A 141,603-nucleotide genomic window follows, 5' to 3' on the forward strand; every position below is an offset into this window, starting at 1 on the left:
TGGGATCATCTAGCTGGGAACTGTCACCTGTTCCTTGCAAATATTTGAAAAGCCATTCTTTTTTTTGTGGCTCTGAGAATGTTTCTTCTTTTTTCTTCCTCCTTGTATCTGTCTGCGCATCTGTTCTCTGGTCAGGATTCATCATCTTCTCAAGAACTCACTTGCTGTTCTTTAGATGGCCCTGAAAAAAACTCCACACGGACGTGAATGCACCTCCAGAGCTAATAAACCATCTCGCAAAGCAGTAAGTGCATTTCTCTGTAGCACGTCTTGTGCTGGTTACAGGTATATTCATTTCTCTAGCACAGTCAGGTAGCCTCAGGCACTGAGTAACTCGGGCTCTGTGTTGCTTTTTATCTGTCCGGCACTGAGGCGGTGATGGGCTGTGAGAAATGGCCCGGGTGAGACCTAAGGAGCATCTTTGTATCTCCAGCTGGAGCGGCCGAATTTCGCTCCTGCGGCGTGTCGGCGAGTCCAGCCCTTCCTCGAGCTCCCTCCCTGTTTGCTCAAGGCTGGGGCATGAATGGGAGCTTCTCTCTGCCTGAGTGCTGCTCCCCCTCCTTCTCCCACCTCCTTCCCAAAGCTCCCCTCTCCTCCCGGCTCAGCCCCTCCGGCTGGAGCCGCAGGTTTATCTGGAGGCGAGAGACTTTGTAAGTGGAGACCCAGGAGGAGGAGGAGGGAGAGGAGGGATCTGCTGGACCCTGGAGGAGACGGTTTAGCTGCCCAGGAGGAACGAAGAGGGGCAGAGCCTGGGCACCATGGCTGGATTCTCCGCTCTTGGGCTTCTCTTCCTATGTCAGCTGTTGGCCACCACATCAGCTCAGGTAAGAAGCCTCATTTACATCATACGCTCAAGAAGAAGGTCTGCAAGTGAAAAAGATACTGCGGCCTGTGGATGTTGTACCTGCAGGAGGAAATGTGGCAATAGGCAGGTTATTAGAGCCTGAAGTTTATTAAAAACGTGTGTGTTGCTTGTGCTGTTCGGCAGAGTGTGCCTAGCAAACACATCTGGGTTTGTACCTGCGCAGGCAGGCTTTTAGATCGTATCCTTGTGTCTAGAAACTGCTGCTTTATACTTTCCTTTAAAGTATTTTGTTCCCATTCAAGACTGCAGTTACGAGAGATAAAGCCTTGGGAAAGGAGAGACCTGTTGGTGTAACAGAAACAGTTTTCTTTCACGATGAAATAATAGGCTGCCAGTGAGACTGATCTCCTGATCTGGGTCTTCGTCTCAATCAGAATTTCTTATTCCTTCCCTCAGTCAGTTTTCAAATTTTCCACTTATAAAACAGCGTATTTAACTCTTGTTCACTTCAGACATGAAGCTATATGAGACTTCCCTGTACTCTGTTAATACGATTGCCTGGGGAAGTAACTCCTCAGTGAGGTTTTTCATTGTGTCAGTGAGGAATTTTTGCAGTCTGGCTTGGGAATTCAGAGCTGCCCTCATCTGCTGCGAGCGGAGCTGCTTCTACAATGAAACCTTTGTTTGCTGAAGCTACAGCAAGTTGCTCTCTGGAGCCCTCTCCATACAGAAGTCGTTTATTGGACCTTTCTCTCCTTCCCCCCACCTCAGACCTCCTCCAAAATCCCAGATTTTCATATGGCATCCTGCTCAGAGAGGAGACTTTCCCTCTCTCCTCCTGTCTTCAGCCTGTCTCTTCCATCACCCCACCAGACTGGGACTATAAATCAATTTTTAATGCCAAGGACTTGGCACCTGTTTTCCGTGGGCTTTGCATTTCCCCCTCTGCCCAAAACGAAACGTGCCTGTAGGCAGTGAGAGCCATTTGCTATACCAGCAAACCCATTTGCTGCCCAGTGACCAGCTCTGATTCCCAGCATAAGCCACCAGTTAAACCAGCTGGGAGCCCTGAGGATGTGCTCAGTGAAAAGGGTTTTCTGAAGAGCTTTGCACCAACCCCAAGCTCCTCTGAGCCCGCCCAGGGTGGCGGGGGGCCCTGAGGGATGGAGGGTTAGTGCAGGGTTAGGGTTATGCTGCAGGACTTGGCCGTTGCGTTCTCATTTAGCCCATATGTTTCTTCTGATGCAAAAATAAACTCTTCTCTCTCTCTCTCTTTCCCTCAACCCTTTCAGAGAGTAGGACCACAAGGCCCTCCTGGCCCTCGAGGACCCCCTGGACCATCTGGCAAGGACGGCATAGATGTGAGTGCTGTACGGGGGAGGGAGGGCGAGGGGTGGAGCGGAGGCAGAGCCGACTGAGCTGAGAAGCTGCTCGTGTTCTCCAGAGCCCCAGCCTTTGGGCCGTCCTTCAGAGGTGGATGGACCTGGAGAACCAGCCTACTCGCAAGAGATCTCCTTCTGCAAGAGTCCAAACAGCGAGCGGGGTGCTGAGTGGCCTCAGCTTCTCTGCAGGATCGATCCCCTGTCTCGAGGGAGAGTTCAGGACAGAGCTAGGGATTCGTGGCCCTGCTTGCAAAGCAGAATGTTTCTTTTTTGGTGTCTGGGGAGGAGGGGGAATGTAATACAGTGGACTGCATGGGTACGGCGTGCGTCGGAGTCATTGCATGCTCTGCAGCTCGGAGAGGTTTATGTGACGCTTCGGAGCATCCGCCTTTCTAGAGAGGCCCCAGGAAACTCAGATCTGCAGCACTGGACACTGCTCTTACTTACACTGGGTTTATTTCAACATTTTTAGTGTGGCTGTCCCTAACTTACACTGGCACGTGAGAGGTCAGAATCTGGCTCGTGTGCGTCCAGACCCGAGTTGCATTTAGTGGCACAAAAGGCGAATGAAACGGGCAGCCTTTATTTCAGCAGGCAGTTCCTTAGATGTGTACCCCTTGCAGAGGCAGAAGACTACGTACCACAGAACTCACTGGAGGAGAAAAACCTGTCCTGTTACTTTTAACGGATGGTTCCATACAAATGAGAATTTTTGCTTCTGTGCATCCGTTGGATAAGGACTGGATTGTGTCCTGTAGTTGGCAGTGGATAAAAAGAGCATCAGATGGACTTTCAACAAGACCACATCAAATGCAAAAGGCTGGATTCCTGCTTCGATATTCAATTTGAGTAGCCCTTGTCTCTCTAAGCTGCTTATGGAATAGGGCAGGGTTTTTTAAAGCTCGTCTGAAGTAAGTTTATTGGAATGGGGCCTTTAAGCAACCTTGAAAAAATCCATTCATTCCATGCAGGTCATTTTCTTTTGAATAAGAAGGTAAAAAAAAGATATACAAGTTCCCTGGTATATGGTGAACAAGGAGCTTTTTTGTCTGCAGTGGTGAGCTTTCATAGTGGCTCTGTGGGCAAGGCTGGTCTGAAGAGAGAACCTCATTGATCTGCAGCTGCTCCCTCTGAAGGGTCCTTTCCACTAACCGGGACTGTTTTGCTTAAAATCTCACTTGGTTTTGTAGCAGGAAAAGTTCAGAGCTGGTACCGTGATGGTTTCTCTCCACTATTTTTCACAATACACGAAAAGGCTTCAGGGGCCGCCCTGGCCGAGGGCAGAGGACACGCGGTCAGGGTCGCAGCGGTGAGCCGCTGGAGTCACCGCAGCAGGACAGCCGCGTGGCCAGCGGGCTTCAGGAAGGGGCGGCTGCGTTGCTGTACGGAGTGAAGAGGAAGAATTTGGGAGGGATGAAGCCCTTCAGACTTCAAGGCGTAACTGACTTCTGCATGGCAATCGGGGAGAAACAAATCCCTGTAATTGTGTCGTTCAGTTCCTGCTTTCTCCAGGATATTTTACATCTTAATTCTGGAACAGCAGCAGCATCACTTCTGATCACTCTTGGTAACAGAAGCCTGGTGAGATGCTGGTTGCATGAACCCACACCCTTTATCCACTGCTAAAAGCTTCGGAAGGCTCCCTGCGGGACAGGACCAAGTAACACCATCTAATTAATACAAAGAACTTCGACCTAATAAATCAAATGGCTGAGTAAAGTATTTAAGGTGCTAAGTCTTGCAGGCCCAGCTTGAGGCTGGAGTTTTGGCTATGCAGGAATAGTCTCGTTCAAACAGACTCGGTCTGCGTCCCTCCTATGGAGATGGGTTGTCGGGTGCCCTGTTCATGCACGACGCTCTGGCTGCTCGGGGACGGGCTCTGGCGTGGTTTCTGCGGTTCAACGGGGCGTTCAGTCCTTCAAGGAACTGCGTAGGAGAAGAGGTGCAGAACTGTGGCTGGTGTTGAGCACAGCCATGAAGCCTCCCAGTTTAAGGGCTACAGTTTTTCTGGCAGTACCCTCCCAAAAATTATGGCATATAAAATCCAGTACTGCTCGGCATTTTCATAGTGCTGCACGGAGATGATTGCATGGAGCCTGAGTGGTAGTGTCAGTTCTACCACTGCAAAGAATGAAACCATTATTTTACTTCTTTTCTTCAGTGAGGAGACTTTTTTCAAAGCACAGTCAGAACTTTTCTGGACCGTATCTATGCAAGTCTCCTGAACTCTGTAAGCCATTTCACCTGGGTCGTCCTCGCAGATGGCTTTGGATGAATGCTGTGTGGGAAGAGTCGCCGAAGGGTCTTTGAGCTGGATGGGGCTGCCGAGGTGTTCAGCAGTCCCTCACCGTCAGCCGGGAGCAGTGAGCGATGCATAACGTGCAGCTGAATTATTCAGGAGATCTCTGAACAAACCTTGGATGAACCCCATAAGCACAATTTCTAGAAGCTCCCGCTTTCCTTCCTGCCTTTCAGTGGGAGCTGCAACATTAAGTCCTTCTGAAATATTTTATAATTATAGCCTTTAACATGCTTCACGTTTCACACTTGGTAACAAGCAAAATCTCTCCCTCCCAAGAACAGAAACAGCATGTTATGACCGAAAGAATCAGCAACGAGTTCCTGTGAATTATTTCTGGGGATGTAATTCCCCAAATTGCTAATAAGCAATTGTCACTTTTCAAAAATCAAGCTTCCCTCCCCCCACCCCCTTTTCGTCTCCTGACTTGACCTGCTAAGACAAAGTAAACTTCCTTCCCTCTCGTGTAGCACCAGGAGAGCGTTTCCTCTTGCTGACAGCCTTTGCCTCTAATTCCCAGTGATCTGCCATTAGGGGTATAAACACTGATTAGGCTTTTGATTCAGCTGACTGAAGTTCTAGGGCTCCTGCAGAGTCCCGCAGGGGTCCATGATGGCAGGATCAAGGTTTAAGATGGTCCCAAAGAGCCTTTCCTGATGCTGTGACCTTGCTGTACAGATCGCCATCGCGCAGGCAAGGGAAAAATGCAAGGAGCTGGCAAGCTCGAGTGATGGAGGAGGGAGTAAACCAGCTCTACTGCAATTTCGAGCTGCCTTTTCAAACCATTCATTGCAAAAGAACTGCTCCTTTCATTTCCTTGGCAGGGGACCTTCCCCACCTATGATAATGATAACTATTTATGGAAAATCTGTGGGCAAAGGAGTTGCTTCAGCAAGCCAGAGCATAACGGTCCCTCTGTTCAACAACCCTCTGGTCTGCGCGTTGATCGGTCACCAGTGCGGTACAGAAATCCTCGCCAGAGCGAATCAAGGCAGCCAGTCTTGAGAGATTTGCCCACAGACTTCACAGCTGCCGACACAGTAAATATAGAATCGTGCTATAAATTCCACGCCTTTACTTACTGCCTTATAACGCTTAATTATCAGGCCTGTGGTGGGGGTGGTGTTATTTCTAGCCTTGCTCTGTTCATAACCACCCTTTTTCCATATGGAATTTCTTCTTCTTCCAGGGTACCAACATGCCCCTTCCCCTCTGCTCGCCCACAATACCTGAGCCTCTCACAATGTTTAGTACACTTATCCTAAAGCCAGGAGGGGTGGGCACCGTTCAGATATCTGGAACTGGAATGAGATGGGAAACCAGACTCCAGTCAAGCTCCTGCTATTCACAGATCATTGCCTCTTTCGGGACCTAACACTAAAACACAAATATCTTGTTGTCTGGGGTCCACGCAAGCTTCTGAAGGACATTACAGCTGGCTGAGCTAGAAGGAGTGATTCGAAGACTTTTTAATATTGTCTCCCAAACACCTTTAATGCTGTTCTTAAAAGTTGCTTTCCATTAGCATAGGAAAAAATGAGCGCCTTTGAATGTTTTCTAAAAATTTGGTTTAATCCAGACTGTGCAATTGGATTAGGTGGAAATCAGTTGGGGCCTTTGTTCATTTGCTTTTTCTGTCAAAGTTTAGTCACGTGAAGGAAATCAGCGTAGATAGTTTGTTCATTCTTCACTTTCTGACAGTCCCCATCTCCTGGTAGTACCACAGTTTCACACTGGAGCTTCTCATTGTGTCCCTCTCTCTCATCAGGAAGATGTCTGAAAGCCTTGATAGCCACCCAGCTTCCTCTCTGCCCCGCCTGTGGACAAACCCAAGCGCAAATAATTTCTAAGCATATCTGGAAGAAGTTGGAGGCGCTGGGCCCCGTTCAGAAGCGCTGGTGCTCTCTGGGAGGCTGAGGGTGTGGGCTTTGCCAAATCGCTGCTGTAGATGTAGAGAAGGCTACCCAGGCTCATCCTGCTTTAGGGGGTAGTGGGATCTAAATATCGGCTTCATGACACGGGGTGGTAAATCTTGGAGTGGGCATGGAGACTTGAGCTCTCTGACAGCTGGGAACACCCCCCTTGCAAACAGTCAGCTGAAAGGAGAGGTTCAGCACTAACACTGATTTCTTTTCTCTTTCACTTAGGGGGAGCCAGGCCCTGCTGGTTTGCCAGGCCCACCAGTAAGTATTTTCTGGTTGATATTGGCTTGCTCATCCTTTTGAGAGGGACACAGCGCAAGGGCGAAGGCTGACTGGCTCGCTTTCCTCTTGATCTGCAGCAGAATTTCCGTAAGGGGTGTGCAGGAGTGGAGATGCTCAGCACTGGTCCTGGGGACAAACACATTCTCCTGCTTTATTGCTAGAGGAGCATATGCCTGCAACAAAGCTCGCCCATCACCAGTATGAATAAAACTGGCACCAAGCCCATATGCGTGGTTATTTCTGGCATCAGTCTGAGTCTGCTGCAGCTCCTCGGTCTGCCAAAAGGTGCTGAAAATGGTACCAGGCAGCACAGCTCTGCTTTGGGCCACTTGCCCCATCCCTTTCTACTCCTCTACTAGGAACAGCTTATGGGTAACTGTGTGTAAGTGATTAATTAGGTTGCAGAGAACTGAGCCAAAATATTGAAATGTATTTAGGATTTGGATGTGGATTCACAGCCAGTTTCAGCTCTCTGCAGGAATTCTTCCATGTTCCATGGCGTAAGACTAACACATCAACAAATAAACTTGTATCTTAAAGCCTGTATCAACACATGCCATGGTTCTCTTGTTATTATGTTAAAATGAATTGCTGTTTTATCTGATTTAGGGGCCAAAAGGTGCACCAGGGAAGCCTGGAGCAGCAGGTGAAGCAGGATTGCCTGGCCTTCCTGGAGTGGATGTGAGTGTTTTGTCATCATCTCTTACATCTTTTAAACACTTCACATAGGCGTAGGTGTTTTCTAAAAGCATCTCATTGATTTTCTCTGTGTCTACTGGAGAAGCGAAGTGGGTACTGGATCTACATGTATATCTTACGTATCAGTAGAAATTTTAAGATTTGAAAGCATCTCTTGATTGAGTTAACGAGTATGAGAATGATTTTGAGATGCATAACGGATAGGACAGCACTCTTACGATGAAGCACTGCGGTTATTCAGAGGTGCACTGGGCAGCTCTGCAGAAATACGGGCATCAGTTGACATTTCTGGAGCAAACCCCTTGAGCCTCAGTTCACAAATCCAGTCTCATTAGCTGAGGTTTGCTGGTCCCTGGCCGGGGATTTGCCCTGCAGCTCCAGACAGGCGACTGCACAGGGTCAAGTTTTCCCAGCTTACCAACTTACTGCCACGGTAGCTCAGTGGGGTAAGGTGTTAGCCGGTGCATTTTCTTCTGCATCAGGCGATAGGAAGCATTCAGTCAGCTTCCACAGCTAAGGTGGTGTTTGTTGAGGTGCAGCTCAATAACCAGACTGCTGGGTGGTGTTCATCCACACGTACAACGCACAGGGAACACCTCTGATTGGCTTCTAGTCCTTTCCTTTGTGATTAACTACAGAGAAAAATAAAATGGTTAGCCTTTCCAGAGAGCTTGGCATCCAGATGGTGTGTGTTGGTGACAGTCACAGGGACTTCCTATAGCTCTTATTACTGTATTTCTCTGTTTTCTTTTTTTTTTTTTTTTTTACAGGGTTTAACAGGAACCGATGGCCCACCTGGCCCAAATGGGCCTCCGGGAGACCGTGTGAGTACCACACCAGATCCTAAGTCCCTTGAAATGAACCTCGTCACTGATTGTATTGGTGATTTCTCATTCCTTTGTGTGACTGGTGACATTCAAGTGTTGATTCTGATGGCTTAATTATCTGTAAATCCTTGCAGAATACTTGGACCCTTGAAATGAAGGCCCAGATGGCTCTTCATCAGGCAAGCCATGAGATCCAGTGTTCTTTCACATGGCTTTGCTTGGGTTTGGGTAGCTGCAGTGGCGGGAGTACCAGCACAGAACAGCTCTGGTGATATTTCGAGTATCTAAAAAGTTCCTTGAAGCAGTCGATAGGCTTAATTATGAAGTTTATCAAAGTGAAGCTATTTTAGCCTTTATCTGCAGTCTGAGTGTGCAGCTGTGTAATGCTTATAATTACTGCTACTGTGTATTAACTGTTTCAGCTTTTGCCTTTCATAAATTCTGGGGCTGTCCATATGGCTGGCATTATTAGTTGCTTTGGCATAGACTTCCCCAGCCAGCGTGGCAAGAAATCAGACTTTTTCTTGCTTCCTGCATATTGCAACTCTGCTAAGGGGCACCACAGGGACAGAGAAATGACTGCCTGAGATGTTACAGATGTCCTTAAGATCATCTACAATTGGCCCGGGAAGGCACTTAGGCCTCCTTATGACATTAAGAATTAATCATTAACGAGCCATGCAGCACAGATTTTTATCCAGCGTGGCTATTTTCCTGTCTCCCAGTGTGGGGAGACAAGGGTTGTATCCACAGCTGGTGTTTACTGGTCTCTTGAACCCGGGCTGCAGTGATGGGCTGAACACACAGCACAGTGTGCAGAGGTTAAAAAGGTGGACTTCCCCAACACGTTCAGTGTGTCTCAGTAATCCATTTGCTGCCCCAAGGAGTTACGAAAAACCTCGAGTTGTCTCACGTAGCTAAAGGGATGAGTGATGGAGCCATGTACCTTTGAGATGCTCTTCTGCCTTTCCCGTGTTTTGCTTGGGCACTGGGAAGGCTGCATGGCAGGACCCAAGCGTCTCGGTCACAGCTCCGAGCCTCCGTCCGTCAGCACCGCACTAAAATCTGTCTCGTTTGCTTTTCCTCGAGCCCATCTTTCTCCCCGGAGATCCAGGGCTGCGAAATCCTGACCACTCTCAGACCGTCTGTGGCAAGAGTCCAGCACCTTCTGGGAACCGATCCCTGGTTTTTAAAATAGAAAAGTTCAGGACCACACGCAGAAGACCGTGAGCAGTTTTGTGCCCCTGGTTGATGTTCAGTGGTAGTATTTGCCCATGCCCACTTTAGCACACAAGTTCATAGTTTGCAGGGTAATTGAGCAGATAATTTCTGGGCACAAGAACTTCCTCTTCAGCTGTTTCGTAGCAGCACACTCACACAGTTACCGTAACGACGTGCTCTGATTTGACGTGCTTTCCCCTGTCTCATAACTCAAGCTGTCAGCATGGGGCAAACTTGGGACCTGTGGTCATTTCTGGGAGCTTTTCAAGGTCAGTGGTCCATCTGGAAAATTGTTTTAATTAGTCTAATAAAAGCCTGGAAAAAGGAAAAAAAAAAGAAACCAACTCTAAAACCTTTAGCATTCTAAAAGGCCAGCATTGTTGTCCTGACTTTCTTTCTTCTCCCCGGCTTTGAGAACACATTTCAGTCTCCCAGGAACCACTGAACCAAGCAGGTGTCTGCTTACTGTTGTGGGACTGAATTAATGCTGAACGCCGTGACTCCTGCTGAACAGGCGTGTTGTTCTGGAGTGTCTGAGAGCGAAGGTGGTTAGCATATGGAAGTGGGCTCCCAGAAGACAGTTTTTAGTAGGACATTATTGCTACACGTTGCTTTTCCTCTGTATGCCACGCTGCATCAGTCCAACAGTGATTCATGTCTGTCCGGGGACAGAGAACTGTGAAGGCAGCATACCAAAACGGTTTTTATCTTAAATATTCCTGTTGCTATCAGCACCCGTGAGCTTTTCTCATGGTTCTGCTTACAGATGGATTGGATCAAGCCTATTTGTTTTTTCAATTAAAAAAAATCTTTTATTTTTAGCCAGGAACGAGCTGGGTTCTGACTTCAGTGCTAGATACTGGTGCCCTTCGGTGGAAAGTTTTCAAAGGCTGTTTTGAAGTTTGGTGCTTTACACAATAAGCAATGAGGAAAACATAATTATTCATATTTATTTATATATCATATTAATCAAGTATTTCCTGTGCTCCGTAGTTGTATATTCATAAAGTATATTACTTTAAAGTGAAAAATTATGGTGAGATTGTTTTCTAATCAAAAGAGAAAGAACATTGTTACCAGGAGAATGAGATGACTCAGGTGATGTTATTAAAATCGAGGTGTAAATTAGAGTCTCTCCTGTGAACTTAATGGAGTCACATCAGCTTGCTCAGGGACTTGATGATCTTTTACCGTACCAGGAACGTTCACTGCTGCAAGCTGCACCTTACACCCTCAAAGATATCAAATTTAAGAGAGTAAAGTGCCAACGCTTGGCACTTTGGGTGCTCTGCCCATCTTTTGGCATGTTGGCCAAAGCAGAGAGGGGCTGTGCAGCCTGTCGCAGCGTTCAGGTTAGGATGTCAGTCAGCAGGTGCCAGGAATTCAATGTTTTTCTTTACAGGAGGAGACCACAGCTTGTGCCTTACAGCCATCAGTGGTTGTAAGGACTTCAGCCTAGAGATAAAAGTGACTGGAAGAAAAGCAGAGTAACCTGCAGCAAGAGGAGTGAATGAGCTGGTATTTGCAGCAGAGTTGATTTTTATTGGATTATAGTCCTCTGCTCACAAGGCTGCTCTTAATGAGGCCTTGGGTCCTCAGTATCTTTCTCCTTCAGCTTAACAAGGAAAAATATTTCTAATCTCGTTTGGTATGCAGAACGTTAGGAAAGGGCTGGAGTCGTCCCTGGGATCACAATAAGCCACAGTGCGTTGGGATATTTTCCAGGTCTGCCCACCTGCCTTGTTCTGCTCCTAAGGGTAGATACCATTTAATTCCAGCTCAGGACGTAATTCTTGATGCTTTCTGTGCAGTGTTTCAGGAACGTCTGGCAAACAGGTTTGGGCAATCCAGCTGGCGAGAGGCTGAGGAAGCCTCGTGCTGTAATCGCTTTTTATTGCCTGCTCAAGGAGATGAGGATTTTGCTGGTGTTAGTTTAACGCAGTCCATAAATAACAGTGTGGTTCGTTCTGTGTTGCAGTCTTTCACCTCCTCACTATTTTAAGTTCTGTCTTAATTGGAGAGTAACACCAGTGGAGACCAATGCAGATGCAAGCGCAGAGCTGTCTGCAGCAGGGCCTTGGGAACAACGCGGCCCTTCTGCAGCTCCCGAGCGGCAGCACAGCTGAGGGAAACTCTCGGCGATGGCTGCGTCGCTGCTGCTGAGCAAACTATTGGTTTATTTATCATTCACCCCAAATTACACTGGCATTTCTGCTCCTCCACCAGTGCTCCTCTCCTCCTTCCCCTTCCCCTCCTCCTTCCTCCTTCCTCCTCCTTCCTCCTTCCTTCTCCTCCTTTCTTTTTTTTTTTACCTTTTTAAAAGGAGTGACAAAATCAGCCAAGCTGCCTGCCTCTGCTTTTCCTTCCCCCGTTGCAGCAACAGCTGGTTTCTGAGGAGCGCTCGGACCCGAGAGCATCAGTCGGCAATGCACACGCAGTATCTCTTGGAGATATCTTAACAGCTGCTGGCCAGGGTCAAACCAACACCCTGGGGTTTTTTGTTCATTCATTGTTACATTTCCATTCACTTTCTGTTCTGGAATTATTACCTATAAATAATTTTACCGCCTACTGGCCAGTGTTGGCATCTTTGCATTGCAACAAAGGGATTAAGAAAGTCTGTCTGTCTTATCTTTAGTGAAGCAGGAATGTAACAGCTTCAAGAATGACTTAATTCTAGTCTAAGACATAAGATCACCAAACTCTAGTCAAGCTTAAGAATGAGAATGCAAATTGGGAAAAGGAGACTGGGGATTTGCCAAGGAAGCTACTGAAGAGGCAGAAGCTCCCAAATCTTTGTCTGTGCTTGAAGGGAAAATGTACAAATTAATAAAATTCACTAGAACAAGTCCAAATCTTTTAAATAGTTTCAGATAATTTAGTCATTGGATCTACAACATGAAAGTATTATAAATAAGAATATTTCAAATGGATGAAATTCAGTTTATGAACCTTTAGATATTTGTGGAGACTAATCTGAAGCCAGCTGTGGCTTGCAGAGGTGCCTGTTTAGTCTTTTAGGGGCAGCTCATGGTTTAGTCTCTACTCTCTCTTGCCCAGCAAATGGTGAAGAAAGTTGCTGGGGCCAGTTCTGAACATCCATCCCTACTATCCTGAGGTGTTCTTCAATCGAGTCATTAATCAGGAGTGACAGAGTCAGTATCCATCAGTTTCTGTCCTTAAGTTTGTGAATTCAGCTGAGCATCTCCAGCTGCGTGCTGTTGCTGTCAGACACTGCGGGAGCTTTCCAAGATTGGTGTTGAGGAGAGCAGGCGCTGATGCCCACCCGTGTGGGAGTTTCTGGTTTACCCTGGCTAATTTGCACTCTGGTTTATGTCTGTAGGGTGCATTAGGACCTGCCGGGCCACCTGGACCAGCTGTAAGTACCTCCTACAACCTCGTAGGTAAAGATGGTGTGTAAATTATGCAAACCATTATTGGGAAAGGACAGGAAGCCTTGTGTCCCAAACAAAGCGATGAAAGCCTGACTGTGTGAAAATATTGTTTGAAGTGTTTAAATATGTTGGTACCACCTGTTCTGCTAGCACAGGCCTGTTCTTAGTGTCTGAGATGTTATAAAGCAAGCCAGCTTGGGGTAAAGACTAGCACATCAAATGCTGCCTTTATTAGATAATGTCTAATAAAAATGAAAGAAAAAAAAAAAAGAAACCCAGGAAAAATAGATAAACTAGAAAGTTGTCTTCATAAATGTCTGTGTCCTGCTGTCACATCACCGTATGTGGGTTTAGTTAGAGATGTCTCGTAGGTAACAGCGATGTAAAGGGAATACAAATTATTGGAGAGAACAAAAGGATTCATTAAGACTCCAGCTCTGCTCTGATTGCAAATTACAATAATTGGGGACGGGGGAGTACTAAGAAAACTTGAAAGAAAAAATAATTGCGCATCATTTTCTTAGATTTGCTTTTCTTTCTGTATGTTCAGTTTCTAAGTAATTTTCTACTGTTTTAAATACTTTTTCCAGGGCAAAGGACTACCAGGACCTCCAGTAAGTAATGAAGCTCTTTTTCAAAAAAGAGGTTTAAATTGTTACACTAGCATTCCTGGGTACCCTGAGTGTTACAGACCCACCCCAGGCCTTGAGTCCCTCCTGCGCTGGGCAGAGGGATGCGGAGTCCTGCGGGTCGGCAGCCTTCTGGGCTTTTCATGCTTACCCTGACCCCAGGGCGGCTGGCGCGGACGGAAATTCAAGGCACAGCAGCCTTGCAGTCGCTGGAAGTGACCGATTCTGGGGCAGCTTTTGGCCGGTGGGTTCCTGGGGCATCCCAGAGCTGCCCTGTGTCAGAGCGGGCAGACGTGGGCAACGTGATGATGACAAGAGTGGGCTCCATGGGAAGGTGGAGCTAAAAGAAAGATGTGCATCGGTGAACTGATTGTCTGGGTGCAGGCTTGGGCTTCTCGAAGGGGTTAGACAAATGAGTACCCCCAGGCTGTTTGTTTGCCCTGGGCTTTGTCAGCTATGCCAGGCTGCCATGGGTGTAAGGCTCTTCTCTTTTCAACAGGGGCCTCCAGGACCCAGTGGCCTCCCAGGTGGAAATGGATTTCGGGGTCCTCCTGTGAGTTTCTCCTACCATTTGATCCTTGTTTACTGATCATGCCACAGCCACAGAAGCATGAGGTTCACTTCTGGTCTCTTACCCCATTCTGGAAGCATGATGCACGAGACACTGCAAGCTCTACAAATGCCCATGGGCAGTGCTGTTCCTTGTATCAGCTTGTGCAGGGTCACCCCAGTCAACCAGTGCAATGCCAAAGGCAGGCAACTGCTTGCAGCCGTATCTTCCTTTACCAACTATGAGTAAGGACAAAAGAGCAGCGAATGTCATGAGAACAGAGGTCAGTTCCCAACTGGCGTGTACTTCCAGCATCCTCAAAAGAAGCCACTGAACAGAATGTGTCTGATCAGATGGAGCCCATTCTGCAGAAGCATACCATCATTTTTGGGTTCCCACAGCTCCGCTGGAGAGGTGCAGAGCCAGTGGAAGCAGGGATGTAGGCGCAGAGATACGTTCTTCTGTCCTGATCCCTATACTCCCATATGCACCTGCTCTTCTCTTTGCAGTCACAGAAGCCTCTGCAGAAAGAAAGGTGCAGTTTAGTTCCATTAGAGATATCTTGCCCCACACTCACAAATGTGCAGTGGTATTTGGTAGCCACCCTTCCTCTCGCTTTTCATTTTCAAGTAAATGATTAAGAAGGAGAATTCTTATTATTTTTCACTTTTTCTAGGGACCTTTTGGGCTGCCAGGATTCCCAGGGCCTCCTGGACCACCTGGACCTCCCGTAAGTTGAGATTTGCAGATAAATGTAAGAAAATTCCCATGGGGAGTCCAGAATTTTCTTCTTGCTGCCGGAACGTGCGCGTTTTATTTGCTGCCATTGCCTCGAGCGCTCCCTTTCCGGGCTGAGCTTCAGCAGGCCGTCAGCACTGTGCCCCAAGGAGAGCAGTGACTTCTCACTGGTCGCCCTGTGGTGTCTCATTTATCTCCTGTGTATTGTCTGTGCTGTGGGGGTGCAGGGACCCCATGATGTCCAGGCTTTGTGGCACAGACAGGTCGCAGGGTGGGCTTTTCTTCTCTCAAGGTTTAGATGTTTGCTTGGATCATGATCTGTTCTTGTAGGGCCACCAAGGGGGGCTTGAACCCAGCAAGTCTCTGGTTTGGGTTTGCTGCAGTATCTCTGGAGGGTTGGAGGGATAGGGAGGTCTTTCCCAAGGAACTTTCATGGCCCGAAGGAGGCTAAAGGCTCAAGGCTCTTCCCCAAGCTCATCCGTGCATGTCCAGAAGATCATTACACACCCGACATGTCTGGTTTGAGGACTGGTGCAGCTCATAATGCTCTGGGTTCAGGGGCGGCGTTTTACACCGTGGGGCTGGGTGTCTGCCTCGTGCTGATCCAACTGAGCTGGGTCTGCAAAGTGCATTTTCTAGAAATTGTATTTCCTCCTGCTCTTTGTCTTGGTGGATTTAAAAGACCACATTTCATGAATTGCAGGGTCTTCCAGGCACCCTTCCCGATGGCGGTGGGGACCTTCAGGTAGGTTTTTCTTTATGGAGCATGAAAACATTTTTTGGTTTGATCCCTGACGTGACTTTTCATTGGCGTACGTGGGTGACTGTCAGACCATTTAACGTGCACCGTTCAGACCTGCGGACGTGGGTCTAAACGCCTTGTCATGGAACGCTGAAGTGCTGCGCGCGCGTTTACGAGACTGAAATGTTCTTTTGAGGAGGCAGATATGCTGGCACTGATTTTTTCCTTGATCTTTGCTTTCCAGTTTGCTTTCCAAAATGCAGGTTTTGCATACGTTCTTCCTTGACAAAACAATGTTAGCATTTGGCGAATGACAACAGCTTTTCATGCCTCTGTTTCCAACCCTGCTTTGCAAGCGAAAAGGCCGTGCGTGTTGCACTGCTTATTTCCAGGGATGGTGGCACGGGGTTCCTGTGGGCATATGCTTTGTTTAGATTTCCTTCCTTACGGGAAAGTCTCAATTCCTTTCTTTCAAGGGAATGCAAGGGGTGTTAAGTCCATGAATGATGGAAGCGACATTTCCAGATTTCACAGCTGCTGTTGTGACAATATCTCTGGTTCTCTAATTGGCGTGCCCTGAAAAAAATCAGAGTCAGTTCAGGCTGCCTTATGGCAAGTCACACGGAAGTTAATAGAAAATGGTGCTATTTCTGCCATTTTAATTTAAGCTACCCTCTGGAATATACTAGAAAATGAAATTCCTGCTGAAGAGGTGTGGCCTCAGATTTTATTAAAAGAAAAAACAGAAAAATGAAAGAAAAGATGCAGAAGAAAATCTCATTCCCTATTTATAAACTTTTTAGAGTGTGGCCTTTTGAGCCCCTGTTACATTTCCATGCATGTTCTGATTTGTTCCCAGTCAAACTAGAGTTCTCGCCATGGGCTCACCCACCCTTAGACATCTGCAGATACCAGCTTATTGGTATTAGGGTTAATTTTTAATAGGTCCCCTTCAGACAAACTCTAATGCTTGTCGTTGTTTCAGTTAGGTGAGTTGTCAAATGGCAATGAATAGGGGTTCAATGAATGCAATAGAATTAAATATGTTCCTAATGATTTACAAGATACCCATCCCGCTTCACTGGGGAACTGTGATTCTCCAGCATTTTGGATGGTGGACAACTAACTGTCAGCCTTCAGAACTTCTCACAGTCCATGCTCAAAGGGAAGCAGACCATTCATAAACCAATATTTTGTGGCTTACTGGGGGCCTGAGGACCTGTTTAGGATGCTCTGCCACAGGGAAATGGCAGTGAATACACGATACTAGGAATGAATTAGACCTAGTGGGTTTAGAGCCAAAACCCACCTGACCTTTTCTCCTCTCCCTAGTAATGAAGCCAGCTTCCCTGGATGCGCTGTGTGATAAACCAAAGAGTGTTTCTGTTCCTTGCAGTGCCCAGCTCTGTGCCCGCCGGGTCCTCCAGGTCCCCCAGGAATGCCAGGCTTCAAGGTAAGAAAAATAACACGTACAGGTCGAAGGGTCTGTCTCCCAAAATCAATACCACTCTGAACCCCTGGGGTCAAGCTGTTGTGTATGCAGTACACCTCTCCTGTAGGCTCCGCACCTCTCCAAACCAGCCACGCATTTGCCCGGGTTTGTGCTGTTGAAACAGAAAGCCCCTAAAGCAGCCAAATACGAGAGAAGAGGAGGATGAAGGACCTGATCCTGCCCTCTTTGCCTGCTGTTCCCCCACTTTGCAGTCCTGCAAAGCGTGAGTGCTCTTCCTTCACCTCCAGCAAGGGGGTTTGCATCCTTCAAGTACGCGCCCGTGCTGTGTGGCTCCATCCCTTGCAGGATTGCAGCCTGTGTTAGATGGAAGCTGTAACTACAGCCATTTATTCCTACAAATGAAATTTAACCCTTTGCACGAGGATTAAAACACCGTGCAAGGCTTGCGAGGCACAACTGATGAACGGGAGCAGGCAGAGAGCAGCGGTTCCGGGCTGCCTCCAGAGCCATGTGCTGCCTCTTCAGACTTCAGAGAGCTCTAAAAATCTCACCAGGTCTTAAATTGTGCTCACAGACCCTGTAAACACAGAGGTACACATTTTACTGTAGCAAGACATCACTTCTGTGATTAAATAGAAATTAATTGTCATTTTATACCCAGTGTAGCACCAGGCAGTGTTTCTGATTGTGTTGTTTGATCCTGGTACATAAATTTTAGGTTGCAACCCTCAGGAAACCTCACCCAGCAGGTAAACATCTCCTCCTCTGTGCCCTCTATGATTCACATGAATTCTGTGCAGTAGGTTACACCCCAGCAGTGAGCTGAAGTAATAAGTTACTCGAGGTTTTCTTAGCAGGATTCAGCAGGCAACGGGTGGAACATCTGCTGGGAAATGCTTTCAATTTCTCGTGAACGGACCTTTTGCAGGTCTGTGTGGTCTCTGAGCTGAGTCATAAATATCGTTAGAAATACACAACGTTTAGGGTATAACAATTCAAAATTCATAGCTTATGAAATGGAAAAACCTGTCTCCAGTTATGAAGCAAATGATGCACAGGACCTTTTGCGTGGTGAGGGATAACATCTGCCATGGCTGAAACGAGTCTGGGTCTCTCCCATAACAACAGGAAGGGAGCCAAGAAGCAAACTGAATCTGAGTCTATATAAAAGATTTCAGGGGGACGTGGATTTCATTGCAAGCTGGGAGATGTGGACATTAAAGATGACTTAAACAAAAAGGAGGTTAAAGATGCAGAATGGGGTTCTCAGAAGCATCTCAGCCCCATTTTCAGAAGTAATGGGAACTGACTTCTGGTCCCTGAGCTGTAATTGAGAATTGCACGCGAAGACCTGCAGCCTGGTCTCACCGCAGGTCACTCTTGGAAATCAAATCTGGGCATTTCCTGAAACTCAATCAGTTCCACCACAATGACACGTAACACAGGAACGTGTGACCTCCAGTCACACGTTTACAGCACAAGTATGGATTACTTTCCCAGTAAGTCATTTGGGTTGTGTAGGTTTCGGTTTTAGAGCTATCTCACAAAGTTTAAATTTTGAACCAAGACTGTACTGGAATGTGAATAATTGGAGCTCTTATTTCTAGGGACACACTGGTCACAAAGGAGAACCTGGTGAAATAGGAAAAGAAGGAGAAAAGGTAAACTTAATTCAAGGGGGATGTGGAGTATTTTTCTCTTTAAAAGCACCATAACAAATAGTTTCTTCAGAAGATAGGGAGAAACGAGGCAATTGGCTGAACGATGAGAAGTTACTGTGACTGAAGCACACTGGCTTCCATCGCTCTGCATGTATGACTGTGTGCTAATACTTCAAGAAAATTCATCTGCCCAATAATTGTAATGTTAAGATCAGTTTGAGAAGTTAACGCCTGTTGTTTCACATGCAGGGATGTCAGCTCAGGAAAAAAGTCCTGCATTAATCACTCGGGTAAATTCCTGGCTGATCAAGTGTTCTTGCACGTAGAAGAAATTGCCTATAAAGCAGAAGCAAATTCTGACGCAGAAATCTGAGTGGGAGGGAGCTCCAGGAGAAAAGATGGGAAGGTCCCTGGCTTTGGGTTGGCAGGCTCATGCTGTCTCGCCTTTCGTCTAATTATTTTCTCTCTCCCAGGGCAACCCCGGCCCTCCGGGTCCTCCAGGCATTCCCGGCAGCGTTGGCCTGCAGGTAACACCTACTCTTCAGACCGGTTCCCATGACCTTTTTACTGTGAAACTCAATGGTGCCATCAATCACTTGGTGTTACACAAACAGCTCTTACCTCTGCATGATAACAGATATGAAAGTTGATGCTGGTGAAAAAAACAAATTCTGCTGGTTTCACTGAGCTGTAATATAGGTGCCGCTTTTGGCCCATCATCTTGGATGAGCCATGCAAGCGATAGCCACTGTCTTGCTGGTAGTCTGGTAGAGTCCTGAACACCTTTTGGGTGGCTCTGAGGCTGAGCTCCTGGCTGGCTCGGCAGCCCGGGGAGTGGGCTGGGGAGAGCAGGCGCTCTGAACGCACATCTGCATGGGGTATCTCCAGCGTTGCTTGCTCGGGGGTCATCACTGAAGGGGAAGATGTCTGTGCACCAGAAGGCTGAGCTTTCTGCCGCACTTCACTGTTTCTTAGCGTTTTCTGTGCTGATGAGTTGCTACGTCGTGCTGTTCTGCCATTTTATGTTTAACACTAATCAGGTTTTAACTGATTTGTTTTCTTAATTAGGGACCAAGAGGACTAAGAGGCCTCCCTGGTCCAATGGGTCCGGCTGGTGACAGAGTAAGAAAAACTTTCTTCTGATTTCCATCCCCCCAATTTTTTCATGCAAGGTCCAGGTGGCATTTGTCCTTACTGAAGACCACTGGGGAACTTGTAAAGATGCAAAGTGCAGGCTCTTCCCTGCACAGACTTCAAGCAGAACAACCTTCCAAAGGCAGGAGGAGTCTACATACCTAAGGGATTGACAGGCCCAGCGTTGGTTTGGACATGCAGACCAGAAGGACAAAGTGCTGCTCGTGCAGGGCGGACAACGCTGAAGAATCTTGCAAAAACACCGGAGAAACATTTCATGAACACTTCCCTTTCTGTACTGTCTCTTTACAAGAAAAAGCCAAAGAATCACTGATGGACAGATTTTCAGGACAAAAAAGTCTCCTCAGTGAGAACAGGATCAATCTCCAGGTCATCGTGGCTTTGGACTTTTGCCAAGGTCCCTTGACTATTGCCCTAGAATGGTTTTGAATTTGATAAAGTCATGCATTTATTTGGGAACAAGTGTGTTATCAAGATACGGAGGCGGTGACTGATCACACGTGCATCACAGAGATAATGGGGTGGAGAGATCCAGAGTAAAAACCTGCTTGTGCAGAGGGGGAGCTTTTGCAAGACTGTGTTGAAAGCTAGCAAGAGCTATGGGGTATCTTTCCAAGGCTTCGTGTGTTTCCTTGGATTGCGGTATAAGGTAGGGATACTGTTCCTTCACCCTCTGCCAGCCACAGCATTACAATGATGTATTTATTCTTTGCAGGGTGACATCGGTTTCAGAGGGCCACCTGGAATCCCGGGACCTCCAGGGAAAGCTGTATGTATCCACTTCTCAGCATCTCTGTGGCCCTGCCTTCCACGACCAAAGCCCGAAGTTTATTCCTCCTGCACTAAACCCTTTGCTGCCAGAGAACAGGAGGGCTGTGCTGACCGTCTCACATCAGATTATTCCCTTTGCCTTTTTCCCCACAGTTAGAGCAATGTTATTCCACCTGACTCAGATCTCATGATGTCTCTCCCTCGGTCGTGCCCCATGCCAGAATGAGGTGACCACGTTCCCATTGCTCTCTGTTCTTCACTGCTCTCCCCTGAGCATCAGCAGCTGTGGGCGAGCACTTGAGAGGGGCATCTGCGGCGTGCTTGGGAAGGAGAGTTTTGAGGAAGAATCAGTAAGCGCTACCCTGAGCTTACATCCTCTGAGCCTGGTCTATTCCCAAGTGCCCACAGCTCGCACGGGCTTTTGCTAGAAGCAGAAATAGTTGTGTGTTAAAGATGCAGCCCTCATCCTTTTGCAGAGCTCTGGGGTGAAGCGTAGAACACTGAACCTGCGGGCAGAGCCCCATGCCCTCCTTACTGTGCCCAAATATGAGACCAGAGCTGCATCTGCAGCATTATGGCCTCTCTAAGAGCATTTTCCACCAGCCTGCCACCAGTTTCTCCTTAGTGTGGATAATACGGCATCCACTTTATAGCAGGCAGCTTCACCTGCCCACACCAGCCAACACGCCGCAGTCCACGATGACCCCGTGGCAGTGCCACCCTCTGTGGAGCCCTCCCTAGTCTTTGCAATTATAGAATAAGTTCATCCGAACTAAAATAAAATGAGCTTCTTACTGGCCACCAAATATTTAATTATGCCAAGCAGGATCTAAACAATATTAAAGTTCTTCTCCCGCTCTGTTTCTGGTTAAAGAAAATGCTTCATGAAATGAAGGGGAAGATGGTGTCTGCCCCGAGGGGTTGTTGGCAGAGTCCCTGATGCCATTCTTTGTGTGTCAGGAATTACAGAGCGTAACGGAGAAAGTACAGCCAAGCTCCTAGGGGAGCTAACGCCAGCAAACAGCACAAAACCCTTCATCATCTGTACCCTTGAAACATCAGTCTTTGTCACTGTGTGGTGAAGGTGCTTAACGTGTTTTCCTCCTCTGTCGTAGGGAGACCAAGGAAGCAAAGGACCTCAAGGGTTCAGGGGGCCCAAAGGTGACACTGTAAGTGCAGCAGAACACCCATCTGCCCAAATATTGGATGTGACATTCGAAGGAGTCTGACAGGTTTATTAGGGCTTGTGCCCCGCTTGGTTTATTTGAATGGGAGGTGAAAGGGATGAAAGCATTCCTCTCAAAAATGAGACCTTTAAGTCTTATTAAAGATGCCGAAGTAATAAGATGCCTCGGTCCTTCTTACAGCCCAGAGCATGGGGATCAGATCTTGCATCTCCATCCCTTGAAACAATCAGGAATTTTCCTAGGTGCTGCAACCAGCATTGGGCCAGTTTTCTGGTGTGTCCTAAAAGAACCACCATACCTATATGAACAGGACAGGAGCCAGCACAAACTGAATGAAATTTCCCTACAGAGCTTGAGTATTATCCTTGTTGACTGATTGTTCTTAAGGGTTGTGTCCTGGCTAACGCAGGATTTATTGCTGATTTCTAGGGTAGACCTGGACCAAAAGGAAACCCAGGGGCTCGCGGACTCATAGGAGAACCTGTAAGTCAATTAAGGAAGATGCCAGTCTCCCTGTGGTTTTGCTTGCAGATAATGAGATAAAACATGATAGGAGAAATCTTGTATCTTACAGTCTTTCCTATCAAACTTCTGCTCTGTGGGTCTGTGTAACCTGCAGTGTAATCCTGGTTGGACCAGGCCCTAGTTGTACTGCTGTTTGTGAAAAATCTCCCCAGTACAACTAGAGCTGGACCCATTGCCAAAATGTTCTTCATGAATGTATTTTGCAAACCAAAGAGTCTCCTCATAACCTTAACTTGCATTGTGCATGGTTGCAGGGCATGCCTGGCAAGGATGGACGGGATGGAGCTCCCGGACTCGATGGTGAGAAGGTTTGTAAAGTCCTACTTAAACACTGCAGGAAAGATTTCTCTTACCGTCCCATGTGTGTTGCAAAGCCACTGATGCTTGTCAAGAAAGAGCATGAATGAAAAGCTTTTGCTTCTAAAGAGTTTTCCCGTAGTGTAACTAGTGAAGAAGAGTGAAGTTGCTTCTATTAATTAATCCCAAGGAAGCTTCCTTTAATGAATCCCAAGGAAATTCCGTAAAGAGATAAGATGCACATATGGGCCATGCACGTATGGTCTAAACTCAGCTGTGTCCCCGTACGTAGTGGTTCCTGTTGGCTGACTCTAGGCCTTCAGTGATGCCTCTTCAGAGCTGTTGACAGACACAGACATCCGTTTATTTCGATTGCCTGTAGACAAAGTGCTGTCAGGTACTAGTTGCCTGGTTTTGGAATGGTGATCCCACAGCAATGTGGACTGTGTGCTGCCACGGAAGACTGGGAGCTGCAAGGAGATGAGAGAAACCCCTGGGAGCTGTGGGCAGCCGGTCCCCGGTGGGTGCCCACCCCCTGTAGACACAGCGGGCTCTGGGTCCTGCACAGATGGGGAGGGAGAAGAGATTACAAATGTCTGCTTGGGAATGCGTCCCCTACCTGTGTCAGAGCATTTTCCAGTACCGGAGGGTCCTTCCTAACCTCTCGCTATCCACAGGGCGACGCAGCTCGCATGGGTGCTCCGGGAGAGAAGGGGCCGAACGGACTGCCCGTGAGTATGGCAGCAGGAGCCGTGCCCTCGGGGCGGTGCGGCAGCCTGGCCTGCGCACAGTGACCCTGCCTGGGGAGGGGGGGGGGGTCATGGTCTGCGTTGTCTCAGGAGGGTCCTGTTTAAGCTAAGAGGAAACCCACTTTTCCCACCGTACAGACAGGGAAGCAGTGTAGAAGACAATGGAAAACATCTGGAGTAGCATCATATACTAATACAGTAATACCCTGGCTTTTGGGCACTCTGACTCTGTTCAAAATTCAAATTTGAGAGGGATTTTCGCGTTCACATCCCAGTGCCGTGCATCCCTTGTGTAGGGAGGCAAGATCTGGGAAAGAAATGGCCACAATTCAACAACAGCCTGAGCTCTGTCCCGGGCTTACTAATGTTCACTGGCAAAATGCTTCATCACTCCAGTCTTCCAACTATTTAAATAGAGGTAAGGTATTCCTTACTTCGTGTCTTACAGCATATTTTGAACATCCCTGGAGAGAGGTTTCTGCTGTGCAAAATGTTGCTGCTGCTGCTCTGTTTGTATATTCCTCCTCTTTGCTCTAATTGTCAAGGATCAGTGTGCGCAGAGCTGCTACGGCAGTGAACCGGGAGGAAACTGAAGCCATTATTTTCATGGTGAAAGCTGCAGAAATGTAAATCCTCCGTTGCTTCAAGCAAACATTGCTCCTTGTGTGTCAAATCAGACCAGAATAACAAATTTAATAACTCCACTTCTTCTGACATTGCTTTAATATTTTTTTTTTCAGGGACTGCCTGGAAGAGCAGGTATTAAAGGCTCAAAGGGTGAACCAGTAAGTGAATCTCTCTGATGGTGGGTTCTGGTGCAGAAGCTACTAAAGTTGTCACGGCAAGGCTTTTCAGCTTTTGGGGATTGGTGCCCATCAGTAGACCCTGGGAGGACGCACACCGCAGTGCTGGTGCCAGCGTTCCTGCCAGGGCTGAGCTCCCCGGCAGCGAGGAGCAGGCTCGAGGGGTAATGGCTGAGGTGGCCGTGCTCTTGCACCTGGCTCGGTGGCAGATGCACAGGAGAGGCGTCAGTGGTTTAGCAAACCTCAGAAGGAAGCATTCCCCCTTTTGTTGAATTCCCAAGAGCAGGCTTCGTCTTTGGGAATCAAAAGGCTGAGCATCCCCAAGCAGGAGCTGGATTATCTCATCTTTCCTTTTGGAGACTTCCCCCCCATCCCCCTAGAAGAGCTTTAGATTGGCACCTACATGGGATATAAAAGAAAATCTCAGACAGACCACAGCAATCCAGCACAAGGCTGTCCTAGAAAGTGTCTTTTTTTTTTTTGTCCCTCCTTTCCTTTCTGAATTTCCTCCTCTGCACCTGCATCATTATTCTTGTTAAGCCTCATGCGTGAGAGAGCCCTGCAGGAAGGTGCTTCTCCTGGCATCAAGGTGATGCAGAAATGAATGAAATGGAGCATCCCCGTGTCGCCCAGTTGCGGTGGGACGTGGTGGCACTGCCCCGGGGCTGGCAGCCCTCCCCGCTCGCTGGTCCTGGGACAGGACGTATGGCTCAGCTGGCCTTTAAATGTCCATTCTTTAGAGGTTTCTCTTCTTGGTCTTCAGGCTGTAGAATTTTAAAGCTGTTTTTATTTCCTGAGCCAGGTTTTACCTCCCTCCTCCATTTGTTGCTCTGGGCAGGACGGAAGTGACTCTCTGAAGTTGCGCCCTAACCCAGCGTTTGCTTTCTCCTCTGCAGGGCAGTCCTGGAGAGATGGGAGAGGCGGGTCCCTCCGGAGAGCCGGGCATCCCTGTACGTATCCCCAGAATCTGCACTCACCGTGAGTGTGTTTTAAACCAAGCTGCAAAGCTGGGTCTCTCCGCGCTGCTTCCCTGCCTGAATAAAGCTTTGAGTAGCGCGACAGGGGCTGCGCTGCCTGCAGAGGTGGAAGCCCAGCAAGGCAGGCAGCGGGACCTAGGGGGATGGGGCAGAGGGGCAGGGAGTTTGGGATCGAAAGAGCCTGAGATCCCAAACATATTCCAGCTCTGCAGCGGGCTGGGAAGGGTGGATTCGTGGCTCCTAAGTGGCACGGCTGACTTTGGTGTTATTGCCAGGGCGATGTCGGTATTCCTGGGGACAGAGGTCTGCCGGGACCCAGAGGAGCAACAGTAAGTACAACGCTGCTTGTGAATGAAATAGATGCCAAAACAGAGTTCAGTACATGGGGGTTTCTCTCTGGCTGAAGTAAAGGCCACGTTCTCTCTTGGGATTGTCTCTGGGTTTTGGCAGCAGAGGAATTGCTCCCCCGTGAGTGGGTCAGATCCTGCTCTCACCCACAGCTCCATGCAAATGCCAAGTGATTCTTCCCCTTTCGTTTGGCAAAGAAAGCTGCAGCTCTCCAAGAGGTTGGTGGAGCTGCTGCAGCCGGACGGGAGAGACTGGACAGTCGGCAGTTCCCTCATTAGTGATAATAAGGCTCAGCTTGTGCTGAATGTGAGTCATTAATGAAGCAAAACTCCTGCATTGCCACCAGCACATGGAACACAAAATCCTTCCCGCTCCTCTGTCGCTTCCCTTGGCGCAGCAGGTTCGCTGCGAAACCTGCAGCCGTACGAGCGACAGCCCTGGAGAGCCCGCACGTGGTCACGGTGAATGACAGGGGCGTGAAAAGTGTTCAAAACTCGGTAGACCTGCTGGGAACCTCTTGCCTTTCTCGCACCGAGTTGCGTGCCTTTCCCAGCTGCTTGACAATGCCCCAGAGCTCACAGCCATAGGGTGCAGCACCAGAGCAGTCTTCAGGTGGGGAATCTGTCCGCACATCTCCTTCTCCCACCCAGTCCTGCAGCAGCGTTATCTCGCTGGGAGCTTGTAGGGTGAGCCCCTAGGAAACAAAACCCCAAACACAGCTCTAACAGCTCTCCCTTTTGCTCTCTGAACTGACAACTTTTTGAAACTTCTGGGTTAGAAACCGCTGAGGTCCTCAGTGGAGCATCTCGCTCCTGCTTTCTTTGCATTCCCTGCATCATCTCAGAGCCTGAGAAATAAATTGGAGTTGCAATGCAAACCTGAAAACAACTGCGTGGCTCCCTGTCGTGTCCCTGCTGAATAGCAGAGATGATGATAAATGATATCAGGATGATAAAAACGTGACTTTGTTCACAATACTAAAAAAGCTAGGATACCTTTAATTTTGTCACTCCCCAACTAGAGTGCTGCCGTTGCGGTTGGACCTGACCCTCCCGTGGTTTTGTTGGGCTTTTTTTCTTTTCCTTTTTTGCCCCTCTTAATCTCATTTTGAAATCCAGAAGCCTACAGCAAGTCTAACGTGATTTCTGATATGTGCCACTTGGAAGAAATTGAACTGTATGATGATTTATTGTTTGTGTGCAGCTGCTCTTCAAAATTCCAAGGAGAGGGAAATCAGTCTTAGAAATAAACTAAATTAATAATGTTTGCTTTTATGTCTGCAATTTTTCATCAGAATAGCTGGCCCCACAAAAGGTATCACAGTATTGTAGCCAAAAATCCAATGCAGTCGAGCTGATTGCGTTGGTGCTGGCTCCTGACGTGGGTGCAACAGCAGCTGAACCCCTGTTTATTCCTAACCTGGGTTTCCAATTTCTGATTTGTGTTATTGGAGTCCTAATTTACGTGAAATATGGTTAAGCCTGGACTGTTCTAAGAGTTGCAGGATTTGTCTAGTGTTAAAGCTGCTTGGCTGAAAATAATTTGACTTTATTTAGCACAGCATGCCAAGGGTTTCTTCCCATTCAGAGGCTGTCGGGTTCTGTCGGGTCCCACCACTTTTGAAGGCACCAGCACAGCAGAGTCATTTCTGATGCAATTTAACGTAACTGTCGTAGAGCTCTGTATTTATAACTCTCAAAGTTCCTTACTGAATCGCAAGCAGAAAACAGAAGTGGAAACAGTAACCACAAAAACACCTGAGCAGTCAGTCCTCTTGTCTTCTGAAGACGCTGCTGCTTTATTTCAGCAGGTTGGCTCCTTCCTCCGGCCAGACCCTGGTTTCAGCACAAGGTTACGGCCAGGCAGGGTGAAGGACGACTGGTTTAGATCCTGCATCGAGTCGCATGTCACACGAGGGTTTCCTCTTCGTGATGATGAGAAAAAATTCCGAGAGACAGTGGATGTTCAGATACCAGGGAGAATTTGTAGGGCTAACAATTGGGGAAAAGACACTCAAGGAAACATTAGAGATGGCATTTTAAGGCAGAGCACTGCAGGCCGGCAGACAGCTGGTGTCTTGGGCAGGTGGGACAGTCCGTGCGGACGGATGTCCTGCCTGCGGCGGCCAGTTCGAAGGGTGTTTGTGTCCCTTAACGCTGCGCCCGGCAGAGAATGGGGACAAAGCTGAAGTCCCACCCTGTGACAGAAGTTTGCCTAAGGCATCGATTTCAAGAAGACACTTTACAAAATGGGATTTAGATGCCTAAATTATTAGGGTTTTTTTCACCCAAGATCTTTATCGCATATGTGATTTTTCTCAGTAGAAAGCAGTAGAGTTCCCACTGGTAATGTTCATGTTCTGTCCAGTGAGCCGGGCTCTCAAGAGCACTCGCACTAACAGCAGAAGGCACTGCCTTTTTCTCTATTGCAGGTACAAAATATGTCCAGGCAAGTGGCCACAATTGCCATTTTTCATGGCCAAGGGCATGCAGCACGTGTTTTACAGTAGTTTCTTGCAGAACTGGATCAATTAAAAGTGTAATATTGGGACAGCAGATCCCCTTTAACATACACTGTCTATTTTTTATCACGCTACCACTTTTTGCTGTCACTGATGTTCACTGTTCATGAGTATGGTATGTCAGTAAGCATTAATATATACAAATAAGTATTTTTGCTAATAACAGCAGCAATATTAATAGAGCTCAGTAAACACCAAGCACCACTTTACAGTGGTTCATCATCAGCAATGCCGCTGTGCTGCCGGACAGAGCTGCGTGCTCGCTCGCTGTTAGAAGCGAGCCAGTTTCATTACACAAGTGACATACCCGGCCCTGAATTTTCTCCTTGCTGAAGTTTATCTTTCTCTTTTCAGGGCCCGCTTGGTCTTCAGGGCCCGACGGGAGCCCCCGGTGTCAGAGGTTTCCAGGTCGGTATGCTGACGAGGGTAATTTAATGTGCATCGTGTTTTGGCGGCCACTTCTCTGCAAACCTCTGGCCAGACAAGCTCGTGATAGCAACAAGTGATAGGAAGAAACGTCGTTCCACTTGCCAGAACCAAACTGACACCGTTATTAACGGAGCGCAGTAGAAAAAGCTCAAGGCCAGATAAGCTGCCTACTGCAACAATTTATTTTTAGCATTTGTTTGCAAAAGAAGGGTTGGAGTTTGGCCTATGTAAAAACACTGTAATTGCTCCTCGATCTGGACGCTCCCAGCCTGTTTGTCTTCCGTGAACTCCTCCTCCCTTCTGCTGCGCTGGGGATGCTGAGATTTCTTCCTCCCCTCTCCAAGGGAGCGTTCGCGACCACTGTCCATCGCCCAGCGAAACTGGCTGCAAACCAGTGCAGGGTGCTTCCTTCCGGGAGCATCGCTTGGTCGGGAGGCACCGATGGGATTTTATGAGCAGAAGATTAGCTCCAAGGGCCGGAGCGCGTTGGCCGGGCGGCTGGAACGTGGCAGGGCAGAAATCAGAGCGAGCTGTACCGACCAACAGTCAGCAAGCGGTCCCTAGGTCTAGGGGGGGAAAAGGAGAGAGGAGATCCAAGACAAGTGACCTTTCTGAACACGTTATGGAGACTGGTGAGCTTTGGGGATGTCAAGATGTGCAGGGTTTCCTGGCACTTGAAGCTGTAGCTCTTTCTGGTTTGTTTTCCTAACAGGGTCCCAAAGGTGCCAGCGGTGAACCTGGTCTTCCTGGTCCAACTGGAATTCGTGGAGAGTTAGGTGACAGGGTAAGGAGAAGACATCTGTAAGCAATTCCTGTTTGGGAGACGTGAAATAAGAGCATAAGGGGGCCCCGAGCATGGTGTAGCTGATGCCACCCCGCAAGAGCCAGCAGGCTTGGTAGAAGGTGGGTACACCGGGCACCCCAGCCCATCCTCCGCAGCTGCTGCGAGCCCAAGACAGACCCTACGGCAGGTAGCAGGCTTCATGGCCCCTGTCTTTTCTGTTCCTGTCCTTGTTTCTGTTTCAGTTCAGGTGCTCATGCTGGTTTTAGACAGGAGGGTTTTGTTTAACAGAGGCTTTGGGATCCTGTCCTAGCCAGAGCAGCTGATTGTTTGGGGTTTTTCTCTGCTCTGTGTGCTGATTTCACCAGAGCCTTGCTCCCCACGAGCACAGGAGAGCTGATTCACGCATTTTTGTTATTCAGATGCTTGATTAGGACTTCTGAATTTTTTAAAATTAAGGTTTACTCAGTGATTTTCTTTCTGAACAGCAACACACCTGGGCCCCACACCTCAGAATAAATGCGACTTTTTATTTAAATGAATTCATTCTCATTTAAAAGCAGCCAGCAGGGCAAAGTGAACGGCATTTGTTCGGGGCTTGCAGGAGAACAGTAGCCGTGTGTTCGCCGGCGCCCTCGACGCCAGCTCTAAGGTGAAGTTTCCGCGTAAGCGATCGCAGCGGCACCGCGGGGGTTTCTCAATGGCCCTTCTGTGCCGGCTCCAGGCGGGTTTCAGAAAGCCTCTCGGAGGGACTGTGAGCCTGCGAGCGCAGAACAGGAGGGTTATTGTGGGGCTGCGGGGTCCTGGCTGCACTCAGGGCTTCGCTGCGGTGAAAAATGTACAGTCAGAGGGGAAGAGGCCCCTGCACAGAGCAGCCTGCTATCCAGAGAGCTGCTCAGAGCACAGAAAGGGAAAACATTATGCTTAAAGAAAAAAAAAAAAAAAAATCTAGGTTTTATCTCTGGTTCTGAAGTTAAGTGTAGTTACTCCAAGATGTAATTGTTCGTTGTTTCTTAACACTGCAGCTCGTTAACAGCTTCCCCCAGGAAAACAGGCTGTAGCAGGTTTGGATAACTCTGGAGACTTCTCACCTCCCCGTTCGCAACGGGTGCTCAGAGTGACTTCCATCGGCCCGGTCCCACTGGTGTCGGTGGCAGCCACGTGTGGCCGTAGTCCTCCTCCGTGCGGGCAGCAGCCAGGGCTGTGCCAGCAACCAGCACGTTTCCATGCCTATTACCGGGCACAGGATTTGGGCTGGGAAGACCCTGAAACCTCAGACCGTGTCTTTAGAGCTTAAAGAAACACCATTTGCTGCCGGGGCGATGGCATCTGCTGGGGCGATGGCATCTACCGGGGCGATGGCATCTGCTGGGGTGACAGAACAGCAGTGCAGGTCGCACCCAGGGTTTGCTTTCCCGGCAGCCCAGCCGGCCGGTCCTGCCACGCACGGAGAGGAGAGCTGCACGTACAGGATCGATACAATTACGCCCTCCCAGCCGCAGCTGACCCATCACGCTCTCCGCAAATCAATTGTGGCTTTTTTCTTCTTTGCAAAAAAAGAAAAAAAATACTCCTGCAAGCCTGAGTTAACAAGTACTGATATCTTTTTCACAGTCCTTGGGGTGACTGTGGCCAGGAATACGAACCAGCACATCAGCAAGCCTATTTTCTTGCATGAAAAATACAAGATGCTTAATGGATTTGACTGTAAGATATGAAATAGCGTTGAGACGATCTATAAACCATCTTGCTGGAGTGGGATATTGGGGAGAGGAAGGATTTGACTGTTATTACTGACTGTGGTAGTAACAGGTAAATATTTCTTCCGAAGTATTGTTATTAAGATCAAATTCCTGGGGATTCTGAATGCCGGCAGCCATATGGGGCAGTGTCTCTCTCAGCTCCGTACTGGCATCACTAGATGCTCGGCAAAAAACGTTGGTTGTGTTTAACGGATGGAGTGACACAAACGTGAGGACAGCTGGAGGGCGTGGAGCTGATGGTCCCAAAGCCCTGTCACTTGTTCCTGCTGCTAGGAATCACTGCTGCTGCGAATTACACAGTTATGAGTCCAAATCTCCTGGGCTAGGCTTTTCCTTAGGGACTGGTCCTTGCCGGACGCAGTCTGTGGGCACTAAGCTGTGGTTTATTGCTCGAAACTTCCATGGAGCTTTGGGACTCTGTGAAGTTGGAGGCATAAATCTAGGTGCTAATCTTCAGAAAAGAATACGTCGCCTTTCATAGAGTCACAGAATGGTTTGGGCTGGGAGGGACCTTAAAGATCACCCAGTCCAGCCCCCTGCCATGGGCAAGGACACCTTCCACTAGACCAGGATACTCCAAGCTCTGTCCAACCTGGCCTTTGCCATCGGCAAACGTCAAATGGGAGCTCTACAGAGCCACAGCCATTTTGTAATTTCCATGCTCTGTTTTCTGTTTTGCTGATGCAAATTATTTTTTCTTTACTAGAAATCCCCCCCTTTTTTAACTTATTCAGTGCTTGACTTGAACAAAATGACATGCCTTTATATGTGTTTGTCCTTCTCTAAGATTCTGTTCTGCTGAGCCATCTCCAGATCCAGTTATTAAAAAAAAAGATCAGTTTGCAGATGCCAGACTGACAAATGTGCTGTAGAAATCTTTTTTTTGAGGGGTAAAATGGTTGAATTTCCCACGTTGATTTTCCACTAGAGAAAAAAATTCTGGGGTTCTCCTGAACTCCTCGTTGGCTCTGCTAAACGGACTCAAAGTCACGGAGAAGGGCTGACAGTGTCTCCTGTCCTCTCGGTGAATGCCAGGTAGAGAGCGTTAAAGTTGGAAGGATTTTTCAAGCTGTCTGAATTATCCCTAGGGTGATAATCAGTTCATCCTCTACATGTGTTTTATTGCTGTGGCCATGTTGGTCTGTGAATCTCAAAGTCGGGAGCACCTAACTCGAAATCCGCAGGGAAACCAACAGTGATAAAGCCCTGAAAAAATATCCTGTCTTCTTGCCCTTGCGGTACCAAAACGTTCTCGTCCATTCTATACCGTGAGTAAATTCAATCTCCTTCTCGCATCTTCAGGTGTGAAAGGCAGAGATCGATTTCCCACCAGTCTCGCCCTGGACCTTGTCCGTTACTTTGTGAATTTGTAAAATTGCTGTTTCAGTCACGATAGCGAGATGACAATAACGAAAAATAGAAAGCCAGAAGCAAAAGAGTGTTCCTGCCCCTGGGATGGATGTGCAAGATGACTGTTGTGAAGGAGGTTTTACAGACTAGGATTAAAAGCACAGAATTCACTTTAGTTTTATTTAGGACATTGAGGAGGATGGTAGGGAAAAGGCCAGTGTGGATAACCTGTGCCAGGCAGGTGGGGAGCAGTGCGTTGCCCATGTCAGGAAGGTCTCTGGTCTGGTTGGATGAGGAGATGGTGGGCAGAAGACCACCAGGCCTGCGGTGGGAGGTCCTGCCTGGTCTGGCAGCTGCTCTGCGCTGCAGGCAAGAGACCTGAGAAACTGTCCCACAACACAAACCGGTGACTGGAGAGAGTGCCTCAAAACTGGCAGGGAGGCATAAAATCTCTTCCTGTTTCTAAGAAACATGAATGAGATTTGGTCCCTCCTACTTGGCAGTTAGGAGACTAATTCCCAACCCCTCGCTGCGTGAGCGACTGTCTGACCGCACCAGGAATGCACAGGAAAATAACCGTCTGAACTCATTTGCCTTCTTTCTTTTGGTTTATTCTCAGGGTCCTACTGGCGTTCCTGGTCCCAAAGGCAACCAGGTAAGCGAAGCTGACCTTCCTCCTGGGATCACGCTGCAGTCAGCAGAGGCATTCAAACCCTACCTTGACAGCGTAGCCTGCTTTTCCTTCTTTCCAATGCAAACGTTCTGGAGCAGGCACCAACAAAACCCCCTTTGGTCCCGTTTCTCCTGCGTTGGCGAGAGATGGAGTCTGTTCTAATGGAGATGCACAACAGTGCTGCGATAAATACACTAGACTCCTGCAGTTCATTTTGTAACCATGAGGCATGCCGTGTATGAGCTCCTCGCATCATATTCCTCCCAAATTCAGTTTAGAAGCGCTGAACATCACGTGCCTGATGGAGAGGATTCCTCCTGGCCTCAAAGCTTGGCAGACTAATAGACTAAATTAATCTTTTACTGTTTGCTGCGTAACTTCCATAGTTGGATTAATCTCAGTGGTGACCTTTTGAGCCAGTTTTCATCAAATACATGGCTTTTGTTAATGCATGGCTGTGTTTTTGCAGAAAACGAGTGCTTTTCCAGCAAGCGTGGCTTGTTTTGTTTACCGCTGTCGGTGTCTGTGTGGTCCCTGTTTTGTCGCTAAGGGAAAGACCAACCTAACCTGCATTCCTCTTGAAATAACTTCTCTTAAGCCAGAGAGTCACCATAACAATGCTCATTAGCTGCTCTAATTGCTGTGTAATGAGCCAGCTCTGCTGCACACGCTGCAGTTGCCTTGATGGAGGTGATGAACAAATTGCTGCTCCTTGTCACGGCTAGTGAAGTTAAGGTCAGCAGAGCACTGGCCACCTTGACGTTAGGGTCCCCAGACGGAGCGGAGGGGGATGGTCCTCACCAAGAGGTGGATCGCTTCTGTGTAAGGGTGGGATGAAGCTGTTCTGCAGGTGACTCTTCCCACTGAGGAGGCCTAGAGGACACAGTTACAGTGGACACCAGACATTTAGCTGTCATTTCAAATGTGCGTTTTCTGTGAGACCCAGAGCTGCGGAACCTGAAATTCAGATTCCCTGTAAGAGAAATGCCAGTGCCGGCCTGTGGATGTCTTTCCTGGCCACCCCATCATCTGTACGAATTCAGCCTTTCATCCAAGTCTCAGCTTGTTGCAAAGGGTGCCTAGTCCTCATGCAAGCTGCCTTGCACCACGAGTGCCGTTGTCAGCAGGGGAGCAGCTACTGAGGAGCTCAGCTTTGGGAAGAGAGGACTTCCGCTTGCTGGAGCAGCTGTGTGAGCTGCAAAGTGTCCCCACCTCCCTTCAGAGTGGAGGTTATCCCGGTCTCAGAGTGAGCCTTACTGTCAATAATCTTTGTGCACCGATAAGCACAGTGTTAATTCTGGTATCTCACTTTCAGGGCATTGCTGGAGCAGATGGCCTCCCAGGTGATAAAGGAGAACTGGTAGGTGTCCTTAAATTCCGTAGAAAACACTCCTGAAATAACAGATGGGTCTAGAGAACCGTGTGTCGAGAACTAATATGGTCAGTAAGAATTAACTAAGACCTCCAACCCTGATGGCTGTGAAAAGGAGAAGGCAACCTAAGCCTTTCTGCCACCGTAATGACAGTGTGCATCAGCTCTCCTCTTGTCTTCAGGATGCACCAGACAGCCAGTGTGACCTTTGCAGAGCTGTGGCATATCAGCTCTCATTTGTCATTTCGCTCCTCAGAGCGGCGGACATTGCTCTGTCCGGGGGGGTTTGGTCCATCTCAAGAAGCAGCCACGTTGCCTGGACCTGCGTTCAGCACTTGCAAGCAAGTGCAAGGCTTGGCGTCAGAGTCCTCTCCCTGTTGTGCCAGGGCTGAACCTGGTCTCCAGCATCCTCCTACCATTCCATTCCCCCTTGCTAGGAAAGTCCTTTAGGTGCCACGGACCTGTCATCGCAGCTTCCCGGAGCGTGGGAGATTTGACTTTAGGGGCGCGTTTTCTGAACGGATCGTTCTTTCTTATTTCCCTTTTCTTTCTAACAGGGTCCCTTTGGTCCCCCTGGCCAAAAAGGAGAGGTACGTGTCAGGCATTGCGGGCTCATGCCCCGAAAGGTTTGGGAGCAAACATGCTTATCGCATCTTTTGATGATGTATCTCCATAAACTGTATTTTGGCGTTGTTTCCTAGAAGCTTGTTTTAGTCACAGCCATGCTATAAAATTTATGACAGTCACAATTTTTCTGTGGCATTCCAAACATTCAGATGTGTTTGATCATTTTGCTGCAGCATGGACTCTTACTACCATGTCCTATGTAGGTAAAATCACCCGTATGATGTAAAAAGCGTACATGTTCAGCCAGGTCAGTTAGTGAAACCCAAAGAAAGGCTTAACTAATCCCTATGAGAAAATAATAGACCATGTCTTGTGATTTAAGTGTGGGTTGTTTCCCCCCCCTTCCTTCTTCATTACAGCCAGGAAAAAGAGGAGAACTTGGTCCAAAAGGTGTCCAAGGACCTAATGGGACAGCTGGCGTACCAGGGATCCCAGGACTCCCAGGGCCCATGGGCCATCAGGGGGAGCAAGGCGTTCCCGGCATCACGGGAAAACCGGGGCCTCCGGTAAGTATTGCCCGCTTCTGGGGCGCAGCCGGGGAGCCACTGCGGTGAATCAACGGCGCGGGGATTTTGGATGCGTGCTCACAAAGGAAGGTCCTGCTTTGGAGCAGGCAAAAGCAGGGAACCACACATGCAAGCTGCCAGTCTCGCATCAGGAGTTTAACAGCACAAAAAGATTCACAGCTCGCAAGCTTCAGAATTAAAATTCCCAGCACACATGCCCTGGAGAATTCATCTCCTCTGCCGGTGAAATGCAGACAGGTTACCGGCGTCCTTCGGAGTGGGCTGCAAGTCGCTGCTCCCATTACAAAAGCGAGTTTGGAGTCGGTCATTTAAAAATACAACTCCTCTTCACTGCTTCAACTGTTAGACCTCTGTCTTGGTCCAGAGCTCGTGTTTCATCATTCAGGAAAGGCCAAATAAGCCCCAGATTAAATATCTGGCCTAACATTACAATTAATCTCTGCCGTTAATATGACAGAGCTTCTAAATTGAAGCCGTCATCTTTTGAAAAGGGGATAAAACTCCACTCCTCTTCATGCGGGATCCTAAGCCTCTCGCTGAGCTGCTGCAAATGAGTTTCGTGTCCTGGAGCTTCTGTCAGGGATGATTATTGATAACGTCGTTTGTATAAAGCCGGATTCTTCTGTTAATTGCAGGGCAAAGAGGCCAGTGAACAGCATATAAGAGAACTCTGTGGTGAAATGATAAATGGTGAGTATTGCTGGGAGAAAAATGATTTTAATTACTATATTTAGCTGAAGATGAGTAAATTCTGAACGTAAGATGGCTCCTGAGATTTGTTATTTTTCTGTCTTAACAAGAAAAAAGAGGTTGACCTTTAAGGAAATTATTCAGGCGGTCACCGTGTTTTCTGGGATGTCTCACTTTTTCTAAAATTAGTAGTTTTAATTGATTCATCATGGCAACATACAAAGTGTGCTGAAAGCAGCTCTGACACAAGGATCGCACGTGCATGCTGCAAGCGTGTCTGCCCCAACGCGTGTCATTCCGAACTTCAGCTCCTGTCCCCGCCCGGCGCACCCCATCTCCCTGGAGCGGGGCTCGGGGCAGGGGCCAGCTCCCACGGAGGGTTCTTCCTCCCTCTACTCTGCCCTGGTGAGGCCTCATCTGGAGTACTGTGTCCAGTTCTGGGCTCCCCAGTTCAAGAAAGATGAAGAGCTACTGGAGAGAGTCCAGCGGAGGGCTACGAGGATGATGAGGGGACTGGAGCATCTCTCCTACGAGGAGAGGCTGAGGGAGCTGGGCTTGTTCAGCCTGAAGAAGAGAAGGCTCCGAGGGGACCTAATAAATGCTTATAAATATCTGCAGGGTGGGTGTCAGGAGGATGGGGCCAAGCTCTTTTCAGTGGTTCCCAGTGACAGGACAAGGGGCAATGGTCACAAACTGAGGCACAGGAAGTTCCGTCTGAACACGAGGAAGAACTTCTTCCCTCTGAGGGTGACGGAGCACTGGAACAGGCTGCCCAGGGAGGTTGTGGAGTCTCCTTCTCTGGAGATATTCAAGACCCGCCTGGACAAGGTCCCGTGCAGCCTGCTGTAGGTGACCCTGCTTCGGCAGGAGGGTTGGACTGGGTGACCCACAGAGGTCCCTTCCAACCCCTACTATTGTGTGATTCTGTGAAGTTACTGTTCTGCCTGTAGAGCTTCCGTTCGCCATCTGGGGTGAAGTTAAACTCTGATGACTTGTTTTAATTAGTTAAGTCTCATTTTCTAGATTATCTGACATCTTTTAAAGTGGTTTAGGAAACAGGAAATATCAATGGCTTAAAACACCTGCCAATTTCTGAGCAAAATCTCCCTGTGTGGAGATTTAAAAAAATAAATCAAAGCCGCAGATGAGCTGAGAGGACAGAGTCAGTGTTCAGTTTCCTTCTGCCAGAAGCAATAGGTGAGTCTGAGCGGGATCGGCCCAAGCGTGCAGCTCTGCTTTACTGCCAGACACTCGGCCTTCAGCTGCTCCCTCATTAAGCACATGTGGTGGGAGATGACAAACGGCCAAGCAAAGAGCGAACAAGGGTGGGTGTCAGGAGGATGAGGCCAAATTCTTTTCAGTGGTGCCCAGCAACAGGACAAGGGGCAATGGGCATAGGAAGTTCTGTCTGGACATGAGGAAGAACTTCTTCACTCTGAGGGTGACGGAACCCTGTCCCAGGCTGCCCAGGGAGGTTGTGGAGTCTCCTTCTCTGGAGATATTCAAACCCCACCTGGACGCGGTGCTGTGCAGCCTGCTCTGGGTGACCCTGCTTCGGCAGGGGGGTTGGACTGGGTGACCCACAGAGGTCCCTTCCAACCCCCACCATTCTGTGATTCTGTGATTGATTCTGTGATTCTGTGATTCTGTGATGTTGGACACACCATTTTTAATTGTTCTTTTCAGATCAAATCGCACAGTTAGCTGCTAATCTGCGGAAGCCCTTGTCTCCTGGAATGACGGGTCGTCCTGGCCCAGCAGGTCCCCCAGGTCCTCCTGGAGCGATGGGGCGTGTTGGGCATCCCGGTCCTCGTGGTCCTCCAGGATACAGAGGGCCCACAGGAGAGCTCGGTGATCCTGGGCCCAGAGGTAGGTGAGACTGAACCCACCAGCTTCTCTTCTATACCTGCTGAAATAAATGGCAAACTTGTACTAATTTCAGCGGTGGAGGAGAAAAGATGAGGCCTTGGGCAGCCGATGGAGTTCTAGAGGGCAGGTTGGCATCTCTAGGGATGCAGCGTAAGCAGAGATCCTAGCAGTGCCCTGAGGGTTTCGAGCTTCTCCTGATCTTTCCCCTCCCTGTCCTTGGATCCAGCCGCAGCACACAACTCACTGTTGCAATTGTCTGTGATTAAAGGTGACACTGGTGAAAAGGGAGATAAAGGACCTGTTGGCCAAGGTATCGATGGGCCTGATGGCGATCAAGGGCTTCAAGGTAAGGCTGTGCAAGTAATTTAATAAACCATGACCCGAGTAAAGGCTTAAGAGAGAGCTCTGCGTGGTGTTGGCAGTGTATTATAATCACTTTGTCCCTGCAGTCATTACCGTAGGGTTGTTTTCCTGTGGGTACAGCAAGTGCAGACAGTTAGCACAGTAGAACTTGATTAGCACATCCCCTCTTCACACCACTCCTGACTAGTCCTAAATATTTTGGAGGATGTTTTTGAGAAGAGGCTGCTGGGACAGCCAGACTCTTCGTTTGTTCTTGGTTTCTTCCACTAATGGCTGTGAAAGGGCAGGAGCTTTTATAGATCGGGAAGTCAGAACCCTTCTTAACTTACACCCTCGTGGTTGCCAGTGTCAGAGGGTGGCTATTTTCAATGGTACTTCATATGCAGTAATTAACTAGTTAATTAACAAGTGGTGTATCAGGTCAAAGGTGTGCAACACCTGTGAAGCTCCAGCCTGAGGCACAAGCACCATGCCTGCTGCCTGTTTCCTGATGGACACGTGTCTTGTTGATGCTCGGCCTTAAGAACACCCGCAGTGACGGCTGCAGCCCTCCAAAATTCAGTTCATGTCTCTGGATCGAGCAAGAGAAATGGGGGACAATATTTAATTTTACCAGAAACAAATAAGACTGCCTAGTGTAATGATTTTGAGAGCAAGTGGTGTTATTGCTCTGTACCTGGTTATAATCCCAGTTCCTAAAGTCGTGAATCCTTTATCAGAGGATTCAAAGATTAATTTATGCAAATTAATGAGTATCTGTTAAAAACTCAGGAGAATATTCTTTATTTTGCTTGCCTGTAAAAGCAGCTTTTCTAATTGTGATTACATCTGCACAATGATTCGGTTACAGGCACCCAAAGCAGGCTCTGCATCCATATGATTTCATAAAACCAGAATATTTATACCTAGCTGTCTTAGATTCTTCCATAAAATAACTGCCTTAATCCATACATATTTTATTTTCCAAAGCAAGTAAGAAGAGACTGTTGCACATATTAGATATTGAGAACGTTTCTCCTGCTCATGAACCGTGAGGAGATCAGCAGTAGCTGCAATTCATCACTTAGGTGAATACCAAGGAGCTGGCACACCATCTCCCTGCCAAGACAGGAACGCAGGTTTACAGACCACCGGATGGGGCTGTCCCTCGGGGAGACAGAGTCATATTTTACAATGCTTAAGAAAGCCTCAGTAGCTCGCTGTTACAGAAATTAGTGTTTTGTGAATTAAGTTTGGCATCTCACGGAAAAGAGAAATAAAATTTAAAAAAAAATAGCTTGGGTCCACCCAAAGCATAAATTTGGCAGTGAATAAAATATGTGTATCATTGTGAGCAAAGTTTTGAAGGTATAAAGGAAACTCCTTACCAGTAATGTCAGGGAGATGTTCCTTATCATGCTCTCTACTCTCCTTCCCTTACTCAGCATCTTAGTTACAGTTACAGTTACAGTTACATCTTAGTCTTAGTTACAACCAGACTTCAGGAGGTGCAGTGAACTGAAGCGGCTGAAGGCCTCCCAGGAAGGAGGGACAGATGTATATTGTCACGATAAGTAAGCTGTGAGCTCACACATCCAGGACACCCCTGGAGCAAACTGTTCAGGGATGATGTAGAATAACTCTGGTTATAGATTAATCGTTGCTGTTCATGGAGTCATGCACTAATTGAGGCAGTACTGAGATGGAAGCCAGTTCTACTTGCAATAATAAAAGCGCAATACTAAACATCTGCCTTTAGCTGCACCAAGGTAATTCCAGTAAATCCAAAGGTACTCTAAAAAATCCAACGCACACACTCCAGATTCAGGCTAAATTTATTCAACACCTTGTGCTAAACAGGCCATAACAAGTCTGATTGCTGTACAGACACTCAAAGTATTTTAACAACTCTAAAAGCAACACATACATATATACACATACATGTTAAAAACGAAAAAAAAAGAGAAGGAAATAATTCATGTAATCTTTTTCCCCTTCTCGTTTAGGACCACCTGGTGTACCTGGAATTACTAAAAACGGCCGTGATGGTGCTCAGGGTGAACCTGGTCTTCCAGGGGATCCTGGGACTCCTGGTGCTATTGGGGCTCAGGGAACTCCAGGAATATGTGACACATCGGCTTGCATGGGCGCTGTTGGAGCATCAACTTCCAAAAAATCATAAAACAACAGTACAAGAAGTGGAAAAGTGACTGAATATTTAAATAAACGGTGCATTGTAAGAAAACAGACAGGCTCCTCCTAGTGATAAATGGACAGATGTTCCTTCTATTGTATTAAGTGGAGACTTTGACACAGTTCTATGAAAAAGAAAGCATCAGACGAAAACTTTTAATTCAAAGATGCTTTATGAGTATTTTCCCCTCCCCCCAACTATTTGTCAGAATTTTTACTGCCAAACAACCTCACCTTCCCTTTCTCCCTTTGCTCAAGAGAGCTGCAAGAGGAAGCGTTGTGCCTTTGCACCATTGCCCCCCTAACTGTACGAAAGCTCAGGAGTTTTCTGTGTAAGCGTCTGAGCCTTGTCAGCCGAATTCCTTGGTGCTGCCCCCCTGACTTTGGTTAGTGCCAAACCTGCAGACCATACGCGTCGTTCAGGTAGTCAGGCACCTCACTGCAACTCCCAGCAGCGGAAATTAGGCATTTAAATATCCCATTTTTTAATATCTTAAGATTCTGGCCAAGGTAAAGACCATCGCTTATGTATATGCTGTCAGTTCTCAGTTTTCAGATGGCACCTCAAATGTTTGCCAAGACCAGTACATAGTAATCCTTTTGCAGTCAAACTCTGTAAAAGGTGTAATGTATATATTTAAATTTACAGGGGGGAATTTTTGTACATTTCCATACGAAATATACGGAAATTAAGCAACAGCATTTTCACGACCTCTACTTAAGCTATTTGCACAGTAATTGTGAATGAAACCCCAAATAAGAAAGGATGCTCTTTTAAAGTCAGCCAAAAAAAACCTGTATGAACTGTTGTAAAAATAAAAGGAGATTTTTTTTAACCTTTTCTTTGTGATGTTGTAAGTGTCATTATACACCTCAAATTAACTCAGCTGAACTCTATTTTCCAGAACTGGTTTTACGAAGATTCTCTGGAAATAAATTGCTGCAGAATTGTCCATACCCGTGATTTAAAACAATATTTATTTTGGGAGACCTTTTTGTACTTTAAAACCTGCTAGCATCATCTATTTTAAAAAAATTAATAAAACCGCTCTCAGCTGACACACTATTCTATTTCTGCCCTATGTGCTAAAGCTTACGAACAAAGGAGTCAATCTTTAAATATGAAAATAGTTTCTGTATTTAAATAATCTACTGTTTACAATATGCCACTCTTGGACTAAAGTAACAACACAAGAACCTGTTGGACAGTTGTGTGATAGACATTAAAAACAGTACTGTATTTTTTTAAAAAGAAAAAGCTAACTCCATTGCATTACTCTTCGGGGCCAAGTACACTAAAATACACATGGCAAATACAAGCTTCATAAAACCAGCATAGTTTCAAAACTGTGCACTCAATTAACCAATATAGCCTTTAAATTTTTAATGGCAAAAATGGGCACTACAATATGGTAACTTTAATTTCGTTTTACACTCGAAGAGTACATTTGCATCTAGTCATTAAAATAACAAGACAGACTGATGTTCTACAACTACTCCTAACTGTACTGGATCATCTTTAAAAAAACAAAAACCACAACAAAAAAACCCAAAGCAGAACCACGAACAGAAAAAAGAACGTATTTTTTATAACTAAAGAACAAAAATACTTCAGCTGTCATGACATCTTCTTGTAGCTGCTGGCCCCAAAGCCCCTTTAACAGAGCACTGATTGGTATTGCTGGTAGTTAACTTTCATTTCCGTTTTGAATAAAGAATATTTTCTTTAAAGCTCTATTTATATATTTTTACAAGTTATAGTTTGCAATTCATATTCAGCATGTGAATGGGGAAAATAAAACACAGTTTGGGCCACTGTTAGCCACACTTGCCATACAATTCAAGGCGGTCAGTTCAGACTACTTGGTCTCCATAGCCATGTGTGTTTTCCTGCATTGGACACGTTATAAATGGGTCTGATCTTGCTACTTTTAGTCTCCTGCCTGTTTTGCCACAGAACACAGTCTCAAATTCCTAAAAATCAAAATACAAAAAAATAAACAACAATTATGTTTAACATAGGTATTTACTTGAGATGTATGGTTTTTGTTTCACTGGTATCTTGGGAAAAACCTAATACATCTTTAATAGGAAGTGCTGAGGAGCCCTCCCAGCACCCAGACAAGCAGGAGTTCCTACACACACATCACCCACCCACTTAAGATAGTTAGCAGAGCCAGAATTACTCTGGGGCTGCAACTACTGGTGAGGTTGCACAGGAGCGGCTCACCGAATCACAGAATGGTCGGGGTTGGAAGGGACCTCTGTGGGTCACCCAGCCCAACCCCCTGCCAAAGCAGGGTCACCCAGAGCAGGCTGCACAGCACCGCGGCCAGGCGGGGCTGGAATATCTCCAGAGAAGGAGACTCCACAACCTCCCTGGGCAGCCTGTTCCAGGGTTCCATCACCCTCAGAGTGAAGAAGTTCTTCCTCGGGTTCAGCTGGAGCTTCCTCTGCTTCAGTTTGTGCCCGTTGCCCCTTGTCCTGTCACTGGGCACCACTGAAAAGAGTGGCTCCTAGGAGGATGTTATGGGAGACAGTGTCGAAAGCCTTGCTGAAGTCTAGGTAGACAACATCCACAGCTCTCCCCTCATCTACCCAGCCAGTCATGCCATTGTAGAAAGCTATCAGACTGGTCAGGCATGATTTCCTCTTGGTGAATCCATGCTGACTACTCCTGATAACCTTCTTTTTCTCCACTTGCTTATTGATGACCTCCAGGATAAGCTGCTCCATCACCTTTCCCGGGATGGAGGTGAAGCTGACTGGCCTGTAGTTCCCTGGGTCCTCTTTCTTTCCCTTTTTGAAGACTGATGTTGGCCTTTCTCCAGTCCTCGGGCACCTCTCCTGTCCTCCAGGACCTCTCAGAGATGATGGAGAGTGGCTCGCAATGACATCCACCAGCTCCCTCAGCACTCGTGGGTGCATAAGCCTTTACCATTCTCACCCATTGTGAGACTTCCTGGGCATGTGGCCATGAATGCCAGCACCTAACTCCCAGTGCATGAAAGCTAGCTAGAAGACAACTCTGTGAAACAGAGTTGCAGAAAACAGAGAAAATTATGGAGGGGACGGCAGGGAGGAATGACTGAAGAGGATCTCAGTTCGACATGGTTGTCCATGCTCAGGAACTGGGCTAACTAAAAAAATTAAAAGTATTTCAAAATCTGATTCGAAAACCCTGAGTGAGGACAGCCTACAATTTCACACTACTGAACTGAAACTGTTGTGAGGACAGCTATTAAAAAACAAAAAAGCATTTTGAAAAGGAAGTTTCCATGATATAGAGGTCCTTCACAAACAACGTCAAGCAGAAGCATTCCACATACTTTTAACTACGTTATGATAGTTTTAGAACATTTGACATTTTTATCAAGAACAAAAATGAAATTAGATTTAAAACCTGTTTCAGAGAATCACCGTGCCTTTCCTGAATGTACTTCAGAAATGCAGTTGTCCATTGTAAAGTTGTCGCCTTATCAGTATCAACAGTACAGAACGGGACCAGAAGATTCAGCTCATCACAACAAATCCGGATTCTGCGCCTACAGGCAAATACGAACGGGTGTCAACCGACGGGCGAGAAGGAAGGAAAGGAAATACAAAAAGAAAGACTACTCACATGCGCTACAAGCCCTGGACTTTGGCGCCTTCTTTTTGTTTGCTACAAGCTTTGTATTTGTATATTAGTCATGTTATTCGTAAGTTACCTTATCCTTGTAGAACTGGGTAAATGTTTTGAAATCTTTTTGTTTGTTTATAGAGTAAAAAACAACAAACACGACCACAACGCAACACAGATATTTTTTCTGCTAGCAAACACCAAACCCTCACCAACTGCATTGTTTTTTCTTGTAGGTAAAACAAAGTATGTCAAATTTACATTTTACTCTGGATAATGATGGGCGTATGACAGTATCAGTATTTTTTACTCTGGATAATGACGGGCATATGACAGTATCAGTATTTTAGGCTTCGAAAACTTTGCCTCGCCACTCCTCCCAGAAATTACCTTCTGTCTCTCTCCATGCGGTTATGTCTCTCTCTTCGCTGAGCGATTCCGTCCTGTGCACTGCTTTGCACCTGCATACTTGAACTTGCCTGCGCTGACTGCCACAGGCCCTGGGCAGCTGCAGCACGCTGGCTATCATCACGTATATTTTGAATTTCACTAAGAGGTTTGCGATCTGTGTTTGTATCTGATAGGCTTATTTGGCTGCAACTTCTTCTGTTTATTTCTTGCTTACATACGGTGTCTTCTTGGAAAAACAAAGAGGAAAAAAAGAGCCTATTTATAACTCTCCCATGAACCACTGAAAATTAAGACAATGTAAAATTTTTGAAAAAACCTAGATTGTCTCTTCCAGCAGCACATGTCCTTCGGAAGCCCTCAGGCACAGCTCACTTTTCCAAAATCTACCCAGCCTCTGTTTTCTCAGAGAACCCCTTGAAATCATACCTGCCTTTGATTAGCATGTGAGGCAGTCCTCTAAATGCTCTTCACTTTGATGCCCATCGGATCTGCTATATCAACTTTGGGTTCAAAAAGTGTAGAAAGAAGCCAGTTACTTACTCTAGGCCCAGATTTTCAAAGGTACTTTGCAACCTTGGGTTTTCTCATTTCAAGCTAGAAGTGCTAAACAATTTTGAAAGTACAGCTAAAATCACAGGTGTGGAATTTTTTTGGAGAAATCTAGTCCCATATTGCCTACAGCACACCTCAGACATAAAAACCACACCTCATATGACTGACTAAAATCATATTCATTAGAAAAAAACACACAAATTCAGAAAAAATTGTAGATTTGAAGGCCAAGAGGAAGTTAAGTGAAAAGAAGATAAATGGTTTACCTCCAATTTTAATCCAAACTTCCTCAGGCAAAGCTTTACTCATAGAACCCAGTGCCTGTTTTGTGGGTTCAATTTCCTGATAGCAGAAAGTCTTGGGTATGCCAAGGTCTTGATGTCTGGCAGCTTCCAAAATAGCACAGGACATTCCAGGGGCCTGTGAAAACCAAAAAGGAAATACTTAGAGGACTACACACATGAAAAGGAGACTATTTTGGTATCTTCATGTTAACTCCTTAAGTTTTAGCCCCGTGATTCAATGCGTTGCATCAGAATAAAGTCCGATTACTTCTGCACACCACAACCATAGGATCTGAACAGACTGCTGAATTTTTGGGGGACACCTCTGGCATTTCTGAGTGTCACGCTATCGCTCTTGCTTCACAGGTTACTGTGAGTTGGGGGAAAAAAAAATCTTTTTAATCAAAATTAATCACGAAGAAAAGGAACCATAGAAAATGGTACTAAGAGTTGCCATCTTGCCTTCAGTAGACGAAGCAGATACACTGATAAACTCAAGAAAAAAAGTCCTTCCAGTAAGAAATCCAATGGCCTGTCGATTATTACCTGGATGCACGTTATTACAAATGACCTAACTGCCACTCAAGCAGTTGGTGTGGCAAATTACTTTTGAAGGTCTTCAAGATTAACATAAGAATAAATAAATTGCATTACAGATCATTCAGATCATCCCTATTCAAACCACGCCACACTTTAACACAAACCTTTCGATTGACATCACACTTACGAGGTTAACATTATTAGCATTTGAAATTAGCAGAGTACAACGAGTCGGTGAGTACGTTATCTACCTGTGCTTGGGAAGCATTCGCGCTTCCAGCAGCAGAACATGCGTTCATGGTAAATAACGGGTATGTGAACTGTAAAGAAGGCGTGGCAGGTGCGGTCTTACTTTTCCCTAATGCAGCACACTTGTTTTCTTGCTGATGAAGAGGAACACCTATCAGTTCTGATGGCTGTCGAATCAATGTTACTAAACTTAAAAGAACAAAAACAAAAATAACAAAACCAACACAGAAAACATACCAGACTGACTACTTGAAAATGAGTGCAGAAAAATTTACAGCTACACATACTTCTAGTAACTATCACCAAGAAACCACTTTTCACTGACTGTAAACAGAACTCGCTGTTATTGCCATCTTGCCTACTTCAGGGACAAAAAAAAGAAAAAAACAGCTGAGAAGGTGTTTTATTCTGTGCAGTAACAATTCAGCTGTATGCCGCAATAAAACAGTTCATCAGCACACCAATACAGTTACAGGGCCAGATTGTAAAGCAGTATTTTTGCTCGAAGTTTTCCCCATCATCAGGCCTCCACATTACAACACTACTTAATTGCTCTTCATATTTTACTGTGATAAAAAATCTACTTTGCTTTCAGGAAGCTGCATGTTAAAACAAGGCAATGTTCTTCCCTCACCTTTATTTACGTTACATGTTGTCATCAAGAATAAAGTTGCAAAGTAATTAATTTTGGAACTGCACGCTGTACCATTTCTGCAACATATGGAGGGGCCTAAGCTGAGGTCGGGGGAGTTGCAGCCACCTTTGACTGGCACAGTTTAAAAAAGCCCGACCCATCACTCTCATGTATTAAAAAAGTATTGTTCTTAGGTTCGGTGTAGAAAACCAGTTTTGAACTATACGATGATACATAGTTTAACAACATAAACTAAAATTAATTGTAACACACTTGTTAAGGGTTACTCCAGATTCTTGGGGTTCTTGACATCTGGGGTTTTCTGTCTGGATGCTGTTGAATCTGTCTTCCAACCGAACTCTGACTGCAGATTTAGATCTAGGCTCTGGTGCCAGTGCCGAATTTTCAACAAGTATGTTTCCTTTATTTGTCCCAACAAAATTTTCATCATGTTTAACTTTTACTAAACTGTGTCCTGGGACTTCTACAGAGCTACTGTTAGGTGTTTTATCGGTTTGGTTCACAGGGAGGTTAGACTCGCCAAGTAACATCATTCTGAGCTCCTGAAAGTCAGCATAGCCCAAACATGGGTTTGAACTGAGCAAACTGCTGTCAGAAGGTAATCCTGACTGACAGACAACCGGGTAAACCGGCTGGTTCCCAGAGCTGTTTGCAGAACACCCCTCCTGACCGGTGCTCAGTGAGGTCTGGTGCTGAGGGGGGTCTGCAGAATTACCGGGCGAGGAGAAAGAAGCGAGCCTAGCTTCCACTTCACCTTCACTAGCTTGTGCCTCCACATGTGAGGAAAGCATATGCTGCAGCTGGGTATACTCAATTTCCATCATCTCCACCAGGCCGACGTCTGTGGTGGTGAAGCTAAGGTTCTGCTCACCAAAGGAGACGTCACTTGAGCCTCCAGGTCCGACAGCAACCGGAGCGGGGTCAGGAACACTAGCTGGGCTTTGAGGAACCGAGGTCGGAGGCTCCTCCAGGGCTGATCCTGACATGACTACAGTGAACCTACTCAGTTAGCAATGTCTCTTTCAACAGTAAACCTTAAGACCTGCAAGAATTATCAGTAACGGCCATTAAAACAAAGGGGGAATTGCCCTTAAGACCGATTCCGTGCTATGGCGAGGTAGCGAGGGGCTCCTGACAGCGCAGCACCAGACGGGACCACCTCTCCCCCTCCAGTGACCCCCCTCTCAGCCCGGAGCCCCCCCTCTCCGACCCCAGCAGGGCTGCTCACGGGAAGCGGGGTTCACCTGCCAACAGCCGCTCGGGGCGCTCGGCCGCCTCAGAGGAGCCCTCGGCCGAGCCCCAACGCGGCCCCCGGGGACGCGCCGCGACCGCCCCGGCTGACGGGAGCCCGGCGGATGCCCTCGGCTCCGGAGGGGAGGCGGAGAAGAGAACCGGAGAGGGGAAGGAGAGAGCGGAACCCGCCGCCCCCTCAGCCCGCTCCGGCCGAACGCCCCGCTCCGAGCCACCGCCCGCCCGCGCGCCGCCGCCAACCGCCGCGCGCAACCGCCGCCCGCCCGCTCGCCCCGCGCCTGCGCTCTCGGCCGCCCGCGCGCCTCAGCCGCCATGGCGGCTGCGCCGGGGCCCTGCTTCCCACCTGGCCGCGCGGCGGGGCGGTTGTGTTCCGCCCGGTTCGGGCTGTGGAAACTGGGCGAGGCGGGGTGGGGGAGCCCGGTCCCTGAGGGAACGTCCCGGGGAAACGGCCAAAAGCAGGGAACGGCGCGGGGAGGGAGGGGAGCGGAGGCTCCGCGAACGCCTCCATCTCCCGGCCCGGGGCGAAGCCTCCCCGCTGAGGAGAGGCTTTCTTCACGCCGAGCCATGAAATAACAGCACGGCGCTGCTGCTCCACATCGGGCTCCCGCGTTAAGCACGACAGGAGTTTCCTTCCCCAGCGCGGGGTTTAGGGGCCCCGAGGAGGAAGCTGTGTCCGCGCTGCAGGAGCCGGGCAGCAGAGCCCAGCGCGAGGCCCGCTGAGCCGCCATGGGCGTGTGCTCTGAGCCAGGCGTTACGTTTTAAAAATCCTCCACAAAGCCAGCCGGGACAGGGCCAGGCAGCTGGCCGATGGATGACTCTTAAAAAAGTTGCAGTTTTTGTGGTCTGGCGAAGACGGTACTATCCCCTGATTTCGTGGAAGTGAGCTTGGGCGCGAGGCCTTCCCCGCGGAGACGGTCTGAGGGCACCCGCAGCCGGTGGCTCCCCGCGACGGGCACCCCGCCGTCCCCGGAACCTGGCCGCTGCTGGCTGTGCCTTCTCCTGTTAAAACTAGGCGCCTGTTAGAGAAGACGCATTCTAGAGGCAAAAGGCAGAAAAATACTACTCTAGCTCATAAACAGAATAAAAGATATATTTTAAAAAATCAGTATTTCATGAAATCTTTATTCCCTTTGGGAGGTTAAAAAAACAAAACCTTTTTGGTGCATTCTTTAATGATGTGCATACTCAGGCGAGGTAGCACGCACAGACGTTTTCCACGTCGAAGCGTGCCGGGTTGTACGAGGCGTAGCCGAAGCCTCAGCGTTAACGCTGGTGTCTTTCCTCCAGAAACAAACCCAGAAACGTGAAAAGCAGTTTTGTGCACGTTGGACCCGATAACACACTTTTCCCCTCCTCTCACCCTCCTGCATGGTCTCCTTTAGAATGCATAAAGTTGGTATCTTACAGTCTTTAGTATAGATGTAATAATGGTTCTGTAATGTAATAATGTAATAATGTTGTTCTAGACCTTTCAGGGGCTTTTACACAAAAATCTAACAATATTATTTGGAAACTTAATTTATCTGAGTAGAAACATAGATAAAAGCTCAGAATACTAAGGTGTTTCATGTTAATCAAAAGTTTGAACAAAGGCAGAGAATTGTTTTTTTCTTGCAATGCATGATAATAATTCAGTACCATTTTTAGCTTCTGTAAATGGAGTTAAAATGTTCTGTTCTTTTCAGCCTCGCTTTTACTGTCTGCTGCAGTGTAGAAGACAGGAACCTTGCTGCAAAATCCAGCTCCAGGTCATTATAAACTATATAAAGCTGTGGTTTAAAAAAATACATTAGTGTCTGCCTGTCTGCTGTTAATTTTTTTGCCACTGCATCTGTGGGAGGCTGCATTTACTGTTCCTGAATGGTGAACAGATTCCCCAAACGGATCTGTGATAGGGGAGTGTTTCCTAGAAGACTGAAAGCCACACGTCTATTTCGTAACAACATAAAGTCAAGGAATTCATAAATGGTGTGAACGGAGTTTTTCTTAAGTTCAAAGCTGACCTGAATTAATTAATATTTTTTCTCTTCTTTAGATCTTTTGGTGTAATATCTACAAAAGACAAACTTCCTCATTAAAACAAAAAGAAATCCAAATAAATTAGGGAATGTTTTAGAACTGAGAGAAAAATCACACGCACGGATTTTCAAAAGATTTTCAGAATGCCTACAATTAAGCATCAATTGGTAGTGATGTCCTGCAAAACATCTTCTTTCGTGAAACAATGAGGAAATGAAATCCGTGGGCCATAACTCGCTCGCGGTGACTCCTACGGCTTGTTGAGAAGTAGCAATATTTAGAAAACAATACACACATACAGATTTAAGAATTGGACAACGGTTCTCTGTAGATGTTTATTCTACTTACAGTAACAAAAACCTGTGAAGTCCCGTATTTTAATGTACAATGATATATTTTGTCATATAAAATACAATTTACAGAAATTTCTATCAAGTAACCCTAAACAAACACACTTAACTTTTTGCATACTTTTAGGTATGTCTTTAAATTAGAAACATCTCGTTAAGAAAAAAATCTTACACCTTAGTAGATGTTTGCCTGTAATACCACCTCTGCATGTTAACATTTTGTCTATAGGTTCGGAATACAGATGCCCATTTCAACCAGCAAATCCTTGACGTAGGAGGACTTCAAAGATGCACCGATACAAACTGTAAAATCTGTAGTGAGATACAGGGCATACATGCTACCTGTTACGTAGTCTTCAAGATGCAAATGCGTATAGGAATCTAATTTTACATTTCCAAAACTATTTTATAAAAATACCAAAATATTTACCCAACTGTTAATCTACACGGTCAAATAAATTAGCGGGGTTTTATTTCATACTTTAGAGTTACGTTCTTGAAGAATACATGAAAAGTAGCAATGTAATGTATTTCACAGCGAAAACCTTCCCTCCTGAATCACAAGTACCACCACTCTTCTCTTCAAGCTTAATACAGTTATACCTTTTTTAGTGGAGAGTTTTATATGTATATGACCAGCCTAAGTAGGGTCTAACAACAAAACAGGAGCAAAACACTTTTAGAATGAAAAATACAATAAAATGGGAACTTATCTTAAGTCTATGGCGAAATTCTGCAACAACAAAACAATGAAAAACCAAACCAGAAAGATGTTCCACTAAATCAGTTCAGTCGAAGAGATTTAGTGGCCTGTTTAACCTACTTACTTTTCTTTCCTTTGGTATACCAATTTGTTTGTAGTCTTAGCCTTTTCCAAAGAAACTTCTGATGTTTTCATAAGTTTTGCTGGTTATAAAGGTGCTACTCTTGTATGTTCTTTAATTACGGATTTGTGAAAATGGGACATTTGAAACCCCTTGGCCTCATGAAAAAGCTAAGTATGACTTGTTTCTTTGCTGTACACTTAACAGATGGATTTCAAAACACAAAATACCTGTATATAAAAAGGAAGATAGTGCACTTTAAGCTTATAACATTCCGTTTTCAAATCCTCCGTCAGTCACAAGTAATTATTAACACTGTTCTTCTGCAGCCTTTTCCTAAACACACAGGACCCTTCTGTTGTAAAATAAAGAAGAAAGCAACAGTGGACTCCTCTTTTTAAAGCGTGTGCTGTAGGAACAACGTTGACACCAAAATATCACGTGAATGAGATGTAAAGGTATGGCTCCTAAGGTCTGGATTAAATTCTCTTATAAAATTACAATTCAAGTTACTGGAAAACATAACTTTATAATCTTAAAAAGCAATATGCTCTTCTTAGACTTTTTCCATTTGTGTACTGTAAATGGAAATTTTAAGATAAAGATGCAAGTAGAAAAAACAAAATTTCAGTACAGGTAACGCTGTGAATTGTTGTAAGAAAAACTATGCACAAAATGCAGCAAGTGAAAGTCCAGTATGTTCTTGCCTTTTATCTACTTGAGTATTTTCGTTCACAGTTGTTCAAAAATTGCTAATTTGTCAGTCCATTTTGTAAGGCTAGTTTTACAACAGCTTTTTTGTAAAGGTCAGAATATACAGTATATACAGAAGACGCCGACTCAGTCCTTGCTGTGTTGTAAATTATTTATGGCAAATAAAGTATCAGTCATATTTCAGTCATATCAGTCACATTCCATTAATATCAGTCATATATCAGTCATATTGCACTAATCAGTCATCTTTCTAGGACTGATTAGTGGAAGACGAAGCCTCTGTTTCTGCTGGTTTCTGAGTTTCCTTCGGTGTTTCCGGCTTCATCTCTTTACCAATTTCCCTGCTCTTACTCCGGTCTTTGCGATCTTTTCCTCTTTCTCTTTCACGATCTCGATCTCTCTCTCGATCTCTTTCTTTTTCCCTGCTTCGATCCCGGTCCCTGTCTTTCTCTCTGTCACGATCTCTGTCTCTGCTTCTTGATCGCTCTCTATCACGTCTTCTGTAGGATTCTCTCTCTCTTGTTCTTGCTCTTTCTCGGTCTCTGTTTCTTTCCCATTCTTTAGCCCGCTCCAAATCCTTGTCTCTGTTTTGGTTTCTGTCTCTGTTTTTATCCCATTCCTTGTCCCTGTGTCTCTCCCAGTCCCTGTCTCTATTCCAGTTTCTGCCACGGTCTCTTTCCCAAGGCCTGCCATGCTCTCTTTCCCTTCGTCTTTCCTCAAAGGGTCTACCTGGTCGATTATCTGCTTGCTGAGGCTCTGGCTGATCTAAAACCTTGTCTTTATTTCCTCCCTCATATCTTTCTCTCTGTCTCCCTTCAAATGCCTGGCCTCTAAATTCAGGATTTTTGCCTTCTCGGAAGTCAGATGCTGACCACTGCCCTTCTGACTCAGATCCTTGTCCAGAAATAGTGGAAAGAGATGCAGATGGTCCAGCTTCCTCCCACATCTCTTTTCTGTGGGGTGGTGGATGGCTTGGAAGGTCCAGGAGTGGTCTTGGGGTTGGCTTCATACCTTGTGGTGACTGACCTTGGAAATGAAACCTAGAAGGAGGAGGTTCGTTTTCTTCTGGAAACAGGGCAGGTGTGGCTCCTCTTGGTCCTCCAAACTGAAGCGGTGCTGGACCTCTCTGGTTGGCAAATCTGGGTGGTGGACTCCCTCTGCGTTCTTCAAATGGCTGTGGCAAAAGTCCTCTTGGACCAGGTACATGATTTGGAGCTGGGCCTCTCTGCCCGTCAAATTGGTTTGGGTGAGGCCCTCTTGGTCCCCCAAAATGACTTGGGGCTGGGCCTCTTGGCCCTCCAAACTGAGGGCCTCCTCTCTGTCCTTTAAATTGGGCTGGTGGGGGTCGTCTTTGACCTCCAAAAGGAAAAGGCGAAGGTCCTCTGTTTCCCATGAACTGAGGTGGATCTGGTCCTTCAAACTGTCCTGGAGGCCTAATCATTTCATTATACTGGGAATCTGAGAATTCCCTTTGTTCCATGTGAGGTTCCCGATGATCTTCAAACTGAGATGGTGACATTCCTCTTGGAACACCATGATAAGGAGGGGCGGGGCCCCTGTTATCACCAAAAAGAGATGGTGGTCCATGCTGTGTAGAAAATAAGGAAGGAATGGGACCCTTTTGACCTCCAAATCTTCCAGATGGAGGTCCTCTTTGCCCATCGTTATTTGGAGAATCATGCTCTTCAGAGAACTGTGGTGCCGGTCCTCTAAAATTAGGTCCATGAGGTCCTCCAGGTGCATTGAGCATCAGTGGTGGTGGAGGCCCTCCAGACAAAGAAAATGGAGGTCCAGCTCGGTTTTCTTCAAAGTGCTGTGGGGAAGGTCCACCCTCACCCTGAACTGATGGAGATTCAGTTGGTTCTACAAATTGATGAGGCTGAGGATTTCTTTGTTCATCGTATTGCACTGATGAAAGACCTGGTTCAAAGTGACCAGCTGCCTTTTCCTGAGAGGTAAACATTGTATTTGAAAACGAATCCCTTCCTATTATTTCCGTTGACTCATTTGACCACGATACTTTGTGCATATCTTGCAAAGACTGACTGTCGTTTGTTGTGGAGAAATTAGGCTGAAAAGATGTACTTGGAGGTGTTGGAAGCAGCACTTTACGTAAAGGTTTGGATGCAGAAGGTTCTCCAGCAGCCATTTGACTCATGTTTTCCAAATTAACTTGAACAGTGTTTTCAAATTTGCCATTAGATGCCTCTTTCTGGGACACTATAGAAGCCTTCTCGCTTGAAACCCAATTATCACCAGTAAAACCAGGCTGAGGAGCAGAAATTAAAGTTTTCTCTTCCTTACCAAGTGAAGTCTGCAGAGCATTTGGAAAACTTGCTGCAGCAATTTCTCTTGGGGATATCTCATTCTGTACCACCTGGGGCTTTATTCGAGAATCAGCATTGTCACTAGTCTCTGTCGCCATTCTTCTGGCTTGTCGAGGATCTCTGTTCTGCCTTGGGTCACAGCCCTGGTTTAAGACTTGTGCTTGTTGATTTAAAGATGAAGATAAATCTACCTTTTGTGCAGCTTGCTGGTCCTGATGGAATAATTCAGTCTTTATTAGGGAAGATTTTGGTGGTGGTGACATTAAAGCATCAGACACTGAAAAATGAGCCATTGAAACACCAACAGCGGCTCTTTGTTGTCTGAGGGCTTCTTCTTGTTCCTCCAGTTGTCTTTTCTGTTCTTCTATTTGTTTGTTTAATTCTTCCAACATTTTTTGCTGTTCTACCAAGGATGAGGATGCAGATAAATCAGGAACATACGAAGCAGATGCTTCCAAAGAATTGCTTTTAGTGTCTGTATACATTCTGTTAGGTAAATCATCAACAGTAACTTTTGCTTCTTCCAAGATAGTTTCATCTTCTGGATCGTAGGCCTCATCCTCTAATTCTGCTGTATTAGATGGTTTCTCCACGTTATATCGTTTTTCACTGTCACCAGTCTGCATTTCAAAAGCTTTCTCCGGACCATATTCTTCTTCAGGATCGTACGGTCTGTCATCCTCCTCCTCTTCTATAGCTCTGTCTTTTGACATCTGTCCAAACTGCTGCACAATGGGATCTAACAAAGGAACAGCTGACACTCCTCTGTCGGCGGCAGCTTGACCTTCCTGATGTGAAGACTGGGCAGTACCAGAATCCTTAGCAAGAGGCTCAAAAGTTTTCTTTTTTCCAAAAAGCGTCTGCAGGATGTGCTCGAGAGGTGTGGCAGTTTTGGAGGATGAAGATTGCGTAGCAGTGACGCTTGCAGAAGCGGCAGTTGAAACGGGTGGTGGGACAGTAGTTGTGGGTCCAGTTTTAATCGAGGACAGTATTTTTAATACTGAAGGTGTAACTGCTGAGGGGTCCGGCATGGGAGGCGGGGGTGGAGGTGGAGGAGATCCAGGTGGTGTTGTACTTACAGCCGAATCTCCTGCATAAAGGGTGTATTTGGGAGTTTTCTTCTCTTGCGAAGCAGCCAGCGGCCCTTTGGAGAACAGCGATGTTTCGCTTTCCTCATGTGCTTGAATTCTGCTTCGCTTTTCCTCTATCTTTTCTGGTTCAATGCCAGTGGCAAGACGTTTCCCTTTCTGACAGATTACCAATCCAAGAATTAAATTCGGCCGAGATGACTCAAGACCTGCAAGGGAACACAAAGATTGCATATGTAAAAAAACCTAATCTTTAATTATGCTTTCAGTAGAAACTTACTATTTTAAACAGTGGCAGCTACAAGAGTCATAAAGATAAGTTTTTCTAAATTCCAGTAGATGACCTATTGGCAATTTTCATTAGTCCACAAGCATATGCATCTATAGGCAGCTTTACATGCATCTTTACTTTTTACATAATTTGTATGTAATAACTTAATGTTTTAATCCCTTCCTTGATATTTCTACTAAAAGATCGCAGCAGCAGGTATGATTGCTGAACAGTGTCTCTCCAAATGTGCAAAACCAAAGAAAGTTCTCATATTTTTTGTATTGTTACATTGCTTTTGTTACTGTTCAACAAAACCCCTACCTCTTTCCCTGAAAAATCATACATTCACTTTTAAATAGCTTGCAAATGTGTTGTACACACAGAGATACTGAAAAGTGAGAAAACCTGGGCTAAACTTCATAACTATATTTCTGTTACAATCTGTGCTAGAGACTACAGTGACACTTCCACCAGTCTATAAATATTTTTGTCTATCTCCAAGTTAAGCAAATACCAGTAATTGCTGAAAAGATAACCTCAAACTGCATTTGGAAACAACATTAGAGCTTGTAACCCACTCCCTGTTTGTTTTTTTCCAGCTAGACATTATTTTAAAGCGTGATGGAAGCAGAGAAACCGGTACCCAACACGGCAGACAAGCAGAGGAGAGCTGGAGCAGCCCCGAGTTTGGCGTAAGGGAGGACGGGGAGCAGGGTGCGTTTGCTTTCTGTGCAAGAGAAGGGGTGGCTGGCTGTGAACCCCATGTGCAGAGGGCAAGGTGACACTGCACCCTCTGTGGCAGGGTTCGGCTGGAGGCCCTTCCATAAGTTAAAAACAACCCATTGTTGGCAGAATTACTCCTTTGTGAAAGCTTCAGACCTGAATCCTCAGAAAAGTATATCCACAAAGGACAGGAAAGTTTCTGATAAAGAGGAAAAATGCAAAGGTCTGTAGCTCTGCTTCATGCTACTGTACTTGTTCCTTCTACATGCACAGTTCCCACTGGCACTTGCGGAAGATGAACAGGCCCAGAATGAAGGCCAGGGAGTAAATCCATAATTTAATCCATAAATTAACATACAGTGGGGGGCAAATGTACAAAATCTGTATGAAGGGAGGCTTAACTTCTGGATTTAATGACTTTTTAAAAGGTCCTCATCTGAGGACCACTGGCTTTCCCCCATATCTGCCATTAGTTATTATCTGCATCCAGCTAGGAAGCAGCAATATAAAAACACAAAACAATCGGTAAAGTAACAGATAATATTAAATTTAAATGGTAAGGTGAGGATGCTGCCCTACGTTGTTCCTTCTATTCAGGATCTTGCAAGTAAGAGTTTTGTATATATATGTTCCTTGTTCTTATTAAAGCAAACCACTGCTCATTAAGGAACAATTTTTAAATGTCTAATTATTAGCACTGATAATTTTTGATACCAACAAAAAAACCCAGGCCCCACAGTTGCAGGTATCTTCCACTGGCAAACCACATTCACAGATACCTTACTCTGCTGAAACAACTGAATTCGAAGTTTCAAGGGGACTCTCAAATTGACCATCTAATGAGAAAATCCAGTTTTCCTAAGTTATCTGGTTGCTAACTTCACACTGAGAAATCAGTAAGAGAGTTTAGTATATTTTTAGGTTAAATGTGAAGTTTTGTCAGTGAGAAGATACCACCTCTCTTGCAGCTTAAGCTAAATTCAGTTAGAACCTACATCACTACAAGATGAAAACTTGGCTGAACTGATGTTAAGGGGTAGCCCAAGCCTTAGAACCAATTAATTAAAGATTTCTTCTTTAATGAAAGCCTGTACTGCAGAAATTATTTGCAGGTTGCTAAATGATACACCAAAACCACAGCTGCTTTATGTTTGAAACTTACTATTTCTCAATACTTGCTACATATTTCATTAAGCAATAACTTTTGTTCACAGTTTCTCCCCCAAAATCACTGACGCTTCCACTTCTTACACTCATATCTTATCCCATGTAAACCTTATTTTCCAAGTAATGAACTACAGATAAGAAGACAAAGACAGTAATTTTTCAAATAAAGTTAGCTAACATCAAAGTTTTATAAGATCTCGTGACAAAAACAAACCCTCCTCTAAAATTCTGTGTTCTTCTGATTATAACTGGTAATAGCAGAGTGAAACCGTTTTAATCACTTAAATAAAGAAACCAGCAGTGTCTGGTTACTCCCTAGAAAGTCTTTTTAGAAGACCGCACAAAATTATAATGAAAATTTGAGGACAAATCTAAAATATTTGCTTGAGATTTCCTATCAGGAATTGCGCTCACTATAACTATGTTGAGAAACAAGAATAATTAAATTTGAGTGAATGTTCTCGGATCACCATCATTTTGTAGAATGCATTCTAGATCCAAAATAGAGTTTATATTATTTCACAAGTTCAGTGGTCAAGTTTTACACAGTTCTGCAGTTAAGATGGTATTGGCCATGCTGTTTTAAGTAACCTTTTATTTTTCATTTCATAATACCTATTATTTCCTAATTGTACATCTAAAATTCAGTGCCAAAAAGATTTTTTCCTCCAGGTACAAGACTTCAGTGTTTCTAAGTGGGGCCAATTTTCACCACCTTCTTTCATGTTTAGAAAAAATGATAAAAATTATAAATACATGACGAAAATTAACCGGCTGTATCATCAGAACTAAGATTCACTAATAATTCAGTACATGTACAAATTTGCCCCACAAAAGAGGCAGAGATGCTCGGATGTACAATGCAAGTAGGCAGGACAGGAACTAAACAAATAATTATTTTCAGTGGATCTAAGATTATTCAAAAAGAACCATGTAATTACTTGTCTTATCCATATACTCAATTGCAGCCACAGCCTAAAAGCAATTCTAGCAATTCTGATCACTATAATTTACTACCTGAAACAAAGTGATATTAATATATAACATAGAGGCATAGTTCAAAAGTAAGACAACGGGGAAAAAAAGATTCACAATTTACAATCAGAATAGACTCCTTAGTTAAAAATGGTTCACTGTGTGTCAATTTGCTTTATATCTTTTCTTTATCAGTATGGGAATAACGACTCCACGTTTGGTCGGTGTCGACCAGCGCAGCGTCTCTCACAAACTGGTGTTCATCCAAAAACTCCTAGCAGGCATTTGCTGCTCTTCTGTTGTTAATGTGGTTGTCTACTTTTAGGCAGAGACTTGTGATTTATGCAGTTAGTCACACTCAATCTCAAACACTGAATAATTGAAATACACAGGTTTCAAAAATCCATCAGACAGGGTATCTAATAAACAGCAATTACTGAAAAATCAGTTTTGAATCCCTGTAAGAAACAGAGATCAAGTCACTAATTACAATGGGGTAAAATTTTAATACACTTCCAAGACAATCAATTCCAGTAGTAAGTTAATAATATTGTTATAATGTTATCTGTTTATAGTCATCGCAGAATAAATCCACCGAAACTTTACAGTCTGATACTGTAATTTTACACAAATATTAGGAGTTACGCCTAACCTGGCTTCTGCATTCACTCAAAGTGATCAAACACGAAATGCTTCTTTCAAATGGAAACATACAGCTAGACTAGCATTTCCGAGGTCCGTCCCATTCCATTTCCATACCCATAAATAGGCTAAGTGCCTAATTTTAGCTAATAAGGAAAAAGTTGGCTGCAGTCTCCAGCGGCTGCCTAATGACTGTCTTTCACAAGCAAGCATTTTAAAGGTGCTGCAAGCTGTGTTGTCATAGTCGCTTTCAGTGTTGAATTATTTATAAAATATTTATCCTCTTATGTATTTGAAGTCCACATACTGGTTTTATCCTGTTACATCCTGTAACTGAAGCCATTAAAGCAGGATATACTAAATATTAGTATTGGATGAATATTTGTTTTTCTTACCCTTAAATGCATTTTTTCATTAAATCAGTTTTATCATGTTTATGCAGATACTGGCCACATTTTTCCCTATCATCAGCAGCTGGTAAGAAGTTACCTGAACTGTTAAATATATATGCCAAATTTCTGTACCTCAACTGCAAACCCCCAGGAACGGCCTGAGCACACCCACGGTGTACATTTTTACACTGCAGAGACCAATGCAAGATATTCTTTAAATTTTACCAACACCATTTAAATATCTGCCCCAATTAATCATGAGAGCAACTGACAACTACCATCGAATTTGTGCACCCTCAATGCAGGGACCCAGATCACTCCCAGCCCGGCAGCACCGTGGCGGTGAAGGTGCTCCTGCTGCATGGCCTTGGCTGGCATGGAAAGGAGGGTTCCTCATGCCACCTTCTGCTGCTGCTGCTTTCCGTAACGCTGTCTGCCGAGAGGAAGACACCGAACTCCATGCAGAGTACAGCTAACGTTTTGTTCCACTTGTCGCAATTTTTAAGAGCATTCTGAACAGCATGAAGAGATTTCATGCCTTCGTAGTTTAAGAAAAAACACACTTCCTACTGTAAACTCCCAAAAGAGATACAGCAACATTTGTGGAATACTTTGCCAATATATGGCTGTCTTATTAAAATTCATTTTTCTTAACTATGTAAGGTACTTGTTACATACCCACTAAATCCCTCAATAAATCACTTTCTATTGGTAATTAAGTCTGATTATACTATTTTTTTAAAGTGCCTTGATATCTACAGATAAAAGTGCTGAATAACATTATGTGTGTATGTGAAACAGGCAAGTAAATTCACACATAGTAAACCACTGCAAAAAGACAATGCAGAAGAGTCCACCGACACATAAAATCTGGTAATAAATGTCTGAGATGAATTAAGAATAAGTATGGGTAACCTTCCATTTTCCTCTGTTTTTACATCACCCACGTCAAAGTTTTTGTTGATCTTCTAGGTACTAGCGCAGTTCAGAAGTCCTCAGTTGTGTTCCAAATCCAGTCCATCAGAAAACAGGAGAAATTCATAATCCGTATGTGCCTGATGGAACTGGCTGATACAGCTGGAATATCTTCTAACTAGGATTTCTGGAGTGGCAGGGTTTTATTGTCCTCTCCCTCCTCCCCCCTCCAGTCATAGTTCTGAGAGCATCTTAAGCTACCTAAAGCATAATGCTCTTCCAATCCTTGCTAAACTCTGTTTGAAGGTACCCGATGAAGGAGACAATGACCACTTGCCATAAAATCTTTTTATTGATTGTGAAAGGAAAAGCGGTAAATTCCATCAGATGTCATTAAAAAATATGGATTACATCTTTTATACATACACAAAACCAGAAAAACAGCTTACCTGATTTTTTTGCCCCCCTATACTGGATCCGGTGTTAAAATACGAACACAGCTTAGCACAACTGCGAGGCAAAGGCTGCTACAGAGGTTTCCAAGAAGTATGAATTGATAGCAGAAGTCTAACTGGGTCTTCTATGAAACTGTGACCTTATACGGCCTCTCTGCCTTTGGAACCTTGTTTCTGTTGCTACCCTTTAATCCACTTTGCCTACAAATACCTACTTCAGTTTGAAAACCCGACTCGTGAGATTTGCCTCCGTGAACAACACCTGCAAAGGATACCTGTCTCTCTCCTGAACAATTCCTTCCAGTTTTAAGTAACTTTTGCACTTCAAACTCGGCAAAACAAGGCTGACATTACAAATTGCTATGCTAATACTTGGTAGAGTTTATCTACGTTTGCCAAGCTCCAATCTAAGATAACAGTTTAATTTGAAATGAAAACTATAATGGAAAAGAAAGGGAAGTGTAAAAAGGAAAGCTGGTATTTCCATGTGAATGCAAGCAGGCAGCAGTTAGGGAAGGGCCTCCCTAAAGCAGGCTATTTACTAGCCCAGCAAAAGACTGCAGACATTTACAGCTGATTCAGTGCCCGATCCCATTCTTGGGTTACTGTCCAGAAAGGTATTTCTTCTGTTCTGGCTGGAAAAAACAGTCCATGAGTTAAGAGCCTCTGCCTGCATCCCTGTGCCAAAAGTCTTCTGCACTTAGGGTTTTCAATTCTTGGCTATGAAATGGGAGTAACAGTTTTTGCCTGCCTTTCCAGAATTCTGGAAGTTAAAGGCTATTCGGTGCTGAGATTCAACCGTTATAGTTGTATTGCTATAATTTAAATAGCAATAATCCTGCTGTTTTACCTACAGCCTAAAAACAATGACCTAGACTGTTCAAGGACGAGGAAGACAGACTTGGAGTGCATGAGAAAAATCTTGTCTGAGGATGCAGAGCAAGCACTCCTTGCAATCTCATGGAAGAGGGGCGAGTATTTAACTAATGATGTATCATTTGTTGTTGTTGTTGAAGTCATATGCCATTAACACATGAGAAGCTGTCCTAAACAGTGTTCTTCCTGCATATGAGCTCTGGGAATGCTTTATTGAGTTTAGTCCTAAACTTGTATTTGAGTAGAGGACCATCAGCTTCTCAGATAGGTCAGCTCCTTGCATGTTTGCTGTTTCATACCTACCATGTAATATTTTGCAAACCATTGCTATGACAATGAAGTATTACCTTCATCAGTTCTTCAGCTTCTCAATCTGTTATTTTACATAAAACCCCAGATATGTATTTGGAAACTACGCATATGCACCTCCTCCATCCTCAGATGAAGATGACATCAAATTTTGTAACAGAAGCGTGTTTCACAGCTGAATTCATTCTCAGTTCTTCTGTCACCATGTTCAAAGCACAAATATGGAGCAAACTCAAGCCAAACATTACTACTGGTAATTTCATCTAAAAATAGAAGATAATAATATAACCTGCCTATACCAACTGCTGCCTGCCTCCTACTAACCCTAAGGAATACGGATCCCTTTTCCCCCAGCAAACCAATTTTCACAAGTCAGTGATTTGGCTAGAGTTTGCTTCAGCCAGACCAAACATTTCCAACACCTTGTGCACAACATTGCACGTACAGCCTAATACTTAGCATGAGACCATGACAACTGAGTGAAACCACTACAAATATTACTTTTGTCTTCATAGATTTCTTGAGTCCTCTGTAGGCTAAGTTTCCTGCTCGATTTAATCGATGGTGAATGGCTTGTAGGGACCTGGGCTTTGTGGATTTATGGGTTGCTGAAGGCAGGGTGGGTTTTTTTTTGTTGTTTTCTTTTTTCAGTATAGTGGCTGTTCCACACACTTGATTTTACAGGTAAACTCATCATCCTAGTAGCATATAAACTCATCCTCCCAGTAGCAGATCAGCATTTTGTTGGAAAGGCTATGTAAATTTCAGACAATTTTATCTTGAACAGACTTGGATTTCCACTTTTTCCCTATTTACATACTTAAAAATTGGTTTTATATAAAAAAAATGTAATAATGCTTCCGTTAAACATTCAACATCAACTTGTCTCAGACTGACTTTTGTTTTGTGATTTTACCTAGCATTTAACCTCCCCTGGTTTGTGCTTACCTGGTCCCTCAAAGGGCAAGAGTTTGGAAGGAATTGGGTCCTTAGTACTCAGGGGGATCAGGTAGAGATCCTTGATATGTCTGTTGTTATTAGCTACAACACCAAAACGACCACGACTGCTAAAATAGGAGTAGAGAGAGATATAGGCAACTTCTTCTTCTTCTGTTGCAGGATGGAAACGAATCAAACACAATTCCTGTAATACAAAAGCAAAGCAGAAAAATTCAACCTGCAACGTGCCAGCAAATACAACGGTAAAGGGCAAATTCCAGGGGCAAAAATAAATTGTACATTTATCACCCAACTCTGTTTTCAAGGCAATACTCTAGCTTTAAGAGAGTACTGCTGTTCAATTTGTAATATTAAAACAGAATTTGGTTTGTAATTTTCAGAAATACAAATTACTTGGGTATCTTACATGAAACTAAACATCTTGAGGCTCAAATTAATACGAAAGAAATGGAAAATTCTTAGTTTCATCGTTTTATCTGTATACTGTGCATAATTTATTCACTTCTGAAGTGTTTTTAATAGTAAAATGTATTACATACATTAAATATGTTCCTTTTCTTTAAAATTTGTATTTCAATCTTCAATACTGAATAAATAGATTATTTATCTTCAATCATTAAAAATGAATAAATAGTATGAAATTAAACTACTATGCAGGAGAGACAGATCAAGAGGATCTGCAGCTCAATAAATAAGTTTCTTCAATAAAACAAAAATTTCCAAGGAATAAGTGGTGTCAGTAGTTTTCCATGTGTGACCTATGTCACTATTTGCTATTTACTAATCTATATTATAAAAAGTTGTCATTTTATATTGCTGTATTTTTCTTCCGGGCTTTGCAAAGGATTTTAAGTGGATACCTTAGAAAGCGAAGATTTGAGTTTGCCAACATAATCCCAGACTGTCTTCGGTAAGATCCTCCCACCAATATGAATTGTATCTGGTAAATCCTAAACAAGAAGCATTATGGTAGCATGAGAAAAACCAAGAGAGACTGATGTCTACAAGCAGCGTGGGTTGCCCCATCCCCGTAGTCGAGTGGATAACGCGCTGCCATATTCTAGTAAACTTCCATACATACTTTTCTAATTGCAGACAGGCTATTTCCAAATTTCAAGGTGTGTAATTACGGCACGTTAGCAAAAGGCTAACACGAAACAGAAGCAGCATTCCCAAACGAGGACAGCAGCCGAACGTCCAGTGGTTCTGTACGCCCATTACTGGCTCTGTTTTTACAGGGAAGCTGCTATCTGAAACGCAGACTTTTCTCCACGCTTTCAGTTTCTCAGGAAATGCTGCACTCGTGAGTACAAGTCACAACAATTCTAGTGAGCATCCTGGCATGAGGACACCGAAACACATTTTAGCAAAAGCAACACCAAAAAGAACCACCAACCCTACAGTACAAGTCCTAAACCACACATTTGTGTTTGAAACTTCCTAACAGTCACATAAAATGCACTTCAGAGAAAGAAAGAAAAGCTTATTTGTTTTAGCGCCAACTTTATACTTATTATTTGAACGTACACCCTCCCAGAATGGTATCATCCAACTGTTTTAGTTGAAAATTAGTATAAAGGATTACACTTTCCATAAATGGCATCCAGTTAGAGAAGGGAACATGAGATTTACTTGAAAATACTGGCTCTAAAACTTCTTTTCAAAAAACGAAGCTGAAATATAGGTATTACTCCACGTTAGAGCCTAACATATGTATTGACCTTGAACATGACATGAGAAGTCTTCACAAATTTGTGAGGAATTTTTAAAGGGCTTTTTTTTCCCTTGAGCTACTTTGCCTGTTCCTAAAGGGATGCCATTTACCACTGCTACAGTTCTAATATAAATATATATATACACATATATATATACACACATATATATACACACATATACAGTGACCCAGCCTTTCTAGGAACAGAAACTGCCGAACAGATTAATTCTCAACACATAAGCATGTCAGCTCTAACCTCGCTAAGATAATCAAAACACCCGGAGACAGGATACGCTTTAGTGACAAATTTGGCCACACTTTGCATGTTAATAAATCCTTTCCAAATGGTGTTGAGACGAGAGAGAAAGAGGGAAGTATCGCTGTCTTGAGGCGATCGTGGCTCTGCAACACTGCAAAACAAACCCAAAACAGAAAGGTTATGGAATACAAATCAGAACGGTCCCTTCTGAAGAAGAGAAGGCTGAGAGGGGACCCTAGAATTGCCTCTAAATATCTGCAGGGTGAGTGTCAGGAGGACGGGGCCAGACTCTTCTCAGTGGTGCCCAGCGACAGGACAAGGGGAAATGGGCACAAACTGAAGCTCAGGAAGCTCCAGCTGAACCCGAGGAAGAACTTCTTCACTCTGAGGGTGACGGAGCCCTGGAACAGGCTGCCCAGGGAGGCTGTGGAGTCTCCTTCTCTGGAGATATTCAAGACCCGCCTGGACGCGGTGCTGTGCAGCCTGCTCTGGGTGACCCTGCTTGGGCAGGGGGTTGGGCTGTGTGACCCACAGAGGTCCCTTCCAACCCCTGCCATGCTGGGATTCTGTGATTCTTTTGTTCTCTTCCTCCGTCTTCCTATTGATCAAATACTTTATTTTAAACAAATAACAGATTTTTTACTAAATGCTTTGTTAATGTTTTCCATTACCTTGATGGTAGTGAAAAAAGCAAGGAGTAACAGAAAATAAACTGGTAGCTGCAGACAGGCAAAGAGATGCCGAAAGATACGACTTTCATACAATCAGGTTAGCACTATAACTGTTGTGATCCTGACTCTGTAAGAAACTAATCTGAATTATGTATTTTCCACTAAATGAGTCAACAATATGCATCCAAAAGATTCTCAAGTAAAAGAATTTGCTATGAACAAAAATTTTTTAACTGCAGTTGCAGAAGGAAATACTTTGCAATATTTATTTTACCAGAATATGAAGGAAAATCACTTCCTTTCAAGCTGATCAACTGGTTAATTTTAATTCATATTCATAAATTCTGATGTAACAGCATTTTAATATAGGGCGAGAATCTGGAAATGCCTTTAAACCATCTCACATACACTTGCTTTCTGTATACTAATGTACATACAGACTTCTAAGTCTGCATAATAATTCAAGTTTTATTTGTCTGCCTAAACACACTGCAGAATCTTTGCTGTAAACAGAACACTTAAGCTCCAAAAATTTACCAACCAGAGAAGGCAAATGAGGAGAGGGTAAGTTAAAAATCTGAATCAGGCTACCTGAACTTTAAAGCTGCACATGCCTTTAGACTGGGAGGAGGGGAACGGGAGACGGGACACAGGGGACTTTGAAAATAACCACATTAAAGATTGGGTAGCTGGGTTTACTATGAAGTATACGCACTTGACATTGGGTGAATGATGAACCGCTAAGTATCTTGGATCTGGTGAGGATGATGGTTTGGTCAATATTGATTTGGGGACAGTCATAACTGGTTTTGAAGTTTCATGTTTCGTGTCCCCTGCTGCAACTTTGTCAGGTGCAGGACCAGGACGCAGGGCTGGTGTCACAGTACCAGAGGAGCTGCTCATGGCTGTCCTGGGGTCTCTGCCAGAAACTGTGACGGTTGTGACAACTCCGCCAGCACAAGAGGCAGGAAAAGCAGAAGCCTCTTCAGGTACAGAAGAATCTGTATTGTCATGGCCCTGGGTTGTAGGAATGTAAGTTCTTTCTACGACTGGCTGAGGAACCGTTTCTGCTACTGGTCCAGCATCAGTTTCCATTGCATCATCAGAGACGGCCTCTTTGGCAGGCTCCGCTGCTGGGGTCGGTGCAGAACTTTCATACTTCGGCTGAACTTCTGGTTTTGATTTTGCCTCCACCTTTTTAACAGAAGCCACTGACTTTATCTTCTTAGGAGGTACTTCATCTTCCGATGCTGAAATCTGACCTATGAATTTATTTTAAAAGCTTCTGATTACTATTTAACAATGAAATAGTTTGAAGAGAAAAACAAATAAACAAACAACATTGTCAACAGAAGAATTCTTTTACTTTGCACAAAGTCAGCACTGTCGATACCTGTACAGATTTTGCAGTTCAGGTCAAAAAGATGGGCTCGATGTTGACTTGTTGTATCCTTCAACATACTACTAAAAACATCTAGAGACGGAGCACTGTTGAAATGTGGTGCAGTTCGGGTTGACTCTTGCTGCTCCTAAAAGTGAACAAACACAAAAAAATACTCCAGATGATCATTAATTTCAACCATAAAAACCTCTTTGGAAACCATTAATTAACTTCCGAGCTTAAAAAAAAAAAAATAATTAAAGGCTTTGGTTAAAGCATATCATGTCAGAGAGAATTCTCAAATAATGTTTGTCCTCATTTAATTCCGCAGTGTTCGGAAGTAGATAGCTAATGTGCAGAAAGAAAAGATTTCTCTGTAAATTGACAGCAAGAGCTGAAAAATGCACAGCATTTTAGAAGTGCGTGCAAAATATGCCTATCATGTGGTTGTTGCCCTCCTTCAAGCTTAAAAGAAAGATGTGCATAGCACACCTACTAGGGGATAACGTCCTTACAGGTCACTGAGACGATCCGCGCTGCTGCTGGTGAAAAATCTGAGGCCCTAGTCACCATTTATCTCCTTCGATGTCTTCCCGCTGAAGCAACAGCCAATACTTACATCAGAATCAGACACTGGCGGAGAATCTTCCATGTTTACAACTTGCAAGTGTTCCCGTTTTACAGGTATTTTCTTGATTTCATGAGATTTGCTTCTTGACTCTATAATCTGAAAGAAAGAGAACCATTTTGTTTAAAAGTCCATGTATTTATTTTATAATTTTATTCCATCCTTTCTTATCATTTGGCTGGTGGTAGAGAAAAGGTATATTGAAACTGAACATTATTAGTATTTTATTAGGAAGAAAATGGTGCATTAACGCAATACGGGTGGTAAGGGTCGGCAAACTCACTCTTCCTTGGTATCTAAGGACACAGGGGAAAATTGTGTTACTTACTGCTTTAGCTGGTTTCTCTTTCCATACAGATAGTTCTTTAGATAAAAGTTCTTCTGGTTTCATTCTCACTAGCTTTGACAGTGAGATTTCCTCACGAAGGACACGATGAAAAAGTCCCTGAAAATGAAACAGACTTTGTTGCCATGGTGAAGAGAACCTGCTTGGGTAACAAGCAAGGTTTGTAGTGCAGAACAGGCAGAACCAGTCCCAGTTTCTTAATTCTCTCTTAAAAATACCGGCTACTTATAAGCAAATTTGGAAAGGTGCAGCAACCAGAACATAAGGATACAACAAACACAAAGTACGAATTTTCCTCATTATCACCGATACCTATTAATATAACTGAATAGGAACGTCAGACGTTGAGCAGCCGCTCCCGTTTCGTATCTATTGTAGAAATTATAAACAAGCAAACAAAAAACGTTTCAGGTGTTCTGCAGTGGATATTTTCATCTGCACCAGCATCCATTTTTTTCTTTTAAAGCATAAATCTGTTTGCGTACATGGGCAGTATTCAACCCATACTACAGAATGTTCGAAGAGAAATTAACAAAGTCTGTATTTATTTTAAGAAAGCCACTCTGTAAATAAATATTTCACACCAGATGCCCAAACTTAATAAATACACATGACCAATTAAAGTAGAGTTTGAATTCTTACCAGATAAAAATTTAAGATTTGAGTGGCTTTATAATAATCTTTTACAGTATAATTTGTAAGTCTCTATCTTGAAGCTCTTAATGTTGAGGGTAGAATTTGACACATCATTAAAAACTGAAAATATATTTTAGTATATGTTTACAGAAATTCCAAACCTGGTTTTTGGGGTCCTTGAGGTTGAACATGATGCTACGGTATTTACTCTTGTATCTGTTGTCCGTAACTTGAAATAAATTAAACATCTCCTTTTCAATATTGAGTGCTACTTTCCCTACTTCACTCTCTGTCATGACCAGATCATCGCTATCATTGACTCTGTTAACAACAAAAAAGGGTACATGCGTTTATGTTAGGTGTGAATCCTCAGGTAGCATTCATGAAAACCAGCTTTTCTGAGGAAGGAGCTAACCTCGGCTCCTCCTCCCTGAAGACTCCTTTAGAAGACATCTCAAAGCCAAAGCCTGTCTCAGGACCTTTCACTGTGAGCTACGGCAACCCTTCACGACTGTCCACAGAAGACAGCCCTTGTGAACTGACACCAGTCTCTACAACTGCTCCTGCTCAGGGCACTGAAGGTAGGAGTTTCTCTGCCATGAAGACACCGGGAGTCCAAGCACCTGAGTTTTAGTGCTGGATTTTCCACTTTCAACAGCATTTCCATGTCAAAGACAACACCAGAGTGCAACAGTCTATAATACATATTGATGGCTGCCACTAGCTTTAATAATCACTGTGGGACAATTTGCTTTTGTTTGGGTTTTTTAAAATTTTCCTAAGTGATACAGCTGTCCACTGACCAGGGTTTGTTGTTGTTGATTTTTATGTTGGGAGGGGAGAGAATCTCTGCTTCAGTTCGCCTTCAGCCTTTCACTGTGGTATTTCCTAGACCATGTTCCCTACAACGTCTACATCTGCACACACTGCCATCACCAGATTTTAAAACTTCAGAGCACCTGCATGATAGAAGCTTCAATACTGTAATTTAATTCCTCAACTATAATTGACTCAGCATAAATGGAATAGTGAGGTTTCTTTTTTTTAAAGGCTTTTTCACATGCACATTTATTTTATATTAGGATTTTAAACCTGAAATGCCAATTATACTTGTAGTAATTTGTAGTATAAATTCAATCCCTCAATATCCCTTATCAGAAGGTAAACAAAAGTCTGCAGGCTAAACATTTACATCTAGTTGTAGCTTCCTATATAAAATAAGTACTTTGAATTCCCACCTCTTCCACAAAATTTCTTTTAGGGACCGTCGAATGTTTTGTCGAATCTGAGAGTTGGGTTGTGACTGGACAGGGCTAGCTGATGCTTTTCCTTGGCTGCTTCCAGAGGCAGTAGAAGTGGAAGATGGTGACGGCCTTTTGAGTCCTCCACCCAAACTGGAAGATGTAGCTGGTTTTTTGGAAACTGAGGGGCCGTGAGAAAGAGATGAATGTTTGGAAGGAACACTGCCTGATGAAGTAACACTGCCTGAAGGAACCCAAGGTTTCTTGGGAATTACACCTTTGAAACTTCCAGCAGAAGGTTTAAGTGGTTGCTTAGTAAGTGATGTGTTAGAGAAGGATGGGGACTTCTTTGAAGGAAGATTTTTAGCAAGAGAAGACATCTGTTTCTCTATTATAGCTGCAACAGCTTTCTTCGATGGCAATGTAGGCTCTGCTCTGTCTTCATGCCTTTTCTCTTCCCTTTGAGCTGTTAAAACAAAGAAGAAAATACAACATTAAAGGCTTATCTTTATAACTTCCTCTCAATGAAGATCAGCTACCAATCTATAAAGAAAAGTCTGTGAAATGACATCTCCAGAAAATAACGATCAAGTAGTCCATTTAAGCTATTTAATTTCACTAGGCTTTTTAAAAGCAATTTTAAAAACCATGCAATGGTTGACATAAGTTTTTTGAAGAAATTTGTCTTTGATCCTGCAGAGAGTACTTCATCCCAGACGCCGACTGAAGACTTTAAGAGAGTTCCACTCCGGCTCTAAAGGCTGAAAATTTTATTTACAAGCTATGCAAGAAAACTGGAGGGGGAAAAAAAAAAGGCACCACCTTCAAAGATTCCTGAGCGGGATAACCTTCAAAAATCCCCAAACTTTCACACATTAAAAAAAAAAAAAAAAGGTGGCAATACAACCCACATCTTATACTTAACGAGAAAAATACTCATAGCACCTTACAGAGCCTGTTTATTACAGAGGCTGACCTGACTGATAGAGTCCATGAATTTGAAACTGCATTATTACCTTAAGTTTAGTATTACTGAAGTTTAATAAATTCTTTCCCCCAGACTTTTTATTTTAAAGAGCAAGCAAAGACAGACAACCTACACAGCACAGAAGTCGCTTAAAAAATATGAACACATACTCAATCTACTCGCTGCTAGCATTAACATCATACTGATGACATTGCCATAAACTATTCTTAGATCTTACTATTCAGTTCCTAGCTAAATTCTATATTTATAGAATAATTAAACATTAATATTGCTGCTCAGGCTGTGGCCATCTAATGCCTGTTGTTTGCAAACTGTTCCATTCACACTATTCAAATTTTCCACTTAAGCTTTTTTTCCTAATATTAATAGAATAATTGATACATGTCATACACAAGAAAATTTACAAAGTGTTAAGTAAAGGCTCCAGTTTTCACCCATGCTGAAGCCGTACACGCACAGGACTTGAAAAGCAATCATTTCTTTAAACTGCATTTCATCTGCCCACCTTCTGGCACTGACAGAACAACACAACATAACAAAAGAAAAGCCAAACACAAAAGCACACCACCACCCCCCCCCCAGCAAAAAGCCCCATAATTTACAAGACATTAAAGTTACAGTGGGCTGACACTGGCACATTTATCCTGACAGCTCAAGCACGGAAGGGTTCTGATGGGAACTGCCAAAAAACAGCTCCTGAAATACAATTGTTTCAATTAGAAAAGTCAAAAGTTTTCTCCCCAAAAAGCCTTCTTTCTCACAAATCCATAGATAGCCACTGACCAGTTCACACGTTAATTTTTAATCTCATGTTTTTAGCTAATGAAGGTTTGTAGATTAATTAGGCCAGAAGCCCTCGTAGCAAAATGCAGGACCCTGCCTGGGAAAGATCCAGGAATTTAACTATTGATAACTTCACCAAGGACCAAATGGTCCCTTCCTCACCTTCCCCATCTGCTATAGTGAGAGCAGAAACTACAGAAAGGCTCTAAAGCGCCCAATCTTTGTCTCTGTTCCGCGACGGACACGCAGGGGACCGGGCGCTGCTGTGAAGTCTGGTTCACGACACCCCACAAGTCAGGCCCAGCTTTCGGTGGAACCCTGCCCCAGACCGGGGAAGAGCTGGAGCACTCCGGTGGCGTCGCCTCTGGTGCTCCCTCGCCGCGGGAGGAGACCGCCTTGCGACCCTTCTCCGGATGTCGAAGCTCAGGCGCTGCCTGAATGCCAGCGCACGCTTCCAGCAGACAGACGCTGCCAACCCCGGTTTCTTTAAACGGGCTCTTACTGGTCGCCGTGTCGCCACAAATACAGGAACCAGTGGTTAAGATTAACTGAGAAACGATGCAGTACTTGAACTTTTGTAAGGCTAAGTATAAGGGTACGTGCTGAACATCTGTCTGCTGAAGCACAAGGAGCAGCAGCCGGAAGATCCAGGAACACTGCATCTTTATCCTGAATTTTTTCCTAGAAATATTTCACATGTAGACACCTTGAGGAATTTTTCTGAGTGAGATTTAACTGCCATAATACATTAAATAATTTCAATAATTTCAAAGAATGTGAAGATTTTGCTATAAAGTAGATTAAAATTATTACTCGCACGCTATTCCCGCAGGTTTCCCAGCAGACGGAGCTAGGGAGAGCTTCCGTGCGACCCACAAAGTCCCTCCTTGCGTCCCTGGCCTCCCCTACCCCGCCGACGCTGTGCCTGTGGTCGGGGGGCTTTGGCAATCCAGGGAGGGAGGAACGGCATCGGGAACTATTGCTGATGGTTTTTGTTTGGTCAAGTTCAGCACCCAGAACTTGACAGAGGTAAAAAGCCAACCTCTTTTGAGTTAATAATCTTGAAGAGAGAGAAGGCGAATATCCAAACCATGCGTGCTGGGAACGCTGCAGGAATTGCTCTACTTCCATTCTTTTTTTCCTGGTTTATTGCCTCTCCTCCGCGGAATGGTACCTTTTGGGGCAGGCAGGACAGCAGCACGTTCCTGTGACCCATCAGGGAAAGGCAGGACAGCACAGGTGGGGTTTCAAAATGACAACAGTAAAATGCAGTCCTCAGTGCTAAGACCTTTAGTTCTTTTGGTTTACAGCAGAAGTACAAAATGTGAAATTCTAAATTCATATTTAATTCGCTGTACGCTGTCTTTTTAATGATTAGCTCAAAGTAACAAGAACTACATTGATAAAATAGTACAGCCAAGATGTTTTGTGTCAATCAGATGCTGTATATGATAAGAACTATATCCACACCACAAACCTCTCTGTTACAAACAGCTATAGCATAGTAAGAATATATACTTGTAAAATAAATCAATAAATAAAAGATGCCAGTACAAAGGTAGATTGATGTTCCCAGGGTTGAAGGGCAGCAGAATCAGTAAGCGTCCAAGAAGAAAAATGCAGAAGCATCCTTTATTCTGCAGGCTGACATCATGACTATTTAGAAGGGTTTCCATGGTAAGGCACGTAATCCTGTGCTGCTTTAGCCATTAGAAAGTGTGCAAATATTTCATAAGCCTCATGAAAGTTTAACAGTTTCAAACTACAGCACTACTTTATACCAGTTAAAACTGTCTACTCGGACATACTTGTTGATTAGAGAAATCGATGGTACAGATTTTGTAGGTACTAACTCGGTCACAACTGAAGAGAAGACGCAGTCAATACCTACTACACAAAGTAGCCACTGTGTTTTATACTGGGACGTTTCCGGTCCTTTTCATCAATAGCTCCAGCATACCTACAACAAATGCTCTTAAACAAATTTAAAATAAAAGGACAGAGGTGACTACTGCACATTAGCCCATCCAGCCTGACGGAATAATAGGGCGCTTCACCAGACAGAAGATTCGTGCCAGAATAAAGCATTCAGTGGCTCTTCTCTCTGGCACTTCTGAACACACGGGTGCACCTCCCTTGGCTTGACGTTAGAAACGCTATTTAAAACAAAACAAAGCATTAATTCCTCTTTTCCCCATTTTGTCCTGCGAGGCACTTGCTAGGACAGCAACAGGATTCTTACTGACTGGAGAGAGGCAGGGGCTGAAAAGACCGAGAGGTACAGATGGAGCCGAGGAGCCAGCTCATTCCCAGAGCGAAACCCGATGAATCCTCTGGCAGAGAGGTGCATTCCTTGCATGGCTTAAGAAACAGCATCACTACGGTATGCTCACTACAGACATAACTCCAGTCTCTCCCAGTAGCTGCCAGCAGATACAGAGCCCCTCCCTTGGGGAAACTCCCTGCCAAGCTAAGCCAAATGTGACAACGTGCAGCTAAGAAGGAAACTTCTGCACGCGGTGGAGGACGTAACCGCCACACTATCTGCTGTGCTACAGCTGACAGCCACCTATCCTTCACGTGATTCTGTGCCTCTTGACATGGACGTTTGAGCACTGCAACGTGGTTGTCGAGGCCCAATTTACGCACGATTTCCACAGCGTAGCGCTGGTAGATTTTGCGTGAAGGATTTGCGGGACGCACTCGTATCATAATCCCTCGCTGACACTGGGAGGTTGTTTTACACCACCAGCATGGAAATAATCCAAAAGAAATTCTGCTCTGCCTCCGATCTCTTCAAAATATTTCTGTACAGCATTCAAGCCTGTTCTGGTTCTTCCCCCTTTCCCTCTCCACCCAGTCTTTCTTTGGAAGAGTAGCTTTAGAAAGCCACCTCAAAAATACACCACCACCACCCACTCCTGGTTTCTAAATTAAATTAAATTGAAAATTAAAATGATCTTATTTGTGATGGGTTATGTTGCTGAAGACATTATCTAGTTTTTCCAACTTTTAAATACCTGAAGAAATACGCTATTACTTTTGTTTGTATAGTTTTAAAATTACTCAAATCACGCTTCAAAGATCTTCAACTTCTTGCTCTAGTTGATGCTAGGAGTTTTAAGCGATGCTGTAGATAAACCATAGGCAGTCACTCTTGAAGAGTGTTTCGTGATCAGTCTGTACAGCTCAGATTTCTTTGAAAAATTTTGGGGAAAAAAAAAAAAGCACCAAAGTTACTATAGAACATTAAAGAGACTTTCACTTGTGAAACGTGTCTTGCAGCCATGCAAGCTGATCGGTCATTATGTAGTACCAGTTACGAGAAGCTTCCCTGCAGAATTTCAAGTTTGGCATAAAGCACTTCATACACCAGAACTGCTGCCTCTGGTGCCTAATACTGTCTTAACGTTTCCCTGTGTTCTCTTCCACCTACACTAACCCCTGTTTTCCCCCCTCCCAGGATAAAATTCCTCACGGCAGCGTGCGGGGAGCACAGGCTGACGGCCGTGGTGGCTTGTCCAGCTTGCAGAGACCTTTCCGCGGCAGCAGGACGGCAGCAGCCCAGCGCTGGAGCAGACGCTGCCTTGCACATCGGTGGCCTTCCGAGCCCGCAGCGCGGAGGGTGCTGGAGCCCCTGGGGTTTCTACACCTCCTGCTCGTGCTCCCGTCACTAAAACAGGGAGTTTCAGAAAAACAAAAATCAAAAAACCAAGCCACAACAAACTTTCGAACGTATGCACAGCATACAGGTTTGTGCGGCACCACCAGTAAGAAAGCTGGTAGTTCACATTCAGTAGTTTTTCTGTAAAAAAAGTTCTGTAAAAGTCCACAATATAAGTAGTAACATCTAAGAAGCAGAGTAGAGCTGCTTGTGATCCACCTTTTAAAGTGGATCATTTACTACACTTGAAGGGATTTTTATGTCGTTTTTGAAAAAAAGCCTCACCCTGATGTCAAATTAGAGGGAAGAAAATTCACTAGTGCAGCTTTGCAGTTGTTAGAAAAGCAAAAATACCTGTTTGAAGGTATTCTCCAACAGCCTGCGTACAAGCTGGCCAGAGCTGAGTAATTATGTATTTTGAGAAGAGCTGATCTCTAAAGACAGGCAGCAGCACCAGCCTTTACAACAGCTTCCACGTCCGACAGGAATGCAGGTGTGCGAAGACCGAGCCGAAGCAGTCATCTGTTCAGGAATTCACAAAAACCCCAGCCAGCGCTGCGAGTGCCGCTCGGCCACCGGCCGCTGAAGCTGCCCTGCGAAGTCCCGGGTGGCCCCGCAGCTCCTTGGTGCCCAGGCGCAGGCAGCTGTGTTCTCCGCTGCTCTGCGATCCCAGCGCGCTGCAGCTGCCCAGCCTGAGCCTTACGAAAGGTGAGGGCAGCCCGTTTTGACACGTGTCACAGGAGGAAAGGACGGGCTCTTGGCTCAGAGAAGTCTCTCACCCCTGTTTGCCAATACCTTAGAATTCAGGAACTGCATTTCCCCCTTTGTAAAACTGTTAAAACAGAGGACGGGCAGGATTTCTCAAATTTAAAACTGGTGGTGTTCCAGCAGCTTCCCTGTGCCTCTCAGGCTCCGTACGTCCGAACCGCAGCTGTGGTCTGCGCCCCTGCAGCGCAGAATTCAAACTGACGCCTCCACCCCAGTGCGGAGGCCGATACCCAACTTTCATCCAGTTGTTTTTCCGAAGTGGAACCTTGCGGTGCATTACCCAACTTCAACCACTGAACAGTCCCTGGGGGAGCCGGTGCTGCGGCTGCCAGTCCCAACGCACTCTACGATGGGCAGTCACTTACCCGTTCGGCGGCGGTCGCTGCCCGTCGCGCTGCTGGACGCGTGCCCGCCGTGGCAGCCGTCCCGCTCGGTGCCGCCGAGGCACCCTCTTGCGGCACCCAACACCGAGTGCCCGGGGCTGGCAAGGTGAGCTGCCGCTTGTAACCGCTTCTCTTCCACGCCGCTCAGCTCCTGCTCTCCCGAGACCTGTTTTCGCTAGACTTTTTGTCAAATATTTCTCTCAAAGATAGCTTAGCGTTAGTTCTAAATAACTCAGAAGTGTTGCACTATTCTGAACTAGGTTTCGGTGTTAGTTTTCACTGTTAATTGCCTATGGAACAACGTGTCTGCTTCCACTCTCAAGACCAAATCAAACTTTATTACCAAACGCTAGCGCTTCAGAGGCGTGCCTCCTGCCCTGCTGCTTTTCCTCAAAAGCGTCTATCAGTTCTAATCTGCACCACAATGAGAAAATCGTAATTAAGCTGCCTGTGTGCCAAGCCTTTACAGTCAGGCACACAAAGAAAGTAAATCTGGCTTTAGAGTTAATTAATTTAGGAAACTCTGTGAGGAGGGTCTTTTCTGTGGTGGTGATTTGTTTGCTTTCAAGCCAACACTGGAGCTCACGCAAATCCATAGCTTTGACACCTACAGCTTTGTTTTAGTCTACATGAAATTATAGTGATTTATCTGATCTATGTTAGACGACTACATCTTCGTAACTACACCACTCCCGAGTGAAAAAGTGGCATTCTCTGCTGCAAGAAAAGGGCTCCTTATTTTCCAGACCGTTTACGGATCAGCATCATCACTCCTTGCAGGCACAGGCCATCTTCAGGTTCCCAGCTCAGTACAGATCAGACACGGCAAATCAGCAGCACCAAGATCAGCAGCAAAACTTGACTCCAAAGTGCAAGAGATCACCTCGAAAAACCCTTTTATTTGGGGACTAGCAGAGGAAGATCTTTTTCACTGGCTATGCAGTCAAGTGAGCAAGTTCAAAGAACTAAAGTAATATTAGTAAAAGAAAGCAAAACAGCGATAGAGGGTGGGGAGGTGTTTTAATCAAACTTTCATCACTTGCAGTGTTGATGACAAGAGATAAACCACCCTAATATTCATAGTCGTACCCTATGTACCCCAGAGGGTTTCTGCCCCCCCAGCCTCTCCGCCCAGCACCCACTGTGGCAGGAGAGCTGGCTTTCTGTCGTCCAAGCGCCTCGGGGGTGCTTGGTGCCCAAAAGGCAAAGTGGGAAATATGCCAGCAGCAGGGACCAGCCTTCCTAACCTAAGAGACTCGGCCAGAATCTTCACGTGGCTGGCATCCACAGGAGAGATGCGACATACCTTGCAGAGCAGAGAAGGGGAGCTCCAGCAGTTCACAGGCAGATGGTAATTGCTCCCCAGGGACCCCACTGCTCCTTCTAAGTGGCTGGGTCCCAGAGGTGTTGGCTTCAGCAGCCACGATGGGTCTGCCTCGCTCCACGGCCAGGGCTCAGCCCACCCAGCAGCCCCGGGCCAGCACGGCCCTGCCACTCTCATGGTCCTGGCTCAGCGCTGAAGCTGCGTTATGCCAGCCGCTCCTGGACTATCATCCTTCCAAAGCCAGACCTCCAAGATTAATTTCTGAGAAGTTCTGGCAGACTCAGCTTAGGTATTCTGCTTATTAGTTGGTCCCTCAGTAGCCTTTCTGAAAACTCCTCTAGCTACCAAGGGTTAAGGCTAGACCTACTACACGTAGAGCAGCCATGTGTCCCAGAAAATTGCCAGTAACAAATTTTTTTTTTTTTTATTCCCTTGGTACTACTGAATACTTGCTGCCTCATATTATGGGTCTATGCTTCAGAATATTGCATTTCGCAAAGATGCCTTAGCTTTCCAGGAGTTAATTCAGATGCCAGTAGTAGTTCAGTCGTGGAACTTGGCACAGGCTAGTTTTTCCTATGGGGAAGCAGTCACACCAAAACAAAGGCATCAGGTTTAACTATGCTCAGTCCTTGCAGACAAATGTACTTACAACTTAAGAACAGCTCCTCAATTTAAGTAAAATATTTTTAATAGTTAGTAGTGAAGGATTTTTTAACAGCTGAATCAACAGCAGCATATCCACATCCACTGTGCTCAACTGAAGTCACAACTTAAGCTGGTGCAGTCTTTCCTGGAGAGAAGCATTAAATGGCACCAGTCTGTGTGCAGACAAGGCCTTACTTCTGTCCTTTCACAACAGCACTTACAGCCTCCTACAGCACTTTTACCTCCTGAGCCATAACTCCTCTGTCTTGAGTGCAGGACATTTTCCCCTGCTCTCTTTACAGTGGTGTATTTTCTTTCTTTTCTGTCTTTGTACTATTATTACAGAAAGGAAAAAAAAAAAAGACATAGAAAAATACATAAATTATGTACGCTGTAATCCTAGCAAAGGATGAGCTCCCACTACAACTGTATTCCCTTTACAAAGTCTCCTTATTTTGTTAGAGGAACAAAACAGTCCAAGTGCCCTTTGTACCTGGGATCTATAACTACACAAGCAAACCCTATTCACTTTGTGAACAGGTCTTGGGTGTTGAAAAGTTTAACTGCAGAAGAAATGAAGCAAACTGAAAGGGGCAGTAAAAGGGAGTCTGTACCGCCAGAGCCAGGGCTCTACAAACCTGCCCCCCCCTTCCAGCAGGTGGCAGCATCGAGCTGTCTCTCGCAATTCACTGCTGTGAAGCAGCAGGAGAGGTGCCACAAACATTGCGCTTTTAATGAATGACTTCCCCTTCAAAGTCCGATCCATGAACAATTTACATAAAATATTAGTACCGAATAAGATATTGTAATAGATAGCTACAAACTCATTCTATTTATCTGTCTACAGCCAACTCAACAGAAGCTTAGTGGTTTGCTGTGACGAAGTGCTTTTTACTCAGGAAGTTCTACCACAAGAACAGTAATGAGACATATTTACCGTTTACGTTTTATCTAATAAACCCTCTTCACTCTGCTGTGCGCTTAGTTGCTGTTATCAACAAATGCAGTTAAGAAGTTTAAGTAGCTTTAGTACCTGAGTTGAGTAAATTATCAGTTCATGTGTTTCTTTTATGTCTAATAAGGCAAGTCAACTGAACTTCAACAAAGATTTGAAGCACCGATGAGTACTTAGTATGCACGTGACTGGGTAGTTTAAAAGTTGGGATACTGCAAACATCTCTCTTCTTCCTCTCCTTTGGATTCATTTTCTATTTGAAAAATACTGATACATTTGCTGCTGACTTCTATTTGACAATTAACAACAAAGAACATAGGAAAACAGTCTCTTCCAAGTGTTGCTCTGTCCAACAGAAAACCTGAGTTCAGGCGTTTCAGACATACACACTGATGCTGCTGATAAACGTCTGCACAGCAAACTGCATCTGTGAGGTGTTCCTTTCGCCCCTTCCTACAGGGCAGCAGTAAATATAATGGACAAATATTGCTACAAATGCAATACATGAAATGAGTTAAAGTTTAAGTATAAAAACTCTCAGCAGAGTCAAATAAGCAATGGACACAAACTGCTTTTGTGGCTCCTTCTGGGAAAAATGTGTTTATATTACACTGCTTAAAGTTCGTCCTCCTCTGGTATAATTAAAAACAACGTTTCCTAGTATTGCAAGATGCACGCCAGTCTGCTATTTCACAAATCATTTTGGGTGGTGCTTCCCCAGAAACACCTAGATGATCTTACCAGATAAACAAGAATTTTACATCTCCTTTGGTATGAGCTAGATACTGACAATTAACACTGGCTCACATGACAAATTCGGGATTTCTGTCACCACCTGAATCTCTGAACTATGTTCCTAAATCTCAACAACCCATACACTTGTACCAATTTGGAAGGTAGGATGACTTTTGAAAATCCATACAAATGTTAGGCACTGCGCATTAAATTAATACCAATTTTCCTAACGAAATGAAAAGCAACACTTCTGAAAGGGAATGTGATGCGTACCTAATTTCCTTTTACACGTGTAGCTCAAATACTGCCTGCAACTTTTAAAGTACTTTTACTTAATAATCACTTATCAAAGCAAGTTCAAGGTATTTCCCACTCTAGTTATTAATCAAATAAATAGGACTATTTTCACTGGAAACATCAAGAGATTAGACAGTGTCATTAATCAGGCTCCAGATTTTGGTGTACAGAGTCACTCCCAAGTACAGCCCTAACTCATCCCCAAAGAAGCTACAGAAAAAATTAGGAAGTGAAAAAACACGAACTAATGCGGTGAAAAAGAAATCACTGCTCTATATAACTGCATACTACTAGCACCAAATAGCCTTTTTTTTTTTTTTTTAAATGCAAAACATGTTGGGAGGAGGGGGGCTTGGTGGCAGGGTTTAGATGCAAATATACTGTATGTCCCTATCACCCAGTACATCTGTAAGAGTGGCTTGGTTTTCTTCTTGCTACTACTTAATAAAACTAATGTGATAGATAACAAAATCTTGCATCTGACAAGTACAAAGTAAACATATAAAGTAAATCCATGTCTGAAATATGATAAACTGACTGATGGGAAGAGTAATAGAGAGAGTAATTCTGCTAATCATGTTAAGTTTCCTTAATTCCTGCAGGGCCTTGTGCGCCGAGGTCACAAACAAGGATGTGCAGCACACGCCTTGAAGCTCTGGGAGAACGCAGGCTGTATTTTCAAATCCTGTCTATGGAAGAATCCCGTCCTCAGCCTCCTCTAGGCGACCTTACGTCCAAACATTAGACACCTAGATGTCTGGTCATCTTAAATGTCTTACATAATGAATGTTCAGAAATTAGCATTTCTAAACAGGGAGTCACTTTGTTCTAACATGAGTGTCTACAACAGATGGGAGGTTTCGTCCGCTGAAGGTGTTTTTCTTGACAGAGTAACTCTGACTTTAAGAGTTCTAACTTTTAGAGTCCCGAAGTGAAGTGAGAGGACTCTCACGAATTTCCACAGTGCTATTAATTCCTATGTTTTGAACAGTATATAAAGATTTGCTACATAAACAAAATCTTGTAGAAGATGATGCAATAGCAGCTTCACAGGAAGATTACAGATCAAGCCCATCCAATCAAAAACCAGGACAAATTTTTTCACAAATACACAATTTACCTGGGAATTTAGTAATGGCACAGAATCCCCACATATTAGTACAACTTACCTTAATAACAGCAGTCATAAATTCTTCCTTGCATTTGGTATGAGAGTTCTTCATCACACGAACTAGGCTGCTTTCTACTTGTTATTAAAGTCTGGTATATATACATATTTTTGAACCAATTTAACAATTTAGCTACAGGAATCCAATTTTCTACTGGAATTGGTTAAATCTGTGTAACCCCCAGTGTGGTAAAACTTAACAGCAATCCCCCCTTAAAAAAACGTTCAGTCTCCCTGACTAAAAATCTGTATTCCTGTTCCCTAGAAAAAAAAAACAAACCTATCGCAATACAGACATTTTAAGTGATAAGGTTATATGAGCACTTGCAATTATATTGAGATAGAAATTGTCATAAACATTTGACATGTAAAATAAGCCCTTACACTTTCATTTACATCTTTCTCTCCTAATTTTAGTTATAACACTGTTTCTGACAAAAAAGCTACAGTTTCTGAAAAAGCAGATTAAAAATGCAAGTTTATAAAAAAAAAAGTATCTTAAGAGTTCACTATAAAAAAGGCACAGAGCCCAAGTGACAAAATATACAACAAAAATATGCAGGGAAAAATTATAACCACTTAAACATCTGATGTGGGTAAACAGAATTAAAATATGCCTAGTAAGTCTACTATGTGCTATAATAATAAACAGCAATTTAGGGTAGTTAGTGTTCCCTCAGTGTTTAAAAATTACATCTTAAAGATAATTTATAAACTCATCTGTTACTTTACATATAATTTACGTGTTTAATAACTAGGTTTATTTCTGAAAATAAAATGTAAAATTGGCTAAAGTGTGGTTAAGAAAGCTGTGAGAACTGTATTTCTGAATTCATTAATCAGCAAGCCAGTAAACATTCGACACCAGGTCATGTGTTTTGTAAATGTGAAATGTCACATTTCATCTGAAGTACCACCACTGCATGATAAAACTACTTAGCTGGAGTCAATCAAAAACTGTCATTAGCAGAAAGACTTGTTCAGGCTACAAACCAGTATTTACTTACCTTTATGTGAGCTACAAGGATGCTATTCAAAACCTGCAAAAATATGCAAGGCAATATCTCTGCCTAATATCCCCTTAAAGATGTGTTCTTGTGTGTGTGGATAATGTGTGAATTATGAACATACAAATAGAAAGGAAAGAAAAAAAAAAGTGCTGCCTCCCCCCAAACTTAAAAGTAAAGAATGGTCCTTTAAATTATTTCATGTAAGGAAGAAAAGCAGCAGGAAGAACTTGGATATACTTGGCAGTTAAAAGCTGTTTGCAGAAGTGTAAAGTATCGTTGGATACCACGTGAAGATTTCATTCTCGGCACTAAAATGAAAATGCAAGACCTGAGAGACAGGTGCCAAATCTAAATTACAAAAATACAATTCAAATTAGTACAGTTAATTGCTGATTCATGACGCACACTGTGCGACCTTCTTGTAAAACTTCACACAAATGTTATCAATACTTACCTTTTCTAGATTAAAAACAGTTAATGTCTTTACGGGAAAAAATTAAAGCTTAATCATGTAGTTTTCATCCAGAAATCAGCTGGGTAGATTACATACAACCTTATCTTAATCATACAACTGTCATATATGATACAAATAAAACTTCTAAAGGTGTCTCCCGTTTGCGTGCATCTCAGTGCGCGAATCTTTGAAGGTGGAGAAAAGTAGTTTGGTGCCACATTAAGAAAAAAACCCAAATCCTAAACTCCCTAGTCTTGCCGAGCCAAGAATGGATGGGTATTCAAAGACAATGTAAATGATTATTCAGGAATATCCCTATGCGATACATACATTTGAACAACAGTGAAGATGAAATGGCAGCAGTCCTTTCTGGCTTTACAGCATTGTAATTATGATCGCTTGCCCAGGATGGCGTGCTGGGTTCTGGTGCTGGCTCTTTAGCAATAGGTTGAGTGTTTGCCTCAGTCTTGACAGTTGTCAAAACAGTTGTCTTCATATTCAGCTCTCTTTTCTCGGGAAATTGTCTCTTTTGGTTTGAAAGAGGCTTAATACCTGCCTGTATGGTTAAGAGAAGCTTAATTACTAATAATCATCAAATACATTATATTTCACAAGCAGAGATATAGTTACATACTTGTACGCAAATGTCTTTTAGAGTAAGCTTCTGTACATACACTCACAATATGCCCTGTAACTTCAGGAAAAGAGAATGGTAAAGAAACCACCTCAAACCAACAGTATTTATCACCAAGTTGTAAGATTTTTTTTTTCTTTGTTTGAAAAACTACTGCCCATTTTACAATGGTTTCAAAGGGAAAGGAGGAGGCTTTGATTTCAACTTTTTGCTTCCCAAAGCACATATACAATGCAGTCACGTTAGTTGACAATTCACAATAATTCCAAATTACTGCCCAGAACCCAGTAATTTGGAGTTTAAAAAGGTAAAATTAATTTGGAATGAAATTAAAATTCAAAAAGTGTACTGCTTATACTTTTTTTAAAGGTAAATTAATTTGGAATTAAAATATTTTTTTTAAAAAAGTGCTGTCACATAGAAGGCCCTTTCAAGAAACTATCTCTACCTAGAGGCAATTATTAAGATTTTTAAGAAGTGACAGGAAAATATTTTTGAAGAATTAAACAATGCTTTTATCACAGAAAAAGGCAACAGAACAACAACAAAAAAAAAAAATAGAAAGCTCCTCTTCAATGCAGGACGTGGCAGTTTTGTTTGACTGAAAAAGGAGAGCAGAGAAATAAGCCACTACACTTCAGGACATCTGCACTGGATCGTGAACATAAGCTTACCTGCAGTTGAGATTTTGGCATGCCAGGTTTTTCAGATTTTGGTTTGATCTTCTCTTTAAGTTTTGGTTTTGCATCTTTGCCAGCACTTAAAAACTTCATAGTGGCTGCAGCATGTTTGAGAATGCAGTCATTGCTGCAATACACGGAATCAGGCTGAGCCAAATTAAAACAGCCAGGACCAATGCACTTCGATGCCCCAGGAGCGTCAATTACCTACAGATAGAAATGGAGTGGGTTCAAACTTCAAAGAGGAAACAACAGCAACATACCTTCAGAACATGATGAAATGCTTACATATCATATGTGCAGAAGTCAGGTAGGACTGTTAGTGACTTTGAAAACAACTTTCGTTCATGATACAACAGAAACAAACCATACAAAGGCAAGAATTTCACTCTAGTAACACGCCAGTTTCAGAAAGTGTTGTATGTTCAAGTGGTTGGTCTGCTAGCAGTGAACTCGGGGAGGCCGGTTTCATAGATATTCAGATCCCATAAGCACATAAATGCTTTTGTCTGATCCTCTACATTATGTGAGAAATCTGCTTAATAATGCAGGACGGGTTTCCGAAGAGCAAGGTTTCTAACACACTTTTTACTTACAGATCACCATTAGCAGCTGTCCTCAGCCATGCACACGTGCAAAAGGAAGCACTCAGCTATTCAGGTGTACAGGCAATTCTTGCTCTAGAGGTTTACCAATTTAAATTTTAGAAGCCTCCAACTTACATAAACACAACAATTCTCCTAGACAATTTTGCCATAGCCTAATACTTGCTATACTTGAGCAGTTTGCATATGCAATCTGTATTTTCCTGTACTTCACCATTAGTCTCCATTTATACTGGAGCGTTACACACTAAGCACTTCCTCTTCAAACGTTAAGATTTAGAAAATAGCATGTTCCTTGAAGACAGAGTGCATTAAGCCAAAGTCTAGAAATATCTGAAAGTTCTTTATGCTTCAGTGTATCACCTCTACATATTATGCCTTTAGCCTCACTCTTCTACATGACTCCTAAAAATGTTATACAACTGACCTAACACTCAGAACTACTGTAGTTCTGAACAGCCTCTCCCCTTGTCAATAAACTGCAATTTGTAATTACCAAAAGTAAATTTTTCAGCAATATTTCCAGTTAAAAATATATATATATTTTATTTGCTTAGCGTGGCTTATTTTTCCCCAATCAAAAGCCAGTACAAAGCATTACCTGCTGCGGTCTGATAAAATACGGGTTTGGGAATTTTCCCATAAAAAATAAGTTTATACTTTAGAATGCTTTTCCATCACACACACAGTTAACTGTGAAGTATGAGAAAGAAGTATCAATTCATGGTGCCTAAGAAGCACCTCAAACTTCAGATTAACTGAGCTGTCGTTTCTAATTAAGGGCATTTACTCAGATGATGACAAAACTTTCAGCGTTGATGTCTGTACTTGTACAATTTCTAGGAGTTTTAATCACCAACCAAAACTCGACAGCTATAGGTGCTTATGGACAGGAACAAAGAGGAGTCTCTGTCAAAGTGCTGAGCGTACTGGTGTAAGCGAACAGATGAACTGCTCAGTCACTGTAACACAGAGTGATTTCAGCACATCAACGTAAGAAACAGCAATGATCTTTTTGCCTAGCATGGGCAGGGAATTCTGCAGCGAGAGAGTGGTGCTTGTTTATACAGCCATAGAGGGATCTTAACTGCAGTATGAGGGACGGCATGGGATAAACACAGACAGACTCGGACTGTTCAGTGCCCTCAAGAGGTGACACCACCCAGCAAACACAAATAGAGCAGTTCCATCCCATTGCCAAATGCCAAAAGAATATCTAAAATATTAGCAGCTCTTCCATAAGAGGCAAGGAGTTAATGATAATTATGTTTTTCTTTCACTAAAGGAGAGATGCCCAACACATTCAAGTAACTTGTTAGCATGCTAATATCAAAGGGCAATTGGTGATACTCAGAAGCAGAACTTACAATTAATACTAACACTGTCAGTGAAATGCAGACCAACACCAACAGAACTGGACTCTCAAAAACGGTTTTGTGTACAAAGAAGTACAAATGTATTTGCAACTGTATTTGACAACATTTTGGAGAAAAATACTGCTTTTCTACACCTCTTAAAATAGTAAATATTTATATATTAAGCTCAAACTATTCTTATCTATACATTAAGCTTACTATGCTGATATGGATAACTCTGCTATTTATACTGACTAATGTGCAGGGGGTGTTCCATAAATGTTTTGTAGAAAACATACTACAATAAAGATCTCTCCAAAGAGACACTTATACTCAACCTTGTAATGCTTACTCTGGGAATGATTTCAAAGTTTAAACATTAGGCCTCAGAGAACAAACTCATACAGAAAAAAATATGAATAGCTGTAACATTCTAACAGCAAATACACTAAACATGCTCTTCAAGGCTTAACAAGAAAGAAAAGGAAAATGTTTAAGATGTTGGCATTGCTACAGGAGCTTAGGCAGTACAGAGACCACCACTGCAGCATAATTTTTAAATCTGTATACACTGCGCTGAAGAAGCTTCTTTGCCTGTATTTTGAATTGGGCATGGAACTTGCTATTACAAAATTTAAGCTTCTTTTATATTTTGTGCTAGAATTTGCAGTAATTTGAAATACACATTTTTATGTTAAAAAAGGCAGTATAAAACAACTCTCTATGTAGTAGTAACTTCAAGAAGCATAAGGACAAAAAGCAGAACTTCAAAGACTAATTGAAGTACAGAGGAAGTGCAGCTGGAATTAACTCCAACAGACTCTTGTCAATGTTAAGTAAAAAGCTGCACTATCATTGGAAGTGTCCAAAATTGTTTGATATTATTTCAAAGCTAGTATAAACCAGTCCAGAATTCTAGTATTTCTATTAAAAGAACACCTTGATTTGACTTCCAAAACAGTATTTGTAAAGGGCAGAATAGCATAAAGCATGTAGTGTGGCATTTCCTTATACCTACAAAAAACTATTAAATTTCCCACTTCAAAATAACACTTTCTTAGTTCCTGGACTGATAGAACTATGGATAAACTTCTGCTAAACAGCAATGTTTAGTGGATTGTTCGGCTTCAGATTTAGCTTTAAAAAAACAAGTCAGATTTACAGCCGTACAAGTAAGCCATTGTCTCAATGTACTCGGTGAAACATGAAAAATAAGAAACAATTAAAATACTTACAGGTTGAAATATCTTCAGTTTTTTCTTCCCACTTGGATTTGCAGCTTTTTCAATCCTACCCTTGATGCCTTGGTCCTCGACAGATTTTTGTTCAATCGTTCCTATGCTTGTGAATTCTGTGCCATCCGTATTTACTTGCCCCACTTTAGCTTCCTGCTGGTCTAGTTCTGAAACAGGCTCATCCTGTCCCTGGAGAATGGTGCAGTTTGGACAGATATAGTCCTCACCATTCCTTTCCAACAATCGCCCTCGAGCCTCAGAAATACCCACGCAGGAACCATGAAACCATTCCTCACATCTATCACAACAAATCATAAACCTGAAAAAAAAAAAACAACCAAGGAAAAGTGAAACACTGTGAGAATACAATTAATTCTGAACACCTAGGTATTTCAAGCTGATCTTAAGCACCCTGCTGAAATACCAGTATACTGTTCTGCCTCACTGTTCCATTTCTGTATTCATTTGTTTATCCCCTCTTTTAAATATGTTATAAACTCACCCCCAAACTTCAAACAAATGGAACAGTTCATTTACATATACTCAAAAAAGTAAGCATTAGCATTTGGTTTGATTTTTCATCACAGGAAAATTCCAACTCCTTGCACTGCATTGTTACTTGAAACCTTTGCCTACCTGTTGTTGTGAGGCTGACGACAAATACAATACAGTGCATTTGGATCATAAATCTCAGATTCAGGTTTGCTTTTGGGCAGTTCTCCAGGTTCTTCATCCGTGATCCCTTTTGCGCCAATGGCAGGCTTCACCTCCTTCTGAACCTGAAGATCTTCAGTGCTTTCCTCAGACACAACCACTTGACTTGCGATCTCAGTGTTGTCTGCAGTCTCAGGCTCTTGCTTGACAGGCAACTCGGACTCAACTTGTCTTTCAGACTCAACATCACCCGCTTCTGTAGGACCTTGTTCTGAATTCCTTTTCCTCAGGCGGGTCTGTATATCCTTCAGTGTCAGCTGCGCAGGTTTCTGTTCAACACGTTTCTTTCTTAGTCGATTCTGCAGTTCCTTTAGTGTTAACCCATCACTATCGCTATCAGAAGTGTCACCTTCCTCTTCCTCCTCCTCGTCCTCCTCTTCTTCTTCCTCTTTTGTGCACCTGCTTTTAGAGTCTTTCTGATCCTTGCTGCTCCTAGTCCAAATCCTCCGAGTCACAGGTTTTGTATCTGGAGTGCTCTCAAGACTATCTTCTGAAGCGGTTTCAGCATCTGTAGCTGGGCAGGATGCTGGTTCACCGGAATCTTCCAGAGCACTAGGAACACTCCGCCTTCCCCTGCGTCTTACTGTTGTAAGAAATTCTTCCACTCTTTCTGTTCGCTTTGGTTGCCGTCCGCTACGCCTGAGGTTTAAGCTCTGTTGCTGCTGTTGTGGCTGTTGTTCACTAGAGTCCACATCAGCATCTCCTGCACCTTCTCGCTTAGCAATTGTAGTCCTTCGAAACCCCCAGGTTTTCCTGAACTCTTTACTTGTAGGCTTGATAGTTTTTTGCTCCTCCTCATTGCTGTGGTCAACTTTCTCATCCACAACTGATGCTAAAAACAAGGGAATAGTTATGAAACTGGTGGTGAAGGAAGATGGTTTTTCTTAAATGTTCTTTTTCAACATAGTATTTTCTTTGTGATAATATACATGTATCTCCACCTCATTTTATCACCCTGAAAACAGATTTCTTGTGAATGTAATACAACAGCAGTTGCAATTAAGTACACCACGCAACACTGTGCCAACGTAATTGAGCTGTTACAAACTCTTCTGTTATTTAAAAATCTATGTATATACACACACACTGGACAAATAAGCATATTTTCTGCTCAATTTAAAATGAAGAAATCTTACCAGGAGAACTATTTTCCATGTTGTCAGTATTAGATTCAGATTCTAATGGCACTGGCTGTGAACTTACAGCTTGTTCCATAGCACAGACACCACGGTCCCCACCCTGAAACTCTGAAGAGAAACATAAGGTTCACAACTCAGATAAAAAAATATTAATAGCTTAAGTAATTACTAAATATTCTGATGTAATTATGTTATTGCACCAAATATTTATCATGAATTTCAAGCCACTAATAGTCACTGAGTATCAATGAAAAGCTGACTGAATTCCTTCAAAGTACGAAGTTAAATATATGGGTTTGGACACTATACTGACATATTTCATTTAATAGCCTTAGGATTTCTGATATATTTCTCAAAAAATCCTTTCATGGTATGAACCTGTTCCCTGGGGTTTGTCTGTGGGAAAAACCCATCACAGTTCCACTCCTTAGGTGGCCACAGGAACCAGGCATGCCCCAATGTGAAAGACCATGGAGCAGAACAAGGAGTCATCCAAACTGAGAATACAGACACAGTTACTGTTCTAAAGGTGAGGATGGCATTTGGTATCACTAACATTTTCTGGTAGAAAGGACTGCTGATTACCTGCAGCAGGGTAAGAAACAAGGTAGAAACAAAAGCCAGTTTAAAGAAATTCAAAGCTGCTGCTGTTTCAGTAGTACAGGGTTAGTGAAAGAATAATGAGGTTTTGGATTTTGAACAAAATATAAAACCAGAGAAATACCCTAGTCTTCCTTGTTAAAATAAGCTAGGTCTATTATCTTGTCTATTAAATAGTTTAGCTGCTATTTTTGAGTTGCTTCAGAAACACAGGTGGGTATTCAGGAAAAAGCAGTACAATTTCCCTCCATGATTTCTCTAACAAGGTTTACGGGATAGAAATGATACAGGAAAAAACAAAATCAAAATATTCTCAAACACCTCTCCAGAAAAAAAAAAAAAGTTTGCATTGAATGAAAGGATTTCTTTTTTCTCAAAAGTCTTTTCCAGCATGCTAGGAGACTCTCTTATTTGAGGAGACAGAAGCAAACGAGAGAAATAAATGTAAGGTCTGAGACCGCATTCTGAGTACTTCAGGAATAACCTGGTTTGAACAAGTATTACAGTTAGTATTACATCATGGTGCAATGTTTTAAATGAGTTGCATGCCATGTAAATGCTCTCCTAAATGAATGCAGAAACTATGTTTTGCAGTCACTGCAATTACGCTGCTCGTGCAAAAAAAAAAAATGCAGTAGTAAGTATACTTCAATGAATTGGGTAAACAGAAACAGTACTTTAAAAACAACAAAAAACAACCCCCAATTCTCCTCCAAGAACATTCCTGGAGTAGTTATATGCATATTCTTGGCTCAAGAATTGCACAGATAAGCCAAAAGGGAACATTAACAGAATTCCTAAGTAACAGTACTTGCTGAAAGAATCACAGATATTTCTAACAGCTGTAAATATTACAGCTACAAGTTCTCAGAGGCATCCTTTACTAAGCTTTTCCCAATCTTGCAGTACACACCGGTGATAAATTTCATTTCATATACTGCATCAGTTGCATTACTGTTTTGCCTTATCAAGCACGATCTCTCTATCGTGCAACTCCTCTGCTTTCTAGTATTATGTTTAACAATGGTACAACAGAAATGTAACTGCCAATGCTATGGAAACATAAACATCCATGCAGATATGTTAAACAAAATAACAAATTGTACCTTAAGAGTCATTTCAGTAAGGTACTGTAAACATCATCGTAAAAGCAGCAAACTCAAGAACATCAATTTTAAGTAGTAACTGATTACTTTTAACATTACAACCAGAATAAAAAGTGAATTTTTATCCTGTAGTACACAGGTAGAAAGCTGAAATTGCTTCAATCCAACATGAAATTCCATTCAGTTCCCCCCTCCCCAAATCACTAACTATAAATTTTTAATTTTTTTTTTTAAACAACATTACAATTATATTTATACCAGAAAAAGTCTGCAATGGAATTAAGGTAACAAGTCAAAACAGTTAAAGTTTGTTATCTTTGTTTACCTTGGAAGATGAAGAAACGTTAAAAGCTAAAAGCAGAGCTAATCCAAATTCTGAGATTTAAACTCCAGATAAAATATAAAGAAATAAGAAGTCTCTTCAGTGTCCTCTACATGCTTTACCTGACACAGCATTAGAGGTTGGAACCGTTTCTCCCCGCAGAGCTGAACAAAAAGGCGAGCCAGAGGAGGGCAGCAAAGGATCAGAGTCATTCAGCATTATCCCTCCAGCCCATGCTGAACCTCTCGATTCCAAAGCACCAGTCAGAGTCTCCGAGTTGTCAGCAGCACCAAATACTATCCCTGCTGGCTCCTGGGAAAGGAAAAAAAGAAAAGAGAGACAAAATAAGGCACCAATATATTTATGAACTTGTCTTACTATTGTTTACATAAATTTGGAATTGTTTTGCCTCTATTGAATTATAAAGCAAATTCCATTGTTTTGCCTTTTTGACAGTTCTCTACTTTCAGAAAGACACTGAAACCCGAAAGAAAAGTCAAACAACAGCACCTCCACCACTTACCAACAGCTGAGACCCTTGAAATAAATACAAAATAACATTGTACTCTCATCAATTCATTTAGATCCCAGTAAGATTTCCAGAACAGTAACAAGCTGTAATCAACAAGTCTATTCCATTTACAGTATTTAAAAGCATTCGGAGAGTGAAATTTAATAAGCTTATATTGTGCAATGAAAATGCAGAAATGCTTTTAAACACCATCGGCATGCCCAAGGTTACAGTAGGGAAGATTTACCAGTTTGTACTAAACTTCATCACAGAAGACATCTGCAGCTTTGAGGGTTTAAATCCAAGTGGCTACTCAGTGGTTTTGCAAGGTGAGATAATAAAAATTTATAGTTGAGGTTCAGAATTAACGACTATTCCTTATCAGTGTCCCTTTCACTAATAAGGTTTGCAATACCGAAAACTTCAGAAGCTTGTATTTCAAGGACACCAGATTATATCAGTAACAACACATTTTCCCCAAAACCAACCCTTGGAAAACACGTCAAAATCACAAGGCATTCATTTAAAGCATCTGAGCAACTGCTTAGTCCAGGGCTCCCAATTCACATGCAGAATGCCAATGGAACAGCAAACACTGCTTTCTTCTGAACACCTGAGCCTGAAAATCAGTAGGAAATGCCTGCATTTAACCCAAAGCAGCCTGCCAGACTACAAGGACACTGGAAAAGAATTTGGAATGAAAAGGAGGACCAGATGGACAAGATACAAAGTCACTTCTGAACTGGCCTATAAAAAAAATTAGCGAAGACAAAAGAACAATACTGGGCATAGACTCTACGTGTCAGCATTCTGCAATTAAAGATGCAGGGGATCTGCCACAGTAGCTGTAGTAAATAACTACAACATTAATAATTCTTTCAAAGGAATAAGGAATAAAAACTGATTGTTAACACTCCAGGTGGGGAGACATACAAATTGAAGAACAGCTTAGATAATCCTTCACAGATATGGCAATACACAGTCTGCCTTTTCTTTTAAGAGAATATATATATTTTTTTTTCAAATATCTCAAGGCCCCAACTCTTAAACCATCTTTGCTGTTTAGAAACACTTTTTATTTCCTAAGCAATTATAATCTCTAGGTCCTGTGCAGCCTGCTGTAGGTGACCCTGCTTCGGCAGGAGGGTTGGACTAGATGACCCACAGAGGTCCCTTCCAACCCCTACCATTCTGTGATTCTGTTCTCCAATGTCATGTCACTGTCACAAAAATAAGGAGAGGGCAAAAGACAAACCCCTCCCAAAATGTGATTTTCATCAGTGGATCACTTTTTTATTTCATGAACAATGAATCTCAAAACTTGCATGACTGTGGACAAGCAGAACTAGGAAAAAAACGGTAAGTACACAGCTAGACCCACCTCAGTACTTCCTGCCCCTGTACCATCTCTATAGTGGATTATGTATATTATCTACATTCTTTCCCTCCGCCAACTATTCCCACTCCAAAAGCAGAAGAAAAAAATTTAAACAACAAAGAAAAAGACAATAGAATAATTTTGAAGTCCCTAACACTGTATCTTATGGCATTCAATACCTGCTCTAATACGTATTTTGCTCCATTGTCTGAATCAGTGATTATATCCAGGGAGTCAGTCACTGATGGCTGAAGACTTTCTGAGTTTAAAGTGCCTTCTTCCACGCTGTTGTTCTGTAATAACCTTTCAATCTCCCTGTTCAGAATCTCCAACTGATCACACATCACGCAATTTTTAAGTGATACGCCTAAAGGAAGAGGGAAAGTCAGCTAATCACTTAATCACTTTTTTTTCAAATCCAGTATTACACAATGAAACAAAATATGCCTCTAGAATATGCACGAAGTGTATCCTATTTGAATAATTTATCCAGTAACTTACTAAAGAAAGAACTGTCTAAAGGATTCCCTTCACAGTGCACAACGCTGCATCTGTGCATTCAAGGCCCCGTCTCCAACACACTCTCTGCAATTACGTTTGAGCCACAGAGCCGGTATCACTAACGCATTCCAAAAACGGAATCGGCATCCTCTCTTCTTCGGAGACTTTCTGGCTCGTTGAACGTCATACATCTTACAATGCTAGTCATACCCCACCCAGCGACAAGGCTGCCCAGGCTACAGCTCTGACTTAACATAAAATAGTATTTAACACAAATAATAATTGAAAACTAAGGGATTCTATGCAAGAATCATGCTTCTTTGTGCATCAGTATACATTATCTCATTATTATTATTACCTGTATTATTACCTCTATTACTTACAGAAAAAACGTTAACATAATTGCAATTTCAAAATAATTTCAAATTTGAGAAGTATAAAAATTCAGCACACTTAGAACGCTAAAATTGCAGACCCCCTACATTTGCTGTAAAATACTTGGTTGTTTCTTATTATTATTTAGTATCTCCATTTTTTCCTCTCCCCATTTGGTCCAAATTATTTTTCATGAAAAACAAAACAAGTTTCAAGCTTATTTTACATGAATCTGCTCTTACAGAACTGCACCTTAATACGGGTTAAACTTAAATGCATAAAAAAAAGTTTTAAAAAAAATCAAATACTATCAAAACATAAAAGCATAAAGCCTTAACTCACAATCACACTTTTAAACCCAGCAAGACTGCTGGCACTTCTAAAGAAACATTCTACTAACTGCCTGCAAAAATATTTCCTACAACATAAGGCAACTTTGGAAGTCTTCAAGTATCTGTTTCTCTTCCCAATTCAGCATGAGTTTTTGTTCATTTTGTTCTGTTTGCTCTCACGTTAACTGTTCAATTGCACTTGAGATACTGACATAAATGTAAGCTGAAGCAGCAAACTGGCTACCTTGTTTTAAAGGAACTGAACCTTTGTGATCAACTTAATTTTATTCCTCCTAATACATTAATCACATCTCTGAAACTGGAAGTTCTATCTGGAAACTGATAATTATTGTACGCCCCCCAATAGGCAATTCCGATCAGCATCATCCTGCCTTTCTGCCACATCTCCTTTAGAAAGGATATTATGTACGTTCAAAAAAATTGAAGCAAGAATCTCTAAATGACAGGAAAGGCACAATAATGTTAATAATTAACATATATGCTGTTGCTTATTTAAAAAGTCCTCTGGTTTTTCCTAGGTTAACAGCTTCTGTGATAAGCAATCTTCAGTGTAAAAATGTGTAAGCTTTTGAGACCGACTATAAAGCAAGCTAGAAATATAAATCAAGAGTTTCTTAAAGGAAAAATCTCCCTTCACAGATGAAGTAAGCTTTCCCAACACAAATCTTAGGTTGATTTAAATGGTTATGCAACATACACAGCAGGTTCTCATTAAACAAACGATTCACAGTGCTTATTAAAAAGAACAAAGTACAACCCTAACGCTACTTGGGCTGCTACTGTCCTGCTTGCTCCCTTCATGCTCAGTTACATGGTCTGCAGCACACCCACCCCCACACCTCCGCCACAGAAACAGTCACCCAGCTCCTTAGCAAACACTCGGCTTCTGCAGCCAGCAGAAGACAACCCCACCAAAGAGTGATCCAAATGGATAAAAAAACTGAACACCAGAACTAGTGTAAAGACATGCAAGACCATGGATGGAGAACACGATCCCCTGTGCAGGCTGAGCTGGCATGTTCACCACGAGCACATCACCCAGGCAGCAGGCGCGCATCAGGTCTCAGGCAGAAGGATTTCATTAACTGCGCCCTTGGTCAAGACTGTTCTAAGCTTGCAAACTGTAATAACGTGATCATTCCACTGAAACAGAACAGTCACTTCTCTAAAAGTGGAGCATGAAGCTGATGCACAGTATCTCGAAAAAGAATATTCAGCCAAGAAAACATTTATTTGGGTTTTTCTTCCCCCAGTAGTTTGCAGGTACAATGTTCCAGTTTTCCCAAAACAAGTCACGCACTTGAGTTCATTCTGGACCAAAATTCCAGATGCAAGTGAAACACAAAAGTATCCTACTCTAGAAAAATCACAGAACTGTCACAAGCTTTTCATTTCAGTTTGGTGAACTATTCTCACGCAGTGACAAACCCGAAAACACAGGGCTGCCCACTCCGCAAGACTACAGAAGTCATCACTCACAGTGTCCCTGTGGATTCTCCAACTACTGCAAACCTACACGTCTTGAACAAAATCCCCAGCCGTATCAGCAGCCAATTTAACATGAGACAGAGAATATATTCCCAAATTCCAAACCCTGCTACTGCAATACCACTTGTTCACAAGCATGCAGCATGTATTAAAAATCCATCCTCCAACACACCTTCATTAAAAAACAAAGAGAGAAAGCTGGTAATCATACTCCACTTTCCTGTAAATACATTATCCCTCTCACATTCAGAGAAAACCTCAAGAAAAGCACGCAGCTACCTACCGCCATCTACCTTTGTAACCCAAGAGTTTACAGATCTCAGGCAAAAAGGACGAGAGATCACCTATGCCTGTAACACAGAGCTGAGAGATGGTAACTGCAGGACAGGCAGCTTGAAGACACCCGGATCTGCTGATGCTGACTTCATTAAGCCCTTTTTAAGATGCCTCAATATAACATCTTAATCTGCTGATGACAGAGCAAAGCTTTTTAAGAACACCAACATTTCCCCACCTTTTTGAGTTTGTATTTTTAGACAAAGGTCAATTCAACAAATTGTCAACAAATATACATTCAGATCAGTATCTGCACTTTTATTTTTTCTCTCATTTCCCTGAAGAGGTAATGAGACATTCAACGCATCCACTGACTGTATAAAGATTTTGTCTTTTCTAGAGCTTATCATTTTAACTGTATTAAGAATTCCCTGCCTCAGTTAACTGGGAAGACTCAAAAAAAGGCTCTTGAAAGACAGCTTAGTAGTAAAGCCTTTAACATGAACTAAAACCAACCAAATGAAATAACATAATTTCTCATTTACCTGAGGACTTGTATAATCCACCCCCCAAAAAAAACCTATGTCAGAATTTGGGATAAATTCTTCAGTTTCAGCTTACTAGCTATTTTATTTAGTTTTTTGAGGAATCTATACAAAAGACTAGCGATCTTTATCCTCTCATTAATGTTAACGCTCACTGTCAACAGCTAGATGACAGTCTGCTGCACCTTATTCCATGCTCTTGGAAGTCAGCACTCTTCACTACTCGGTCAATTTGCTGTAATCTGCAGATTCTGGTACCTCATTATTTAGAGGTTAGACAAGCACCTTGCATGAATATTTTAGTCCAAATGATTAACATCTGGCACCTATTAATTCTCTTACTCCCTACTCACCCTAAGAACTCTACAGAAGGATCTCTGTTTTAAAGACCTCATGTATACTCACCCCTACTCAAGCACCCACAAAAACAAGGTTCAGCTCGTATTTAAGGCTTGTGACAGTGCCTGCACAAGTTGTTTCGGTGTGACCTGTTACCTAACAAATGTCGAGCTCTACTGTGAGAGAGAAATACAGGCACTTTTTTTTTTTTTAAGTCTTCATGTTGAAGGTTCAGTTAATGTTTTAGATATATTATGGAAATTCAACGGCCAGGGCCCAAGGACAGGACAGAAATCTCAAACAACCACAATGGCCAATGTAAGGTTCAGCAACGTTCTGAAAACTAGGATTAGTGAGAAGACAGAAGACTGTATCTGCGAAGAAATTCAGAGCATAAGAGTCTAATACCTTCTAGCTTTTAAAAGCAGGTATCATTAATCAGTGACCAGTTTTATCCTCACATCCTGACACAAATCCAGCCTATGGCAGTCTTTAAGATATCAGCTTCTCTTAGAATGACTTGTAACTAGCCTTTAGTTATATTTTTCTGAGTTTCTTCAGAATTAGAAGGCTTAACATGCAAAGTATTTGGCTGGAACCAAATATCCAGGATAGGTTTCTTAAACATCAAAGAAACTAAAGAATGTTATGAACGGGACAGAAAGCATCCTTTCCAGAATGATGTAACAGTGATTCCAACCACAACTGACACTGCTCATTTTGTTCCTTGTAAAAGAGGCACTGGGCTTGACCTATGCCTCCTTTAAGTGTTAAAAAGATCCTAATTTGCAAAAATATTAATATTATATGAGAAAAAAATTGTCTGAGAACTCATATAAGGACATAATTTTGGATACAAATAAAAAATGTCGGTATGGCTCAGTTGATGTCACTCCACTCAGAAGAGTGATCCCATGAAAAATTACTTTGCATCCCTATTTGTCAAAGATGACATCTGGGGAAACCTGCACTCTGTCTACTAAGCAGCAGCAAAATTAATCCCTTGCATCAACAAGCATTACAAAAGCAGCCCAAAGGAAGTCAGCAGGGCAAAACCTACTTTGGACATAAACGAGCAGTTCCATCCAGACCATGGACAAAAGGTACAATCCACTGACCCCGAAGAACAACGGAAACAGGTTCTGCACTAGCCCTGGAGAAAGCCACGTACACGCAGGGCTGCAGTGCAGTTCCCTCTATCCCACGAAAGATGCAAGAGCAGACTACTTGCATGAGAAACAACAGAAAATGAGATGACCAAATACAACTAGTATATGGTCTTTTATTTTCATATAAAATGTATCCACTGCTTACTGATTTAAGTATCTTCCTTCTGAAAGAAGAACACCTTTCCAAAAGTTGTGAAATTGGAATGTTGTGACAAGACAGAAGCAGTGAGAGCTGAAGAGCGAGAGAGGCAGCAGTGGTAAGGCTCAAGTCTGGATACAGGCAGATGTAAAAAAACTGCTGCGATCCTGAACTCCTCCCCTGCACCCCAAATAATTTACTATCTCACTACTTGACTGCTATAGACAAGCTGCAGTTCAAGGTCAAAAGTCCAGACATGCCTGGTAAATACAAAGATTTTATGCCAGGTAGTTTATATTTGAATGATCATGATAAAATTTGCATAACAGAAGTATTTCAATGCTTATAGTTAGAAGAATAAAAACATAGAGAAGTAACACTACAAGAACTGTAATACTAATCTGTAAATGCTTTGCTGGCTATTGTTAAACACACTAAATTAAAGTCAAGACTACAAGCAAACCTACCACCTCATATACCCACAATACTAACAACTTCAGAGTGGCAGTTAATTCCTTCCTATTCTAGAGTCAACACATTATACCCATTTAAAGTAATACATTAACAAGCTTTCAAATTTGCATGATGTAGATTCAGCAGTACGTAATTCAGTAATACAACCACGTTCCTCAGAAACACCCCATCCTATTTTCAGGAATGTGTATGCTTCTTAAATACCGCATAAAGCAGTAATAATTCTAGGCAAATACGAACCGTGCTACACAGCCAAATTAGGACAAATTATCACCAAGATCTAGTTTTAAGGCAGCCTTGACTATCAGTACAGTATTTCAACCCCAGATGCACATAACACAACATGGTATTAATCCATCACGGATGGCACCACTGACATCTACGATAGAGTCGCACATCACACCCACTTAGACCTGCTGCTTCTCCCCTCGCCTCCCCATCTCCCTTTACAAAGACAGGTTTTGTGCTTGTAAAGCCTCATTCTGCAGTGTTGGGTAGTACCCCACCTAAGTCCCCACCAAAAGTAACGGAAAAGAACTGACTTGATTAGCATGGGAGATCAGGCTGCCCTGGGATAGAAACGGTTGCACTGGAGGACAGAGGTTGCCCTGGAGGACACATAACCTGCACCCTTTGAAGACAGTGGACAGAAAGTGTGTGATGGCATCCATACCACAGTGGTCTCCAATGTGAGGTAAAGGCTCCCTCGGGACACCTTAGCACACCAGTGTGAACAGATGTCCTGGGGGGGGGTGGAAGGAAGATTAAAAAAAAAATAAAAAAAAAATCAGAGGCTTCTGCACCTCTGCTGAGACCTCCTTCCTCAATCCCACTGACATTTTATCAAGAAATCTTCGAAGGTATTGTAAGACCTTGTGGTGTCACTTGGAATCACAAATAATTCAGTAGTATCCATCACTGCCATCTTTCCACTGCCAGACAGCCCTGCAGACTCAGACAGACCATTTCAATGAAGTTCTGTGGTCTGCAGGCTTTCTGACTTGGAATGCAGCTTTTTTTTGTTTGGTGTTGAAAAGTTATTTCCAATGTCCACAGTATGGTGCAAAACATTTGTCCTGTCTTAGTACAGGAGAGCCCACCAAGTGCACATTTACATGATACCAAGCACTATCAATATGCAGTGCTGATGCAAATCAACTAATCAGATTTTAAAATGTAAACATTAACTACTTTTTTTTAACGTCCAAATAAGCAGAAAAAAGTGTTCAGTTTTCTTCTAGATCTCCCTCTCATGAAAAATGAGAATCAACATATTTACAAATTTCACAAGATCACTTTTTTCCACTTCAGAAAGGTATTGAAGAAATATTCTCAATGGACAATCAACTCTACAGCAAAGCAACCTGACAGCTTACTTCTTAAAATAATTAATCAAATGGATTAATTCCAAGAAGTTAAAGAAATAGCTTCCCTTAAAAACAATAAATACATTCACTTGGTCTCTGTACTTGTAATAATAAAGAAATGAACCTTTCCAAATTAAAATGTCTTTAGTCATCCATTATTATAAACCCTCTCTACTGTATGTCTGAAGCTAGCATATCCACCATCATCCTTTCCATGATTTCTGTCAGGCTACTCACTTACCTTACGTAAGCCTCACAAGAAGGCCACTGCCTTTCCACATGATGGAAAACTGCGCACACACAGGAGAGCAATCCTGCGCATTTGCAGTGAATGTGGGACCTCCTGGAAGTGGTGAATTTAATGTGCATGCACAGAATGACATTGCCATGCACGCACAGCAGACTCTCGTGCACAGGAGCACTTAGAAAAGACACTGAGCAACTCCACAGTATGACGTTACTACTCGAAGCAAAAACACATCGAGTAGCTCCCTGGTTTATGCAAAACAAAATACACACACACTGAAGTTTATTTTGATATATTTCAGATTAGAAAATCATCTTCCCAAGCAAAACATTTTTAAAAAATGCTTATTTCAGATTGTGTCACACAGGATCAAAACAGTTCGAAAAACAAATTAAAGGAAAGAAGGGACGAGCACTTAGTAGGTAGTGCAGCAGAATGAGAACAGCACCAAGTATTACAAGTGCATTTTATTCTGGGTAAGTAGCAAAAAGTGCTTCTTTGAACCAGAGTGAAGTTCCCACAGCTAAGTTCAGCTAAATAGGAATTTCTCATAGAAACATTCAAGGCACTTGAGAAGCAGGCCCACCAGTGAGAAGCAGGCCCACCAGAAATCTGGCAAACATAATTATATTTAATTACAGACAAGACTGGTCATATCTATACTACACATGCTCAGTGTCACGAACATTGAGGGGGACAGTCCCTGATCAGAGCCATCAGCCTCATACTGGTGTCATTACACCTGCGAAACTGCACTTTTACCTGTATGAGTCGTCCTGTTTGCAGGGGGGGGTGGCAGGTACGCACCATGCCTCTGCAGCGGAGTTTTATCAGTGTGGCTGCACACATAACAAGACAGCTCCAGCAGCACACCAGTCCAGGCCCCTCCAAATAGGGAAGCAGTTTATCTCAGGAGGAAGCAAGACTTTGAAAGCTCACTCAAATTCCTTGAATGAAAAAAGCTATATTAGCAAAAATACTCTTCAGATACTGCTGCACACGCTAGAGTCTCCGCCAGCACAGCTCTGTCTGTTAGGAGCTGGGGACAGAACTGTAACTGCCAACTGTAGTGATGGGACTTTAGTAAAGGTCAAAACTTAACACTATGCACATTCTCCAAACTGTAGGCCTGTAATCTTGTTTGATAAAAATCATATCCAGTTTAGTGTTTTCTGCCTCTGAGGAAACATTAACTCATTTTAAGAGGAAAGTAAAGTATTATATATATGCCATTGATATTTTCTAGCCCAGAGCTTCATGGGTGCTTAAAAGAACAGGCAGATACACTCTACTGGCTTACTAACATTTGGCTTTTTTACTACTCCTACAATACCTTCTGAAGCCTTCATTCACATTCTTCTAAAATAATCCTGTATCTGCCCTAACAACGAAAATTCACCCAAAGACAACAAAATAAAACTGAATTTTTTGCTCAGGTTTACTTCTGCTCTCAGCGTCTGAAAAGTATGAGTAAAAATGATGGCAAACAATATTTTGCTCGTAAAGAAAAGTTCTGAGCAGAATCACAAGCAGTGTAGATAGCTCTGCTTTTTTTCTTTTTCCCTTTTATACAGATTAAGATAAAAAAGCAGTTTTCTGTGGTTAAAAGTTTAGATTAAACAAACATGATCATCTGTGTACAAGAAACCTTGTAAAGACCCCAGCACAAGCCAACTTTACAAGCCACGGTCCAAAGTTTAGGCAACAGAAATATCAATTACAAACCGTGGTTCTTATTGGGTATTACTCAATATACAGTATCTTCACCATTCCTTTTCCATCACCTTGAATGAAAACATTTGACAAATACATACTACTTATTTGCCTAACATTCAAATTCTGCTACTGAACTTGACCTCTTCAACAACCCTGAAAATACATTTTCAGCAGCTGCACGGGAAACAACGTGCTTTGGAAAGGCGATTCACACAACCTGGCATTCCTCTGCTGAAGTAGTAAAGAAATTAGTTCTTTATCACGACTGTTTGAAAACCTCACAGTTTAACTCTTCAGCATCCCATAGCTTGCTTATTTTTAAACATACAAGATTACAGTTCTACAACTGTCAAATTTCAGCTTGAATACTTGCACTGTACTTAAAAATCCCTCTTCTCAAACAGTTTTACACAAACTAGTAAAGCTGGACGGGCTTTTTGTCAAGCTGGCATTATAACAGTACATAAACTAGTTGCACATCCTAAATTTTTAGATGTAAAAAAATGTTAGTTTTCCATTATAATTCAACTATCTGTATCCTCTGGCATGTCTAGTTATTGTTGTCAGTCGAACCGTGTGTACAGAAAGGGACCCAAAACAACTGCAGGATTATAATTTCTGACCCTATGAGCACAGCTGTTGAAGAAAAAAAAAATCCTGTGTTTTTACATTTTTCTCCTCTTATTTCATTTGTAAAAAGTGAGATAAAATAAAACATCTGAAACCAACTATCATTTTCTTCATTCTTATTCCATCAAAAAGGCTTCATTAAATGGAGTAAAACAGAAATGAGTTTCTCCTTCAGAATTTAGTGAAAGACAGTAATTACAGCATACTGATTATGTTACTAAAAATGCAGTAAATACAGTTCAGTTCCCAATTTTGATCAGGGTTTACTGTGAGAAAACACATCATGCACATTTAATCTTTGTGTCTTAACTCTCTAACTGGAAGTTTAAGATTTTTCTTAACCTCAAAGTCTATCAATACTCTTGAGACTACCACCATTAATAACTGTGAAGTATTCACTTATTTCAGAAGCTGTAGTAGACAAAAACTTACTAGTACCCCACCACCCTCAAAGCGTTAACTGACAGTTGACTAGACATTCTCCTAGTGAGGAGAGGCTTGACAGCACACAACAAAAGCAACCAGTTCTTCTGTAAACTAGATAAATCTCCTACCACTGTCCTACTACTTGTAGCACTACAAGAGACACTAGGCAGAAAAAGTGCACCAGAGAATAAAACTAGTGCAGATAGACACTACCGCTTCTGTCAACTAAAAACCATCTAACCTTACTCTTACTGAGTACAGTCCCTTCTTCTTCCATTTTACCAGTTAAATTTTACAAATTCTCAGCCTAACCCCTATAATCCTTGCCCTTCCTCTCTCCACTCAATATTTCTAGCTCAAGTTTCAGGCTGTACAGAATTAGAATCACAGAGTCGTAAGTTACAACTATAAAGACAATTACTGCCTTTAACCAGAAATAAATAACAATCTACTGCCAGAAAATCTCAGTAGCAAAGCAGGATTAAGTAGAATAAACACTGCCTTTTGATGAGTCCACTAGACTTTGAAAGATATTTATTCAATTTTATTTACTATTTTGGACTCATACAATTCTATTAGCATTGCGTTTTGGTGTTTCAGGGTTGTTGTTGGTTTTTTATAAACTCAAAAGACATCTCTTAGTGAGATGAAAAGCACCCTCTGAAGCACTGTGAGAATTGTAGGTATTATTTTATACATGAACAGTTTTAAAATCCGTGTTTTGTAGTGTACATAAATTTGCAGCAGAGCAAAAACTTCATCTGCATACCAACAGAAATGACCTAAAATATCCCTTAAAAAAAAACAAACACAGAAACTTTGTAAAACCCCTATTATTTAAATGCTAGTCTTGAAATCAACAATTATTCCATTTGCAAATCACTGGAGTTGTACATTCCCAAAATAGGATGAAGGCTAACATGAGCCTTTATTCTTCCAAAGTGCATTAAAAAAACCTTTACGCGCAATATGGTTCTGGAACCATCAAGGGAAAAAAAATTTAAAGCCTAACTGAGCAGTTATTTTGGGCATACTTCTATATTTATTCCTATAGAAAGTTCCAAATGTCAAAGAGCGGTAACAAGCAGCTGGCATACATAAAAGTGGAGCAAAACCCAAAATATCTATTACAATTAACACAGTGTATGCTACACTTGTACAGTAACTACACATTATCATTTGTCATTGACCAGCAATTAAATTGCTTAAAAAGCTGGTAAATTTTGTTTGCAGAAGCAGCAAGGAGACATTTGAAGACAAACCAATTCAAATTACCCCTTACAAGAAAACTGCGTAAAATAGACACACAAACAAGCAAACAGTGAAAAAGTTCTCATAAAATAAAGCAAAATATAGTTGAATATCAGCTGCCAAAGAATTTACTCAAATAAGGCTGTCATGATTAAGTATTCAAAAGAGCTATTTCTGCAAAAAATCTCAAACATATTATCCAGAAAAAAAAAAAAAAAACAGGGAAATTATGAATGCTATACACATCCTTTTGAGTTAAATAAAAGGCATCAGCGTTTTTTGTCTCCCTGAAGTTCCTAGACGGGAAACATGAAAGCCCATGCAAGAAAAAAGGCATGTTACACTGTTTTGAATTACTAAACATACAAACAGCAGGGAGAGTGTAACACATGCACATTTTGTAACATGTTAAAAAAAGATTGTAACATTCTTTCCCCAGTTAAAAATTATAAGCTAAACCGGTAAGATTTTCTTAACCCACTACTAAAACAAGCTATCACTTGGAGGTATAAACTGTAAAATACTGCATGAAAAAAAAAAAAATTGGTCACCATCAAAGAATGGCTTCTGCAAGCCAAATCAGCGGCTCCAAACTGCCATCACCTCCAAGAGACAGCATGTCAGAGCGCAAGGGATGGGGAACAGCTATTGACAGGGAATTTACTGAACGTTTAAAGCCAGCCAGCAGTTACTCCTGCCTAGCAATCCAACCCCTCCGCCTCTCCCCCACCAGAAAGCCACGGGGCCATGAGAGAGTCCAGCTTTCCTCGGGTAACTCACCGATAAGGAGCCCATCTCCACCGCCGGGACAGACAGCCGTCCCCCCCGGGCAGGGGGAGTTTGCGTCCCGACCCTGAGACCCCCCCAGCCCCGGATGGGCTCCCGAATGCCGCTACCCCCGGGCCCAGTCGCCCACCGGAGAGCCCCTCGTCCGGTACTATGGCAACGGTGAAACCCAACGAGCAAGGCGGTTAAAGTCGGTCGTGACGTCACGGAGCAGCTCGCCGGCGTCAGCGTGGTTATGACGTCGATCGCCTCAGAGCACGACCGTCCTCTCCTGTCCCCCCCAACATGGAGGAGCCCGCCTTCCAGCCCGCTCCGCCCGGGGAAGGCCGTCCTCTCCGCTCCGGCCCAACCACGTTAGGAGCTCACGGGGCGGCGGCTCCGAGCGTCCTCCGGGGCCCCCGCATCGAGTCGCCGACCTCCTCTGGAACCGGGCCAGGCCTCCGGCGTGCCCGCGCCCTGCAGCCGCACCGACGGTCCCCTGAAAACAGCCCGCGCCGCGCCCCCCGCGCCCCCCCGCCGGGGTCCCGCCCGGCCCCGCACCGCCCGCCCGCCCGCCTGCCTCCATTTTCTAGTCGAGCCCGAAGGCGTCCAGGCCGCAAGAGGCGGCCGCCCCTTTGCCGCGACCCCCTCCGCCGCCGCGGCGGCCCCGCTCCCTTTTCTTCTCCCGTCCCGCTGCTTCTCCGGCTGTCTCCCTCACTCACCGCGGGGAAGGGGTCGGGGGAATCTGGCCGCCACCGCGGGTCTCAGCCGAGCCGAGCCGCCATTTCCTCCTCGCAACGGCTCCGGAGCGCTGGGCGGGGACGCTCCTCCCCCGCTACCATAGAGACCAACATGGCGGCCAATGGCAGCCTAGACTGGTGGGCTTTGCGCACGGCTCTCGGCGGACTTCGGCTACCGTTGGCTCCGCCCCCCCCCCTCCGGCGGGCGGCGCGCGCTCCCTCGCCGGCGGGAAGGGCGGGGCCCGCGCTGTTACGGGCGCGTCTCCGCTCGGTGGCCGGGCAGGCCGCGCCGCTCCGCAGGAAGCGAGAGCCCCCGGCCCACCTAGCCACCCCCGTCCCCCGAGGCCCCCCCGGTCCCTCGAGTGCCCCCCGGCCCTAGGCCGCCTCACGCAGCCGTCCTGCGGCCACCGGGGAGAAGGGGAGGCGGACCGGCCCCGTTACCTCAGGGCTGCCTCGGCCGGGTCGGTCTTACCTCAGAGGAGCTGCGGTTTTTGCTCGTGATTCGGGAGGGTGCAAGCGCCAGAGCAACTCCGCGCAGCAGCGGTGCCTCACGCCGCCCTGCTCGCTGCGACGGCAGCCACAGGACACGGACGGCTTTGTGACAGGGTTCGCGTGGCAGACCCACTGCTCGCATCGCCTGTCCTCATCCCACCGGGGCTCTGCTTTGTTTTTCCTATTCTACTCCTTCTGTTTCAGAAAAATCAAATAGTGGCTGCAGTGATGCTTTCCTCTAGGCCCAGGTTACAGCGTGCTGTGGAAGGGGAGCGTGCGTTGGATCAGCTCATCCACCGCATAGAGCTTTCCCAGTAAACACCCTGTAAAACAGTTAGGCTACTCCAAAACCTCCCCAGGATCCAAGCTGCTATGAAGTTACAGAGTGTTAACTCCCATTGACGAGTTTTATTCCTGCTGTCAGCGTTGGTCGTACTGGCAGCCAGAAGCACCCACAGCTCGGAGTCACTGAGGGGCCCCAGATCCACGGGAGGACCCAGGAGGCCACGCAGCCATTCCTGACCCGGACATCCAAAGAGGCATTCAGGCATTTGGAGGTGTGAGGTGTGGCTCTTTGATTGACCCTGATTCTGCACTGTTTTCCTCATGGGTTGGTAACACTGATTCCAGTTGCATTCCAGGTGCAGTGTTTACCAAGACGGATTCAGGAATGAAAACATGAGGAAACAAACATCCTTAGCATTAATTCTATAGAACTACAGGATTGTATCAAGTAATTTGGCTACATCTTTCAGAAGTCTACATTCAATATACGAGAATTCTGGTGGTAAAAGCTCAGGATAATGTTGGAAAAGCTCCCATTAGCTTTTTGGCTGATAGCATAGCCAGCCTCTTCCTGCACCTTAAAACTGGACACTATTAATACTTACTTCACACAGGAACACCAAGAGGTAACAAAACGCCAACAGATTCCTGTGCAAAAGTACAAAACACCATGATTAAATGCCAGCAGAAGTTTAATTTTTGTTCTGCAGCTACAGAGCTACAATAAATGAAAAGCACGTGGAGGGGAAATACCTTATGATTTGGTAGATCAAGCCGCACTGTGATTTATGCCCTGAGAAAAGCTAACAACATGTTGTTAATGGAGAAATTTAGCATCTAGGGAGTGCTCACACCCAGGAATTGCACACCAAGGGAAAAGGAACATGCAAAACAAGGAACTGCACACCACAGTGAACAGCGGATGCCTGCAACAGGGGATCCAGCAGTGCAACAGGTATTAAATTCCTCTCACATGCATTTGGTATGAGGCTTCTTAATACAATACTGATTCACTTCGCACGCCCAGGGAACACCACCTAAGGCACATTACACTTTCAACCCACTAAAAGGCTGCATCTTCATGTTAAAGCCCAAGTCAGAGTACCTACTTTTGCTGACCAAACACCTGTGTCACCTTCACTTAAATGGTACCATCAGCACCTCAGTTCTTTCCCTACCTCATTCCCTTCCTTTCCCTTCCTAATTCTTTTCCTAGTAGAGCCTACGTTCCCTTAATTTTGGAAATTTACTCCTGGGTTACTGGTCTGAATCTGCATTGTCCTGGCAGAAAGCAGCAGGAGCTTTTTCTACGATCTGTATAATGTGAGCTTTGTTTCAGTTTAGGCCTCCACTCGTACATGATGCTAGTTTCTAACTGGTCTGAACTGAAAACACTGTTGGGAAGTCCTAGCAGAGATTAATCACTATCAATCAGCTTCTAAAACAGTCTAATAAGCACCTTATCTATCTCCCGTTCTTAAAGACTGGAGAAGCTTGTGCTGAGATACCTACAAATCCCTCAGCATTACTCTCCTTAAAACTTTTTTCCACTGCTTTCCAAAACCTTTTCCGCTATTAAGCAGTCAGTAGACCGAGACTTTTCTCTGCAGCTGATAAGTCTTATTTGTTTATCCTGTGGGTTTCCCTAATTATTCTTTTTTTTTCAAATTCTGGGTGTCCACAAATTGGCCTTACTTACATTTGTAGTGTCTCACACAAGAGTCTTTAGGTGTGACCCATAAAACTACTGTTTGTGATAGGCACTAAGGCATCATCTTTGCTTTGCACAGAGATGGTCTCCCCAGATCTGGGGTGTCTCTTCTGCTCTCCCACCCACCTTTCCCTTCACCAAGATAGCAACCTTTCCCAGTGTTTGAAGATGAAAAGCCCTTAAATATAATACTTACATTATGTTCACCCCTTCTCCCAGTTCCTCCTCACCGAATGTTCTGGTGAGCCAATTTCAGCAGCCAGGTAAAAACTAGAGACAGATTTAACCCAGGAGAAGAGCAGGGATGAGTTCCCTCCTCCATCTCTAGCATTGTTGTTGTGTGGTTTTTTTTTTTTTTTTACATAATTAATCATTTTAAGATTTTTAAGTCAGAAGAGACCCATTTCTGTTGTCTGTGCTCCAGCTTTACCTTCCTTTTTTGAAAAAGGGCCTCTGTCCTCAGAGTTCAGCACATCACTCAAAATAGACAAATCAGGTGTCAAGGTAGCGTATCTTCTGGGTCCTTGATTCTTCAAGGCTCTTGAAACTTCATTTTTCACAAGACTAGATGAACACAGAGAAATGCTTTACTGAGAGTTAATCATATTCACACAAAGCGATCCCCTTCCCTACCAGCTACCAGAAACTTACAGATTCCTCCCACCCCTATTCTAGGCAAACTCCTCTCCTCCCCCAGTATGCTTTTTTTGCAGGGATTTTTGTGACTTCCCCACGAATTAGTGATTTTGGTTTGGGATTCACTCAGCTCCACATATCAGTCATGAAAATATCTCTTTGAGATTAGGATACATCAGATCCTAAAAATTCTATAAACTGCGCTGAATTACAGTTGTTATAAGTTTCCTTTCACATCAATTTTGTAGTCTTGCCCAAAAATCCAACTTTGTATGTCATTACTACCCTCATTACCGTGAGATTCTTGTAAGGACTGTGGCACATTGAAGCCACAGGAGAGTTTCCTGAGAGCAAAGTTTCTATGCATTTTAATCCAATTTAATCCAATTTTGGAGTCACAGAAATATCCTGCAAGGTTTTCCCTGAGTAATAAGAGAAAGGTTTGGTTCCAACTTTGGGGAGAATGGGAGGGTTTTTAACTGAAGGCAGGCTTTAGTGCTAGGAAGAGACAGAGTGATGTAGGAAGCTTTTGCCCTGACTTGCTGCACAGCTTTGTATCTTCATACTCCCATCTTAATTTCGTGAGGTTTAACAAAGAAAAGCCATGCAAGTTTGACATTTCCAAATCCTGGAGTATTCCAGGCTATGAAGCACAGGGAACGTAAGCGTTTCTCTTCACTAAAGACAGCAGCAGATGTTATACACAGGATGATTAAACATTTATTCAGTGAAATCCAAGTTGAAAAGAGGGAAATACAGAAGGTGACTAGGAAAATTTCTATCAGGAAAGAGTATGAAATATGTGTCATTTACTACTCAAGATACTGCTCAATCCCCCAAATACGCAGTTTTCATTGCACCCAGAACATTAGTAGGAAAGAAAGGCCTGTATCAAGATAAAGGAGTAACAGTTTTATAGGGTTTTTTATACACTTAGGATTTTATCACATTGGGCTAATGCTGCCATCAAAAAATGTGTCACTACAAGTAGTACTGCTCAGTATTATTTAACCAAATAAAACAATTAATGCATTGGAAAGTCATTTTGTCTTCAGATGCAGTAAGAAAATGCTTCAATAGTAACATTCAAAGCATGTTTGTTGCAACTAAAGTGGTTGTGAAACCTCTTCTCTCAAATGAAAGCTGTTTCTAACAAGGTTTGATGTCATCACAAACATCAAAAAGCTAGGGAAAGCAAACGAAATGAAAAAAAACCAGGAGACTGCAGCTGGCCATGACATTCTGCACAGAAAGATTACAAACTTCTTTTTTGTTCACATTATGGTCAGAAAAATGCCCACTCCTAAAAATATTTAAAAAAACCAACTAAAACTATTTTTAATGACAAGCAAAACCAATCTGAGGAGCTGCTTTTAGCCCATTTTTCTTTTCTTTAGCCCAGAGACAATAAAGGGGTAAAGGGAAAATCTCTGCTGCAGTCGGTTGAACACCCCAACCCGTGACAAAGCAGGCGCCAGCCCCACTCAGACACCGCACTGCCAAACAGCAGCTCACACCTGTTTTCGCTTACTCATTTAATATGTTATTCTGTTATTAGAAAGCAATTGCACCTATTTATGCTTTACCTGTAAACAGCAATTGTGGTACGAATTACACTCTGTTTCCTCCTCTCTGCTTGAGGTGTGTTTCCCTCTGTAGAAAAGCCAGGAAACCCTCCCAGAGAGGGACACCTTCCTCCTGGCTCCCTCTTTATGGAAGCCTCCTGAGAAACTCCACCTTCTAGGGAGGAGCTGACAAGCGCCAGGCAGGACAGGACAGCTAAGCCCAGGAGAGGTTCACAAGCCTACCAGTCCGAAATTAGAGCCTGAGCGTTGATGTTTCCCAAAGAGGCAAATAAATGGTGACCAGTTTTTAGATGAAAGCCTGAGGAAGAGCCCTCTCCAATCCATAGGAATCTTACCATGCTGTAGCTTTCTTTGTTGTAGGGCTAACAACTAGCAGCAGGTATTGCTATGGATTTGAAGTTCTTTGTCCAAAATTCTGCATTGTTTATAAACTTTTGGGTTTGTTTGGGGAAAAAAAGTTAAAATAATAAATTACTGATTAAATTGTAGATTTTTTCAGTTTCAATGTAGGGACAATTGGAGTTTTGGAGGCTGCACTTTATGGTGCAGTTACAAAAGGAGAATGAAAATGAGTAATTCTATCTGTATTCCCAGTCTGTGTGAAATTACATTTTTCTGATGAGCATCATTTGCAGCACCTCATGTGTAAAAGCTGAACCTCTCAAGCCCGCTCACCATTTCACCATACAAATCGAGGTGTTGCCTTGGCTTCGCAGAGCGCTTCGACTGACAAACCCCACCGGGTCTAGCCGCAGCGAATTTATTAACTCTCCTCAGCAGCAAATACAAATTTTGACAAGAGATGATAAATGGGAGATGATAAATCAGAGCCATCAGCCACGACAGCTCAGAGCCCAGCCCACTCACAGCGGCGGGAACTACTGGAACTGGACGTTAATGGCTGCTCTGGGCCCTTCTCCCGTTGCCCTGGCAGGCTAGCAGGGCTGACCCAGCCCGAGCTCTGACAGCCAACCCTCGCCGAGCAGGGCTCCACAACAACGGTGCTGCTGCTGCAGGCCCCAGTCCTTGCCTGCGCAGGCCCCACTGCAGCGGGGACGCGGCTTCTGCTCGGGGTGCTACTGCAAGGGCCGGCATCCCTCTCCCAGGGAGGTCCACGCTGCACCTCGGGAGGGCTCCGAGCGAGCCATAGAGCAGCCGCGGCGGCTCCTGGAAGAGGTGGTGCCCACCGCTGAGCGAGGTGTAATGGCGGGGCCTGCGCAGGCCCCACCGCTGAGGGAGGCGGCATGGCGGGGTCTGCGCAGGCCCCGACCCCACGCGGGGCCGAGGGGAGGCAGGGAAGGGGCGAGACCTGGCCCCCAGCCCTGCTCGGCGCGGCGGGCCCGCTGACTCCGGTGCCCGCCAGCCCACGGGCCTGAGGCGGCGGAGCGCCCATCTCGCCCCCGCGCCCCATCCCAGCTGCCCCGGGACGTCTCGGTGGTACCAGCGCCCCGCTGGGCGGGTGCACCTACACGGACACTCTGTCCCGAGGGCAGACTCTATGGTTGCATGTTCTCGCCCTTCTCCCGGCGCTGATTGGCCGAGAGGGCGGTTCTCGCGAGACCCGCGCGCCAGCGGCCTGGCGGAGTCGGCGGAGGGGCCCGCGTTCGTGCGTTGGAGCCGGCAGCGCCGCGCGCTCGGTAAGATGGCGCCGGCGGACCCGCCGCTTCTCTCGGGGGACGGGGGCTGGCGGGGCCTTTCCCCTGGCCCGGCGGGGCGGCCCGCTGTCGACCGCTGCGGGCAGCGGGGAGGCCCTAGGCCTGCAGCGAGCGGGGCCGGGCTGGCCCGGGCCTCGGGGAGGGCCGGGTCGGGGGCAGCGCTCGGCGGGCCGGTGGCGGGCGGGGGCCCCGCGGGGCTCGGCCCGTTGCGGCCGGAGCCCGGTTACCCCGCCGCGTGGTTGGGAGCGAAGTGAATGCGGGGCCAGGGAGCGCTCGACCCCGGGCTGGTCCTGCCTCCCGCTGCCCGGCTTCTGTGGGGTCGGTGTGGCTCTGGCGGTAGTCTGGAGGCAGAAGAACCTGCTTGGAGCGGGCCGGCGGTGGGAAGGCGCGCTGCCGCTCGCCGCGGTCGGAGAGGGCTGGCGGTGCCTGTTGCTGTGGTTGTCGCCGCCTCTCCTCCCCCTTTCACTCCCCCCGTGATGGTGATTTGAAGGTAGAAATGATGAAATGCCGGCTCAAATTTTAGCAAAGCGCTTTGCTTCCAAAGTGAAAATAAATATATATATAGTCGAGAAAAACACTAGGAGATAACATTTTAGTGGTGTTGACAGGAGTACGTTTGGGGACAGCGAGTGTCAGTCGTTTGGTTGTACGTTGGACAGCGTGTCGTGTAGAGCTTTGTGGCTACACAGTGCGTGTAGCTGTCCTCTCGAAGTCTTGGACAAAACTTCAGAGCACGTACTGTTTCCGTAGGCTTTTAGTTTGGTTACAGTTTTTCTAGCTGTCTGTCAAACTCTTTGGTTCGCTTGTTTCACAGTGTGGTGCTGTGTGTCTTGTGTAACTTATGAACAAGATTTATTTGGAGTGGATTTAAGAGTAAGTACAAGAAAATGGCATTTGAGTTTTTTGTTCTGACGATTGATGAAAGCGGCTTTAGAGAGTGGCCAGCAGATGTGAAAGAGTGCAGGAACAAGGATGAGAAAAATGTTAAATTGTGGTTCGAGGTAAAAGAGTCTCTTTTGGACTATTAATTGAAAAGATTTCATAAAAAAGGGTATGAAGCTGGTAGTAACACAGTGCTTACACACATTAACCTTACCTTTTCTTGAATCACGTTAAATGAGATGGTTTTCTTTTCTTGTAGTGAGAGTCCAGGATGAGTTATGCAGAAAAACCTGATGAAATCACGAAAGATGAATGGATGGAAAAGCTTAATAACTTGCATATCCAGAGAGCAGATATGAACCGCCTTATCATGAACTACCTTGTTACAGGTAAAAATGAGTAGTAATGCTGGCAGGCTCTTAAATGCATGTCGTTTATTTAATCAAGATAGACAGTTTTTGTAGATTGTGCTACTAGATGGGGTGAAATTTAGGGCTTTAAGGATTCAGTCATTGCTGCTGGCTTCTCTTAGCGATGTGCAACTGCTCTTGTGTTCTCTTACGTGGAAACTGACTGCAATCCAGAGACCCCGCAATTATCTCACGGTTTATTAACCTTAGCTCTTCTGCTAAAAGACAGAGAAAAAAAAAGTATTTTCTGGAATATTGTTAACAAACATGACCTGCTTGTGTACGATGTCCTTTATTTGTGCCGTTAAAACAGAGTTCAAAGTATGTTGCAGTGGCTAAACAGCACTCTGAAAGCTGCACAGAACAACTGTCAGAAGCAAGTTTTAACTGGCTAGAAAGATAAACTGTAAAAGGGCACTGTTATCAAAACAGTAGGAGACCAAAAATGTTAACCTCTTCAGCGTATAGCCTAACTTTGTACTTGGAACAATCAGGAACCCTCGGAAATTGTCCCTAGCAATTACGATGCATGCCATCCCAGTAAGCTGTGCTGGGGCGGAGGCATTTATATCCGATCTACACCCCTGTTTACATTGGTGTGTAGGTGAAACCTCTGGGATGAAGGAAGAGCATCTCAGTGGTGTAAATTATTTTTGTGTGTATGGAGGCATGACTTAGGATTTGAAATGTTAGAACTGTAAAAACAAAAATACAATGTTAGTGCAAGAAAGCAAAATTCATTGTCATTTTTAGTTCTCAGTAAAACTGATAGGCCTGTGTAAGCAGGTTTTGGGGGCTGGAGGGAGAATCAAGTTTTGAAAATGTGATTTTGAAAATCCCATTTTGGAGTAAGTACACTGCTCTATTTAAGTAGAAAACCAGCTTTGAAGTTAAGAGGTATCGGACTACAATTGCATTCATCCATAGATAATGAAGGCACTGGAGTTAAGACTGAATTAAGCATGTACAGTTAGATGCCTGTTGGATGAATGCCTGTTTGAACTGATAAGAATTTTTCAGAAGTTCATACTTAATCTTTAAACTCCCCAAATCCACAAGCAATACTCAGATGTTTTCATTTAAGCTGTTTTTTTTTTTTTTTAGTGTGTCATAAAATATATTTTATAGGTAAAATGTTTCTGTTTCAGAGGGCTTTAAAGAAGCAGCAGAGAAATTTCGAATGGAGTCTGGAATTGAACCCAGTGTTGATCTGGAGACTCTCGATGAAAGAATAAAAATTCGAGAAATGATATTGAAAGGACAGATTCAAGAAGCCATTGCGTTAATAAACAGCCTCCATCCGGAATTGTTAGATACAAACAGATATCTTTACTTCCATTTGCAGGTAAGGACAGGTGACAAACTTCATCTTTGTCTGAGAGGTTGCTGAGTGACTGGAAAAAGTAGTGCAGATCTTACAAGTATATTGGGAGGTTTGTGACTGAACCTGGATGTGATTCAAGTGTTTGTTCTTGGCATCATTTTGTAGCAACTGGAAACTTTGTGGCATGGTGTAGGAACCATCATGTACAATCAGTAACGTTGAAAATTTAAGAGCAGCAGCAGTGGCCTGTGAGTTATCAACTTCAGATTACTGTTAGTCTGAATTTCTAGTAGTTTCTTTAGTAATGCAGCTTTTCAAAGCCTGTTACCCCAAAGCCTCGGGTGACCTTTTTCAGTAGATTTTGTAGACAAGTCTGCTGCTCCTTGTCTCGCACATTGAGAAGAATTGACCTCAAACTGTCAAATTATGGATTCCTGTTTGTCTCAAATTACACACGAATGTCTGAAGATTACAGTCTTGAAATCCTGAAGAGTTGTTAATTTGTTTAGCTAACATTGCTGTGTCTTTCGTATGTAGCAGCAGCATTTGATTGAACTGATTCGGCAGCGTGAGACAGAAGCAGCTCTGGAATTTGCTCAGACCCAATTAGCAGAGCAAGGCGAGGAGAGCAGGGAATGCCTGACAGAAATGGAGCGTACGCTGGCTTTGCTTGCCTTTGATAATCCTGAAGAATCACCATTTGGAGACTTGCTTAACATGATGCAGCGACAGAAGGTAGCCCTTTCTTGAAAGGAAATTGATGTCTTTTATTCGTATGTGGTGAAAATGATGTCCAAATATTTTTGAAATGTTTAGAAAAAATGTCTGTAGTGGTATGCAAAAGAACAGAAGTATTTCTTAAGCAAGATTCAAAAAAATATTGTTAGTGTATTCAGCTACTTGGCTCTCTTCATTGTTATCTCCAGGCTCATAGTCTACGGAGCTTTGTCCTGACCGCGTTCGGAGGAAATGGCACGCTAGGTGTGATCTTTTCAATGTCTGTGTGACATTAGCGGTGTTAATCACGGGAAACCTATTACTGAACTCCAGTATTTCTTTTCCAGGTATGGAGTGAGGTTAATCAAGCTGTTCTAGACTATGAAAATCGTGAATCAACACCCAAGTTGGCAAAATTACTGAAACTACTACTGTGGGCTCAGAACGAGCTGGACCAGAAGAAAGTGAAATATCCCAAAATGACAGACCTCAGCAAGGGGACGATTGAAGAACCCAAGTAAAATGTGTGCAGATGGACATCAAACAATCTTAGTACTGCACAGTATACATTTATATCAGTCTGTGACTGAAATATTTTTACTACAGTACAGCACTCGATTCAGATTTTTCAATGAACATCTAATTTGAAGGGAGAAAAGTCCCTTTTAAATGCTGCAAAAACTGCATTGAAAGGCGCTGTATCTCTTTGAAAGTCTGACTTAGGCTATGCACTATAATACATTTTTAAAAAAACAATTAAACAGGACAGGAAAAATAGCATTTTTAAAAATACAAAACTCAAGCTTTCTAATTGGCTACTGATACCTAGTTTAGTGGCCGGTGAGTTAATACGGAGTTATATTGGCAACTATTCAGTTAAGTTTAACTGTCTCCTGTTTGAAATGTGTATATAGAACAGTGAATATTTTCTACCTTTAAGTTATAGCCAGATATACATTCCCCTTAAAAGTAACTGGTCAAGTTTTCATCTATAAACTTTGCAGTAAGGTCAACCTTTTGCTTAGGAAATAGTGTACAAACTTGTAAATCATAATTTAAGGACTTTTTTTTTTTTTTTCCATGTTTCTGACTTTTTGGTGCTTTATATGGCGAGAGCTATGTTCATAATGGATCAGTGACCCATCTTTTCAGGAGGAGTATTGTTGGAAATAAGTTGTGTTTTTTCTTAATTTTCACGAATGACCAAAACGGCCCCCCGAGGCGTTTGAGGGTTTTTGTCAACAGGGGCCTTCCCCCCTATATTAAATTTGCAGCTGTAGACACTGCAGTCCTTCTGCTGAGGCTTTGAAGGCTGCTGGATGTTTGTAAGCTAAAAGACACGCTTGTGTTAGAAAATTCAGTGGGGGGGAGAGGTGCTCGTTGAAGCCTCTGATGTGTCATCTTGTGCAGGGTCTGCCTTTATGCTTGCGGAATAAGAATCGTAGTTTTAGAGCTACTTGGGCTGTTTTTATGCCTCGAGCTGAGCAGAGCAGGGCTGTCTAAAAACAGAAATTTCCGTTTTCTGATTGCTTCCGTACCTTTCTGAAGAGATGCAGTTCATCTTCATCTGTATTTGTTTTCTGACTGTCCTCACTCCAGTTAGGATTATAGTTTTACTGTTTTACACGTGGAGTCCAGACTTTCAAGTCAGTAAATTGTAATCTTCTGGGTATGGGATGTTCTGGTCGACTCAGTTTTGCAGCACTGTCCACTGGTATGTATCCAGTGGTTGCAAGCACTAATCTTGCCAAATCGATCTTTAGATTTTTAGGTCTGGATATCAAGTTAACACAGATTTGCTGAACAAAGACCGAGCTGATGGGTGAAATAGCTTAACATCATGAGACACTGGCAGCTGTCACACCAGTCCCATACTGTACATAATCTAGTCTTGTATGGTAGATATTACCCTGTAGAATGAAACTTAGTTTTCACTTAATTTTACTGGAATACTTACGCATTAAACTGTATAAAGCTTTGCAGATACACCTGACTTACGGAAACTAACAAAACCTGTTACTGATTGCATTACTGTGAACACTGTTTACTTGTGTAGCTATTTTTTGTGGGGGGAAATCGTTGTTTGTGAAGCAGCTATTAGAGATGCAGAGCGCCGAGGTTAAGCTGGATGATGGATACAACAAAATGATTTGTTCCCATTTATTACCGATCATTCTGTTCTCCACTTTGAGGCATTTGTGGTATGGAGGTCTTAAAGTTTATACGTAACAAACAAGCTATCAGTAGCCCCCCCCCCAACTACTACAGCGGTCTAGCTTTCCTTCACCCAGGCTGGTTATTCTAACATCAAACTTTTAACAGTTGTGGGTTATTTTGGGTTTTTTGTTTGTTTGTTTGTTTGTTTTTTTCTTTTTCCAGTCGGTTGTTGTCTGAAGACCATGTATAACTTTTAGTTTGTGAGAAACTGTATGGTTAATGTAACTTTGTTTAATAACAAACTGCAGAAACAAAACTGGAATAGCTCTAATTTCTTCATATGTAACTGATCAGCTTTTCCTCTGTTCTGACACTTGTGTTGTTAAATCTCATCTAAAGCTTCTCTCGGATGAAGTGGAAAGTGGTGCGTTTTTGTAGCATGACTAGCATTTTTCTCCATGAGAAATGCAGTATTACAGTCCTGGTTGAGAAGTTCACTGTACTTCTAGAACGCTACATTAATTTCGTACAATATTTGGGCAAAGATTGAGCATAGATTACTTGAATTTTCACTAGCTTGGTTTTTTTTTCCATTAAAAAATAAACATGTTTTTTAAGGGGTTTAATATAAAATTAGTAGAGAACTATTTCACTTTGTTTTTATGAACATGCCACATTGATAAGCAGCTTTAATCTGTAAAGTTTTTGGTAACTGCAAGAAAATATTCGAAAGCTATGCATTTTAGAGAAAGCATAAATGTAGTGATAATGGTACTTCTAAGGATCTTTATATTAGTGTATATAAAATAGTTTGCATATACAAATATAATATATAATCTGTTTGAAATATTCTTGAATGGTAGGGGCTGTGAAACATAATTTATGGAAATACTGTACACAGTAAACAGATCTCAGTACACGAATGAACTTTTGTCATATGCATGAGAAATGTCTTATTTGGTGACTACTAATGAGTGGGATTTTGTTAACCCGTTTTTGTTAGATAACCACTTTAACAAATAATATTAAATGCCACTTTGATCAGTTTGCTTTAGTGTAAAAATACATACTTTGTTCCACTTAATTTAGAACGATATGAAAATAACTTTTGTAAGAAGTTTTTGTTACAAACTCAGCGGTGGCAGACAAATCTGGTAATTAAACATGGCACCCTACACTCATTCCTCCCCCAACTTTTTCTTTGTTGGAGTCAAATAAGATTTTTTTCATTAATGCTATAGACATGCAGAAGTTGGATTGTAAAATATCCTGTCTTGTATGCCTCTGCAGAAGGGCTGCGTATCCCGTGTGTTTGATTAGGCTACAGATCTCTCTCCTCCCAAACCTCTCGCCCCCCTAAGAGCTGCCGCCTTCACTGCAACCACCTTTCTTTTGTGCCTGTCAAATCTAAGCTAAACTGTGGATGCTTCTGGTGTCCCGTGGAGTCAGTTCTGAAGGGTGGGGGATAACGGGTTTCCACGAAGGTGAAGTACTGGTGGTGCCTTCCGAGAAATGCTTACTAAACTGTTTAATTTTATGTAGCTGGAAAAACAGAGGCTGCTGCACAGAAACTAACAGCAGAAATTTAAGGAAAGCGTTTCCTCTCAGGACTTTTGAAAAGGCAAACATATACAGCTTGAAACCAGGTGAAGTACCTCTCTCTCTTAGAGATGATTTCATTGAAACGCTTTCAGCTCCTTCCACCCACATTAAAGGAAAAATGGAAATGAATGTGGAGAGCACTTATGTAGCGTTTAAGATGTGTGAAATTACCTGGAAAGAGTTCTGTCTCCTTTCCTTGTACATATAGGGGAAGCCATTACATTATTCTAGGATGATTTTACTGTTTTTAATTTGTAAAATTTATGCTTTGTATGCTTGAGTATAAGCTTAAAAGCATTACTTAAAAAAAATCCTTGACTAGTAGATGAGTGTTGCTCGACTTATTTCAGACCACTTTCTGTCCAAGTTCGTTACAAAGCTTATTAAATTGAGTTGGAGCGTGATCCCTGTGTGTCTTATCTTCACGGATAACGGGGCCTCCTGCTGTCCACAGCAGCTGGAAGCATCCTCTAGATTCTTGCCTCAAAGAATATAAAAGCATCTGGAGTCATATTTTGCCTTAAATCTGCTTTTAGGCTACAGTAAGTTGAGACGGGTTCTGCCCTGCGCTGTAGATCTCTCTTCCCTCCAGAAGCAGCGTCACCGGTCAGTATTTGTTTCTGCTGTGAGTTCTTAACGAGAGGGGACGAGCAGGGTTGATGGCTGTTGCACGAGCAGCGGCGTCCCCAGCCCTGCTCGTCAGCTAGGTCGCTGTCTGTGCTCCGCTGCGCAGGGACAAAGCACGAAGCTGACGAATAGCACCCTGGAAGGATTTGTATGTCTCAATGCACAGGTCTAGGTGCTAGAAACTATTTTTATTCCTTTCCTCTCCCCTCCTGCAAAGTGCATTAAGGACAAGAATGGCCAAAGTCCCGGTGGGCTGCACGCCGATACGATCGGGCACCTCAGAACCAGAAAGCCCTGTGCGTTCTGTCGTGGGGGATTCCAACAAGCTGCCGCTACCGGACACACCCGGATGAATTTCTGCGTGGGAGCTGCCGTTGGTCTAAAAGCAGCCTCAGTTTGTCAACTTCTCTGATCATTCGCTTCTTTCTCAGCATACTGCTGTCTGCAGCAGTTCTGCAAAGTTGTGTTACTGAGCACTAGAAACCCCACGCCTTTTCTTCAGACTTCGACTCGCCGCCGCGGCTCTTGGTTAGCAGGGCGCTTTCCAGCTGCAGGTGGGCTGTCCTTCCCGGGGACAGCAGTTGTCCTTTACTGAGTGTGTGCGGCTGCGTGTCCCTTGCACACCTCTTCAGGATTCGGTCTTGATTTGTGCTTAACTTCATAAAATCTCCAAATAATACAACCGTTGTCTGGGTAAACTTCAGTGACCGTCAATGTCAGCTCGGATATTAACCCAATAATCTTTGGTGTGGTTTAATCTTTTGACAGATTAAGCTGAACACAGGAGAAACTAGAGGAGAGTGTGCTCTGGCATAAGATTGCTTTCTTCAGTCGGCACCTGTCTGCTGAACTGGTTCCATTTGCTGTTTAATCAGCTCGGTGGGAGGTTTGCATCTAGAAAATTACGCAGCAGTAAAAGGAGCGGTGTCTGTGCTTTTACTGTTTAAACTTACTTACGTTTGGATGTTAGGCTCGAGCACCTTTTGTAACTGCAGCTGTTTTGGACAGCGAAACTCCTTCTTGCCTAAGAAGCAAATTAGTCAAAGCAGCCATTCACTGCAGAGGGGATGCTGAGCGGTACAAGGAGAGGAACTGAAGAGTACAACCAATAAAACTGTGCGTGATGTGCTTAATTTCCAAATTGCATCGTCATTTTAGTGAGTTAGTAGGCAACGTTGCAGTGTCTGTGTTGGAGGTGCCAGCACCCCACAGCAGTGAGGCTTGTGTGAACTCACACACGGGTAGGAGCTAATAGCTATCCTGTGTCTGTGATGACCGGGGCATGCCCAAGGCCTCTGCCGTTCTTTTCTGAGCTGATTACACCATTTCACTTCTTTGGGTGCGTCAGCAGTCATCTCCCTTTGAGTTACTGGAGAGTCCAGGCGACGGCTGAGCTGATGCTTCAGACTGGCTCTTACCTTAGCCCCTGTTAGCCCCAAAGCAAACGAGGAATTGATGAGGGAAACAAAAGGGCTATGAGGATGATGAGGGGACTGGAGCATCTCTCTTATGAGGAGAGGCTGAGGGAGCTGGGTTTGTTTAGCCTGAAGAAGAGAAGGCTGAGAAAGGACCTTAGAAATAAATGCTTATAAATATCTGCAGGGTGGGTGTCAGGAGGATGGGGCCAGACTCTTTGCAGTGGTGCCCAGCGACAGGACAAGGGGCAATGGGCACAAACTGAAGCAGAGGAAGCTCCAGCTGAACATGAGGAAGAACTTCTTCCCTCTCAGGGTGACGGAGCCCTGGAACAGGCTGCCCAGGGAGGTTGTGGAGTCTCCTCCTCTGGAGATATTCAAGCCCCGCCTGGACGTGGTGCTGTGCAGCCTGCTCTGGGTGACCCTGCTTGGGCAGGGGGTTGGGCTGGGTGACCCACAGAGGTCCCTTCCAACCCCGACCACGCTGGGATTTGGTGATTCCCCTCCTGCCTCGAGCTAACTGAACTCCAAACATATCCACTATTCAAAAAAAAAAAAAAAAAAAGATGGAACAAGGGTTTCGATTTTTGGCTGCATTTTACCATGACTTGGCTCCCTCTTCTGGAAACAGGCACAGTAGCAGAGCAAATAAAAATACTCCATAGTTTCGTTTCCTGTGCGAATAAAGGGAGGAAAGCTTGCAACCGGGTGAAGGCTCAGCCCTGTGGTTACTAAGCGTGGTTCCCCTCAGTTTCCACCTGTAGCAACACTTGTTGTATTTGTTTTCTCTGTTGGTAGCAGGTCTGTGTGACCGTGTGTGGCTGTGCCACAGGGCTTTTGGGGAGAGCTTTCCTGAGGAAGAAATGCTGAAGCCAAGGACAAAGTAGGATTTTATGATCCTATGATTTTTTGACCTCCTCCTGGAGCTGCCTCTGTAGTGTGCAAGGAACCTTTGGCTGCTTCCCTCTCTAAGGTTTAGCTCAGTGACACTGTTACTCTCTTGATGTAAGCAGCCAGCTGCCCTTCAGGGACCTGCAAAGTATTCCTGTCGGGAGAAAAATGGGTGAGCTGGCGAAACTCTCGTCTGCTAAAGGCTGAGTTTTACTGAGCGTTTACAGCTCAGGAGTAGCAGAGGGAGACGCCTGCCCTGCACCTGTGCCCCGTACTCCTCGGTGCAGCTGCCTGTACTCCTCGGTGCAGCCCGGGAGCTCCGGTGCCCGTCCGAGGGCCGTGTACGACAGAGCCGGAGCTCCTCCATCCTGGCTGACCGGAGGTTTTGCCGTGGCTGCATCCAAGCTGCTATCGGCCGCAGAATCACCCGAACGTCTTCACAAAGCTCCTCCGCCTGCTCACTCATCTTCCTGAAGTGAGTCACGAGCCTTCTTGTTTCGGACTGAGATAACCATCGTTTTAATTACCCGTTTCCATAAAGGAGTCTGATTATCTCTCTCAGATACAGCAAGGCAACAGCTCTGTCCAGCAGAGTTCAATCAGGCTGTAACGATACGGATTCCCATTTATTTTTCTTTCCTTAAATCCTTTGCATGGGAATGTCATATCCGGTTCCAATCCTTAAAAAGCAAAGACGGAGACGCTTCTGCTGGCAAACCTGGGAAGGCTGCAGGGGCCGGGGGCCGTCTGCCAGCGGCTGCCCAGGTACCGGGGGTGGAGGAGGGAACCTGCCCCGTCCCCTCCGCTCGCCCCGCTCCAGTCTGCGCCCGGAGAGGGGGCGAGGGGGGTGTGAGTGCAGGAAAAGGAGCAAAAATAGAAAAAGAAAAAAATAAACCCATGTTTGGAGGTAAGCGATGGGGACAACGCACACGCACACACCCCGCACCCGGCCTGGGCCGGCGCCTTCCCCGCCCGGGCACCCTGCGGGTCCGCGGGTTCGAGACCGAGCGGGGAGGGGGAGCGGGACCCCGGGCGTCCCCGGGTTCGAGACCGAGCGGGAGCGGGACCCCTGCGGGCGCCGGGTTCGAGACCGAGCGGGTTGGGGGAGCGGGACCCGGGCCGGCACCGGCGCTCTGCGGGCCGCGGGACTTCCCGGCGCGGCGGGAGGCGGCGGGCGGTGCTGACACGTGGCCGCGGCCCGGCGGGGGGAGGGAGCCGGCGGCCGCCGCGATGTGCAGCCGGCGGAGGCGGAAGGCGCTGCCCGCATGGCCGCGGGGGCCGGCGGCAGGAATGGGGCCGGTGTGCAGCGCCGAGCACGGCCCCCGGGCCGCGCAGCACGACGGCGGGAGGAGGGACGGCGGCGGGGACCCGTACTGGTCCAGGTAAGGCTGCACCCGCTCCCGGGACAGCTCGCACCGCTCGCCCGGGACCCCCCTCCCCACCCCGGGCATCCCCCGGGCTGTCCCCTCCCGGCCCCGGGACCCCCCGCAGCCTCGGGTCCCCCTCCGCCGCCTCCCGCCGCAGCTCGTGGGGAAGATGCGGCTTCGGGACGGAGAGGGGCTCCGGCAGTCTGCCCCGCTCCCCGGGCAGGGGGCATCGGGAGGTGCTCGGTGCTCCCCGCCTGGCCGAGACCCCCCCCATCCCGCCCCCGGGAGCTGGGGCTGCCCTCGGGGGTGCGGAAGGGCGGCACCGGGGTCCCGGTCCCCCCGCCCCGGGCAGTCCCCGCTGCCTCCCTCCGACGGGCTCCGGCAGAGCGAGGGGGCAAGAAGGGGAATTACTGCGAAACATGGAGGGGGGGGGGGGTAAAAAAAGTCTGCTGAGCTGATTTCTGGCCTGGGGTCGGTTATTTCAACACGCCGTTGGAACCGGGAGGCTCTTATCGAGGTGTTCCAGCAGGGATGTTTGTACTGCTGATAGTGATTAATTAAGATAAAGTCTGGAATAGCAGCTAGGCAGCATCAGCTGTTTATCAGGTTAAGTAATTAAAATACTTAAAAAGACTATTAAGCCTAAACTTAATAGGGGCATAAGCAAAGGCACGGGTTTGGGGCAGAGGCTACGAACTGGGACAGAGCTGGGATCGCTGGGAAAGTCACCCAGCACCCTGCCCGCAGGACCCACCGCTGCTCCCACCTGAGGCGGGCCGGGAGGGCGATCCCGAAGCGCCGTGGGACAGCTGGGGGTGATGGTCAGAGGCTTTTCCAAACTGGGAGCCCCCAGACTCCACCTTTTTGCCCCCGTCCTTTTGAAATTTGAAGGGTGCCCCGGAGAGGGAGCGAGGCCGGGCTGCCGCCGCGGTGGGTGTCCCGCGGGCTCCCCGCTCCCCTTCACAGTCACTGTGAACCCGGGGCGAGGGGCTGGTGACATAGGTGCCGATGCACAGGAGCGCGTGGCCAAGGGGAGGAATGGCTTCCACCAGCAATTAGCCACGGCTAATAGGCTAATACGGGCAGCAAGCCAATAGCCAACTTCAGTCCCGAGGGAGACCCTTCCTGCAGTCCGACACCTGGAAGTTGACTCAAACCCACGCTCAGCTCAAGAGTAAGGGGGCAGGACCCAAAAGCAGACCTTTGGCACTAGGGTTGCTTCAAATTTGAAGATTCTTTCCCCCCCCCAAAGCAATTAGGAAAATTCCTTCTCTCTGTCTCCCCATTTCTCACTTTTCTTTGCAAAACGGGAGAGGTGGAAGAGGAAGAACCCTGCGCCAAATTTTCATGAAGTTTCTATTTAGATGTTTTTCCTCTAGAAAAATATAAATACATTTGGCCAGAACAAACCCTCCGTTTTCCCAAATCTCTTTGAAAAATGCAAATCATCGATAACACTTTAGAAAACAGAAGAGGCTGTTGATGAAGACGGTCCTTTGGTCAAGACAGCCGTATTTTGAAGCGATTCTGACCATCTGAAGTGCTGCGAGTAATTGAAAGAATCGAGTTAATGAAAGAATGGAGCTAATTTGAAGGAGCCGCAGGATAACCGTAACTCCGGTCAGATCGTTATCTGTATTGTTGTAATTCACAGAAGCGGAGGTGGTGGCCCTGGTGTTTGGCCCACGCGTGGCCACAGCCCTTGTTTGGGGAGGCTTTATGGAGGCTTTACGGTCTAAAGCAAACAGGGCAGGTGGAGGGGGGGAGCGGGAAGGGGGAGCGATCCCTCAGATCACGCGAGCGGGTTGGGGGAGTTGTACAGAATACCTCGCTGGATGGTTTGAAGTCAATTTGGCGGACAGTTTTCAAACAGCGTATGCAGATGAACAGCTCTCAGCGTTTCCGAGCAATGCAGTAGTGCCACGGAGGCAAGGTTTTATCAAGTAGGGGAAGTGACACGCATTCTCCCTTCATGCTCCAACAAAAGACATGCCAGGCAGCCTTCCAAGATCTGTCTGCACCGTCAGTGCAAGGAGAGATAACTGGTTATCTTGACAAGTTTATTTTTCCATCTTTGTTCATGCTGCTTCTTCTTTTGTCCTCCCTTTTTTCAGCTGCCTCGTCCTTCCTCTTCCACTGTTCTTGCCCTATGTTTTATCCTGCCTTTCCGTCTGCCTTTCCCAAACTTTTCTACAGGTTTCCAATGGCTCTGTTATCACACATCTCCTCTTCCTCTGCCAAGAACAACACTCGGGGATTTCTGTTTGGGGCTTGAACAAGCCCTCGTGTTTATGTAGCGCACCTGGACATTTAGATAGCACTTTTTTACGGAGATCTCAACATGCTGAAGCAGGACCACTTGGGCAGTAGATGTGTCTCGGCATCTCTGGTTTAACTGGGGGAAGACGGAAGCACTGAGAAGACAAATCTGTTGCTGAAGGTCGCACACAAAGCCATGGGCAGCTCCAGCAGTAGACACAGGGAGCACATTTTGGATGGTGCCTCCAGGAGAGAAGTACTACACGGAAATGTCCATGTGCCCTGGGAAGCAGATGACTCCTGAGACCACCCTGCATCTCCCAGCCTCTGGTTACACCTGAAGATAAGGGGTTATTCTAGCAGTTTCTTTAAAGTCCAGCGATAAAAGGTGTTGTACCACCAGCCACAAGCCGGTCTCCAGTTGCCTGACTGCGTGTTTTGCCCAGAGCCAACGGTCATGTTGTTTTTCTGAGCTCTGTGCCCTGATCTTTTGTCAACACAGTTGCCTTTTTTTTTTTGGTGGTGGTTGGTTTTTTTTTTTTTATTGTACAAGTTCCTCACCCTGGTTTTAATCATGGCCTCGCTGAGAACTTTTTTCACATGCAAAATGTAAGCAAGGCAAGCGTTTCATTGCTGGCTGATCCACGTAAGCCCTCAGATCAGCATGGAAAGCATCCTTGTGCTTCATCTTCATGATTATGTTTTCCCACCGCCTCCACCTGGACTTAACAACTATTTCCAGCTCATATGAGCTGCTGAAATCTAATTTCATCTTTGCTTTTGCCGAAAGCGAGGAACGAAGAGAGGGAATAAACCTGGAGTCGTGCTTGCTGAGCACCACTCCGCTGCCATCTGCGGCTCTGCAGAAGGAGCCGGTGCCCAGGAGGCTGACAGGAAACCAGCAGCTTTCCCAGGAAAAAAAAGCCCTGTGTCCTCTGTGCTGCTCTCGTTCGCTGGTGGCTTGGAATTAAAACCTCCTCCTCCAAACCCCAAAGCTACTTTTGCCAGAGACAAATCATTACCTTGGAGCCGGTCTGCAGCATGACAAAATCAACTCAAGGAGGGAAGGGGGAAAAAAAAAAATCTCTCTCTTGACAAGCATGTTAGATTTTCAAGGGAAGGAGAAATTGTTGTTGAGAAAAACAGAGAGAGAAGTGAGAGGACTGTCAAACTGGGTTAAAAATAACTACCTGGGTATTATCTCCTTGCACAGGAGTGTCTGCGCGACTGCAGCGTTTACGCCACGTCAGTCAGGCCGTGGTTGTGCTGGAGATTACTGTAAATTAAAGCCATAGGCAGGTAAGCTGGAAGAGAGGTTTCTGAAGGAGGATGCTCCCAGGAGGCTGGGACTGGGTGCCGAGGAGGGAAACATCCCCGGGCTGCGGAGCAGCAGGCCCGGAGGGGATGCAGGCACAGGCTGCCCGCGCTGGGGACGTTCCCCTGGGAGGTGGCCCTGTGCTTGGGCTGCTGGGTGCCCTTGGGTGGAGCTGGTGGCCCTCCAGCGTGGCTGGGAGCTCGGTACCACCACGGGGGCTCAACCCCATCCTGCACATCCTGGGGTTCTTGCGGGGACGGGTGGGTGTCTGCTGCTGGCAGCTGGGACGAGCGAGCGGGCTGGGGCACTGGGGGGGCTCTGGCTGATGTGCCCTCCGAGCATCTCCCACAGAGCTATTTTTAGTCTCTTTTTACAGAAGAGGATGGAGGTAGCGATGCCCCGGGGGTGGGTGTTATGCCCTGCCAACGATACCTGCGCCCACCTTGGCCATGGCACAGCTCCGACGCAGATGGGGAGCTGCAGCTCCCGGTTCTTCTCCCACTTCCAATTCCAGTTATGGAAAACACCCACAAACCTGAGAGACGGCTTCTGGCCGCTGGGACAGACCGTTTGCAGTCTTGCTGTCTAACACAGCTCTCTTACCACCTGAAAATACCTGGTGGTCCAGACTCGTGCCTTGAAGGGGTTACTAATCTGTAATCTAATTGATAGCCTGAACTCCAGCGAGTCCGTTTCGACAGTGACCCACAGTGTCTGCAGGCAGGCGGACCTACAGACTCCGGGAAAGGAGGGAGGCAAGTCAAGAGAAATAAAGTTGAATAAATATTTGCTCTGTGGCATCTACCGGAGAAATTCCTCCAGCAGGAAAACACACTGCAAATAAAGATATACCCTGTGCTGCTGGCTGTCCTTCCACTGCAGGACGGCTCGGCTTGGTTTTGCCCCTTTGGGGCTCTCAGGCATCTTTAAAAATCCATCTTAACCACTGTGCCCTGAGCGGGGGACCCGTTTGGTCGGTGGGAATCACCCGATGCTCCGAAGCGAAGCTGTGAGCGCCCAGGGCTGCGTTGGGAGGAGGGGAACTGAGGGGCATCAGGCAGGGCTGCCCCAGCACGGGGCTGCTGCCGTACAAAAAGCCGCCCAGGAAGAGTCATTAGGGCTCGAGCTAATTATAGGCTGTCTGGGTGGTGGTTGACGGTTTGTGAAATAGGAAGTGTTTTCTAGCTGCATGGCTGCTCCGCGCGGTGAGGAAGGTCTCGGTGCCGTGCAGGAGGGGATGCACCTGCAGTGCCCGTTTCTGGCACGCAGAAAGGCACGGCAGGTCAGGAGGGCGCAGGCTGGGCCGCCACCGTCCCGCGACACCCAATTAAGTCAATTAGCAGGCTCCAGACAAGCTCCGGTGATTCAGCTGCCGAGGGCGTGCAGGGGGCTGCCCCCTCTCTTGGGGGTTTCTGCCCCGCGCAGCCGGGACCGGCGCAGGGTGGTGGGGAGATGCTCGGTCTGTCCACGTGGCATGGTGGGACGGGCACGGTGACACCGATGACACCGACGGCTGTGGCTGCCGCGGGTTTAGACTTGCTTCGCTCCGACTCGGTTTGGTTATCACCAGCACGGATTGTCTCTACCTCCCTCATCAGGGAACCATTAGATTGAATTTGATAATGCTGGTAAAGCTCCGCTTCTCGGATGGCCGGTGTTGCCTCCAAAAACTATGGTCTGACTTGTCATTATTCTTTAGTTTTTGATGGAGAGGTTTAATTTTCCCCCTTTGTGCTGGCCGAGGTTTCTCCTGTAACCTTTGCTGTTGTTGTTTTGCACTGAGCAGAACATTGACTCATCGGCAGCCTCTGTGATAACTATAATTAGGAGAAAATGCATTTACAAGGCTCTTTCCTCTGATGCAAGCACATCATTGTCCTTGCAGAGAAATAATTCTTGCCATACTTTCAGGTGGGTGTGTGCAGCTAGTGACTGCATTTGACACTCATATGATTTAAGTGGATTTTCCTAGCTGGATATGCTACCTGTGGCATGAGTGGTAGTCTGAAGCCGTCTTTATAGTCCCCACTTGTTTTGAGCGTAAGTCTTTACTGATGCATTTAAACATAGAGGAAAAGAATATAAATGTATAGAGTGGAGTAGTGATGAGAGAGAGCATTGAGACCGTGTCATATACCCAGAGACTTCTTTAGTGCTTTTGAAAAAGTATAGAAGTAATGAGAAAAGAATTCACTGGAGTTTTGTCAGAACATCAGCTGGGGAAGAGGCTCCTCGGGAGAACGTCTCTGCTTGGCAATCCCTTCCCGCGGCTGTCTCTGAGCTGTGCTGTGCACGGTGGCTTGCTCTCGCACGGGGCTCTTCGAGCCCTGCTCTCGGCGGGTCAGATGTGTTGCCTGCACAGCTCAGCGCTGCTGGCCTGGCTGCTCCCCCCCTCACCACCCCCAAATCCCCTTCTGTGCCCCCAACGCAGGGGCTGAGGGCTCTGGCGAGTCTGCCCGCCTCATCGGGGTGAGAGGAAAGGCTGGGAGCTCCGGGCATCCCACAGAATCACAGAACAGTAGAGGTTGGAAGGGACCTCTGTGGGTCATCTAGTCCAACCCCCCTGCCAAAGCAGGGTCACCCAGAGCAGGCTGCACAGGACCTTGTCCAGGGGGGTCTTGAATATCTCCAGAGAAGGAGACTCCACAGCCTCCCTGGGCAGCCTGGGCCAGGGCTCCGTCACCCTCACAGTGAAGACGTTCTTCCTCATCTTCAGACGGAACTTCCTCTGCTTCAGTTTGTGCCCGTTGCCCCTTGTCCTGTTGCTGGGCACCACTGAAAAGAGCTTGGCCCCATCCTCCTGACACCCACTCTTCAGATATTTGTAAGAATATATTAGGTCCCCTCGCAGCCTTCTCTTCTCCAGGCTGAACAAGCCCAGCTCCCTCAGCCTCTCCTCGTAAGAGAGATGCTCCAGTCCCCTCATCATCTTCGTAGCCCTATCCCCTCCCGGCCCTCCGCCCCAACGCCGGAGCCGCTCTGCAGCCTGCTCATTGCTTTTTTGGGTTCAATCCGTTAGCACCGAACCATCGTCCCCCCGCCCGCACCTCGGGCACCGGCGTTGCTGAGTGTGGGTTTTGCTTTTCCAAGCTGCAAACACCCGCCGGAGGGAACAGACCTGGGCAATATGGTAAAGAGAAGTGGAGTAAATTCTGGTTAAGCTGCACAGGACTTTATCTCTCCATCTTACACCTTGCACATCTGTATAGGCTTCAGGGCCAAGGAAGAGCTGTTGATTCAATATCCCATTAAAATGCTGCTGTGCTCATCAGAATAACTGCTGGGAGAGGGGGCCGAGCTCAGCCCCGCTCCAGACAGCGAGAAACCTCGTAAAGGTCTCCCTTTGCTTCAGGGGGAAAAGCACAATTTAGAAAACTGTCTCAGTGGCTAAATAATAGGAAATACCTATGCACATGGCAGGCTGCTGCGTTTTCCTTGGTCACCTCAATTGCTGCAGGTTCAGTAGCTCAAATTAATCGGCGTCGTGCCGCTGCCGAGAACGGGAGAGATTATGGCCCCGGACTGGCAACAGCCCCTTTCTGCGGGGGCAGAAGCACTGGTTAGGCAGGCACGGGTCGGCTGCTTATACCTGCAGGCATCTGGTCCCAGATTAACTTGAAACACTCCTCTGAGATTAACTTGAAACACTCCTCCGAGGGCTCTCCGTAGTGTTTTCCGTCACCGGTCACCCCCCAGCTGCCCTCTGCCTCCTGGGGAGGGTTTGCACCCCAGCCCCCTGCCTGTAGCATCCCGCTGGGGTTGGTCTGAGCCGCTGCTGGCTGCGGCAGGTGGTTGAAAAACCAAATCACTCTTGGTTTTGCAGCAAATTAAGGTATGATTGCTGCTTATCTTCCTCTCGGCGTAAGACTGGGAGGGACTTGGAGAGCATTTATCAGCCAGCTCAAATGGCTGAGGCCGGTCAACCCCTGGTTATTTATTTCTCCAGCTGTGAGGTTTTCTAGTTCCCGTGTTATTTTGTACGTGCGCACAGTAAAGACGGTTCCAACCTTGAAAGCACCGACTGAAACGCTTCTAGTTCCTCCTGCCAGAGGTTGGCACCGAGCGGCTTATCTGCCTCGTCGGGAAACGGCACCCGGTTCACCTCCAGCGGGGACGACTGCCCGGCGTGTTTCACTGCTCGTTGTTCCTTCGCCTCCCCCCGCCACGGGCCGTTCGACACGTTTATAAATGGGTTCGGGCTGTGTGGGATTGACCTGCGTCTATCACAATTCCAGCACAGAGAAATAAATGCTCCTTTCAATATCAAGAGTGACCCAGGTTGTTTCCCGCGCAGGAGGTGGCTGTGTTTAGTAGGGTGGAAAGCACGGAGGTTAATGCCCCAGTACAGTGAATTCCAGTCGTCTCTGGAGCAGAGAGAGTCTGTTTGCTCAGTGCTTTGTGCTCCGGCCATAAAAATAACTAAATACAAATAATACAAATAGCGGGTGTTCTCACTAAGCTTTTAACTCTGTAATTCACGGGCAAGGGGGGACCCAGGCTGACGCTGGGGGGTGCAGAGGGCCTGAGTACTCACGTACCAAAAATATATTCTGTTAACATATTATTACTCATATTATCTTCAACTTCGTCTCAGGCCAGGCTGGATTACCGTGCTCCTCTCTCCGGGCTCTTCAGCCCCATCATGTCTTGCATTCCTCCGTCTCCCTCCCATTTAGGAAGGGTGGCACACAGGCCACCTGCCTTGGGGAACAGGCAGGAATGCCAAAAAACAAGTGTGTGTCTCATGCAAACGCTTCTGACCTCATGCACTGACCTTTCCTTTGCTATCCTTATCTTTTAAAGAACAGTTTCTAAAGCTTTTACTTCGGGGGTAAAAAAGCAGACAAACCAGGTTCGCCCCTGCCTTTCCCTGGATCTGCAGTCAGCGATGCCCAAGGAGCCCGTTCCACCTTGCAGATTATGGGCAGACATTTTGCTGCTGGGGTCAAAATAATGCTTGGGATGACAGTTAGCATCATTTACAGACGTCACCAGATGCAACACGCTCTGTGTCAGAACCACCGTGCCGCAGGGGGATTGCACTCGCCTGTATTTTATCCAGGCAGACTCGTTAGGGCTTGCCAGCAAGCCAGCCTGCCCCGAAAGTCCTCGCTGCAGCTGGACCTACCAGGCAGACCATTCCATCTACCCCTTCCTCATTTTCCTCCCCATCCTTGCAGGCCCGAGTCCCGCGTCTGGACGGTGATGCTGCTGCTGGGGACGTGCCTGCTGTACTGCGCCCGCGTCACCGTGCCCATCTGCGCTGTCGCCCTCAGCACCCACTTCGACTGGGACAAGAAGCAGTCCGGCGTTGTGCTCAGCAGCTTCTTCTGGGGCTACTGCTTGACACAGATTATTGGAGGACATATCAGTGATCAGTACTGGAAATTATTCTCATCTTTCCCTCTGCTCAGGCATTTTTGATGACCCTTAGTTTGGTTTTGAAGTCTCAGCAGCAGCTGTGAAATTTTCACCCTGGGACAGCGATGGGGTGGGAGGGTGAAGCTTGGCTGTGGGAGAGGATTTATGGGGCACCGCAGGTTGCTCTGAAAGCAGCTGAGGTGTGTCCCTCAGCTTCATTTGGGGTCTGTAGCTCTGATTCAGAAAGGGCACGTGTAGTTTTGATGGTCCGATTAGGTCTCTGGGCCTTAGAACTGCTGCTCTGCTTGTAGGGCAGCAGGGCTGAAGAACTTTGCGCAGGCAAAATCCCCAGGGAACGCTCGAGAGTTCCTGCAGAGCAGCTGCCGGGGGAGATCTACGGTCGGGCTGACGGGCATTCAGACCAACACAGGGGGTTTTTCACCTGGAAACAGCGAAGAGCACTTTTATACCAGCGTAATTTTTCTGATGGAGGTTGTTTTTAGCACTGGTTCAGTAACTGGAATAAAAAAAAACAAACCCACAAGCTTACATGTTAAGCTGATGAAAGACATAGTGGGTGTAAAGCAGACTTTATTTTAGAGAAGTGATAAATGCTGATGCTCTTTGCGTAGTTCAGGGCTGCCGCTCACCGGCAGTGTTGTTTGTCCGCTAACGAACAGCGTAATCCAGTGGTGCCGGACGGCCATTTGGAAGGGTTTAGAGCTGCAGTCACTAACCACAGAAAGAAAACATTTCCTTTTTGCAAGGAGCACAGTTTTTTTTTTTCTGTCTATCTGATCTGCATAGTCTGTCTTCGTTTTCAGTTCAGCACCTCCGGTTTTTCCACCCTGTGTTCTCATGCAGTCTGTTCACCAGCAAGCCCCCATCAGGTTTTCCATCGTGTTTAGGAAAACCAAGGGTCTCCATTTTATCATATCAATTAAAAAGCAACTGCCCCAGTTAGCTGTGAGGAAAGATCGAAGTAACTGCCTGCTCGAGTTCCTTTCCCCAGCCACCCTCTGCTTGGCCAGGAGAGCTTTCCTACGAAATCTTTTGTGAGGAACACGTGCCTGGAGGGAGCACATTGTCCATGCAGTGCACTATGCAATTTAATTATGCTCCTTAATAGTGTGCAAACAAGTGCCTGCAAAAAAACCAGGCAGAGCTGATGCGAAAGAGCAGATGGAAGAGAAAACACCATCACTGGTTAAGAAAAGCAGAACAGTGACAGCATCTTGGGCTTCCCCTCCGTCAGACTTGGGCACTGGGGTGTGCTGGGGCTGGACGGGCAGCGCTGCCGGCCGGTGTCCTGCTGCCAGGGGCTCAGAGCTGCTGGTCCCACTCCCCAAAGGGCTAACGACATTTGTAAGCGGGGAACAGGTTTGACCGAAACATTGTTCTTAAAAACAGGCTGAACTGGGAAGAGCGCTTGAGCCTTGGCTGGGGGGCTTTGCCCTTTTGCCCTCCGCTTGTTTTTGGTAACGTGTTTTCTGTCTTCCAGAATAGGAGGTGAGAAGGTCCTCCTCCTGTCGGCATCGGCCTGGGGGTTCCTCACGGTCCTCACCCCACTGCTCACCCACGTCACGTCTGCCCATCTCGTTTTCATGACCTCCTCCAGGTTCCTCATGGGGCTGCTGCAAGGTGAGACCCCTGCCCTGGGCACGTGCCCTGCACGGGGGCTCGTGTGCGGTAAATTCAGATGCAAATCGCATGGTTTGCAGTGCATGAACCCTTCTCCTGCGCGTTCAAGCAATGCTTTGCCTCAAAACTGCCTCCACACACGGAACTTCTGCGGGGAAAAAAAAAAGTGACATTTCTAGATAAAGCCGCTGACAAATTATTGCCCTGCAGAAACGTCTCTGCCAGACAAGGGCTGCTGGCTTCAGAACTCCTCAATGCTCCTGTTTGGTTATCCGCATTTTAAAACTCTTTCAAAGCACTTGGGGGAAATTTGTCCCTGCCAAAGCTTTTGGATAATTTGGGATGATTTTCCTTCCCTCTTGCCGAGCTGTGGGACCGTTGGGAGCAGTCCATTGGCACTGGTGGATTTCCAGTAGCGGTGGTGATGATGGAGCAGGGGATTACGGAGGAGGCACAAACAAACCTTTTATGGCGATGGATTCACGTATTTTATTTTATATCCCTGTTTGGAATTCACCAAAGGCCTTGTTGCTTTGTCTCCGTGTTTGGCTCCACCTGGATCTTTTAAATTTGCTTTTGCTTTGCTCTCGAGGGCAGAGGAGCCTGATGCTCCCTGCCTTGCTCCCGTTGTCACAGGGGTGTATTTCCCATCCCTGGCCAGCCTGCTGTCCCAGAGGGTCCGGGAGAGCGAGCGAGCCTTCACCTACAGCACAGTGGGGACTGGCTCACAGTTTGGGTAAGTTCAGAAGGCTTCGAGCAGCGAGTGACAGTCTCTGGACATCGTACGTAACGAGATGCCGTTAAATAGTTGGAGGCAAAACTTGCAGCCCAAAGTACGTGTGGATTCCTGGGTCCTCGAGGGTACCAGCTGCAGCTGAGGAAGCCTCAGGCAGTTGCTGTCATGCACGTCAAGGATTTATGTATTTTTGTTTTTTCTTGCTGTTCAAGCCAGACTTTGAGGAGTGTTTGCAACATTTAATTACTATGGGAAACAGCCTAGTTCAGTAGGAAGAGCAAGGATCAGCCCGAGACTGGTCACCTGTCCTCCCTGATAGATGGGGATAATATAACTTCCCCATCGCTGCTAATCTCCATGAGAATTTCCTTTCTAAATGGAAGGCTTGCTTAAAAGCCAAATAGAAATATTACTGCATTTAATCACTTAGTCTTCCAGTGTACCCATTTCTTTTGCTGATTTATACATTCTCTGAGATACTTTCTGCACACCAGCAATCTCCTTTTCTTTCCCCGCAGAGCGTGTTTCGGTGCGGGGCGGGTGAGTGCGATGTCCCTGAGCAGTTTCTCCTGCCTGGCTGAGGATCCCGAGATGCCACGCAGGGAACGGGGCAGGCTGCAGAGTCACGGGGTGACCAGGCAGGCGGGCAGTGCCTACACACGCAGCCACTGATGCCAATTTTAAGTGCATTTAGTGGCCCGCAGCGTCCACCCCGGGAAGCATCTCCCATGGATGCCCACAGCCCGAGGGCTCCTGGCCAGAGCTGGAAACCCGAGTGTGGCTTCCCTTGCAGGACGCTGGTGATCGGCGGTGTGGGATCTCTCCTCCTGGACTGGTATGGCTGGGAGAGCGTTTTCTACTTCTCCGGTTTGCTCAGTTTGCTGTGGGTTTACTGCACCTGCAAGTACCTCCTGAGTGAGAAAGGTGAGTGCAGCCGCCTGTGTTCCTGGGGCTGCCGGCGCTCCTGACCTGCGGGACCCGAGTGCTGTCCTGTGCTGGGTGGTTTCTGCAAATCCTCTGAGTTTCCAAGATCACGCCTGGTTTTACACAAAGACTTCTGTTCCAATATCTTCTATAACAACACGCTGTGTCTCACCCAAGGTGCTAAATCCAGAAATAAGGTTTTGAGCTCTTGCATTGCTGATTTCCTATTCCAAGTCCCTCGCTGGATTATATTGCTGTCGAGAGCCTGATCTGACTCCTTGGCACTCTTAAGCACCAGTGAAAGCACCAAACAGAGCGTGATCTTCAAAGTGGATTAAGCTAAAGCAGGGCAAGATACTTATTCCCAACTAAGAGCATCTACACATAAAGCTTTTAAAAACCAGTTAATCCGGAATATCTCTTCCCAAATAACTGTCTGGGAGTAATTCCACACATGGGGAAACCATTACACCTGGCTATGGCTTTATTAGCGTGAGTGTGGTGTGCGGGACCTCAGCCCATCAGGACCCTGCTGCGTGCCTGGCGCTGCACAAAATCCAGCCTTGGTCCTTGCCCAAAGAGATTTCTGCTTAATGGTAACAAAAGGTACAACACATGGGTGAAAGTGGCTGGATGGGGAAGTGTGTGGATGCAGCAGAGAAATTTTGGTCAACCTGTTTTCATGAGCATCCAATGTTGGTATTGCCAAAAAAAGGGTTAGAAAGAGTTTGAAGGTAGTTGTGTAGCGGTCTCCCAGGGCTCCCTCCAGCTGCACAGAAAATTACTGATCAGAGCTTTCGTCTGCATGTTTTCTTCGCTGCAGAACTCATCATCCCCATAGATTATTTAATGAGAGGCCTCTCGATATCCAAGCAGACCAAAGTTCCCTGGAAGCAGCTGTTTAAGAAGGCGCCGATATGGTAGGCAGCCGCGGCGGGTGCGAGCACCGGCAGGGCTGGGGGAGCACCCTCCTTCCAAGCACTTTTTCTCCTCTCTGTGCTTATTTATTCTGCCTGTGTGTGTTTTGTCCACTTCTTTATGTATTTGGGAAATATTACCAGGTTTTCTAATCCCTTCTGTATAAACTAAAAGGGTAAGCTTGACAAAAGGTGGTTTATGTTCTGTCCGGGGGAATGTCAGGCTTGAATATTACTGGCAAATCTTCCTCCTTTGCAGTTTGTGCCCTGTGTGGGCCGTGTGCTCCTCCAGCGTGGTGTTCTCCACTGGTCTTGTTAGAAATGCTGCTCGTAATGGGCTCCTAAGACGAGCTGCTCGGGGGCCCTGGGTGGCACAGGCTGTGTTCTCATCGCTGGCAAAACGTCTTTTTAACAGCCGTTTTTTCTTTGGGATTCTGCATTTGGTGCTGAAGCTCATCCAAGCATGTTCCCAAGTGCCATTTAAAGATGGGGAGGAGGGCGATGGGGCTGCGGGGCAGCAAGCCCATTCCTGCCTTGAATAACCTGGACAAGGTCCTGTGCAGCCTGCTGTAGGTGACCCTGCTTCGGCAGGAGGGTTGGACTAGATGTCCCACAGAGGTCCCTTCCAACCCCTACCATTCTGTGATTCTGTGATTCTGTGATTCTGTGAACCATGGAACATCTACTGATAAGAAACCCCTGGAAAACCCCAAGCAACACCTCTTGGAGCAGGACAGCTCCTGCAGCACTCGTGGGACTGCTGGGAAACGCACTCGCATGATTGCCGCCGCAATTAAACCTCGCCTGAACCCAGGGCTGACGTCGGGCGCCCGTGCAGGGAGGGCAGTGAAGGAGCGAGCAGTGCTGTGAGTGGCAACCCAAAAGGAGTAGTTATCTCCGAAAAAAAAATCTCAGGAAGCAATTGCAGCACTGCGAGGGATTTATTTATAGACCAGGAACTGAAATATTGGGTTGTTGAGTGCCCGTTTCCCACCCAGCCTGACTTGTCACTCCTGATTATTTCCTCCCCGCTGTGTATTTTCAGGGCTGTCATCATCGCTCAGCTTTGTACGGCCAGCACATTCTTCACTCTCCTTTCCTGGCTGCCAACTTTCTTTAAGGAAACTTTCCCCGAGTCAAAGGTAAGTTGGCTCTGAGACACAGGCATTGCCGGTCTCTGTGTGATTGAGGTTGTGCCGGGTTGGTTAGGGAGGAAGATGATGGCAGAGGGACTTGGTGAGAGCAGGCTGGGAGGCAGGAGGAGGTGGGAGCCTTCCCTGCGGGGTTAGGAGCCGTCACCCCCCCGGCACACACCTTTGGAGATGCACACGAGCATCCTCCCTCCGGGTAGGCAGAGGCTGGTCTCTAGCTCCTTGTTTAGGGATGCTGAAGTGAGGCAGAGCTGGGGCCTCTTCCAGGTGGGGAAGAGAGGGTTATATTTGCTTTTCAGACTGCTTTTCTTCTGAAGGAAGGATGGTTTTCAAATGGCACAGAGCTCATGACATTATGCTGTTGCAAATGACCACCAACCCATTCACTCCTGGGTTTTTAACTTTACTGACATTGTATAACTCAGACCTGCCTGTGAAAATTATAATTGCTATTAATAACACACACTTCAAAAATACTATAAAAGCCCATTTTTCAGAAACCTGGGCAATACTCAACAGGGCTGAGAGTTGGTGTTTTGATCTTCTTGTTCTCAGAGACTCAATCTTTTCCACCATGGCTCTGTTCGGTTTTTATAATTTCCAGAGCTGCTTACAAATGCCTTTTCACATTACATGTGTAAGGCGCTTTATGGCATACTTGATATTTATATTAAAATCGTGTATTAAACTAGCAAACATATTGTTGTGACAAGATCTGTGCACCTCGAGTAATATGCTTGTGCAGCGGTAATTTACCATCTGTTAAGCATTATATCATGGTGCCCTTATGTAAGCGGCTCTATATAGCGTTCCTGCGTCTGATAATCGCTTCAGACATTTTAATAAAACGGGGCTTGAGGATGCTTGATTTTAAAAGATGGACAACAGTCCTGCATGTGGGAAACCTACGTCCCCTGGGTGACAGAGGGCTTTGGCTCACGCCGCCCGGGGTAAGGGGCCGGAGGGATGAGACCAGGCTGGATCAGTGGGCTGTGATTGACTCACTGAGTGACCCTGGCTGGTGGTAACGGCCACCAGAGATACCACCCCACAAGCCCATTGGGGGAACGTTTTCAAAAGTGACCAAGACCCAAAATTTCAAAGGTGCTGAAGGATGAAGGTGGACCCCAGTACGATTTCTAGGAGCAGCTGAACCCGGGTTATTCAAACCCAAGATTACCCAGCCCTCCCATGCCTCCCGAAGCCAGGCGAGGAAGGGAGAGGTGCCTCCACGGGGTGACGGGCTCTGAGTGAAGGGAGGGATGCAGGCAACGGTGGATGGATGGGAAAGTTCAACCAGCTGAGACGAAGCTCAGCCCAACCTGACACTGATTTCAGCTTCTTGTGGGATCTGGGCACCAAAACGCCTCTAAGCAGCTGTAATCCAGATGACCGGTAATCATCTGTGATTACAACTGCAGCAAGCTCGCTTAATTGAAAATAGGCCGAAACATGTTGCTACCCGTAATGTTCCCTAATCCTGGCATTAGAAGATCCAGCTATGTTCCCTCAGCTTCACAGTAACGCTGCTAATGAGGTGGAAGCTGATTCCGGAAATTTTGCCGGCGGCTTTACTGGTGACCCACAGGGCAGAGTAAAACCTGCAGCTTGCTTTCCAGGGCTCTGTGGCTCTCTGCCACATCACCTGGCTGAACAGTAAACTTTGCCACGTTGAATCCCTCTTCCCCGGTGCAGACAGAGCTTTCTGCCTCCCACCTGGCTGCTGGGTCACCGGCGCAGACGGGGAGACAACCAACCTACAAATGCCGCGGCCCCGTGGTGCGCCTGCCGCCGTGCAGGCTTTGGAGCGGTGCAGGTGTAGCTGAGATCCTGCAAGAAGTTCTGATCACCCCATTGTTTTTTCCTTTCTACAGTTATCACAGACTATCAAATAAAATATTTGCAAACAAACCCAGCTCTGACAGCAAACCCCTCTTGATTTTTGCTTCCTTTCAGGGTTGGGTGTTTAACGTAGTCCCCTGGCTGGTTGCAATTCCAACAAGCTTGTTCAGTGGATTTCTGTCTGATCATTTAATCAACCAGGGTAAGAGCTCTTCTGCCTTTTCCTCAGCTCTTACTTTATGTGATGTGGAAGGAGGACCTGGGTGGAGGGGATGGGCTTGTTGGTAGGGAGAAGACCCAGCAAAGAGGCAACGTGAGGCTCTGATATGAAAGCAGAATAAATGCTCCAGGGTCCAAATCCCATCCACGTGTTTGGAGCTCCCTTTGATCTCAGTCACAGTCTCCACTGGGAGATGAAATCTGGCCATCTGAAATCCGGCCATCTGAAATCTGCTGACCCTGTGGTCTCGTAGCTGCAGAGCAAGGAGACCTGGTGAGCTGTGCCTAACTGCGACTCTCCCTTTCTCTTCCAGGGTACAAAACCATCACCATTCGCAAGTTCATGCAGGTAAGAGAGCTGAAAGCGCAGGAGAGGCACCCGAGTTGCCTGCTGACCTCTGCTTACTCTTGGGGAGCTGGGTTGATGGCTATAGATGGAAAGAGGAAAGGTTTGCTGGCTTTGCCGATGGACTGGTGGTCAGTGCGGATGGGGAAATGAAATCCAGAGGAAAGCCCTGACGGAGGAACAGAGCATGGACCAAAGGTAGCCTTGAGCACAGAGGTTCGTGAGTCTTCTGAAGAGGTTTTTCTTTCACTGGCGAAGGCCAACCATACGCTGTCACTCCAAATGACGCGTTAGATACTGGGGAATAGCAGTGCAAAGATGAGCAGAATTAGAAATGCTGGGTGAGAGCACAGCATATGCTTTCTGCTCCGCAGCGTCATGTCCCTCCAGACAGACCTCTGACACAGGAAGGCAGGACACTAGGGGAAAAAAAAAAGGCTTGAGAAGCACCTGGTGCATACCAGCTCTTGCCGCTGGAAGAGGGAACAGTTTGTCTGTGAAAAGCGTTGCTTTCTTCCTGACAGAAAATCTGCTGTGGTGTTTAATTTTCCATTTCTTCCAGGTCGTTGGCTCCGGTGTCTCAAGCCTTTTTGCTTTGTGCCTGGGCCAGACATCCAGTTTTTGCAAAGCGATAGTGTTCGCCTCCGCCTCTGTTGGCCTTCAGACCTTTAACCACAGGTGAGGAGCGTGGGAACGGCAGTAGCTGGGGCCCTGAGCTCTCGTCCCACCCTTGGCATTTCGGGGGCTCGGGGGAGGCTGCCTCTGTCGTGACTGTCAGAGCAAGAGCCGGCGCTTGTCTGAGCATCGTGCGTCGGTCCCCGCAGGGCCGGCGGAGTTGGGTGCCCGCTGGGTTGGGAATTGTCCAGCAAACCCCTGG

At 45.0% G+C, this 141,603-nt stretch overlaps 5 protein-coding genes across 7 annotated transcripts in view; 3 read left to right on the plus strand and 2 right to left on the minus strand.

Moving 5' to 3' along the window:
• Nucleotides 1-696: 696 nt before the first annotated feature.
• COL9A3 (collagen type IX alpha 3 chain) lies at nt 697-41,511 on the plus strand. The gene is made up of 32 exons (XM_075438801.1): nt 697-824; nt 2,098-2,166; nt 6,634-6,669; nt 7,300-7,371; nt 8,160-8,213; nt 12,781-12,816; nt 13,423-13,446; nt 13,961-14,014; nt 14,688-14,741; nt 15,453-15,494; nt 16,888-16,944; nt 18,552-18,605; nt 19,079-19,132; nt 19,674-19,727; nt 20,476-20,529; nt 21,647-21,700; nt 22,148-22,201; nt 22,498-22,551; nt 23,218-23,271; nt 24,030-24,074; nt 24,989-25,042; nt 25,345-25,398; nt 28,293-28,346; nt 29,080-29,151; nt 32,881-32,916; nt 34,250-34,294; nt 34,864-34,896; nt 35,293-35,439; nt 36,096-36,150; nt 37,837-38,019; nt 38,288-38,365; nt 40,368-41,511. The coding sequence occupies exons 1-32, from the start codon at nt 759-761 to the stop codon at nt 40,541-40,543; spliced, it is 2,028 nt and encodes a 675-aa protein (XP_075294916.1). The 5' UTR covers nt 697-758; the 3' UTR covers nt 40,544-41,511.
• TCFL5 (transcription factor like 5) lies at nt 40,179-47,853 on the minus strand. Of its 2 annotated transcripts, none has more exons than XM_009933952.2 (6): nt 47,120-47,853; nt 46,215-46,401; nt 45,406-45,559; nt 44,567-44,810; nt 43,958-44,099; nt 40,179-42,528 (listed from the first exon to the last, which is right to left on the minus strand). In XM_009933952.2, the coding sequence occupies exons 1-6, from the start codon at nt 47,851-47,853 to the stop codon at nt 42,409-42,411; spliced, it is 1,581 nt and encodes a 526-aa protein (XP_009932254.1). In that variant the 3' UTR covers nt 40,179-42,408. The 2 variants fall into 2 exon arrangements, with proteins under 2 accessions (XP_009932254.1, XP_075294917.1); XM_075438802.1 differs by having other exon boundaries at nt 44,567-44,813.
• A 2,605-nt stretch (nt 47,854-50,458) lies between these two features.
• Nucleotides 50,459-106,374, minus strand: DIDO1 (death inducer-obliterator 1). Its single transcript, XM_075438870.1, has 17 exons — nt 106,241-106,374; nt 91,691-91,880; nt 89,538-89,648; nt 88,324-89,233; nt 87,688-88,006; nt 84,487-84,699; nt 83,509-83,734; nt 69,999-70,467; nt 68,922-69,081; nt 68,107-68,223; nt 67,770-67,877; nt 67,163-67,298; nt 66,485-67,031; nt 65,096-65,249; nt 63,986-64,075; nt 63,114-63,309; nt 50,459-55,649 (listed from the first exon to the last, which is right to left on the minus strand). Exons 2-17 carry the CDS (start codon nt 91,785-91,787, stop codon nt 52,276-52,278), a joined length of 7,227 nt encoding a protein of 2,408 aa, XP_075294985.1. The 5' UTR covers nt 91,788-91,880; nt 106,241-106,374; the 3' UTR covers nt 50,459-52,275.
• Nucleotides 106,375-112,516: 6,142 nt separating this feature from the next.
• On the plus strand, nt 112,517-119,162 carry GID8 (GID complex subunit 8 homolog). The gene is made up of 5 exons (XM_075438842.1): nt 112,517-112,605; nt 113,765-113,894; nt 115,064-115,260; nt 115,777-115,974; nt 116,304-119,162. The coding sequence occupies exons 2-5, from the start codon at nt 113,777-113,779 to the stop codon at nt 116,475-116,477; spliced, it is 687 nt and encodes a 228-aa protein (XP_075294957.1). The 5' UTR covers nt 112,517-112,605; nt 113,765-113,776; the 3' UTR covers nt 116,478-119,162.
• A 4,280-nt stretch (nt 119,163-123,442) lies between these two features.
• SLC17A9 (solute carrier family 17 member 9) overlaps nt 123,443-141,603 on the plus strand; it is a 19,472-nt gene continuing 1,311 nt past the window's right edge. The window contains exons 1-10 of one of the 2 annotated variants that reach the window (XM_075438588.1): nt 123,443-123,555; nt 132,770-132,967; nt 134,452-134,591; nt 135,228-135,327; nt 136,121-136,251; nt 137,075-137,171; nt 138,214-138,310; nt 140,276-140,363; nt 140,695-140,729; nt 141,289-141,404. In XM_075438588.1, the coding sequence (XP_075294703.1) occupies nt 132,795-132,967; nt 134,452-134,591; nt 135,228-135,327; nt 136,121-136,251; nt 137,075-137,171; nt 138,214-138,310; nt 140,276-140,363; nt 140,695-140,729; nt 141,289-141,404 (977 nt within the window). In that variant the 5' untranslated portion in view covers nt 123,443-123,555; nt 132,770-132,794. Of the gene's footprint in view, nt 123,556-123,874; nt 124,031-132,769; nt 132,968-134,451; nt 134,592-135,227; nt 135,328-136,120; nt 136,252-137,074; nt 137,172-138,213; nt 138,311-140,275; nt 140,364-140,694; nt 140,730-141,288; nt 141,405-141,603 lie in introns of those variants that run through there. The other variant, XM_075438587.1, reaches the window with a different exon arrangement.

The sequence above is a fragment of the Opisthocomus hoazin genome, chromosome 18 (genome assembly GCF_030867145.1).
Source record: "Opisthocomus hoazin isolate bOpiHoa1 chromosome 18, bOpiHoa1.hap1, whole genome shotgun sequence".
Classification (NCBI taxonomy): domain Eukaryota; kingdom Metazoa; phylum Chordata; class Aves; order Opisthocomiformes; family Opisthocomidae; genus Opisthocomus; species Opisthocomus hoazin.

Coding starts and splice junctions, on each gene's coding strand:
- DIDO1 (XM_075438870.1), bottom strand. CDS start 91,787: ATGCTGAATGACTCTGATCCTTTGCTGCCCTCCTCTGGCTCGCCTTTT. Junction 88,007..88,323: donor CGTCAGCCTCACAACAACAG/GTAGGCAAAGGT, acceptor TTTTTTTTTCAG/GTTTATGATTTGTTGTGATA. Junction 69,082..69,998: donor AAAGAAATTTTGTGGAAGAG/GTGGGAATTCAA, acceptor TGTTGTTAACAG/AGTCAATGATAGCGATGATC.
- GID8 (XM_075438842.1), top strand. CDS start 113,777: ATGAGTTATGCAGAAAAACCTGATGAAATCACGAAAGATGAATGGATG. Junction 115,261..115,776: donor ATCTTTACTTCCATTTGCAG/GTAAGGACAGGT, acceptor TTTCGTATGTAG/CAGCAGCATTTGATTGAACT. Junction 115,975..116,303: donor ACATGATGCAGCGACAGAAG/GTAGCCCTTTCT, acceptor TTTCTTTTCCAG/GTATGGAGTGAGGTTAATCA.
- COL9A3 (XM_075438801.1), top strand. CDS start 759: ATGGCTGGATTCTCCGCTCTTGGGCTTCTCTTCCTATGTCAGCTGTTG. Junction 25,399..28,292: donor CGGGACCCAGAGGAGCAACA/GTAAGTACAACG, acceptor TTCTCTTTTCAG/GGCCCGCTTGGTCTTCAGGG. Junction 38,366..40,367: donor TGGCGATCAAGGGCTTCAAG/GTAAGGCTGTGC, acceptor CTTCTCGTTTAG/GACCACCTGGTGTACCTGGA.
- TCFL5 (XM_075438802.1), bottom strand. CDS start 47,853: ATGTCAGGATCAGCCCTGGAGGAGCCTCCGACCTCGGTTCCTCAAAGC. Junction 44,100..44,566: donor CGCATGGAGAGAGACAGAAG/GTAATTTCTGGG, acceptor ATTTGCCTGTAG/GCGCAGAATCCGGATTTGTT. Junction 42,529..43,957: donor ACGGTGATTCTCTGAAACAG/GTTTTAAATCTA, acceptor TTTGATTTTTAG/GAATTTGAGACTGTGTTCTG.